At 44.7% G+C, this 120297-nt stretch overlaps 4 protein-coding genes across 9 annotated transcripts in view; 1 reads left to right on the top strand and 3 right to left on the bottom strand.

Moving 5' to 3' along the window:
- Positions 1-9573: 9573 nt before the first annotated feature.
- Positions 9574-41388, bottom strand: LOC8053877 (protein brambleberry). The gene is made up of 12 exons (XM_029982258.2): positions 40948-41388; positions 39325-39453; positions 36662-36823; positions 35609-35822; positions 32599-32715; positions 31795-31974; positions 28348-28554; positions 26783-26894; positions 24897-24991; positions 18728-18951; positions 14290-14375; positions 9574-11410 (listed from the first exon to the last, which is right to left on the bottom strand). The coding sequence occupies exons 1-12, from the start codon at positions 41221-41223 to the stop codon at positions 11293-11295; spliced, it is 1920 nt and encodes a 639-aa protein (XP_029838118.2). The 5' UTR covers positions 41224-41388; the 3' UTR covers positions 9574-11292.
- A 2123-nt stretch (positions 41389-43511) lies between these two features.
- LOC8053876 (lysine-specific demethylase 2B) lies at positions 43512-101535 on the bottom strand. 4 transcript variants are annotated; one of them, XM_029968090.4, is made up of 17 exons: positions 101290-101535; positions 89282-89420; positions 88642-88720; positions 88362-88408; positions 86390-86562; positions 79350-79456; positions 72867-72960; positions 60731-60884; positions 58847-58962; positions 57211-57606; positions 55309-55401; positions 55152-55232; positions 53471-53704; positions 50492-50749; positions 48346-48561; positions 47130-47240; positions 43512-45874 (listed from the first exon to the last, which is right to left on the bottom strand). In XM_029968090.4, the coding sequence occupies exons 1-17, from the start codon at positions 101320-101322 to the stop codon at positions 44600-44602; spliced, it is 3606 nt and encodes a 1201-aa protein (XP_029823950.2). In that variant the 5' UTR covers positions 101323-101535; the 3' UTR covers positions 43512-44599. The 4 variants fall into 4 exon arrangements, with proteins under 4 accessions (XP_029823950.2, XP_040355156.1, XP_029823948.2 ...); XM_040499222.1 differs by having other exon boundaries at positions 50498-50749; positions 101290-101524; XM_029968088.4 differs by lacking the exon at positions 101290-101535 and adding an exon at positions 90065-90173.
- LOC8053875 (calcium release-activated calcium channel protein 1) lies at positions 89716-106103 on the top strand. Of its 3 annotated transcripts, none has more exons than XM_029968093.4 (3): positions 89716-89828; positions 102180-102323; positions 104200-106103. In XM_029968093.4, the coding sequence occupies exons 2-3, from the start codon at positions 102210-102212 to the stop codon at positions 104695-104697; spliced, it is 612 nt and encodes a 203-aa protein (XP_029823953.1). In that variant the 5' UTR covers positions 89716-89828; positions 102180-102209; the 3' UTR covers positions 104698-106103. The 3 variants fall into 3 exon arrangements, with proteins under 3 accessions (XP_029823953.1, XP_002434765.1, XP_029823954.1); XM_029968094.4 differs by lacking the exon at positions 89716-89828 and adding an exon at positions 101600-101789; XM_002434720.5 differs by lacking the exon at positions 89716-89828 and having other exon boundaries at positions 101525-102323.
- Positions 106104-107839: 1736 nt separating this feature from the next.
- The window catches only part of LOC8053888 (sodium/hydrogen exchanger 2), a 657649-nt gene continuing 645191 nt past the window's right edge, over positions 107840-120297 (bottom strand). Inside the window, exons 25-28 of the mRNA XM_040205731.3 lie at positions 119062-119225; positions 115663-115845; positions 111985-112220; positions 107840-109266 (exon numbers count right to left, since the gene is read on the bottom strand). Of these exons, the coding sequence (XP_040061665.1) occupies positions 109083-109266; positions 111985-112220; positions 115663-115845; positions 119062-119225 (767 nt within the window). The 3' untranslated portion in view covers positions 107840-109082. The remainder of the gene's footprint in view (positions 109267-111984; positions 112221-115662; positions 115846-119061; positions 119226-120297) is intronic.

Genomic DNA, 120297 nt, shown 5'->3' with positions numbered 1-120297 from the left:
GTACGAGGACGGTCCGACACGCCTCTCCCGCGTGAGTTATGGCCCAGGGAAGTATCGTTGTTGACATGGTGCGAGCAGAGTTTTGCAGAACTGCATTGTCCTAAATAGGACGCCTGGCCCCGATTTTGACCCCCCTCGTCTCCTTTCCCTTGACCGCAACATGCTACTACGGGCAAAGGAGAGGAAAAACCCAAAGGCCCATATACAAAACAGAGCACTGGCATGAGCAGTGGAGTAAACGGGGTGGTTTGGGGGGTCGGAACCCCCCCAAAATGCCAAAGCTACCTCCTTCCCCCCCGGGGCCCGCTCGCTTTACTCCTCACGTTGGTTTTACGAGGTGCACGAAGCGAAGGGGGAGCGCGGACTATCTCCAACTCGTAGCTACGCCGATTTGTTCTGTTGGGGTTTTTGGAAGAATCCCGCTTTGTGTAGAGGACGCTCTGTTCTTGGGGCAGTTGACTGATTTTCACCCGAATGCCTGTGATTCATTACAACACAGGACTGCGGTGTTCTTGGAAGTGCGTGCCCTTCCTATGTTTTTTGTTCTTTTTCCAGCTGGGTGCGGCTGATCGCAACTGACCGAAGGGAGACCTTATTCTTTTTTGTGTCTATTGCTGAAGGATCCAAGGAAACAATAGTGTGTGGATTTTATATTTTTAGGATTGCTTTCGGTTTCTTCGCTTGCTAGAAAAGCTATGGTGCAACGTCATTCGATACCCGTACCCGAGAAAGCCGGGGGGGGGGCAGGGGGCAGGCAGGGGCAGGGGCAGGGCAGGCAAGTGTTTGTTTTGCACCCCCCTGCCGACGCCCATGCGTATAGGGCCAAGAAAACCATTCAAACTGTTTATTTTAGCCAGCTATACTTTTGCAGACGGTATTTAACAACCCAGATAGCTTTAAAAGCAAGGAACTGTCGGCATCTTGGATATTTTATGTCTCGGCAGCAATTACATTAGTCTTCAATTTATGTTTATGATCACATTTAAGATGTGCACTGATGCGATTGCTGTGCCAAACTGCGCCAAAGGGCTTCCTCTGCTAGGTACATTTTGCCAAAATAGGAAGAATTTGTGCCAACATTGTTCCGAAACTTAATTTCAATTTACTGATACTTAAAGTATAACAACTCTGGCCCCACTACATGGCCGGATTGTGACGGTGGGCTTGTGTGCTTGTACAAAGTTTCTATCATCACTTCAAATAGCTTACTACTCGATTTGATCTCTGTATCAAACACTGACAGTACTAAAACTTTTGCAATAGGCAACCTGTAATGCTGTTTGGTTGGGCGCTATCTAGCGACTGAAGCAAGATACATAGGGTATGCCTGGCAGTGGCGGCTGCATTGTTCAAACGTGAGCTATTACTGTGGTGGTGCCACTTAGTTTACCGTAGAATACTGCGCATCCAAAATGTGCACCCAAACTACTGCACACCCAAATTGGGTGCGAATACTGTGCACCCAAATTTGCAAGATCTGAGAAAATATGCTCAGTACATTGATACATACAACTGATCACCGGACAAGCGCCCATCCCCCATTTTTTCGCGATTGTCTCTAACTTTTGAGTGGGCGCTTGTCCGGTATTTTATGATAGTCTTTGAAGCAAGAAGCACTGGGCAAGCCAGGAAGCCATGATTGCATAACATGCCAGTACGGCGGAAGCTACGGCCCTGGCGGGCCAATCAGAATGTGACTATGTATCACCGGAGTGCGCTTTTACTGCGAAGTGGTGTCAGACGTCTCGCTGCATCATGCTCCAATATGTGTGCGTTGCGCTCGTATACGTAGAGGATATCGAAGCCGTTGCCACGCAGTGTGGGGCTAATCATTCACCCTTTGCCAAGTTACAACGAAACATGGTATAACCGTGGGCTCTCACTCCACTGGCGCCGCCTGGCTGTTGCTGGCTGGCTATATTTCATATTTGCCCATGGTCTGTACTTGTGGGTTAGTTAGCTACGTGAAGTGAGCTTCCCACCGCACATTGGTGTACTGCAGTGAAGTGACAACAGTGGAGTAGGCATCGTTATTTAGTGCACCTTGCTTCGCCGCAGCACACCCGCATACTAAGGGGAAAGTACTCAACATTCTGGCAATATAGATCTTTCAAATCCTGGATTTAAGTAGGATACGTCAACTTTCGTGGTTATCTAACACGTTTATATATGTTCCATTTGTTTGATAGCACAGTGGCGAGAGTAAATTAAAACTAAATCGGCTAGAGCAGTGGATAAAGAGTCTTGGAATTATCTTGAGGTTGGCTGAATTGTTTTGAACAAGGCATATTGTTCAGATACTAATTTTTGTAATGAAATTTGACATGTAAAACATTATTTATGTTCTTGCCAAATTACAAAAGCTTTGTTTTTATTTTAATTAAGACTGTTTTATTAAAAGGTTTAGACATGAACAAAACAATTTGGGTGGTCAAAATTATTCCATTTTGATGTTATTTCAGTGAAATATAGCATTTCATGCACCTTTGGTTTCGTGCCTAAAATAACCATTCACAGCAGTTCATGCTTTTCTTCGTCAGTCAGCACTCAGCACCTTGTTGCCGTGCCTGGTGCTTTTATGTGCATCTAAACAGCTAGTTTTGTGTTCGAGAGAGTCAAACCTTCCATGCAGTTGACGCTAACAGAAGATTGCACAGAAGTGGAAAGGCAAAGGAAGCATTCTTTTTTAGTTTGGAATGGCCAACACATGAATTTTAACATCATAATTGCACTGGTATAAATGAGAATGAGGGGTGCACTTATGCTCCCCAAAGTTTTTCGCTGCTCCAAAATTACTTGGATCAATTGCACCACTGAACTTGGATTAGTTTAAGTAACTTGTAGGAAGCAATCACAATAGTCTGCTGCAGTAATGTAAAAAAAAAAGGGGAGGGGGGTAATCCCCCTCCTCCAGATGCACATTTCACACCTCTCCCTTCCATAGCACCCTCTCCACCACCTTTCAAACACTTGCAATGCCTCTGGTCTGCTGCTTACTGTTCATGGTGCAGGCTTCAAAGAGTCTGTCTGCCATTGGAACGACGATACCCCTGGTCTGCACCAGTGATAATAAAAGGTGTTTTACAGTGGAGCTGTTAATAGCCTCGTCCCACTAAAGCAACAAACACCGGTTTGTGTCCGACGACGCCACAAAGTTCCGTGTCGCCGATGCTGTCCCACTGCAACGGCCGACACCCGCGACATTCGCCAACAAACGATCGACGACGGACTAGCTCTTGTCTGTCGTTAACCTTGAAGCGCAGCAAGCAGTCCCACTGAGGAACATCTCTCAGAGACAAACTTATCCTCCTCGCCCGTTTATGCCTTCTTTTGCCTCCCTTCCCACCCTTCTACCCTTCCTCCCGGAACGAGAAGCCCTTGGCGGCCACTCCTTGTTCCCGGCCCCGCAGTTCCGGTCCCTCGATTGCACGTAGTCAAAGCCGTAACCAGACTGGGGGTTAGGGGGTTCTGACCCCTCCCGAAATTTTTTTCTGGGTACGGCCCTGGTCGGTGCACTGGCAGCCAGCCGATTTTAATCTCCACCTCTGCGCACGCGCAGTGGCGCCGGTCGGCTACCGGGTACCAAACCGGGACCGGTTCTTTGGTTTGCTGTAACTCCATTATATGCCACCGATGCACATGATTCATAGGCAAAAATAAGACAATAGACACTTTCCAAATGGCCGCCGTTGTCCCCGAAAACCCTCCCCGAAATTTTTTTCTGGGTACGGCCCTGCATGTAGTGGTCACGGGCACGGCTTGCTGGCTGGCACCGGGCGGTCGTGTTGCGAAAGGGAATTTGCTGTGGCTGGTTTTGCTTGCGAAAACTTGGTGCGCGAGGTGGAGCTTCAAGACGCTGAAGTCTACACTTTTGCATCAGGATGGATACATCCATGTGCGAGGATTGAACAAAGTAAGACTGCTCACCACGAAGTAGGACACGACGTTCTGCGGCAAGCCATTCCGGCAGACGAGAGACTTGTCATCACGTTCTGTGATAATCGGGATGCCGTATTGCACACCGAAGAGCGCCTGCCCTCGATTATTCGAATATGAAGTTATAAACATCCTCAAAATCGGCGTGAAACTCTGTGGCGCTCACCTAGAATGCCTCGAACGGCCCAAGAAAAGAACGATTCGGGTATTTCTAGTTCGGAAAAAGTTTGGTGTCAATTGTCACGACTGTTTACGGAAAGTCGCCAACGGCAAATGAAGAGAAGTGGAAGCTTTAATCAAGAAATAAAGTAATCGTCTCCACTTTCACTGTGTTTGTCGGCGCGTTTTATGCCCAAAGAGCAAAACACGAAAACAATGTCGCCAGACTCTGTTTGTCTGTGTATTTTGAAGTGTTCTGTTGACAACTCCAGTCCCACTAGGAAACAAGTTTCCTTGCCCCCGTGTTCTGCGTCGTGTCCGCCAGGTGGGACGGCGGACTCCGACAAACAGGCTGTCTGTCGGTGTCATCTGTCGCTCGTTGTTGTGTGTCGCTGTCGTTTGTTGCTGTCTGTCGCTCTAGTGGGACGCGGCTATAAGGGCTAGTTTCCCGAGGACCGTGTCCCCCGCAAAGAAATGTCGACACAAAACTCTGGACAGCTACCGCCATCTTTGATCAACGGTGGCAACCAGACAACCGGCTTGCCGGCCTCGCTCACAGATGACGGCAACCTTTCCAGCCTTTCCACTCTGGTTTTCACCAAAGTGGAAGGGCTGAATTTCTCTAGGCATCGTCCTAGATGTTGTCCTTGAGGTCTTCCTAGAAGTCCTTGAGGTCGTCCTAGAAGTCATCCTTAAAGTCCCAGAAGTCTAAGAAGTCATCCTTGAGGTCGTCGTAGATGTTGTCCTTGAGGTCGTCCTAGAAGTCGTTCTTGAGGTTGTCCTTGAGGTCGTCCTAGACCTCGTCCTTGAGGTCGTCCTTGGCGTCGTTTTCGAAGTCGTCCTTGAGGACGTCCTAGACGTTGCCCTTGAGGTCGTCCTAGAAGTCATCCTTGAAGTCATCCCAGAGGTCGTCCTTGACTTTGTCCCTGAGGTCGTTCTAGGCATCGTCCTTGAGGTTGTTTCTGAGGTCGTCCTCAAGGTTGTCCTAGAAGTCGTCCTTGAGGTCGTCTTAGACGTCGTCTCCTTGGTGGCGGCGTCCTAGACGTCGTCCAAGAAGTCGTGCTTGAGGTCGTCCCATCATAGTGCAGCTTCGCTGGTCTTTTTTCTTCACCAAAGTGGAAAGGCTGAAAGATTTTTTTTTAGTTAAGGTGTGAAAGCTACATTTATGCTGTTTGTGTAGGTGAGTTTACAGCCAGAGGGACATAGTGTAGGGGGCTAATTGTAACAATCGCTCTGCTAATTAAGTAAAATGTGTTACTTAACTTTTTAATTAGTGAAAATAGGCATGGTTCCACTTAAAAACTTGTTGAGCATCATCAGTGATGGAAGTGCTGCGCCAATTGCGCCAAGGACGCAATCCTGCTACATGTAGCGCCAAATTGTCATTTTACCGAAGAATTGCGCCATGCCTGGGCCGAGATGAGATGTAGCAATAAAAAATAAAAATTGAAGTCTTATCGGAGCGCGTGGTGGTACCGCAGTATTTTCCGCGCTGCAACTGTTACGCAAACCGAAACTGCGAAGGCGCATTCTCATCATCATTAAAGGAACAACGTTGGCAACATCTGAGACCAAAGCCGCAGAGGCTAAGCGAAGAACCATCCCACTGAATAGCCTATTTAAAAAAAAAAAAAAAAAAAGGCCGAGCTTGTGGATGCTTTTAATGTTGGCCCACCCTGTTCCCGTGCGCTAGCTATCAGCGAAGTCAAAGCTAGCGCGAGCCCAATACTTTGCGCATTCCTGACTCGCGCGTGGACTCGTGCAGTGTGGGCACCGTTACGGGCTCCATGCGCGCGCTTGTAGCTTCGGCTGCGCTCGCACCGAAGCTGAAACGAAGTATAGTTGAGTTGCACCAAGCTCTGGATGTAGTGCTGGTAAAGCCTCACCGTCCTTTTCGGAGCACAAAGCACTGCGCGACTGCGGTGTCTGCTCCGCGGGTGTCGCTTCTCTGCAGCGCGTCCGTGCATGCCAAGGAGCGCACTGAACGGGTTAGCTCGCAGTGATCCGATCGTGACTTCGCCAGCACATCGAAAATGAATCAGAATTTTTTAAACGAATATCAGATACCGCAGTATTTGAAGCTGCTGCCCGAAAGACAACGCTAATCTGTACTAAAACATTCCACAACAGTATCTGCAGCAGCAATGCTGCTGCAGATACCTTAAAAGAAGCGCAGGCTGATAAAACTAAATATCCTGTACCATCAGGACTCAGTGTGACATATTGAATTGTATTTTTTTTTATCTGACGAGCTGATAAACTTTAAAAAAATGTTTTTGGTTCTTTTTGTGTTTACTTTGTTGAATTTTATATATCCTGTCTTAAAAAGGCGACAGGCGCTGTGTTCCAATAATAGAGATGGGCTTTATATAACAATGCAGCATTATTTCATTTTCAAGTAATATGCCAACATATGCCGGACCCTGCTCCAAAAGGGCCACTACCTGCTCCAAAACAACATTCAATTGCCTGCTACAAGGCCTGCTCCAAAAGGTCAAATGGCACTTCCATCACTGCATCATCAAAACCCACTAAATCAGTCATTTTTAGAAAGGCGTGAGAAGCACAGCAGTGCGCTAAGGTTGCCACTCGTGTAGCTGGAGCGAGGCTTCGGGTGCGATGAGATGCTCGTGCAATATCTCTGTCTCTTATCATGGCCCCAACCTTGTACCTGTGGCCCAATTGGTACCTTTAGCGCACTATTACACTCCTCACGTGCTCAAACTATTTCTAAAAATTATTGCACTGTTGCATTTTTCTGAAGTTTCGAGAAATATCTGCAGTGACTGCTTAAGCCAGAGTATGGGTGCCCCGACATCCAATCATGGACAGCGTTTTGTAACACTCGGGCAGTTAAGGCCCGTTCACAATCTTGCAACCGAGTACGACAGAGAGAGACCAGACCAGTTTTTAAGCCTCTTGCGACGTCTTAGAACCAGCTCCGCAGCAGCGCATCCGGTCCTAAGACATCGTAAGAGGCTTAAAAACCGGTCTGGTCTCTCTCGGTCTTACTCGGTTGCATAAGTGTGAACTGCGCTTGAAAAGAAATCTTTTTGGGGACGTTTAGAATCCCTTAAAAGGTTGAATCTAAGGTGTGTTTTCTCTGCTTGTTCCGAAATAAAAGAGTGTTATTGGTAAGTGTACTGACACTGCAGCTCCGGCATTTTCATGCTAGGAAGTGTAGGAAATGCCATATTCCTAAAATACTCATGTTTAGAGCCCTGCATGACCGTGGATTATCCGCAGTAAACTGGCAGAGTCGGATAAAAATAAATCCGACTGGCGGATTTCGGATCCAATGCAGATACCAGCGGATGTGGATCGGATATCCGCGGGCCCGGATCCATTTTTGCCGAGGCGGCCCATAGACATGTGCGACTGTACAGTTTAAAGTGAAAGTGCATCATCGAATGTATTGCAGGTACAAACTATCCTCTTAGATAACAGGTGCCAATTGAGAAGGATATTGTTCTCTACATCAATAAAGACATTCGATTCTCACCAAAGATCGCTTTAGAACGTCATATCTCGGCAAAAATAATGTTCCCAGAAAAGGTAAAGAACGTAGAACTATCGGTCATCCCGGGAGGAATGTTCTTGTTTGGCAAAGGAAGAGCGGAAAACGTTCTTTGGGCAAAGAAAACCCAAAACATACAAGCCACAAGAAAGTAGAAGCTTGCAAGTGACTTCCTCGCTTACGAGAAGCATTGCCTTTTGTGACCCTGTATGTTTGGGTAACCCCCCCTCCGAGTACAAATAAAGTATTAGTAAAGTATTCGTAAGGATGTATTGTGGAGACTGAATTCGATCCTCTGGAGTGGTGAAACTTGCACCAGCACGAGTTTCCGGACCTCATTCTTGTAGTGCTGTTCGTGCATACCCTCCCAGCATCAAGTGCACCGACGGAAAGAGAATTCTCATTAGCGGGTATTAACTTGAGAGATGAACCAGTCTGAATCTGTCCGAGTTGACGATATTGTTTCTTCTACACAGACACCTCGACAAGTGAAACGTTGCCGTGTGTGCGAGTTTTCTTTTTCTCGACAGTTGGCACCGAGTTGTTTTCAAGTATACGATTCCAAGCATGCAGTTCAGGGTTTGTGTTTAAAACTGAAACCAATAGGTGTTGCCATTATTGAATATTGCAATATTTTCCCAGTGGTGTACTCACGCCTTACCACATACATAAGAGTATTTTGCTGCAGCAAGTGAATGCCTTTCCTCCCACTTTTTTTATTCTATGGCCTCAATAAAATGACACAATCTGATTAGTCTGTCCTTTGTCAATTTTCATGTTTATAAAATATGCATCTGCTTGCACGAAGTCGGTTTTACAAAGCAAAAAGGAAAATAAATGTAAATATCCTTCCTTTTGAGTGCATCTACTGGACAGAGTGTCAGTGTCACGGACTCCCAAGACAATCTCACAACTGCTATCATCTTTCGAGCAGTGCAAAGTGTTTCTGGAAAAATGATTGCCTATTTTATAAATACGATAAAACAGAATACAATAAAATGACTTTCACCATATTCTTACACGTAGAGTGCTTTATACAAAAATAAGCACACGGCTTATAGAATACCATTTAGATGTTTTTTGTTTTTGTTATTTATACTTGATTTTATGCTGCAAAATGAATGCGCGGGTTGAGAGTCGGATGCGGTTCCGAATTTTGCGAATGCGGAACAATTATTTAAGAACATCGCAGATGTAGTTCGATGCGGATGCGGATGCGAATGATCAAACTGCTATCCGCGCAGGGCTCTACTCGTCTTTTTCGGTTAAACCCAAATTCAGAAAAATTAATTTAGCATCCATTTATCGGTTTTTACGGCTTAAACCGAAAACACCACTATAATATATTCCATGCCCATTATTATTTTAGACATATTGGCAGTGCAAAAGTTGCCTACAGGTTATATCAATTTACAAATTAAAAATGAAACGTTTACAAATCTCCAATGCGAAACTAGAGTGCAGCTCTTGAGGAGGAGGAGTAAAGGGTATGCCCCTCCTCTTCCGTACCTTCCCCTCCTCCTGGCGCTGAAATTGGTCATGGGTGACGCGACACAAAGTCGTGATGTCATTTTCCCTGCCAAATTTAGCGGGGAAACTGAATTGGTGTTGACGTCACGTGACGTAAATCTTCCCGCTGGGATAATTTTCCGGTTAACTTTAGCAGAAAATTTTTGTGCTAAATTTAGCGGGGAAATGTTCCATATTGCATTGCGCGCGATTACGCTGACGCCGCTCAACCCAGAAATGGGCGCCTAAGAGCTGCGCTCCAAGGACGTATACCCTGTATGAACTTTAAATTTTTTAGATGAAACCGTTACCCCTATGTCACGAATCATCAGGCGACAGGCTGCAGATGAAGCCACTTGTTAACACCATCCCCCATTAATCGTGTTTACAATCGTCCTTGGGACTTTTCTCTAATGTACTGTAGCTTGAGCATGCAAAAATATGACAAAATCTAAAATACAGGTTCGTTTATTTGACAAGCCTTGTCTCAGAAGAGCAAAATTGCAGCAAACATTAAAATGTATTTTTACAAACAATGGCAACACTGGCATTGGTTCTTCAACACTTTTTTTCTTGCATAACAGCTTGTTGAGTGCATCGCCTACAGGGTTACGTTTAAGCAGAAATTGAGAACAAACCTAAGTGCTAGGCAGACAACATTTTTAACAGCACCGGTTTTGACAAAAGATTGACAAAACAAAAAGGATTTTGTAGGCATGTCTACACTTGCTTTACATGCAAAGTGTTTGTGGGACGAAATCCCACAAACACTTTATAATTACTTGTAATGAAGAGCGTGCTGGTAGGGGTAAAATATAAATAAGGGAAGAACATAAAAACGAGGACGAACAAGACTTTTCCCGTGTTGTTTGTCCTCGTCTTTTATGTTCTTCCCTTATTTATATTTTACGATTGTTTTTTGCCTCGACTAAGTAACATACATAACCAAATTTAAAAAGAAATATATATTGACAAGATAAACATCTTCAACAATGCATAAGGACTAGAACAATATGCCATTATTTTTTTTATTTGTGACTGCTGGCTGTCTTTTTCTTTTATCTTCACCACACACTAAAGCGACTTAATGACCAGTAAAAAGAAAAGGTTGCTCAATGGAATGTTTTGCAATAAAAAATGACCTGCTCATACAGCACGCAAAAAAAGAGTGAAACATTAAAACTGTGAAGCATGACTCGCAACGATAGCAACAAAATGAGCGGAAAAATCCGTGCCTGCACCCCGATAGCTGAAGTTTTCGTCAAAGGTCTATTTTAGAGGTACTACCGTAGGATAACATCAAAGTGGTGACTTTCAGGGACATCTGTGAAGTGCTTAGTTTCTGGGCAAACATTTGGAAAGATTTCCATCGTGTGAACTGACTGTAGGTAGAAGCAAGCAGTTTGCAAGTGCTGCAAAGCATCCCCTGGTTTTCTTAGTGTTGCACTCTTTACAAGGTATCTACCGTCCCACAAAACATGTCCGCAAGACCACGAGGATGTGCGATAAGAAACAAAAAATGTTAAACTAAACTTCAATAAAAAAAAAAAAGAAAAGATTTTTCCATGTATGGTAATTTATTTCCTTAGATCTCTAGCATTTCCCATGACAGTCTAACATTTGCGTGTTATCTCCATTTTTTTTTCTTGCTCTAGAAAAGGCATTTTAGTAGTTACACCTTGAAGACTGACAGTCTCTTTTAAATTAATCTTTGACTTTTGCTGGGGCATACTGATGCCCTTTGTTGGTTTGGCACATTAACTCCCAAGTTTTCCTAACATCTAGAGGTTAAAAGGGACAGAAAAAAAAAACCTACTAAACAAATCGGTGACACGCCGATATAAAAAAAAAAAAAGTAGAAGATAGGCACTTCTCAGTGAAATGATGCCACAGTTTGTGACTGAAAGATATTTTCACATAAAAGATACAGAAAAATTAAAAAAAGCACTGCAGGCATCAAGCATCGATGATTCCACTGACTAAAAATCTATCACGACAAAAATGCAAGGCACAAAAAGGTTAAAAAAAAGCACATGTAGTACATACATAATTATCAAGCATCCATAGACTACCCCAAATCCACATGCTAAAAGCGACATCCATCAAGAGAAAAACGATTCGTCCATACAGAAAGAAAAGGGAAGGAAAGAAGAGGATCAAGGGGAGGACTTCTACTGGTGGTTGTGGCAGACGTCCTTCCCCCTGACGCAGCTGCACTTGCACGGAGTGCCCGCTCTGGTCAGGGCACTGCACAGCCTGCGAGATCGGCTGCTGGTGGTCGAGCTGAAGCTGGAAGGAAAGCAGGGACATTAAAAAACACATCCAGATAACATGTTTCCGCCATTGTGGTGAAGATTGATCATTCCTGGAAGCCTTTCTATGGACAGGCTCTATTCTTTACCACCTCATTTTCCAGCCTATAAGGCACCCTATAAACGACAGTTTTCACCAAAAAGTAAATCACACTTGTTTGCACGGTTGTCGCTGTGAAAGTGAACCGATATGCCTGAATAGGCGTACCACTGTGATCACAACACATGCACAATAGCCAGTTTAAACAATCTTGCCAGCAAATCGATTGAGAAATATTGTCACAAATGGGGAGGTGACGAAACAAAGAATAACCGAGTTAACTAAAACGTTTAATGAGGCGGACTTGTGTTCAAAACAAAAAGTTGACAGAAGACACGAAGTCGGCGTAACAGCAGGATCCTACGCTGGGGCGAGACTGACTGCACCTCGCCACGCGGAGCCCCTTATGTACACGCGCTTGCTTCTGGAACAATCGGCTTAGAAAGTTTGGCGTGTAGAACATTAGGACATCGAACAAGCAACAGGGTTCTCGAATTTGCCAGAACATTCAATTGAAAGAATAAATAAAAGACTGGTAACTCCCAGGAATCGAGCCCTGGGCTTCCACACGAAAGTCAAGCGCGGTAACCACTTGGCCACGCACGTGCTCGCTCGCTCGCCGACGCGCGTGGCAATATTGCCATGCGCGTTGCCGAGCGAGCGCGTGTGTGGTCGAGTGGTTAGCGTGCTTGGCCGTCGCGCGAAGGATCCGGGTTCGATCCCAGAGAGCGGAACCTTCTTTTATGTATTCTTTCTACTTGGCGTTCTTGTCCGATCCAGTTGCGAATGTTCTACAAGCTGAATGTTCTAGGCCGAATGTTCCAGAGAAACACGCGAGTACAAAAGGTGCTCTGCATGGCGAGCCGGGGTCAGCTTGGCCCCAGCGTTCGACTCTGCTGTCACACCGACTTCGATGCCCGCGACACTCTGCTTTCCTCTGTTCCTTTCATTTTATTTTTGGGCACAAGTTCGCCCCATTAAATGCAGTTTCTTCAGTTATCATTGTCTTGTCAATTGTCATTCGTGACAATATTACTTCCCCGGCAAATTTGTCTTAGTATGCCCGCCGCCGCATCAACAGGAAGCTGCCATATTGCCAGGCGCAGATAATAAGGGAAGCTGATCAACTGTACTCGAAGGCTATACCCGTCAGATCTCGACCCACATCTTGTGCATCTTGTACAGTGAAGGTCAATACTCAGTGTACATAAAAACGCATAAAAGTTGCACCATCACGGAAGATGTACAGACGAAAATCTTGAGGAAAAAAAAACTACTTATACACCGGACAATTTTGTAATTTTTTGTTGTATCAGAGCATGACTTACATTCGCGGTGTCGTATCGCCACGTGCTTTGTTTTCCTGCATTGATCGCGTGTGCCGTGGATTTGATTGTAATCGGTGCTGCCACTAAAAAGGGCGCACCGTTGTACTGTTGTGTTGTTGCACGAGCTGGGACCGATTTGAAAACGACGAAGACAATGTGTGTATGACGATTGGAATGCATTGCTTTTGGCCTTGTATGTAAGTCTTCTGCTTGGATGTCTGAATAAGTAAATGGTTGACTCAAACGAAGTTTCTTAATTACAACATTTTTGACTAAGAACTTGCGGCTCTAAAGCAGCAGTAACTTTGAGGGGTCATGAAACAATTCGCCAACTTGCGCTAAATACTATTCAGAAGGGCTCGTAACACATGGCAAAAGTTTTTTTTTCTGTCCACACATTAACAATTGTAGAACAAATATGAGAAAAGCGACCATCATTTGTCTCCTCAATATGCAATCGGAACAAGAAGCCACACTATGTAGTGTCGGTTGTATGCTGCTTACTGTACGCTTGTCAAAGCTGTGTACTGGGGTTGGCATACCTCGGCATTCTCACTCATGAGAGTGAACACTCATGATCACTCGCGCTCACCATCAGATTTGATATGATCGCGAGTCTCGCAAAAATTGTGAGTGTGAGTGTGATCGTGAGTTCTGAGAACTTGGGAGTATGAGTGCGAGTTCTGAGAACTCTGGAGTATGAGTGCGAGTCCTGAGAACTCATGAGCGTGAGTCTGCTCGTGAGTTCTGAGAACTCATGAGTGTGAGTGTGAGTCCTGCAAACTTATGAGCGCAAGTTTAATTGTGAGTCTGATTGTGAATTTTGAAAACTCTTGAGTACGAGTAAGTCCTAAGAACTCGCGAGTTCTCAGGACTCAACCGGACCTGAGGTAGGAGTACTGCTCGGATGCTTACATGACTTCACTTGGAGGGCTCACAAGACCCGAGATCTCGTACGGGTGTTTACAGATTTTGCGTTTTCATGGTTGATAACAATAAACTATTGCTATATCGGGCCTGAAATGTTCACTACAGTACACACAGATGAGCACTGTTGAATACTATATAAAGAAGATTACGCTTCCAGCAAGCGCTGGAAGTATAATTGGGGCCACAACTATGAAGCATAAGCTTTATACTCATAGCCCAACATCCACTACAATCAAGAACAATGTCCCAGAGAAATTGTATATTTATTTTAAAACTCTTTTTTTTTAAAGTGGTTCTTAGTCTTTCCTGAAAGTAGTAAAGGCTGAGGGCATGAGGTTATGGCCTGCTAAGCTGCCTTCTTTTGTCAGACTGTTAGAAGCTTAAACTTGCAGTCATGTTCCCAGTCAAGAAAATCCTAGGATCTAGCGTGATGGTCGACATATTGGAAAAGATACGCACCTGACAAGTCATTAGAATAAAAGTGAATGCACATTCACATTTTTAAAGAAAATGCAACAAACAGCACACAAAGGGTACTGCTTGAAACATTCCATTTACCTTCTTGCTGGAGAAGATTGCCGCGTGTTTGAATGAGGCAGGTCCAGAAAGCTCAGGAGATCCCTCTTGACAGGGCTGCCAATGTCCTGATGGCAAACAATTTGTCACACTCATTGCTCATGTCATGTTAAAAGAAAATCTTAAAAACCTTCAGCATTGTTTCTCAGTCAATCTATTCTATTCCTGAGAATAATTGGGAATAACCTGAGGTCTACATGTAAAATGAATTGCACCTGGTGCTGTCACAAATGTTGGAGAGGAATGGAGAGCATAAAAATGATGGTAAGCAGAGAAAACGTTCAATCGCTTGTCACATTACAGGAATTGCAAGGTTTTCAGAAGGTAAATGGCTCTAAACCCTCACTAAAACACAACTTGAAAACAACAGACAACTCTGCTTTGCTTTTGCACCTTGCAGCCCCACTTCTCGGCTAAAGATGGCTTCTGAACAGATTTGTAAACATGCAGACTTTGCAGCTGCAAATTTAAGGGCGTGGCTAAAGATGTCGATCACTCGAGAACAAGCTGTTTGCTCGGCCTCGAGTACCACATTTTTTTAACTATAACTTGCAGATTTGACTTGTTTAATTGTTAACATTTTATGCGGTGTGGACAACCTACAGCTCCGAGCTATAGAAGTATTTGCATTGTCCAGATGGTCCATTACGACAAAATGAGGCAGATTTTGCAAATGACTGCTTCTATCAATGCTTCTGTATGAAACAAGCTTCTTTGTGCACTAATAAAGCAGGCACCTTTTAAAGGGAAGCTGAAACACTTCTTGAAAAAAACGAGTTAGAGGTGAATTCTGGCGTATTTTTATCCCGTGAATCTGAATATCACTTTTGTTTTCCCCGAAGATGCAACTAAAAGCGAGAAAAAGCGAAAAAACATTCGACCAGTCGTGACGTCATACTAGGATCTTCGGGCCTCCAAGCGCGTGTCGCTCGTGTGTTCAGCGCGTGCAACGGCAAGCTTGCCAGGTATATTTCCCAGCACTGACACCAGTCGTGACGTCTCTTTCTGACCTTTCTGAAAATAGCAAGAGTGCGCGTGCATATCTTTGACAGGCGCTGAAGATGCACGAGAGCAGATATTCCGAACGCTCCTAGTGTGACGTCACGCCCCGGGAAGGAGGGGCTTCGGCGGTACTTTAAAAATTAATTTCTGAAGCCTCCGTGCACCAAATTGAAAAATAATCTTGATATTCCTGATCTTGGAGGTCGAATGAAGGCCATTGAAATGTTTTTTCTCAAATAGAGAACCGCTTCAGTTTCTCTTTAAGGTGTGTTGTGCATGAAATTGTATTATGTGCAAATGAAACACCTGGTGCACACTATGCAAAGGGTGCAAACAATGCATTGCGTGCAGGCAATCCAAGAAAAAATCTTTCCTTAGATAACCTGCAAGCTATACCTATTCGGGAAAAGCTAAAATTCCCCTTGCAAACTATATGCTATGGGTACGGGCCAAAAAATATGGTGGTCGGTCACAAACATTTTTTAAAAATTACCGTAATATACCAAGAGATGCCCCACCCCCGAAAGATAACCCACTCCTAATTTTGGCTTGATTTGCTATTTCTTTTAAACACAGAAAGATAGCCCGCACCTGGCAATCATAGTGTTGTGACCAATGATAAGCTCGGTGCAAATGTGGCCAGTTAGCCAAAGCGAACATTGCTGACTGGGAAGTACGGTCATCATTGCTTCACTGCCCCTCGCTGTGACAACAGCTTTGGCAGGAACACATAATCTAAATAAAACAAAGAATAAGCATAGGGACGGACAGAACAGCACCTCTTTCGACCTTCAACACAAATAGCTTTATTAGGCACCGGCACCGGGCCCAAGAAACGCAGAGACGGAAAGGAGGAGGGCGAAAAGCATGAACAAGGAAAGGTGAGGGGTGGTAGGGAGGGGATGAAGGCGACACAGACAGGAAAATTACTAGCGGGAAAGAAGAAAGGCCAGAAGGAAGCCGCAAAGAAGCGAAGCCACCTGAAACGACGTCACAGGATGACCCAGGCCCGCGGGGTTCTTGTAAAGGCCGTCAACTACGGCTGAAGGTAGGCCGCGTCCTTTGTGGAAAGAGAAAGCGAAGGCGCCGAGACATTTCGGGATGCGTGCATTATCGCGTAGGCCTCAATTAGCTCACGGCCGTAGCGACCTCGCTTCAATTTTAAGATTCTTGCCGAAGAGATCCCAGGGCGACATGAGAAGCAGGCCCTAATGTGGACAGCAATCGGGTGTTGCGACTCCCTTCCCTTGACCTCTCTTTCATGTTTGCGTAACCTACCGTTAACGCAGCGCCCTGTATGGCCATTGTACTACGTGTCACGAGACAGAAGTATAGTGTAAACGTGCCCAGATGCACAAAGAACGAAGCTAGTCCCATGCTTTTTGGAATATCCTGACTGGGAGAGCAAAGGTTCATTTACAAGACGACACATAAAACCCAACTTAAACTAGCACGAAAATACAACATCGACGTCGTACCTTCTGGTGACTGCCCTGAAGCAATGTGAAGTGTTGTGGTAATACGGTGTGACCGAAAACGTTTTTGGGCGAGGTGGCTTTTGGCAGTTGAGAGAAGACTTTGAGATGAAAGCCTTTAAGGTGGTTGCAATGAGGTCACGCGGGTAACCTGCTTTTTTGATGCAATTGATTTGGTTAGTCAGGCTGGCATGGGGAAGAAGACTTTTTACAATGCTTGACTTTAAATTTTTTGAGTGGTGGCTCGCGAAGGGGAGTACCAGCTTCTGGGATCACTGCTGTAAGCTCCAGCAAAAGCCACTTGGTGTTGGTTGTAGGTGCAAATCAAGAAACTGCAGGCCATCCACGGTAGGCTCCTCCTTCGTGAAGATAAGGCCCCGGAAGTGGCATGAGAACACTTGCTTGATGTGCGTTATTTTGTTCACATGCCACTACTTGAAGCTCATTACATGGCACGTAAACGGCATCTAGGTAAGGATCATGTCCCTGAAGGGGGGCTCTGCCCCCCTCCACCCGATCTCACCAGCGGTGGCACGAGCCCCGATGCCCCCCCCCCCCGTAGCTATGGAACCAAGACATTTTTTAAAGAAGGAGATGTTTTCTGTATCCTCCGGGACACAATGAACAACATAGAAATTGATGACATGCAAATTCTTGTAATCTTAAAATTGTTGTACCCCCCTCTTAAAGGCTTTAATCCCCAAGTCTTCCCTCGACCGCCAAAAGTTTTCGGTCACGCTGTACAGTAGAATCTCATTAATTCAAACTTTCTTAATTCAAACTTGCGGATAATTCAAACTAACATGCAGGTCCCATCCTATGCATCTCTATTAGAGGAAGCTCCCGGTAATTCAAACTTCGCTTTATTCAAACAAACTTTTGGTCTCCCTCAAGTTTGAATTAACGAGATTCGACTGTATTACCGCAACACTTCACATCGCCTCACGGCAGTCGCCAGAAAGTATGACGTCGATGTCGTATTTTCGTACCAGTTTAAGCTGGGCTCTATGCCGTCTTGTAAATGAATCCCTGCTCTCCCAGTCGGGATGTTCCAAAAAGCATGGGACTAGCTTCTTTCCATTTGCATCACGGCATAGTTACACTATACCTCTGTCTCGTGGCGCGGAGTATTTCGCCCAGACCAGGGTGCTGCGCTTACAACAGGTTACACGAACATGAGAGAAAGGTCGATGGGAGGGAGTCACAACACCCAATTGCCGTTCACAATAGGGCCTGCTCCTCATGTCGCCCTGGGTTCTCTTCGGCAAGAATCTTAGGTTCAAACCAAGGTCGCTACGGCCGTGAGATAACTGAGGCCTATGCGATAATGCACGCATCCTGAAATGTCTCGGCGTCTCCGCTTTCTCTTTCCACGAAGGAGGTGGCCTACCTTCGCCCACAGTTGACAGCCTTGACAAGAACCCCGCAGGCCCAGGTCGTCCATGATGTCGTTTGAGGCGGCTTCGGTTCTTTGCAGCTTTCCTTCCAGCCTTTCTTCTTTCCCGCCAGTAATTTTCCTGTCTGTGTAGCCTTTATCCTCTCCCTACCACCCCTCACCTTCCCTTATTCCCACTTTTTGCCCTCCTCCTTTCCATCTCTTGGGCCGGGTGCCGGCGCCTAGTAAAGCGATTTGTGTTGAAAGTCGAAAAAGGTGCTGTTCTGTCTGTCCCTATGTTTATTCTTTGTTTTATTTAACTTTACCAACGCGCTCACAACAAACTAAGATATAATCTAACAATAGCATTTTTCAACTTTCCTCGACTGCACTCCGAAAGTTACCCTGCTCCTTAATTATTTTCACACGATTTGCTCTCGATTTTAGGAGGGTTATCTTTCGGGATATTGTGTTAGTCTATCCAGGTTTGTCTTTGCAGATGACGATGGCGTTGGGGAATCAGGAACAAATAAAGTCAACAACTCTAGCATTTCGAAGTGGCACTCACCAGACTGGCGCGGTGGTCGGGGGTCGATGCCTCGAGTGGCAGGTCGTTGGACTCGATGTTGTGTGTCGACGAGGACCAGCGGGGTTCATGGGGGATGCCGTCGCAGTTGCGCTCCCCACTGAGTTCTTCGGGGGCTGGCAAGATTTGGTCGCGGATTGGAGTGGAACTACGACTGGCCCGCTCCCAACGCCAACGTCGTGGCAGTCCACGGGGACTGTCTGGGACTGAAAAAATTAGTTGTTATTAATACTGTCAGATACCGAGAGATGCCCCACTCCCGAAAGGTAACCCACCCCTTATTTAGGCTTGATTTGCTATTTTGTTTTAAACACTGAAAGACAGCCCACTCCTAGTAATCGTAGTGTTCACATCAATGACGACCTTGGTGTAAATGCGTCTAGTTAGCTATGATGGGATATAATTGAGCATCGCTGACCGAGAAGTAAAGTCATCTCATTGCCCCTTACCGCAATAACATGTTTGACAAAGAAACATGATCTAGAAGTAGTATTGCTTCAACTTTTCTTGATTGCACACTGAAAGTCAGACTACTCCTTATTTTCACCAATATTCTCTCGATTTTAGGTGGCCTACCTCTCTGGGTATTATGGTAATTAGTTATTAGTTAAATTAGTTCTTATTTATTAATAGTTTAGTTAAATTATTTATTAGTAACATGTTTATGACAAGTGGCCAGCTCAAATTTGAAAGAAACAGTTTCTATACTTTTGTTTCTGAGTTGGGTCGAAAAACGGGAATATAGTATTTAGTAGTTCTGTGCGAATAGTGGATTTTGAAATTGAAGCAAATTCGAAGCAAATAGTGGTTTTGGCCGAATATTTTTGATTCAAATATCAAATAGTTTTTCCATGCCTTTGACTACCATTGCATCATGCTTAGACGAAAACCCATCTAAACTCATGAAGGTTGTTCCACTTGTTCATTTATAAACTAAGTTTAATCTGTCTATATTTATGAACTGTGACCTCAGAAGGTCTGATGTCTTGGGATGGCAAGTAAACGACGGATTTGATATAAAATGAATCCTATACAGATAGCCAACTATAACCAATGGAGTGTATATGCAAACCTTACTATATAAAATATTCATTCATCTCAAATTAAATAAAGAAAGAATCGCACATGCTGAATGCAGGTTGTAAGGGAATGTCTGCCTAACAAAGTATACTCTTGCATTACAGTCAGTTTAATTTTGAAACTTTTACTACAATGTAGTAAAGTAAAGTATTTACTACAATGTAGTAAATACACATTCACACAAAGTTTCCATTTATTTTCAAATAGAGCTGGTATGCCTGCACTATCCTGCTTTGAATGCATGCTTTTCTTTCAAGCACTCAATGGCAGTATTCACACTTTTCCCAGTGTTTATCGCGGCAAATTACCCCGTTGAGTGTGCTTCTTACCGAGCCCCCATAAAGCTCACTTCCGTGGATATTGCTTCTCCACAATGCACCGGTGCTCAATGAGAAGCGCGCTCAACGGGGCTAACCTGCCATAATCGACACTTAGAAAAACGTGAATAGAGCAGTTCTTCTTAAAGCGAATATTGAATAGTGTATTATTCGACACTACTACTATATTCGATATTTCGAATATTTGCACAACCCTAGTATTTAGCAAAAAATGATTTGGGATTTTATGATGTTTTGTTATTTTTAAATCCTCATATTTTACTTATAAAAATATTAAGTGTTGGTTATAATTGTGAAACTTGTCAAATAATTGTTTGAAGAGCTCTGGCACAACCCAGAACGGCATAAATTTGAGCCATTTGTTTTGTGCATGGTTCTTCAGATTCTGACGTCGCCCACCATCACAATTACGTTGACAAGTAGGCCTAGCCGTCTCCTCTCCATTGCAGTCTTTTGTAGCTTCAATTTCTCGTGGATGTTTATTAAAAAAATACCCCTTTTCACGTCGCAAAAGAGTATAGCTAAACATCTATGGCAACATTCAAACACATTCTTCTCTTTATGTATAATATTGATGCAGTGTTGTCCTATCCCAGTGTTGTCCTAATATCTGAGTGTTGTCCTATCACAACCAAATTTGGCAAGCACAAGCAAACCTTGGTAGTTCTACAATGTAGAACTACCAAGGTTTGGTTACAATGTATCAATTCAAGCGTGCCGGTTAAGTTACGGCGTTAGAGGAGAATTTATGCAATTCTCCACCAAAACGAGTCTCGCACACTATTTTCGTCGTTCATTGCACTTGGCGGTTTAAAAGAAGCGAATCAGTCTATATCACTAGGTTCTTTTAAATGTTTTGCCATGCCCCACGTTTGCTCAAGAAACATGGTTTTTCTCAGCACGTGCACTGCACCCAGAACATAACAAAAAAAAAAAGCCGTATCAAATATAACATGACATGTTATAGTATAAAGAGGAGAGGAAGCACTATAAACTGAAAATTTCATCGAGTTATTGTAAAGAGACTAAAAAAACACATCCTCCCTTGCGCATGTCCCCTCAAGTCCGACTGTGGCCAATATGCTACGATCTGATCGAGCAGCACCCGAAGTGCATCGTCACTGCGCTCATCGTCTTTATCGCCAGCTAAACCAATCGCCGGAGCCCTGCGTGGATAACACTTTGATCATCTGCATCCCATCTGCAGACTTCGTATCCGCATCTGATCCGCATCCGCAATGTTCTTAAATAATTGTATCCGCATGTGATCTGCATCTGCAGACTTTGTATCCATATCCGAACAGCATCCGCAAAATTCGGAACCGTATCCGACTCTTAATCCGCGCATTTATTTTAGATGATAAAATCAAACATTATTAAAACTTTAAAAAAAAGAAAAAAAAAAATTCTGGATGGTATTTTATTAGCCATTTGCTTACCCTTCTAAAAAGAACTCTTCATGTAAGAATACAGTGAACGTCATGTTATCATATTATGTTTCATCATATTTATAAAATGTGCAATCATCCTTCCAGACACACTTTGCATCGCTCGAAAGATGATCGCAGTTATTAGATATTCTTGAGGTGCCGTGTCACTGACACTCTGTCCAGTATATGTGGTCAAAAGGAAGGAAATATATATTTATTTTGTAAAACCCACTTCAAGCAGGTGCATATTTTATAAACATGACAATTGTCAAAGGACAGACTAATAACACTGTGTCATCTTTTTTGGACCAAACAGTAAAAAAGTGTGAGGAAAGGCGCTCACTCGCAGCAGCTAAGTACTCGCGTATGTGAGGTAAGGCGCGAGCACACCACTGGGGAAAATATCACAATATTAAAAAATGGCAACACTTCCAATCAGTCATAGTTTCAAACACGAACCCGCAACTGCATGCTTGGAACCATATAGTACTCAAAAACAACTGAGTGCCAACTGTCGAGAAAAAAAAAAAATCTCACACACACGCAACATTCTACTTGTCAAGGTTGTGTAGAAGGAACAGAATACCAACTCGGACGAAATCAGACTTGTTCGCCTTTTTTAAATTAATGCGTGCTAATGAAAAGCCTCTCTTCATTGGTGCTCTTGATGCTGGGGTGGCATGCACAAACTGCTCTACTCTACAAGAATGAGGTACGGAAACTCGTGCTGGCGCAAGTTCCACCACTCCAGAGGATCGAATTTAGTCTCCTCAATATATATTTGTGGGGGAAAAAGCCACTTGCAGGTTTCTTCTAGATTATACTAACTTGTACAATTTAGTTTTCTTTTTTTTCTTTTTTGCCGGAACTTTTTTTGTTTGTTTTTTTTTCTTTCAAAGAAGAACACGCTTCCCAGGTCGACTGATGCTCCTGCATTCTTTGCTTTTTCTAGGGCAGTATGTTTGGCAAGATGCAACGTTCTAAAGCAATCTTTAGTGAGACTGAAATCTTTGTTGACGTAAATAACGATTTCCTTCCTGATTGACACCTTTAATCTAAGAGTGTAGTTTGCCCGTGCAATACATTCAATGATACACTTCATATTATCACTCACTCATTGCAGATGCAGATATCCAGACTTGCAGATATCCGCATCCGATCCGCATCCACAGCCCCTGGCGTCCGCATCCGATTCACAATCCGCCAAATCGGATTCATTTTTATCCAAATCCGCCAGTTTACTGCGGATATCCGCGGATATGCAGGGCTCTACCAATCGTGCACGGCGAATGCAGCGTGATCCTGCACTTTTTCAGCGCGTGATTGGCTAAGCCAATGGCGTGCTACTTTCGGCACCGCTTAATTGGCTCCATCGAATCGGAGCGTTGGCGGCAGTCAGACTTCATGTGAAGCGGAGTATAGTTCTATGCACCTGGATACGTCATGCCGTACGAGCCAACTTCAACATGCTGTACGAGCCAACTTCAGCCAAGCGAGACAAATTAATATTCCACAAAGCTTCACTTAAGTCGAAAGAATGAGGGAAAATTGGAGGTCGCTCAAAAAATGTTGGACTCTTAATTTTGTTTTATGCAAGAACATTTCAAAAAACAAAATTCCCTGCTGCCAAAGAAAAAGATGAAATTTTTTTTTTCTTCGAACTAATGTGCATATACTGGCAAGAGAAGAAAGCTTCAATAACAAATTACACTAGAAATCCACTATCTAAACTTGTATAAAATGTCAGCCCCCCCCCCCCAAGAAAAAAAAAAAAAATTACAAAATTTGTTTTACTGTAAAAAAGAAAACCATGCGTCGCCGGGCACTCATTCTCCACCCAAAGGTAGCGCTAGAGGTCCAACCCAGAGGCCAAAGTTTCAGCACAAACCGACATCTTCTTCAAAAGTTATAAGCGATTTTCTGAAATTTCTATGGGAAAATGGCATCCGACGCAGCTCTTGAATACATGGAGCTCTATGGCCCCAAAAACCGAAAAGAGGGCAAAAATGAGCCCTATTTTCCCATCAAAATTTTTAGAAAATTGCTATAACTTCTTAATAAGATATTGGTTTGTACTAAAACTTTGGCATCCAATTCGGACCTCACCCTGTAAATGTTTTTTGGGGGGACATCCTGTAGAAAGTAAGACAAAGGTGAATTTTTGATGCCGAATAGAATGTGCATGAATGAGAAAATAGATGAATCAGCAGTTATGTTTATCTTGAGCAGCAATCAATGAGTATCAATGAGAAGAACACACACTGAGCATAGCATCTTTTCTACTATATGAGGTTACAGTGATGTGTTTTTTTGCATGATATTTGAAGTGCCATATGGATACATGTTACAACTCAAAGTAAGGATATTGCCTTTATTGTTCTTTGCTCTCCACTCATCATATTCCAAGCACTGGATAGAACTTCCTAACATGGCCAGGAAATAACGAGCGTGAGCTTAAAAACAGATACGTTGCACTTCCAAACTAAACATTTTTTTAAACCTTGGTAAAACTAATTTTGCTCCATTTAGAACTGCCCCTCTACATTCACAGTGAGCACCCAGTTACCAAGTTTTGCAAACCTGTGTTTTCCTCCAACGAGTTAATCATATCCCTCGGTAGTTTCATATCAGATTAAACTGATCTCCCAGACCAAAACTCCAGCAAGTCCATTGAATCTGCTCATTTTCGGTACAAAGTGCCACAATAGCATAGTCTAAGATTGCTTGAGCTCTCCTTAAAGTTGGCTTCCCCGGCATAAAAAAATCACCTTTCCCAGGATATCAGTTTCTCTGCAATGTTTCTAAGGGCACCAATGTACAATCTGCAGATTGGTACTTTTAGGTGCACTATCACACACATAAGGTCCTATCCCCAAAGTTGGCTTCACCTTAGTCATGTACCTGCATTCCCTTTTCTCAAAATGAAGCTTCTCCAGTATTCCCAAGAGCATCAATGAGCAAGTGCTAAGTTGTGTACATTGGTGCTACTAAGTGCTACACTTCACTGTCACTTAACCTGACCATGCTGTCAGTGTGAATGGTCTTCTCATTTTCAGATTGGGTAATTACAAGACCAAACATAGACTACAGCGTAAAACATCACTCCCATCTTTAAAATTGCGAAGACAATAATTTCCTCAATGATTAGTCCCAAAGTGCAAGTGCTACTTGATACCTAAGCAAAATGCTTCCCAGGAATAAATAATATGAAAAAGCCTACTGCTACAGCAAGAGCCATGTGCATTGCAAACTCAAGACTAATGAAGTGACAAAAAGAAACTTCCGAAATACTAATCAGCTTACCAGGTTCCACCACGTCAGGTAGAGGCTCAACAATCGGGGAGGCTGCCTCGCCATCAACCAGTGGCGTCGAGTAATCTTGTTCGTGTGGCTGTGTCCTTGTGCGAGAAAAGAAAAGAAGTCAGACCTCAAGACAGATAAATTGGCACCTTAGAAGATTGAAAAGTGCTAGAAGGGGACTCTCATCTCTACCACTTCACGACCAGTTAGGCTGCAACTTTGTCTCAGCCTTTGGCAACAACTGCCTCTTGACATTTAAGATTATGGTGGTACCATTCAATAACAGGGGAGACTTTCTGGAAAAAATCTTCACTACATCGGTGGCTTCACAATGTTCACACTTTGCTTTACTACCGTAGAATACCGCACATCCGCCCATTCCACATTAAGCGCCCATTCCCATATTTATAAGATCTGAGAAAATATGCACAGTACATTGATATGTAAAATTGATGACCAGACAAGTGCCCATCCTCCATTTTTTCGCGATTATCTCTAAATGTTGAATGGGCGCTTGCCCGGTATTTTACGGTATATCTACAGTTTTCTACTTTATAGGGTCCACTGTTCTCCTGTATTAGCAATCACTATTTTTGCCCATAATCAAGAAGACCTTAACCCACCTCTTGGTTTTATACTTCCAGTCAAAAGCTTCTGACTGTGCGTATAAAAAATACTAATCTCGTCATAAGAAAAAATTCTATCCTAGCCTTTCAGCTGCACACAATGTATGTGCTCAACTGAAGTCAAGTGACAAATAATTTTATGCCAATCAAAAAAGTATTTATCACTTCTGAATCTCTTTTTAGATTAATTCTAAGGTCTCATAATTTAATTGAACACTTTCCAAGTGCAAGTAGTTTCAATCTATGTATCACTTTTTCTTCGCAAAACTGACAAAACAGATCGTTGTTCACCAATTACCAAACTTGTTTTAATACAAATATTTTTCGTAGAAGTTTGCAAATATTAAAACTTTTTATTACAAATCAAACATAAATATTTAAAAAAAAGCTTTTAATGCCAGATATGTGTGTACCATTAAGAAATAAAAAGAAATATGCAAATACTTTATTACCTTCAAAACCGAAAATGATGTTAACAAATTCAAGTAAGCGAAACTACCTGACTAGGCAGCATATAAACAATGCAACTGGTAATACAGCTATTATACGTTGACCTGTCAACTGTACAGTACATGAAAGCAGGCAAAAGGTGCAACAAGTAAGTTATACGAATTGACAAAATGAAGACTGTGTAAAACTGCTCACATCTAGATAGCAGGTAAAATGGCAACCTCTGGTGTTACAAACAATTGGTAGTGACCTTATTTTAAGAAAAGAAATTAAATTGGCCTTGACTAGCCAGCAAGTTAGATATCAGCTGCTAATGCAATTACAGCAAATTATCATGCAAGAAAATTAATTGTTCCACATGTTGAGTATGTAAGTGCTCCCCTTTTGCAGTGATAACTGCTCCTGGAGCAGAAACTATAAGGTTGCTAGAAAAGTGACTCACAGTGCAGACTTGGCAAAACAGAAACCAAAACTGCTCCTTTGTCGTCAGCTAATACACAGTTCTAAGCATAACGTAAACGGTGGGGGTTTCTAAAAACATGGCTAGAATAACCGCAATTTTAGACAACTAAATACAGTTTTTAAAGAAGCTCCGAATGTTCAGGACATGTCCTGCGTACATATTATTCGCAATTTGCCTGAATATTCATAGATTACTCGAAAATTCGACCATAATCAAATATTCTGGAATTTCCGAATATGCAATTCTCGAATCGAATATGAATCGAATAAGAAAAATACTCGATTCGTATTCAAAATCTCCAAGATTTGCACACCCCCAAATTTTTGTCAGTTCCAAAGAACAAAACTCACGTGCAGGAGGAGAACCTGCTAGCCACAGGAACTTTTTGCACCCCGTTTGCTTCTAGTGCAGGAACACAGCAGCGCCTGCGGCGACTTCTAAAGGCACAATGTGCATAGTCAACTAGAAAAAAAGATGGAGAAACAGCGGGAACATTAAATTTAATGTCTAACGTAATGCAAAAATTACGAGAGAAAAAAAACAGGAAAACATAAAACAAATATACTTGGATGTTTACAAGCTTCAAATATTTCTCAGATGAAGAAAGAGGAAATGCCTTAATCATCAAGAAAAAAATTAGGAGTCGGATATCCTTTCAACCCATTTTAATTTTTTTAATCCCAGGAAAAGCTGCATATATGTATGGTTTATTCACAAAGAAATGGCAGCAACAAACCACACACCTTTCCTTTGTTTGTTTGTTAAACACTGCTTTACACAGTTACACTGCCGTGTTAAAATTTACCGGACAGTGTTGACGCGACATTGCGACGTCGTATGCCACAATGAGAAATTGTAACATCACATGACATGGTACAGTATGTCGTGCAACATTAAATTTCCTCTAAATATAGAAAAGAAATTTTTTTCCTAAATTTAAAATGCGATGTCAGGCGACTCTCACATCAGTGTCACATGAAAATGTGATTACTCTCCAATTTAGGAGAGAAATTTTTTCCACTAAATTTAGCTGTCCAAGACCCCCACACGAACAACCTGGGATCTGCCGAGAAGCCTTGCCAATAATGGCCACCGCTGTAACAAGAAAAAGTATAAAACAACAAAGAACAAAAAACGTGGGTGCAAGCAACCTGGTGGAAGTTAAACATGGCAACTTTATCCAAGACTGGTTTTACTACAGAAAAGCACAAATACATAGAAGTTTGTGTTTGTGTCGTCCTGTAAGTAAAACCCCATCCTTAGGTAAAGTTAATATGTTACGAGACAATATACAGTGCAATCCAATTGTAATGATACCAGATATAACGATGTACCACTTATAACGATCACTTTCTAGAGTTTCTAGACTTGAAGCGATCAGTTTCTAGTTGAGATACGATAATCGGTTATAAGGATTAAACTTTCTCAATATTGTTGTATGTGCACTGCACTGTAGAAGGGTCGTTCAAGGTTGACCGGAACTTTTGTCCATAAGAAATCAATGAACAAGTGTAGCATGATGAAACTCGCTAAGGACGTTAACGTAATCCTTCACGACTATGCCACTCCTAGAATGACACATTTGATGCATGTGCTGCAGTTTCAGTTATCGTGGTGGTGAGCAGTATGTTTGTAGCTGTAAAGCAACAATGCTATAGCAAAATATTATCAAAATAATAGCATGAACTGCACAGACACATTCATCCGGCTGCAGTCACACAGCACAGTTCTTGCTATGCCGTAGGAATCGGGGAGCTACCAAAACGATGGCGGCAGTGCCTGGACGTGTACGGGGAGTTAGAAAAACTGCGTACGTAGTTTCATGCTTGCCACATGTTTCGCTCCCTCCATAGGAATAAGCATTCCGGTCGACCTTGGACCGTCCTAAAAACAAACGAAGACATCTGGTTCGTACCCAGCACAAAGATAGCCAGGAGCACGGTCAGGGCCCCGAAGTGAAGGCTGGAGCCTTCCTGGAGCTCCGAGAGCGCGTTCATGGGCACCAGGAGCAGGAGGAAGAAGCGCGAGGTCATGGGAACGTGCAGGAAGGCTGCCAGGAACATGGCCACCAGGAGGTAGCAGGCGTGCAGCACGCAGCACAACAGCACGGTCAGGCGCTCGCCTGGGAACAAATGGTCGAGCACAACCTGTCAGGCGCTGCCTGCCTCCAACGTTGTGCCCAGAATGAGTCTCTGACCGGAGCGTTTAGTGTTTCCAAAAAAGTTGTCTCTCGATTTCCGCCCGACGCAGTCGTAGAAGTGTAGTGTCGTCGCCGGTTGCGATCTTGGCAGTGTCGCGGCAGAGGTGGTGTTTGTGGTATATGCCCATTTTGCTGTGGGTTGCCCTCCAGCTTGACAGTTCATGGAAGCTACAGCAGCTGGGAGTTGCAGACGCCGCGACAACGACGGCACCCGCGTTCCCTCGCGCTTTTACGGAGGCAGCTGTTGGTGCTCCTTCCCGGCAAAAAAATGGTTTTGTACGAACGCAAATTCCCACTCAACAACAGAGGCACTGTTCTTCTCCCCGTCGTTCCACACGTGGCAAGGTTCTCTTTTGCTCCCCCTTTCTTCCCCCCCTGTAGGCTGCCAACCGAATGGAACACTAAACACACCCGTCGAAGACTCGTTCCAGACACCGTACCATTGCCAACGGTAGGAAACAAAGGCTTCCTGCACTTTCTGGTGCCCGTCAAGGTCTCTCGACGACATCTGATGCAGGCTGTCGTGCATCATGAGCAATCAATAAAAGAACAATGTCTGCAATGCAAGCTTCCATTCAAGATTTTCGTAATAAATAGACAAAGCAGCTGGCTAGAAACTTGCATTTGAATATGGCAATGTCGTTTTGTAGAAGTTACCTTTAATGATTGCATTAAAAAAATGTTCTATGGATACTTTAGAAAAACGAGAAGCTGTAGAACTATGTACTATACTATTTCTATAGTTACATGTAAATATGATTTTATAGGAAATTCCCAAGATGCTATCCAATCTAGTTTTCTGGTACAGTAAATTATTTTTGCAGGCTCAATATTTCGTGACTGGGAGGGGTATGAATCATCCCCATGGTGCGAAATATTCGTGAATGTTTTTTTGCAACATTTTTCAGGTTGCAATATCCTAGCATATATTTAAAGGGACACTAACAGGTAGTATTCATGCTCGCCAAGGTTTTTATTTGTACATAACATATGAGAGCCCAACTACCTAGAATGCAATTTGCAGCTCGAAATTTGTTTTCTTTCCGTCCGAAAACCGCCGATCGAGAACTGGCCGGTTTGAGTCAAGCTTACTCTCTTCTCTGTGGTCATGTGCCGCTTTCTGTGGTTTAGACACAACAATCGTAGTCATGGGTCACCGAAGCCTCTACTGCACCTGCACGCCGATGGCCTTGACTGTAGAGTTCCGGGTATCGTAGCGGGTTGAGGAGAGCATTGTGGGATGGCAAAAACAATCTATAAAAACTTCCTAATGAGTCGAAGTTGGGACACCCATGTGAATACTTCTTCGCCTACGCTGCGTCCCAACATACACTCCCCGTAAGCTTCCGGAGCGCGCTGGCAAAGCCTCTCGGCCCCAACTCGACTACGCTCAAAACCCGGGCAGGTCTCCTGTGCTCTCGCGAGGAGACACATTTGTACTTTCTCTTCTTGAAAAGTGTACCGCCGGCATCGTGCATCGTATGCTAGGATCCGCCGAGCATGGCCTCGGAGATTCCGGAGCGAGCACGCTTTGGAATCATGCGTGGGGCGCCCGCAAGGCCTCTTCCACCACTTGGTGGCAGGTATGTCGACGGGTCATTGCACGTTGTTTCTTGTTTCCATGCTTTCTAAACTACATTTGTTACTTTTCTGATCTAAAATTCTGGACAAAAACTACTTTCATAAGTAATTGAAATGGTTTGCACCACTTGTATTTTGTATTTAGACTAAAAAACACTTCAAGCGGCTCCGACCAGTTGTAAGGCAGGAGCTGACAAGGAGAAACAATGTCACGATTTCATCACATGCCATGCGTGTTTGACACCACAGGACGCCCCCGTAGGAGGAGGGCTTTTTGCGTGGTCTGGTTAAAATATGACGCACTGATATTTAGTTACTCCCTCCGTGCCCACTGGGTCACCCGAACCACAAGAAATGTGGAAACTGCAAAAAAGGTAGACGCCTAAATAGGATTGCAGGACCTGCTGAAGAAGGACCTACGAGACCTGTTGAAGAAGGACAATGCTTGGGTCTAGACCGACTCCCAGCAAGAAACTTTTAAGCGTCTTCGGACAGCCCTATCACAGGCATCGGTTCTGGCATACTACGACAAGATGCAGCTCCTCGTGTTGCAGGTAGATGCTAGCCAACAAGGCGTAGGAGATGTCATCCAGATGGGAAGAAGCACAAGGACACGGCTGCCTACGCACCGCAAGCTTTTAGAGCCTGAGGCAGTGCCACCCCAGCAAGCGACTGCAAGACTTAAGGAGGTACTCCAGCACCAACAGACATACTAGAGCCAAGGTACAAGACGTCTGGAGTGCCTGCACCCTAGGTCGATGGTCTCGGTGCTCGACAGTCGGACCTCTCAGTGGTCACAGACAACCCTGCACCCAGATCCTACATAGTGGCGAACGAAGATGGACAACAGCTTTGGCACAACGGAGGGCAAATCCACTGCCACAGCCCCACAACAACGGCAGCAACGATGCCACAGTCTTCAGGACCCCAACCCGTGGCATTACAGAAAGGCTCAAGGCAGCCCCGCAAGCCACGTCGCTACAAAAAAATGTTACTGAGGTTTTAGTTCGACTTATTTCCTTTTATTAGGAAAAAGGAGATGTGACCAGCGGCATTGTCATGTGAATTACCGGCACAAGCAGCGGCGCCAGCCCTCTCTAGTCGCATTCGAAAGCGCGCAAATAAACAACTTTTTTTCTCAGTGATCACTGTATGCGGTTGTATCCCTACGTGCAGTCCAGATCTCAAGGCAGCTTGCTTTGAGGTCTACCCCTTATCCTTCAAGAATATGTTTTGGGTTGCACATTTTTTTACTGCACCCAAATTAATTTTTTTTTTTTTTTTAATTTCAGTTTTGAATTTAGCTATTTTGGGAATTCTAGCTCCAAATCTAGCTACTTTACAGAATTTTAAAAGTAGCTTAGGCTGCCAAAATGCAAAGTCCGCCTCTGGTTAAAACACTTTATATTTATAAGGTGTTAACATATGTATGTTTATGTTTTTCAGGGAAAGTCCATTTAGCTTAGGAAAAATATTTAAGCAGTTAAAAGCGCCGTCAAAATAAGCAGGCCCTCCAGATTGGAATGGCCCTTCAGAGTTTTATATATTCAATTAGTGACAAGATAAAAAAACTGTACTCACCGGAGCCATGCAGGTAGCGTACCACCCAGCCCAGCTTGTCGCCAAGCTCAACCCTGGTCTCCTCAACCATCTTCTGCAGGTACTCAATGCTCGCATTTATTTTAGACAGGTTGCTCAGCGTGTCCTCAAACTGCACCGAGGTCTCCTTGTGGTGACTGTGAAGGTCTTTAGCACCGATGTCTGCAAAGCAGAAGAGGTAAGTGCAAAAGATGAGGGATGCCAAGACAGTTTCACAGATCTTTTAAAAATCAATGCCATCTAGTGGCCCAGCTTGTAGTTTAATAACCCTTACCATACCAATGACGACAGGGTATTGTAATCGTTTTCGGGCACCATCTGCTTTGTAGGTCAAGGGCAGGCAGTAATCCTTCTTTAATTCAGTGCTTGCTAATCCAAGTAGACTGAGTGACTGGAACTCGGGTTCAGCCAGTAGACTGAGACCGAGACAAACGACGACAAAGTGCTTGTATCCAGCATACGTGTTGCACTGCACCAACAACTTGACACTGGAAGTCCTTATGCACACTGCTTGGGCACACTTTTCAAGTTCTTCCTTCACCAGAAACGCTAAAACAACACTAAGAGAGCTCGTAGAGGGATGGAGCCTCGAGAGATTATGCCCAACTTCAGCAAAAATTCTCCATTCTACAATGTAGCAATATTCTCTTAATATTAAAAGAGTATGCATAGGTTCGAAAACAGCGATGGCATGGGCACTGCACGTTCACAATAATATACTAGTAATTTTGGGAAAGGGCCCATTGTGGTTAGTGGCACCGAGCAAATGAAGATTGAGCCGCTTACCCAATTTCTCCTGGAGAAACTTGGCATACTCTTGAACCGTGGACAGATCTTTCACGAGCTGCCTGTGGCTAATCTGGCGCTGCTGCTCATTGGTGAGCATTATGTTGCTGGCAGCATCTAGGCCAAGGAATATCGACATGGTTAAACAGTGTGAAGTAAACATGTTTTGAATCACGCAAACAACAGCACTAGCCACATCGTCGTGAGTTTATAGCTTACTTCGATAGAAAGCATGCAACATTCTGCTTGGACACCAGCTAGACTATCAGAATGTGAATGGATCCTTTCTATCTCGAAGTCTAATTTCTCGTGTTGTGGGAACATTCAATACTAGTTTCAATGCAAAAACATTAACTGTCTCATGGAGCGAGCCGACGTCATCAGCTTTGAAACCATGCAAAACAGCACCTTAATGAAACCACGCGCAAAGCTAGCCAACGGCACCTTTTACACTTCGATCCCATTGGCTGGCACGCGCCGACAAGGCTCCCATTGGACGCTGCACGTCGGTTTGTTTAGTGTCATCCTGGCTGTCTTATCACACTGTTGCGTTATCAGTGATCACCGCGTTTGCTCGCCTCTTATCGGTTGTATGGCACGTGGCAATATATATGGCGCATGGAATAAACCAAGGGGCTCGTTCTGCTGGGAACTACGTTGCTGTCTGTTCCTTGAGCCGTAAGGCACAAGACAGTTTGAACAATCGCTCACCCGATGGCGCTGCGTGTCCGCGAGGCAGCGGCTCTACTGTTCCACGCCCAAAATCAGCACGTTGCATGCCACAGATTAAAGAAGGGAGCGAAGAGCGGGTTGCTTGCTGTCGCATTCACAACTCATAAGAAGTGCTTAGGTGTACGCCGAGCCTTTTTAATAATATGCTATTAAATATTTGCTTTGAGATTCACTGCAAATTCATACTTTTCAAGGTGTTGATTGCGGCGGGTTAGCTCCGTTGAGCGTGAAAAAGCAACGCCCGCGAGAGCGACCTCCGCAATTGTTGCTTCCCCGCAGTTCACGGGTGCTTGGCAAGTAAAATATAAAAAAGAAAGCTTGAGTTACTTTTAAGCAATTCTTACGAGTTTGAATACGAAAGCATGCAAGCCGCTCGTCCGCTCCCTTTTTCGTCTGCTGCATACTTTTCGTCGCTGGTCAGCGCGCGTGCTCCCTTGGGCACGCTAACCTTGGACTCCTTGGACACTCTGCGTTAACGACGCGCTGATGGACACGCAGCGCCATGGGGTGAGCAGTCGTGGAAACTGACGAGCGTAGCCATGGCCTCCGAGATCCCGAAGCGCGTGCGCACTTTGACGCGCTTCAAAATTTCAGAGGTTATGGCGCAGCGGCCAATGGGAGCCCCGTCGACGCGCGCCAGCCAATGGAACCGAAGGCAAATCGCTCCTATTGGGATCGCGGAAACTAGAAGTCGTTTTCACACTTCAGACTGATGACGTCAGCTCGCTTCATGAGACAGTTAATGCTTTCGCATTAAAATTAAACTGTGGCTGTTATGCGAGAGCATATGTCAGGCAGAGATGCCCCGACAACCTGCATTCATCATTTGTGATACTTTTTTTATTTGTTTCAAATTCGAGATTAAAGAAAGAATATTTTCATATAGAGAGATATGTAAATCCACTCAATTAGATATAGCTTGCATCTCCATAGGTTTAACTTTATGTAAAATCCGTCTATATTTGCAAAACCAGGGCATCACACTTTCTGATGATGCAGTTCATAAATATAATTACATTAAAGTTATAAATGGGCAAGTGGAAGCTTGGGAACAACCTTCCCAAGTTTAGATGGGTTTCTGTTTAAGCATAGTACAACAGTAGCCAAAAGGCTTGGAAAAAAACTATTTAACCCTTGATTAAGAAACTATTAGGTCAAAACCACCCTTTTCTTCGAACTCAAAATCCACCATTTGCACATGTATGTTGCTTTGCGGTGATGTTGCACAGACGGACTTGGTACGCCATTTGCGCCTCGATGACACAAATATCATCCGTAGCATCTCCCAGCTACACCTAGCGCTTCAGCAGGAGTGGAGATCGAAGTTTGTGTAGCTTGCGGTTGCACATCCCAGCTTTCAAGAGTTACACTACTTTACACCTCCCAGTTTCCTCCAAGGCATGTGCTTTTTCTCTTCCACTTCGCCTCTCATACACTCTTTCCCACCACATATGGGAGCACATTACTAAGCCGTAGTGTTAGGTTTTCTACATCGCCTACATATGCTTGGTATTCTACATCACCGAAAGAGGCTAGCGCAGAACACAGATTCACAACGCATGCTACATCGGCATTTGGCTGCGACTCTCGTTCGATCAGTGAGGACACGTGTCCCAGACAAACACTGACGCAGCCCTAATGTGACACTCTTCCGTTACAAAAGTGCGTTATTGAAGTGTGAATATTGCTTTAGTCAACTAAGATAATAAAAATAAAAGCTGCCCAAAAAAGAGACGTGCATGCTCAGAACTATGCCTGGTAGGTCCAGATTTTGCGAAACTAAATTACACTATAAGTTGTCTCCGACAAAAAAAAATGTACAATGTTGCCTTCACCTCAAAAGTAAACTATGCATTGCCGAAAGCTCAGTCACCGTCGAAATGTGGTGCCAGCGGTCCGGACCAAATGCTAAAGTTTCTGTGTGTCGTTGCCCAATGCAAAAGTGATATAAGCGATTTTCGTAAATTTGCAATGGGAAAGTGGCAGCCAACAACGCCTATGAATACATGGAAAGATGAATGGCATCAGCAAACGAGAACGGGCCCCATTTTTCTATTGAAATTTTCAGAAAACTACTTACAACTTATGAATAAGATAACAGTTAGTTCTGAAACTTTTGCATCTGTTCGGACCACAAAGGCTACATTTGGGTAAAAAATAGCGTTTTGCAATACACAGTTTGTTCTTGCGGTGAAACAAACACTGTATATCTTTTTTTCGGGGACACGCTGTATATCATAACAAACAACAACGTTCTGGGACCGATGGGAAGACATACCCAGCTTCTTGCGGATGCTGTCGGTCATGCGGGCAAGCTCCCGCTGGCCCGCAGCAATCAGGGCCTTCTCGACGGTCAGCTCCTTGAGGTTCTCAGCCACAAAGACCTGAACGTTCTGCTGGGAGCTCTTGAGCTTCTCCTGCTGAGCCATCAGCTCCTCTTGGTTCTCACTCACCCTGAGCTGGCTACGCTCAAACTCAGACATTGCTCTTGCCTGGAATCAAAGAGAAACAAATTACACTGGCTCGATCGTGCTGACAAAGACCGAGGGGCACAGAATTTGTCGTGAATGAGCTGGGCACATGCTATGTGTGTGTGAGCTCACATGATGTCACGACGTCACATGACTACTGACATCACAGTGCCACGTGATACTGCACACACACCTCCCTCGAGCAAAAGTGGGAGCCGGCAGCTGATGCCCCATTTAAAAAAAAAGGTGAAACATGCGAGAAAAACCAGGAACATTTTGCACCACCAATGGCCTCATAATACCGCTTATGAAGAGCCTTCTCCAGGATGAGGGAATGAAATTTCACACTATAGTCACTGATAAGGTGAGAACAGCAGGAAGGACCTTCAATTGTCCCACCTCCAGCCTGAGCTTCCCACCTTCAACAGTGCTTCGGCGTCTTGTGCATCTCGAGCGCATGTGCGCAGCCAAAGCGTGTCGGAAGGCATGGAGTGTGTGCTGGAGGTCGGACATTCAAAAGACACACCCTGCCGTACTTACCACCCCAAGTAAATGGAGTGATAAAAAAAAATATGAGAAAATAAGAGCCTTGGTTAGCATGTTTTTCAAAGACTAGGAAGACATGAAAACACACTATAAAAAAAAAAGAATGAAGCTTATAGAAAGAAAGTGAAGTGGCATCAAGCACAGATGCATGCTTTAAAAAGCATAAAGACACAGCACGTCAGAGAAGCACATTTACAAGCAAAAAGTAATAATTATGCTACTACTTGACAAGAGTTTGGACAAACAACTCCCCAGGAAACGAGCAGTCAGAGTGCAACAGTAAAAGTCCCAGAACCGAGAGAAGATGAGCGTACCTGCTGGTCAGAAGACCAGACCAGCTTGTTAATGGTCATTTCCGTTTTGACATGGAACTGCTGCTGCCTGGTGCTGTAGCAGACTGCCCTTGCACGGTTGCTCACCAGGTGGTACGCATTCCAAGTGTGCTGGTCCATGCCCTTGGTGCATTCTCGCAGGGACTGGAAAGTGTCCCATTATCGATACCAACTTTAAATGTATGAGCTAAAATGCTGGTGACAGAGGAACGACCATGTATGTGTTGTTTAAACATAGTAGATTGCAAAATATGAATGACATTACTTGATTCCAAGCAATGGCATAAATGGACAGAGCAAAAGAAGAAACTGCTTTGTTTATCCCATCTTGTAAAGATGAGAAAAAAACTCTCAGACGGCGCACTGATTGATAACTGAAGTGCACTCCTGAAACAGTAACAAAATTCTCACTCATATGTTTGTGGTGCTAGTGAATTAGAAAATGAACACCAATTGTATGTTACCGCTGTTTGTGCTGCTCCTAGTGCTTCGTGTTACGGTGATAGCAGTTACTGGCGAGGCTTTGCGGTAAATTCTCGTATGTGCTTCGTGTGGGGTCGGGACGTCATGGGCTCACCAGACACCGCGACGTGATCATACGACATTAGGAAGTCGTGTGACGCGGTCACATTATGCAACACTGTGACACCACGGGATATGCCATTTCTCACTGCAGGTCGATTTTAATGTGAACATGCATTATGGCCAGAATGCATGCCTTAGAGACTTTATGGAAGACCACCGTAAGGATACACAGTGCACTAGGCTTAGTTTGGTGAACATCTAGACTTCATCGAGGGTCTTCAATTGCTGTCACACTTGAGTACTCCCTATTCATTTTCCGGCCGTAACCAACCGAAGCTTGTGTCCGACTGTCACCTCTTTCTAGCACATCAAACCTAGCCCTCTCGTAAAATGTGTGCGTGCCACTGTCTCAAATGTGCACGTTATACCATTACTTTGGTCCGTATGCCAATGCCACTTCTCAAAATATTAGTGGAGCCAGATATGCCTCGGGGGCATGCTCACGAGCAGAGCTTGCACTAGAGTAGATCAATGTGTTGTGGAACCTTGTCACGAGTCCACATTCCTTCTGCCTTGGGCTATTCTCTCTAGTAACTAAGGTTTCATGTTTTGGGGGTTGTATTTTTTTTTCCCCCAGAAATTCAGAGTCTTGCGGTGTAAAACAAAAATTTGGCGTTTATCAAGGCTTCTGCTGAAGAAAACAAGACAAGGGCAGATCATTCCACAACCTCTAGGGGATGTGCACGTGATCCGTATAATTGTCCGCAAGAAAGCTTCACAGGCAGTTCAGTGCATAGTCTACAAAATTTAAAATAACATGTGAATCAAAGTGGGACCATTTGTAAATCAACTGAAGCCACTTAGAGGTAAAGCGGAGACCAGCTAGAAATAAAGGGGGCTACATAGAATAAAGTGGTCCCACCTATAAAACCACTTTAAATATTCACCTGCGTCTGGATAAAAAGTTACTGCCCGTGAAGGTTGGAATTTTCTCATTTAAAGAATTTGGGGTTTTTTGGTTCCTCCCCTTCCCCCTCCCTTGAATTCAATAAAACTGACTTGCGGGGTTCATTTTTGGGGTTCGGAGGTAAATACTGAAAAAGGAAACCCTCTACTCATGACTCTAGGGTTCCATGTTTTCGGTCTTGTAAAAAAAAAAAAAAAAAAAAAAATGGGGAAAAAATGGAGAATACCGGCAAACTCTGAAACGGAGCTATCCTTGAAAAAGATACACCCAAGCTTCGCAACAAGAAAATCTTTGTCCACAGCTCTATTTTGTACCGACGGCCAGAATGCAGCCCCCCAATTGACTGCACGTCCACCGGGCTTCTTCTCAATTGCTTCAGAACAACACATCATATCTTGTTTATTTTTTTCATTGGGACAGGAATCTTTTCTGAATATTCGCGTCACGCTTATTCGTTCCCTTGTGGTTGGGGAATTTCATGCCTGTGTCTGATCTCCTTCAACACGACCCTTGGTAAACTCAGATTTTTCGTCCGACACCAAATGTTAACAAGGAAAAACTCCAAATCCAAGGGAAGGAATGAACCCCAACAAAACACCCCCGAATTAGAAAAATAAACTAGTTTCTTCGGGGTTTATTTTTCTTCGAATTAGGAAGTGTTTTTTCGGGGTTTACTTTTTTTCCCCCGCAGATTAAATGCTTTTTGTTCTCCATTTTCGCTGTTGAATGAAAATTGGGGGTTCGTCGGAGTTTGTGCCAAGAAAATGGGATACGGGCGCAAGACTCCCCCAACGTTTGGGGAACACAAGCTTGACCCGAATACTCAGAAAGTGCCCCACTACCAATAAGAGAAGGAAACAAGATAAGCTGTGCGGGTCCAAAAAATACAGGCAACCACACTTCACTGGAGGCCGTGTTTTGGGTCACCAAATAAAGATGTAAATATTGTTGGTATTTTTTTGGCATGAAGCTCGTGTTTTATCGATCTGATGACAGCTGAAATTTGGGGTTTTTTGGTTCCCACCAACCTTGAGAAAACCGGCTCTGGGGTTAATTTTCGGGGTTTATCGGCATCTACCATAGGGAGCCCTACTCGTAACCCATCATTATAATAATAGGCCATATGAAAATTGAAGAAACACGAGCAACTTACCATGTCGTCGGTGCAAGGAAAGGTTGCACGCCCCTCGACTGCAGATTGGCAGTTCAGCAAGCGCACGCTCAATTTTCCCATGTCTTCCTCACTCAATGAAGAACAGGAAGCCTTCAGGTTTAAGAAGACCTGTGGCAAGTGGAAGAGATAACATTTTGAATTTAATTAATAAGAGAATATAGCGTAGTAAAGTATCTTTTAAGATTCGTTTTTCATCACTCTATTCCAAATATTCAGCCCCACTATTTGAAACTGAAATCTAGTAGAGTTGAGGACACGACTGGCACTGTCAAGCTTGAAACCTTCATCCACGCTATCAGCTGCTCTACCATTCCTTGGCCAGTGGCAATCCGTTCTTTGAGCGGCGTCTCATCGACAAGCAACATTCCATCAACAGTTTGCTCCATTAAAAGGTTTCCCGCACTCGTCTCATTGACACAACTTGCAATGCGTCGTCGCAAACTTTTTGCATCTCACCTGATGTACAGAGGCAGAGAGCCCTGAGGCTTAGGCAAGTATGCCTCAGTGAATTATGCACTAGTATTTGGCGGCTTCCAGACTTTGAGAATGAAACATTGCAGGAGGCAGTGTCCACAAAACGCCACATAGGTGAAAAATGTGCCCATGAAACATGCTTCCACAATGAGGAAAAGTTGTTCACGAAACGTGTTTCCACGAAATCTGTTTCCACACGTGTTGCAACTAAACAATATGGATATTTGTTAATTTATTATGTCTACAACAATCGGCACACAATATCTGAAAGAGTTTCATTATAGCTATCTGTGCTACAGATTACCCAAATGTAATGACACTAGGCTAGAATTTTGTTTCTGAGAGCACTTGCACAAAGGAAGTGCTGTCTAAAAGCACAAGCTTGAGCTAGTCTCCTGAAACACTACCAGGTTGGACACTCATGGAGTATACACTGCAGATTTCAGCTGTGACATGGGAGCACAGAACGCAACAGGGGAGGATCAGAACCGTGCAGGTAATAATTCGATCCCACTAAGTGACTGATTCATTTTATGATAAATTTCGAATTTTGCTACGAACTTTACAACCGCATTGAGGAAGTGCAGGGAAACTGCCTCATTTGGCAATGTATCTTTTCACCAGCATGTAGTGATTGGCTTTCACGGCAATGTATCTTTTCCCCAGACTCGGGGGTTTGTCTAAAATTATAACCTTTTTTGTTCTTTTATTAAATTGGCATAAAAAAAAAAAGAAAAAAAAAAGAGAAAAGATGTCCCTATTTTAGTGATTAAAGAACAAAACATACTCTAAATGAACCCCTATCATATTCTTAAAAGAGTTGGTGAAATAAAAGGCAGCTCCTACACCCCAAAAAGCTTTCTCCTTCGGCCCTTCATGTCGAGGCTTGCGCAGATTTTGTTGCGTTTTGATTTGCTAGATTAGATTAGGTGAACTTAACTGTGGCGAGTTCACATTTGGCGGGTTCGTACTGCAAATATTAAACCCGCACGAGGACCTTGGCCTGACCAGTTCTTCGATTTAATAAATACTTCGGGGAACATGAGGTCGGTACGCTTGCAAAAGAGACCGTTGCTCGACGGGACATCGGGACATGGCCAAAGGTTCACGACAAAAGACATTCCTTACCTTGTGATGACACACATCGAGCTTGGATAGCTGCAAGCCGTATTTCTTCCCCTCCTTGAGGAAGTCTTCGTCCGAAGTGCTCATCTCGAAAGGCACAGACACCGCAGTGCCGTCCTTGTTGAAGTCCTTCGGGTCGTCGACAACGGCCACCGTCGCCGGCTGACCACCGTAGAACCCAAACCAGTCGAAGCAATGGCAGGGGGAGAACGCAACAAGATGGACGAACAATGCTAGGAAATTATCGGCGAGATGCATCGTACGAAAAGAGTGTCGCATAAAATGTTGGAAATGAGTCTAGGGACGACAACAACTACAGTGAAGTGTAAAGGCAATAAAGGTTTCAAAGTTCGCTTTAAAGAGCAGCGGAACTGGCGGAACAGTGAACCAAGCGTGCCAAGCGTTCTGATTGGCTGATTTATGGTGATATCGATGGTGCTGCAGCTCTCCTTTTGTACACCGCTGGCTGAAAATTGAAGCGGACGAGCCTGGTCGGAGTCGTGCGTTTTGTATAGTCTGTTTCATACTTAGCGTGCAACGCTGTCAAAGCTACTGGCGCGAGCGCGTGGCTTCTTCTATGGTTTTGTTTGCGCGAGAACGCGTGCAAATGATCAACGAGATCAAGCCCCGCGCTCGCGCCAGTGGCTTTGACAGCGTTGTACGCTAAGTATGAAACAGAGTATAGGTATAGTGTCCTGTTTGGACCCCCCTTCAGTCTTCGCCCAAATGTACCGCTAGCGGTCCGGACAAGCTGTTAAAAGTTTCACAGCTTGCCGTTATTTAATTTTTTTTTTTTTTCACCGCAAAAATAAACTGCGCATCGCCGAACGCTCCTTATCAACCCCCTCTTCGCGCCAGCAGCTTCGGTAGTTTTAACCCGCAAATGAGGCGAAAAACTTCGAACCAGCGATTTCCGAGAAAGGTGGATTAACCACCATCGAAAATCACTTTATCAAAATGTGCACAACAGAATCCACCTGCTATTCCCTTAGGTCTAAAGTGTACGAGTATGACACTTGACAGATGAGCTTAGGGGCACTAAACTTGTCAAGCACAAAGTTGGGGCCGAAGTTGACAGAGCGCGTCGGGTGAAATATCACGACGCAAAGGCGGATCCAAAGCTCCGTTTTTCTTTTTTTTTTTTTGGGGGGGGGGGGGGGGGGGGATTTGTTGCTTTTTGAGAAAGGGGGAGGGGTCGACGGTCACGACGATGACTTCGCGTTTTTGTCGCCGACGTCCAATTGGCGCGCCCCGCTAACTTTCGGCTCCAACTTTGTGTTTGACGAGTTTAAGGCCCTAGGACGGGGGTACTACGCAGTGCGCACGTTCGTCCGCTTCTTTTGTTGGGGTTGTGGTGACGTCAGAACACCGAGTTCTGCTTGGCTTTGATTGAAGGATAGTGGGTAGAGCTCGAGGCAGCTTGCTTTGAGGTCTACCCGCTATCCTTAAATCAGCTCAGCGTTCTGACGTCACCACAACCCCAACAAAAGCAGACGAATTTGGGCTCCGCATAGCGAGCGAGTATTCACTAACGGCCATGGGAGACACTCACTTGATCAAACGTTTTAGCGAATGCCCGCCTTTCACCGAACGACATTTTAGCGAATAGTCGGACGCCGCAAAGCGGTGTTTTCGGGTGGGCCAAGTGGGTTCATATTTTTTAAATGAGCCGTCGCCACGAAGCGGCGTAAGCACAGCGCTGGGGGTGGGTTAACGCATGCCCCCGTTATTCGCTAAAACGTTCATTTGCTCAAATGTCGCTGTTTGCTTAAACGTCATTTGCTCATACGATATGGACCTGGCGGCCATAGCTGTGCAAGAGACTGCCGAGCGCATGCTGACGGCGAGCTTCCAGTTCTTTTGCAACCTGCATTATGCACCATCAAGGTTTCCAGTCTTAGTAGTCCATAAAGCAAGCTCGTTCTTAGCATGCACTCTAAACATTGCCCTCAAATATGGCGCCCAGTGAATACCCCTATATCTGACTGCACACCAAAGAGAGATTGTTGCTCAGATTCCACATCACACTGCACACATGCAGCCAGAGATTCATCATGGTCAACAGGCTTCAACTGGAGGTACGGCGTCTCGGTATTTCTAAACAGACCATGGAGAGAGATGGAGCCCTTCTTGATTGCAACTGGCATTTCCAAATCTGCCTATACTCTGTTTCACCTTATGAAGTACCGCAGGAAAGGCTACAAGCGCGAGCTCCTTGCTCTAGGGCACAACTCGGTGGCACAAGCTCTCGTACGTCAAGAGCAGCTCCCAACGCTATGAGCTCGCGCTTCTAGCCTTCGCTGCGGTACAACATAAGGTGAAACGGAGTATAGCTATACTCCATTTTACTTTGCGATGGACTGCAGCAGATGCGACGAACCATCCAGGCCAGTTCAGCACTGTGAAGGTATTACACACCCCTCCAGAAAATCGCATGACAGTCACACAGCACTCATTTAGATTGACTTCGATAGCTCGTAAAGATCTTTGTGGTCCATCGTAAGGTATGGGGCACAGTAAAATTCACCTGTACATTAGAATGTTTGTGTCGAAGAAATTAGAACCAATTTAATCTTCAAATTTATTAAAACAAAAACCAGTGCAATTTTATACATTTTAACACATGAGTCGCTATGGCAGTGAAACTGAAATGCAGTGTGAAATGTGCAGCAAAATAAGATGACACTGACAATGGGTTTAAGCAAAGAAAAGCTTCAATTTTTTTTACTTAGAACATTTTTCTTTTTTTTTTTCTGAAGAAACTTGCTTAAACAAGGACACAAGGGACTATGAGCACTTTTCATATATACAAGACTGATGTGTCATTAATGAAAACAATGAGACGGGAACAGAACTTGGTCTCCGTTGCCCGCTAGAACGAGTTTATATGATGGTTGCTGAAACTATTTACATGTTTTCCAGTCTGTGTACAAAATAATTCTCCTCACTCACGGACAAGGAGAGAAGCGCTACAGTGCAAATGTTTTGTTGCACACATTGTGAAACACTAAGGGTCAATAAATTACATGATTAGAAAAAAGCAAAACTATAAAACTCTCGGTTATATGACAGCACAATCCAGGGCACAAATGCCTTTGACTGCACCCCAGCTGCTGAGGTAGGAAAATAACGAAACTGTCGTATTAGGTGGCTCAAAGCAGTTATGAGCAAATGTAGTCTCGCTACAGTTTTCTTTTTCTGTGGGAATGTCAAACTAAAAATTGCACAAAAGAAAGCAACTTATAAGTATGCTTGCAAGAAACGAAAAGACTTCCCCACAAAAGTTAGTGAAGGAGGAAAAAAAACAAAAAAACACAGACATTAACAGCTGTTCATGTTCTGGAGAGAAACAAAACAGACACACAAAAGACAGCTCATAAAAAGAAGGGATTTTAAGCCGCAAGACAAAGCTGCGAGAGACTCGGAATGCCGAAGCGGTAGTAGGAGTGAACTTGGGGTGAGCACACATAACCGGGCAAAAACTACCAGTCTCCACAGAAAACCAACCGGCGTACCAGGTTTCGAGAATACCGGGTTATGCCTGCCCCTTGAAGGCTATCGAAGAGAAGACAAATGATGAAGCAGAAACGGGAAGAAAACAACCTTTAGGCCAGGAGGGAAAAAGAAGGATGCAGAGAGAAAAGAGACGGCCCGCTCAGGCTTGCACCAGCTCTATCAACTTGCTCTCCTTGAGCTCGACGGGCAGGCGACTCTGCGCGACAAAGCGGCGGCATGCCGAGTCTGTCACTTGCGGGCAGTCGCGGAGGTCCAGGTGGCGCAGCCCGGAACAGCGCCGGAGTGCTTCCAATCCGGTGTCCGACACGTTGGCGCAGCGCGACACATCCAACGCCGTGAGGCGCGAGGCCTTGGCCGCCCCGAGCACCGCGATGCCCATGTCCGTGACTCCACGGCAGTCCGACAGGTCGAGGCGACTCAGCTGGGGCAGCTGGTGGCCGAGCAGACGCACGGCCACGTCGGAGATGTCGCAGCCAGCCAGGCGCACCTCCACGAGCAGGCGGGGCTTGGAACGGGCGTCGGGGGCCACGAGGTCCCTCACGGCCTGGTCCCCCAGGCCCTCGACCCAGCTGAGGTCCAGGCAGCGAAGCCCCGGGCAGACGCCCGACCGCAGGGCGGCCACCACCGCCGCCGCCGAGCAGCCGCTCAGCCCGAGCTCCCTGAGGTGGGGCAGCCGGGGCAGCAGCCAGCTGAGCTGTTTGGCCGACACGTTGGTCCAGGCCAGGTCCAGGCAAGTGGGCTGGCGCCGTACGATGCCCGCCAGCGCGTGAGCAGTCACCCGGCGCCGCGACAGGTCCACCCGCCGCCACATGCCGGGCTCCACGCACCAGCGGTTCCAGGCCTTGCACACCAGCTGGCACTGCGAGAGCTCGCGGGGCGTCAGGTAGCGCAGGACAGGCAGCATGGCCTCTCGCAGCAGCGCGTAGCAGGGGCCCTTGGCGTCCGCCGGTAATTGGACGGCCGGCGGCATCTTGGCCTTCTCCAGGTCCTCGGGCAGAGGCGCAGGGCGGACTACGTAGCGGGGCTTCCTCAGGTTGCCCCTGTCTCGTAGAGTCATCTTGAGCTTGAAGTCGCCAGGGTGCGAGGCGCCGCTCAGGATGTACTCCGGGGGTGCACCGCCATTGGCAGTGGGGTTCCGGTCCTCCTTGTTCGAGTCCGGGCTGTCTGTCCGGGACACAAACTCTCCCCCTGGCGGGACGGAGAGGGGAAGGGCGGCGGCCTCGGCCGCCTCCGGCTCCGAGCCTTTGTGCAGGCCGCGCATGGACTGGACGATCTGGTCGTGCGAGCTCTTGACAATAACGGGCTTCTTGTCCGGTACAGCCACCGTGAGCCGGGAGCACGAGCGCACGTAGTCGTCCTTCCGGGGTCGGTTCAATGCGGATGCGTCAAGGCCAACGTTGTCCTTGCACATGTCCTGAAGGGGAAAGAAAGAGAAATACAGGAGGTGAGGATAGCTCAAAAGCATGACGTAAATTAACCCGAGAATCAACCGAGCAACGTATTCTGCTACACGGAGGGCACCAATTAATTAATGTCAAGTGTTATCTGTACTTAGCCCTTATCAAGCCGGAATGGAGGCATGCTGGGCAATATTCGGTCGCTCGCCTTGGTCGATTTCTGTGGACTGCCTTTCTTTACGAGAGACACATCTGGCTTTGGGCATACGCTTCCTCCGAGAATTTCGAGAATGGGCAAGTCTGCAAGCCCATGATCTAAAAGTCGGTGCCCCCTTTGTGGCGATCATTAGGCACAATGTTCAGTTCTAAAATGTTTAGTCGATGTAAAGGAGTATTAAGAATGAGAACGTCTCACAAATCCCATTTCCATTCCCTCCTAAATATTCCAACGATAGAACATACACTTGCATACCCTTTGGCTTATCTAAAAGTCAAGTGAAGGGTGGAGTTGGTCATATTGGGTGTCATAAACCAAGGAGCTCGCCCAAAAGAAAGTTCGGAAAATCATTGCCTGCACCTAACAAGCTCAATTTTTTATCAAACGTGTATTTTGGTGGTGCAATTTACCGCATGAAATTTCGAGGCGTGCCCGGTCCTGCGAAAAATGGGAGCGTCCTTGAAAAGCCTTGAACTTTCTAAAGGTACAACCCATCACTAAAATACGCTTTTGACAAAAATTTGAAAGTGCACTGAAGACGTTTCTGAGATTGTTTGTTCTTTGTGATAACTTATCATACGGGCTACAAGCATCCTAGAAATTCAAAAATTATGCTCGTGCCGTGTCTATTTCCCTACTCAAAATCTGACTGAAGATTGTGCCACGTCCCTTTTTGAGCAGAAAAATCTGGAGCACAAAATCCAGCGGAGGCGCCGGGGTCGTGACGACGGGCCTCAGTCAGTCCACACGCCTGTCTTCACTCCGCCGGCACTTCAGCAAGATTTTGTGCTCCAGATTTTTCCGGTCAGAAAGGGGAGTGAAACAAACTTCGATCAGATTTTTAGTAGGGAACTAGACGTTGCACGAGCATATTGTTTGGATTTCTAGGATGCGTGGAGCCCAAATGATAAGTTATTACCAAGAACAGACAATATTAGAAACGTCTTCAGTGCACCTTTAACCTCGGTACGAGAGGGCAGCAATTATTTTGGTACATTTAATAGTGAGCTCCTTGATCCATAACACCCTGCATCAGCCGATGCAGAGACACTCACCTCGTCACTGATGTCTCCATTGCTGGCGGCAGGCTGTACTTGCTGAACCGGGTCGTCTGACAAAGGCATGCCGTCGTACTCGAGGGGTTCCTGAGGTCCTTCTGTCTTGATCTGAGCCAGGAGACAAAGCACCAGGTTGCAGGCAATGGCACAGCAATATCTTGCGGACTCCAAATCAGATGTCTATAGATGTTGAATTTCTTCACTCTTCATCTTGAATTGATTATTATTTCTTCTGCAGACCTCAAAATCTGCCCCTGCCTTGCCTCCCTCTCTTTCCCCCCCCCCCCCCCCCCCCCCCCCTCTACTCCAAAAGAAAAGAATGAAGAGGCCAGGTTTTGCTTTGAGATGAACATAACCTCAAATTATGTTCTCGGAAAAATAGAATACACAAAACTTAAAACAATGTTGCTAGTACCGAACATTTGGCCACAACTCTTCAACAATACCCTTGAAAAAGAAAAAAGCGGCAAGATGTTTGAACTGTGAGGGCAGGCAGCTTACAAAGAAATTCGAAAAGATAGCTTTCATAAACAGGGCACTTTTTCAGCGGAGGCATTTGTTCTAATGGTCTTTATTTCAGTAATCCACTACGGCCCTGTCGCAACACCACTGCTTGTGAAACCCATTTAGCCACGCTCTCTCGGTACATTCGACGTCATCATGGGGTCACGTGACACTAACGTAACGTTGCGGGACATCATGAGGTCACGCGAGCACGTGCCAAGGTCATATAAGCAATGTTTCCCCTTGTGTGGCTACAATGCAGCGTGCATGAGCGAGAAGGAACACCTATCTGTACTTCTAGAAGAGCTGAGTTCGCTCTTACTCCGAGTGTAAAAGATAAGGAGGCCAACGTGACCTTGACGAGTCAGTCTCGCCCTAGCTTACTTCCTAACATTCTAGGTAGAATATTGGAGACAGAGTGTAGTAGATTAGAAGCCGAGCGTGGCCTTGCCGACTTCCTCTCCCTTTCTTGCAGTCTCGCTCCAGCCAGCTGCAACGCCGACACCGCGACGCTCATTCCTTTTTGTTTCTGGCACAAGTCCGCCGATTCAACCTTTATTTTCAGCTTTACGCCGGTTGATCATTTCCATCCACGACAATATTGCTTATATGACTTCCCCCGTGAGTCGGTCGAGCACACCGTGTCGCTTTTCTCGTGGAACCCCACGACACATTCTACGATACAACTGGGCCCGAAAAGGGCACCCACCTTCTTCTTGGCTGGCGCGCCGCAGACGTCCAGCTCGGAGGAGCTGAGTTCTGCGGCGGCGGCAGCTGCTTCGTGGGGCCGCAGAGTGAGGTTGAGCGCCGGGTTGCCGCGCGCCACGGGGGAGCTCCCGCCGGTAGCATCACCGCATGGAGTGCACTCTGAGTCTGGCCGGCCGTCATGTGGACCTTTCGACACCCTCCCTCGAGTGTGTCGTGGCTGCGAGGAAGAGACGGGGTGGGATGAGCTTGCACGCAGGGAACAGTCTCGTTGCCAACACTGCCGACAGGCATGTGGAGGCTTATGAGAAGCAAACGGGCTTGCACACTTTCAATGTGGGTGCGAGGAGCGTAGTTGAGTCAAATGCTCCTAGATAGCGGGGCTGCATTGCTGAACTTTTTGCTTCGCCTAAACGAGCCAAAGCACAGATTGGACGCAAGTACAGTTGGGTCTCACTCGTGTGGATGCCTCCACTACTCCCAAAAATCGCCCACAATGAGAGTTGTCCATAATGGGAAGTTTTAGAATAATGCAAGCAATATTAGCGCACGTTAGCGCTAAATTTAGCGCCTGCATTAGCGCATGCTACGCAAGAGTATTAGAAAAGTGTTCTTCCGCCGCGATGCAAAACCTAAGCATCTCACACTTGTAACACCACCAAGATACAGTAACAATTTTTATTTCACACATAAAATGCTGTAACTTGATAGAGAAAAAAAAAAAGAAATGTTTGGTTTAAAGTAGCATTTCAGATTTGTTTTAAGGGGAAACACTACCCAAAGAACTGCTTGATTAATCTCAATAAAAATTTCATGGCGAGATTATATCATTGCTGAGACCATCTGTACCAGATTACATCATTCTAGTTTAATTGTGAAAGAAGTTGCACATGTTGGTTGAGGAAAACTATCGTTTTGTACTATCGGTTTAGGAAAACTATCGCCACAGCAGATAACTGTAAAGTAATTTAGCAGATAACTGTAAAGTAATTTGTCAATGTCTTATCTTTCTTCATAGCAGACACTGTGTGTAATGTCCCGCTACATAGAAGTGTTTTCTCCTACGCACGCGGGTGCACTGCAGTGAAGCAAGACACGCAAAATTGCAACGTTTTACTACGCGGTTCTCGCTTCACTCCAGCACACCACTGCACAGTGACAAGCATACTCATTGATGCTAGCTATCCAGACAGAACAGACAATCAGCGTGAGAAATATTGCGAACCTTCCCGAATACTGTCAATATTTGATACGGAGATCAAATCGAATAACACATTATTTAAAAAAATAATCACTATTTTTGGAAATTCGCACGAGCCTACCGTAACAATCCGGCCACGTCACGGGGCCCGATTTATTGCATCTTGGCACTAATAAAGTGAAAACAAGATTTGCTGCAACGTTGGTGCAAATTCCTCACATTTTGACAAAATGTAGCAGGGTAAGCCGTTTGGTGCAAACGGTGCAGCATTCACATCACTGCTATCAGTTGACAAGCTCCCCGGAAGAACGTAGTTTGAAAGCGGTCCCTTTTTTGCCAATGTGACAGCTGATACGGGTGGATAGCGATCCTAGTGCCACCGCATGCACGAGCAACTAAGAAGGAGTGTACTGAATTTTGAAACACAAGCAATGTGCATTCAACGTTCCACCGGTTCCGTCGCTTCTGTCCGTACCAGCTGGGCCGGTAACGTGGCAAGTGTCACCGAGCGGACAATGCAACAAAAAGGTTCCAGGTGTTCTATACTTGTTTCCACCCCAAGAAAGAAAAAAAACAAGTATTGCGCATTGTTCATACGCCGTACAAAGTAGCTTTTGCAAGATTTGGTTGTTCGAGGAAGAAGCGATGCATTTGGCATTTAAAATGTGTACATCTTGAAAAGAAAAACATATCTAATCTAAAATGCACCTACATATATCTTAATTTTCCACATAAAGGGGGAAATATATAATGCTCTGCGAGGAGCCGGACTTTTTTTTTTTTTTACAATGGTTCTCGAGGTGAAAATGAGTATAGGAAGCTTGACAACTGAATGCACTCTATTAACGTTGGGTTTAACGACGCATAACTCTAAATGACTCTGCGACCCTCTCGCCGCACCACAGGCTCCATCCACGAGGGGAATGGGGCAAGAGAAACGGGGTCAGACCTTGACCTGGTCGGGCTTGCCGTCGCGGCAGCATTTGGGGCACTCCCAGCTGTTGGGCAGGTCGTCGCTGACGCAACCCTGGGCGCCCCGGAGGGCGGGGTGGCGCTCGTGCAGGCAGGCCGGATGCACAATCTCCCAGCACTGGGAGCACTCCATGAGTGAGGAGCAGGCCTCCTGGTCGCAGGGCTGCGGGGGCGCACCCTTCTCCCAGCCGTCCCGGCCGCATAGCATGCAGCACGCCGTGTGGGGCAGCACCGGCTGCACAAGAGGGGAGGGCCCGGGTGAGCGATGCACGGGCAAGAAGACGGCGGGGAGAGCGAGACACGGCAGGGCCGCACTCCACAAAGCAACGTAAACCTTAACGTTCGCCTCTCCACCGTGCGAGACAAAGGGGAGGAGTCCAAACTTTTCCCCATTGCCGGACAGCACAAAGCGCAGGAATTCCGATGCGTACGACTCCAAAAACGTTCGGAAGTACTTCTTTCGAGGTTTCGAATACGCTGTCGCGATGCGAAGCCGCCGAGACCGGGGCATAGACGTTCAACGAGCATGGATGCAGGATTACGTCGGACGCAGCAACTTGTCACGAAGGAAGTTTCAACAAAATCCGCGGTACCACGACTACACAACTAGAGTACTAGAAAAGGCGAGGGGATTGAATTTGGAGATGAATCCGTAGTCATTGGATAGACAGATAGTTGACACTACTACGTCTCCGCGGACAGAAACATTTATACTCCGAGAGTTTGGGCGACGGGCAGAGCCTGTCGCTTGCTAGAACAGATGGCAAACTTTACAATAACACACAATGGAGCACTTTGCTTTTGGCCATTCGGCATGCACTGGACCGAATGCACAGTTAGTAGTTGTTCTATAAAAAATTCCTTGTACTCTGACATTTTTTTATGACTGCAATTGGTCACTATATTCAAGCACCGGCCATCCTTCATTGATCTCCAAAAACAAAACCTACAAATAAGCTTTATTTGTCACACTGTCACCAGACAGGGTGACAAGAAGGAGAGTGATGAAGGACAGCACAAACTGCTTTGGATGGTTATTTTAGGTACTGAATGCAACTGAAATAGTACAATAACATGGAGCACATAAATTTATGTTTCCTTCAAGTTCTAAAGGTCGTAATAAAACTGCAATTTATAATTCAGATCATTTGTTAATGACATTTGATTATCAATGTCAATTGCATTTTATCTGTAGCACTTTATAACAAAAATGGCATGTGAATGAAACTTAAGCACAATCCCGCTGAACTCATTCAGGTTCTTTCCGAGATTCCATCCACTGCTCCTGTTAATTTAGTTCCAATTTACTTGCATCTATAGAAAAGTGATAGCTAAACAAATGAGTTGGCATAAATAAATAAACATACAAAAGAGTGCATATAAATGTTCTTGCAATACCAATGTACCCTTGCTAAATCTGGAATCGGAAAAAGGCACCGCCAGGATATCACTGTCAACCATATGTACGAGGCAAAGTTGTATTCAGGAATTGTTGCATCTCACTCTGGAGGAGTGCTTTCCCCCGTAAGGGAAAACATAAACCTAAATTTCAAATTATTTTTAAAAAAATAAATTTTCAATTTTGGGGTTTTTGGTTTTAGAAATTAATTATACACCCTTACACTAAATTTAATAACCATACCCCAGAGTTGATATAAAATATGTTCAACACATTGTGAGGCAGTAACGAAGTAAAGGAGTACAATGTTTGAATGCATCTTTCTCAGTTCCACTTTTAGCTGCAAATTTCATACGAAGGAATTTTTGTTCGAAGGTAAAAGTATTTTGATACGACAATCAAGATGTTTCTGAACTGAAATTTACTGGGGAATCGGGCTATATACTTTATGTTGTTTTAAGTTAAAGTCTTCATTAAAAAAAAAAAAAAGACTATTTTTAGAAACTGATGTAGGACAGATATGCAATTTATATTTGGAGTTAATCATTCTTCTTGAAATATTTACATTTGAGATATAAAAACTAGATAGCCCAAAGTACCAGATCCCCCACTTTATATTCCAGCAGTCAAAATGGTGCTCAATAGCTTCATTTGCATATCATAGATTTCTTAACAAAGAGGGACACATCTAATGGATGTATGTAAATTTGTCCTAGAGAGCGTAAAGTTTGCACGGTACACCTACATCTAACGTTAAATCGTTCCTGAAAATTTCATTACGATCATGCGAGTCGTTTTCAGAAGATAAATCTCTAACCAGTGTCCTCACCTTAGTTAACACGGGCGTGCGCTGCGGCGAAGCAAGACACGCAAAATTGCGATGTCTACTCCGCGGTGTTTCCTTCTCTGCAGTACAACAGTATGTGGTGAGAAGCGCACTCAACAACACTAGCTAACCCTCGAGAATGAACAGACGACTAACATGAGAATTATTGCAAAACTTCCGGATATTGTCAATCATTCATACGAAATGCAGTCGAAGAGTATATTTGAGACGATAATTAAAAGTTCTGAAAACCTGAAAGCTCGCATAAGCATCTCGTAACGGTACGGACGGGCAGCGAGGCCTGAGCTGTTATATTTTCAGTATTATTAAAAGGAAATTAAGCTTTGACGCAACATTGGTGCAAATTCCTTACATTTTGGTAAAATGTAGCAGGACGTAGCACTTTGGCGCAGTTTGGCACAAATGGCGCAGCAATCCCATCACTGGAAAGCATGACTCTCGTTCTTCCACTCCCTTAGTTTGTCTGCAGTGAACCGGTGTGGACAGCTATGTCGGCGGTCACTATATTGCGACTGCCGACGATATAGATGCCTCAGGTGCCGCCATGTTTCTCGGCGCCAAGAGGAGCGGCCGCTTCTGCTCCTCTTGGCTCCTTTTGGCTGTACACGTGTGCAGAGGCTTAGGGGGGAAGAGGTCCATCCTGACCTAATGCACGCGACTCGACTCGGGGCCGCGGTGCTTGAACACGAGGAGGAGGCGACGCCACTCACGGCCATGCACTGTCGGCTGATGCAGGACTGCTTCATGCGCCCGGGGCCGCCAAACTTCTTCATGTCCTTGCAGAAGTGGCAGTCCCCGCAGTCGGCACGCAGGCAGGCCTCGCACTTCTTGCAGCGCGTGCGCCGACGCCTCGCCCCGTTCTTGTCCTTGTCCGAGCCCCGGCCGCCCCCCTTGGACGAGTGCTTGCCCGACGGGGGTCCGCCCACCCGGGGCTTGCTCTTTTTCTGCACAGAAGACGGCCCCTTAAACACTCCTCGACCAATGGGGCAGGGACAAACCCTCTCGACAGACGTCGTGCGAAAACATGTCTGTTTGTGTGTTCAAAAATACGAGGTGTGCTGCTCTGGAAAGAGGGAGCCATGTATCAGAAACACAAAACTGGGGTAAATAAAAAAAGAAGTACAATAAACATTTTTAAAACCAGACTTGGGAGTTCACATGCTCACCTGCATCTTCTCTCTTCTTTCTCCGAGTAATATAACATTTTTAGAGTTCTTAACTTGAAACATTCTTTGGCTAGCTGCTCCGGACTTTGTGGAAGCTGCGTCCTGTGATTTAACATGACTTCACTTTGCCTGCCAGATTTAGCGAGGAAATTGACGTCACGTGACCTCAACGCATATTCAGTTTCTCCGTTAAATTTAGCGGGAAAAATGGTGTCACATGACTGTGTCACGTGACCAATACACAAATTCAGTTTCCGCGTGGCCTCGGCTTGCGTTATAATAATAATAATGTTTTTTTTTCCCTTTTTTTTGAAGGCATTAAAACTTGCTTTTGCGTTATATCCGTGCCAATAAGGTAAAAAGAATGGAAAATCTTGAACCAAGAACACACAAAGTGTAGTTCCTGTAAAAAAGACATTCTGTGCTCCCTGGTCTTTGTCAGCATCTAGCTTGTAGACTTTTAGTTTTTCCTCACACACCTAAATGGAGATACAGATGCCAAAACTACCAGCCTAACAGACTGTTCATGTTTGAAGCATCGGTGCAGGCAATGAAAGTCGCAGTTTCCATGCCATCGTGCATAAGCAAATTGTAACGAAGCATCAATATCATGTTTGGGCTAACTGCATCATGCAGCGAAGGTTCAAGAAAACTATGGTCTCCCAGTTTCTTGGGAAGAAACAGCGGCAAAGATACTTGGACAAGAGTAAAGGGACAAACACGACAGGACGGCACGTTAGATGTTCACCTCAAACCAACTAGCCCAACACGTTTCATTTTCTTTTCAGACTAAAATGCTCACAAACCTTGTTTGGAACCGAAACAGTCCAACATATAAAGCTTAATTGTATGAATTTACTTGCAGTCTTGATATGAAATAATGTGTATATATGCACAATATTGTAATTGCTTCTATTTCCTCAACTGAACAAAAATAACTTGCCAGAGAACTCTACATTCGCAAAATTTAGCTGCATTGGGATCCTCATATTGACATGGTCACTTTAACAATGCATTTTGCAAACGTGAATGATAGAATACTGACGCAATATTCCGCCGAAATAATTTGGAAATAACATATTTAGGATGTTCAAGGGAAGGAAGATAAATTTTCTTTGCACCAATGTTCAATCGATGCTTTCAAATTAACTGAAAACCAATTTTCTTCACACGACCCACTTCAAGACAAAGGTCTGCTCGTTCTGAGCGAACAGAGAAAACCTACCTTGCTCTCTGGCCAGAAAAGGACCGGCTTGTCGGTGACTGCAAGCAGTGGGTCGTCGTGCTTGTGCTCCTTCACCAGGCGCTACAGAAAGAGACAGGCGACGTAGAATGGGGGGTTGCACGCAGCAACGACAGGAAATGAGAGGACATGCACTCACTTTGGCGTCAGCCAACAGGGCGTCCGGGTCTCGGACAAGGTCTGGAACAAACTTTTTGTTGGCGGGAAGCTTTTGCAGCCACCGGATAATCATCTGGAGAAGACAAGAGTAAGGGAAGGTAGTAACTAAAGGTGGGTGGCTGCGACAGGAAATTTGGCAAACGAGCGAGGCTTCCCAAGAAAGGGCAGTGATGTTATTTCCCAGTCGTGCCTGGAATTTCAGTCAAAATAAATTTAAACTGCACAATAGATTATCTGACCTGATTTCAGGAGCAGCTGCTTACACAGTTCATATTTTCGGCTAATCTAGGGAAACTCTTAAAATCCGGCGGGCTGGCTAGCATCTAAATTGTGTTCGTAGACTGCCGAATTCGTACACAAAATGGAGTAAAATTGCGAGGGTTTATGTGCCAAACCAACGGGAGGCATTTGGCACTCCAAAACGGAGCTTTAGAGCATCACGAAAAGCATTTACGGAAACATTGTAACGCGGGTTAAGGGGAGACACTACCCAGAAAGAACAATTTCTGCAAAGAAAGCAGATTTTGAAAAAATGCCACTATTTACATCCACCAACTTTTTTGAGAGCGTTCCCAGAAAATTTCATTAGTTTACACTGCATAGTTAATTTTTTATAAATTATTTTCGGTCCTCCGATGCTAAAGACAAGGTAGGGGTTGGAGCACTTTGAATGCATTTTTCTCCATTCCACTTTTCGGCATAAATTTCGCTTTATGAAAACTATTGTTTTCCTATTACACAGTAGAAAATTATTCTTAGGTAATTTTCTGGGATAGAATTTTGTGAGGAACATGCCTGGCTGGTTAGTTTTTTCTACTTTAACAATCTTTTTACTAAGAAAGCTACATTAGTAAAAAAGTGCAGACAAGAAAACAAATGTTTAATCTTCTTATGGAGTTATACTTATGAAAAACAATGCAATATAGCAAAATAACTAGCTGGTATGTGCTATGGGTATTCCTATAACTATATTACACAGAAATATCACAATTTTTCTTTTTTTTAAACAAGTTTTTTATGTGAACACACTGACTTCTATATTGTAACATACGTTACAAGTTTTCGAACTGACACAGGACAATGAAATTTGCCAGGTATGGTCGTGCCACTCATATGACCTTCCACTGCAAATTTGAATGAAATCAAGCAAGCGGTACAGAAGTTCACTTTTCGGGGTAGTGTTTCCCCCTAACAGGGTCATGCGACCGCGTAACATGACATCGGGTCACGTGGCGTCACTTTGTTATGTTGCGGTGTCGCGTGACCCAACAATCTGTAGTTGGTGCCGCGCAACGCGCGACCACCGTCGCGTGATGTACAACGATCGCATGGTCGGTGCAACTATGGTCCACGTGATTATGTGGTCATGTGACGCGAGGTTAGGCAACTTGGGCAACAGTCCCTCAACCTGCATTGTGCATGATCTTGACTTTATACGTAGGAGACATTTCTTCACAAAATCTTTCAACCTTTCCGCCCTGGTGAAGAAGGAAGACCAGCGAAGCTGTTATATTTACGACGTCTAGGATGATGCCCAGAAGACTACATCTAGGACGACCTCAAGGGCGACTACTGGGACGACTTCTGGGACAACCTCAAGGACGATGCCTAGGACGACCTCAGGGACGATGTCTAGGACGACCTCGAGGACGGCTTCTGGGACGACCCGCAAGGACAACACTTAGAGAAATTCAACCTTTCCACTCTGGTGAAAACCAGAGTGGAAAGGCTGGAAAGGCTGCCGCCATCTATGAGCGACGGCGGCAACCAGACAGCCGGCAAGCCGGTTGTCTGGTTGGTACTGCTGCCTAGGGCGATACTGGGGAAACTAGCCCTTAACAGCTCCGCTGTAAAAACTTGTTCAAGCTAACATGGTGCCTACCCGGATCCCATCTATCTCCCTGCGTGTCAGGTGCACGTGGCCTGGCGCGTAGGTGCGCCTGCCCGGCTCATCGGCCGAGTCCATGGAGTCTTCGGCCTGCATGGTGGGACTCGAGCCGGGGTTGCCGTTGGTCAGGGGCTTGGGCGACAGCGTGCTCAAGTCCAGGAACGAGCTGCCGTCACCCGGTGCGCCCTGGCTGCCCAATGGAGCACCGGCCGAGAACGGCCCCCCTGCAGGAGACGGCCGGGACCCGGCGGCACCGCGTCGAGGCGCCTCCACGGGGTCCCCATCCTCATTGCATGTCAGGTGGTTGATGCCCAGCAGGCACTGGACATAGCGCTGCAGCACGTACCACAGCATCTCCCGGTAGAATGGGTAGCGGAACTTCAAGGGCACCTGCGCGCAGTGGCAACTTGGAATGAGTGGCATTCATAGGGCCGACACTGGGCACTTACAATACGACTGCAACTAAATTATTAACAAGCAACAGCCATAAGATGAGATGGTACAACCAGAAACCAAGAATGCAAAAAAAGAGATAACACACAAAAAAGACAGAGTGGAAGATAATGTTGAACATGAGAAAGAGAAACAGCGGCACAGAGAACGCCAAGTCAAGATCTGGGGAAAAACCAAAAGTAAGACAACAAACCTCAAGGTCATTGCTGTGCGCCATACTGTTTTTTTTTTTTGTTTTTTTTTTTTAAGATTTCAATGTTTTTGATGTTCCTCCTGAAAACCTTTCGAGATAAGCAATGAGTAAATGCACTGTGCCCATGGGAGTTCATTCCACCACAAGGAAATCTTTCAACTCAACCAATATTTCATGAGAGCCAAGTTCAAGCAAGGAATTACTATATCCGCCGCTGGCAATATGGCGGCTTCGTGTAGAAGCAAAGGCTGGCACATTAAAACAAATATGTCGCAGGGGTTACTGCAAGTTACTTAATTTTTGTGAATTTTGCGAGATGAAATTTGTTTGTGAAATAATCGGTCTTGCAAATATATCACCCCATAATAAGGAAAACACAACTTATCACTCCAAATCGCGTAATGTTTTGCCCACAAAATATTCTTTAAATTAACACTTTCTGAAAATTGCAAAATATTGAGCTCGTGACAGTAGAGTCGTTTAAATTATGTTTCTCGTTCAATTTGCTGATGAGAACATTGAAATAGGCTCCCGCTTGCGTATACATCGCAATCACAGTACCAATGTGCAGGCATACCAGTGCAGTTTCACTGTGCTAACCCCACTAACTGTGAATACCGACATTTTCACAAAAACGGCGATTTATAGAGATGCAATTTATCGGCCGGAAAATGCGGTATTTTGACTCCGGCATTAAATCTCTGCATATTACTCAATAAATTAAAGAAAAGGAGATATGCCAGAAGACAAGACTAGCAACTGTAAAATAGACTAACAATAATCTCCCAAAGCAAATACCCCCTCAAGAAGAAACTACCACCTTCTGCAGAACAAGCAATGCGTTTACCGACCTACACGTCACAAACAATGGCCTCAAAGAGCTGTCGACTCGGCGCGAACAGTCGCCTTTTGCAAGAAAACGCTCCCACGTCAAATCTTCCGCGCATGCTCGCAACACAGGCGTATCACAAACAAACCACTCACGTGTGTGGCATCTTCTATCTGGGCAATCTGGAGCTGTTTCTCGATGCCGTAGCTGTGCAGAAAGTTACCCCCAAACACAAGCGCGTCTACAGGTGTATAGACGGCATGGATCCAGCCTGAAGCAAAGAAAGAAAGAGACCAATTGTGTCTTATTTCAGAAAGACTCAATCGTGATGGCCATTATTAAATTTTCTTTTCAAGCTGATGTGGGAACGGACGACAGAAGGTATACCATTACAACTGTCCCCATATTTGCAGTTGGTTTCGGATAAAGCAAAGGCCGGTCACACATCTGCGTTAAACCGTGCCGAGTGTGCTTTGATCTCTTGCAGCCGCTGGCACACTGGCGCCCTCTATCGGCTAGACCAGGAACATCTCAAACCCATGCTGCTTACATATTCAGAGATATTTGAGGCCCACTATAAAAGAACCAAGCGTAAAAAGATTATAGAAAATATACACGGAGGTCAGAGTGGCTACCCGACGTTCCAGCAGTTGCAACAAACTCAGCACAGTCAAAAGCAAATGCATGAACTAGCTTTAAGCTAGCATGGCTCCCAATGTTATTGCTGACGTTTGTAAACTACACTACCCTACTGGGCTTTCTTCTAAATTTTACAACCGTTTTCCTTTTTCACTGCTTTATGCAGTTACCTTTCTCTGCAATTAAGGTTTAAAGTTATATTCGAAAAATATGCGGTACATTTTCTTTGAACGATTATCTTTAAAACTACTCTATTAAAGGGTAACTCTGGTATGTGCTCGAGATTCTAGGTTTACGACTGTTCTTAGTGATGAAGGGCCCTTAATTATAGCATTTTTTTTTCATTTTTTTCAAAATGGCTTCTGTAGTTTTGTTGACATCTTATCTTAAAGTTTTGTTTAGGTGGTCTACGGCAAAGCCCTTGTGATCAGTTGCACGGCAATCGTGCAATACAAAGTTTGTATTGCAGTACCGCAAAATGTACGACTGGCCCAGTCGTGAGAACAGTTTCGATCAATCAGGTAACGTGCTATGGCTGTTTTACTGCTTTACTTTTCAGATCTTTGACATCATTAGCAAATGTTAACACATTCATAAAGCTGCCGGCCAAAAAGCGAGTTTTCCACGATGAAAGACGGCGCAGAACGAGCCCCCACTTCTGAAAATAGCCACAATCTTGGTGGTGAGCAATGCACGTTGCTGAAGCACTGTGGAAGCTAATTGTAAGCTCACGCTGTGCAGGAATGAACTAAACTATGGCTGCCAGTGAATGCCTTCATCTGCACCTTGATGCACTTGAGCTAGCATGGTGTCAATAACCTCAGTGCGCGATCGCTGAGGACACAGGAATGGCCATCCCAACTAACTCTTGCACGGCGTTCACGCTTCCGGGACTGACGTTCGTTCTTCAGATGGAAAAACCTGCAGCTTTACGCCGTAGCGTGCAAAGAAACGATGGTGACAAGTCGGTGAGCACAGGCGTTCACGCTCCACTTTGAAATGGCGTACCCGTATTCCACCCCATTTGGAAGGTGTCCCAACTTTGCGTGGCCTCCCCACGTGCTCACGCCGAAATCCAGAGGAGAACCGACATGACGCGACATGGCTCCTCCTTTACAAACGTCGTGAGGCAGGAGGCGGCAGGCCCGCGACACCGCCAGTGATAGACAATCGTTCGTGGCTCTCCCCCCTCGAACCGGGCATGTGGGGTAATACGTCGGCCGACAGATTAAACCAGAGTTTTCTGCCTAGCGCAAGGCCAATGCCGCGAATGCAGCTGGGAAGTCCATACGACGGCTATTGGCATAAAATAACCTGGAAACTTTTCTTTTCTAAAACGGATTCCTCTGCCTTCTTTTGAGGAAATGGCACGGGCAGATGAAGGGGCATGGTGGCCTCACCCGTGGGTATGAAGAAGGTGTCGCCCTCGTTGAGTGTGACGCGGTCGCACTTCTCCACGGTCTCCCCGAAGAAGACGTCCCCCTGCTTGCCAGAGAGCACCCACTGTTCGTACAGCTGGAAGTTGCGCTTGGTGGGAGGGATCAGCCAGAACACCTGTGGGAGACAGCACGAGAGGGCTTTCAAAACGTGCGCTAACAGATGCAAGACAAGAAACCTCTCCAGTGCATTACCGCAATATTCCGAGAAATAGCCCAGCAAAAATCAAAAGCAAATTGGGTGAAAATATGGAGCGGTGCTAACTTTCAGTGTACAGTTGAGAAAAGTTGAAACAAGTAGCGTTTTAGGTCATGCGTCCCTTCTAAGCTTGTTATGGTGGCGAGGGGCAACGAAGCAAAGATGACTGTACTTTCCAGTCAGCAACGTTCCCTTATATCCTGCCATAGCTAACTGGCTGTATTTACGCAGAGGCCATCAATGATCCCAACACTACTATTACTAGAAGTGGGCTATCTATCAATGTTTAAAAAAATATAGCACGTCAAGCCAAAAATAAGGGTGGGCTATCTTTTGGGGGTAGAGCATCTCTCAGGATTTCACGGTAGTCCCATTCGCACGGCGAATTGGTCTATTTCTCGTACAACTGGGAGGCAGGCTGCAAGACTTGACTGTGATCCGAACTTGACACAGAACAAAACGGTCCAATAGGCAGTAGTCGAGCGATGTCACGACTCTTTGTTCGCCTGCTGTTTGCCATTGCCGAGAGCAACGCTGGCAGTGCACTTCGATGCGCTTGGAGCATGTGCGGAATAGTGCGGAGATACTCTTCTACTTGCCGGTCTCAGCATGTGTCGAGTGGTGCTCTTGCAGTTCGGTTTCTCAAGTTTGTTTTCCTCGAATGCTCGTTTATTTTTTGCTGCTCTCTAGGCTCTCTCCGAGGAGGAGGGGGCAGCCGGTGGGAAAACGTTAAGTCAGGCGCCAGTGGCAACGTGCTTCGAGTCGTCCTAAAATTGAGACTTAGGGGTTTCTGATGATGCTGGCGATGAGATCGGTCCGAGTAATTTTGGAGAACTTTTAGAGCAGCAAAAGAACTATTGCAGCACGAGTGCACATTTCGTCTTGATTCGTATCCCTGCAAACATTGTGTCAAGATTTCCTGTGTTTGCATGTTGAACTGAAAGAGAATGCTACTTTGCTTTTCCACTTTCTTAAAACCTAATACAGTAAAACCTCGTTATAACAAAATGAGATATAACAAACTAATGGATATAACAAAGCAAACATAATTCCCCTTGCTTGCTAATAGTGGGAAGAAATGGACATTGGCTATAACAAACGAATGGTTATAACGAAATAATTACGACCGCTCCTTCAACTATACTATAACGAGGTTTTACTGTATTACCGTCACCTGTACGGCATGTTTGATTCTCTCGAACACAGAAAAAACTGCTTAGTTGTACTCCAAACACGGCAACAAGATGGTGATTGATGAAGGACTGTATCAACTCTATTGCATAGTTATATTCCACTGAAATAATGTCAAAATAAAATAATTCAGAGCACTCAAATTGATGTTTCGTTCAAATTCTAAAGGTTCTAATAAAACTGCAATTACTAAAACAAATAAAAAAAAAACATTTTTGTATTTGATTATGAACATCAATAACATTTGATATGTAGAACTTATAACAACAAAAATCAACATGTGAATGATAAATATGCCTTCTTAAAGGGCAACTCCGCTCAATTCCGAAAAATGTAGGCTTATATGTGATTCCAGCAGCACAAAGCACTACTAAACAGCGTCTTCGGCTTCGCGAAATATGAAATATTATTTGTGTAATCCTAATTTAAGCTACAGCTGAAACCGAAACTTCGGTTGTGTCAGGCAATATTGGTCTCGCGTCGTCAGACATGGCCACGTCACGTCAAACCACGTGGTCTTGTGACGTTCGGGGGGGCGAGGGACAAGACACACGACGCGGGTAGGTCGCTTCGCATGGCGGGGGAGAAGATGAAAGAGAAGGGGAGCGGAGAAACAGACTGATAAGCGCGCAGGGCAGCGCAAACTAGCGCATCCGCGTTACGGTGATCACATGGACGCCGTTCAGCCAACACTGGAAGGAGAGACTCATGACGTCATCGTTCAATTTCGCTTCGAGAAGTAAAAACAAAACGTGAGAATGATGTAGTCATGCCTCTGACGTAGTGGCTCAACGTTGGCCGCTCCAACTCTGTCGCATTGACTGCGCTGACGATTGCGCCTCACGTCGCACGCTAGAGTTCGCAGATTTCGGCGACTTGGCTCACTTGAAGGTCGGAATTAGATCGTAATATTTGCCATGGGGTCCCTATATGATACTGAAGAGGGATACAGTTTTCTAAATATCAAAATTGAAGCGGAGTTGCCCTTTAAGAACAGTCCCACCAAACTCGTTAAGGTTGTTTCCAAGTTTCTGTCCACTGCTCCAGCTAATTTAGTTTTAACATACTCTATTGATTGTGTCATCAAATATATATGAAGCCATATAAAGGTAAACCTACCTATACAGTAGTCCATACAAATATTTTAGCAATACTCAAATATGCTTGCAAAATCTTGATATGAAAAAAAAAATGTAGAGCCCTTGCACTTTACATGAGGATGGAGGATCAGCGAAGCTGTTATCTTTACGATGTCTAGGATGATACCTAGAGGACGACGTCTAGGATGACCTCAAGGACAACTTCTTGGACGACCTCAATGACGACGCTGTCTAGGACGACCTCAAGGATGACTCCTAGGATGACCTCAAGAAAGCCTAGAGGACAACGCCTAGAACGCCTCAAGGACGACCTCGAGGACATCGTCTAGGTCGACCTCGAGGACATCGTCTAGGTCGACCTCGAGGACAACGTCTAGAGCGACCTCGAGGACAACGTCTAGGGCGACCTCGAGGACAACCTCGAGGACGTCTAGGGCAACCTCGAGGACAACGTCCAGGGCAACCTCGAGAACAACGTCTAGGGTGACGTCGAGGACAACTTCTAGGGTGACGTCGAGGACGACGTCCAAGACGACCTCGAGGACGACGTCCAAGACGACCTCGAGGACGACGTCCAAGACGACCTCGAGGACGACGTCCAAGACGACCTCGAGGACGACGTCCAAGACGACCTCAAGGACGACGTCTAAGACAACCTCAAGGACGACCTAAAGGACAACCTCGAGGACGTCCTCAAGGATGATGCCTAGAGAAATTCAGCCTTTCCACTCTGGTGAAAACCAGAGTGGAAAGGCTGGAAAGGTTACCGCCATCGCTCATAGATGGCGGTAGCTGTCTGGAGTTTTGTGTCGACACGTCGCTTGTCTGCGAACACTATACTGGGGAAACCAGCCCTTAACAGCTCTGCTGGAAAAATCTTGTCAGAGTATTGCAGTGTATTATGTAAAGTATATACCTACATATAATAGCCACAGCTTTATTCAGAAATCATGTATCATCCTACTCTAAAAGGATGCTTTCCCCTTAGCATGCAGGTGCGCTACGGCGAAACAAAATCTGCAAAATCACTGTCCATTTTTTTCAGTGGCCGTTTCGCTGCAGTAGATCAGTGGGTGGCAAAAAGCGAACTCAATGAAGCTAGATAACCTGACAGAACAGAGCATGCACATGAGAAATATTGCGAAACTTCACAGAATACTGTCAGTGTCTAACAGACATGAAATCAAACAGTACAACATTTGACGCCATAATAGAAAGTTCCGAAAATTTTTACAAGTTTACCGTAACAATCTGGCCCTGTAGCGGGGCCAGAGCTATTATTGTATTTTCCAATGTATCAGTCGCGGTTTTTTTCAAACATTTTTCTTGATGCGTATTATACAACAATGCGACTGGTGCGAGTTTTTTTTTTGTTTTTTTAATTCACAGCGCGACACACTATTTTTTGTGTGCCACACGCCATGTTTCATTGAGCACCGTAACTAAGTAGCCATAGGTGGTGTCGCTCCTTCCAGACGGCACTGCTGTCGCCGCACATTTCTACAAGCGAGAAATTTTAGTTTCCCCGGAGCGGCTCAATATGGATCGGCAAGAGTGAGAATAAAAAATTGTAGAGCCCTTCCACTTCACGTGAAGATGGAGGACCAGCGAAGCCGTTATCTTTACGACGTCTAGGACGATGCCTAGAGGACGATGGCTAGAAGACGACATCTAGGACGACTTCTAGGACAACCTCTAGGACGACTTCAGGAACGACCTCGAGGACGATGCCTAGAGATGATAACAAGGGATCAGGACCTTGTAATAAATAAACAAGGGATCAGGACCTTGTAATCTAATAAAGCCAAGGAAGGCTGACTCACGATGGTTGCCCCCTTTGTTTTATTTTTATTTATTCAAACTTGCCACGACCAATGGGGAGTTTCCTGTCAATATCTGCGGATGCATTTTTTGCCAGGTCCTAGCACGTAACAGCTTCGCTGTAAAATTTTACAGTATGTGATCGACATTGCCTTTCAGCCTGGTTCCGCATCCTTTTGCTTCAGTCCAGTAACACTGAAAGCTAAGTGGGCTGGTATACGTGCATCGCAAAAAAAGTTTCTCGCTTCTTTCTTAGTTTTCGTTTGATGAGCAGTTTTTATCTGCCATGCTCCAGCAGTGTTGCTACATGTAAAAGAAAGGATTGCAGCTAGCCAATCTTTTAGCGAAACTGAAAGAAGTTTGTAAAGATTTATCCACCTGCCAGCGCATCAATGCTCACGTCGTCTCGGCGACTTGGCCTAGGCTAGGCCTAGGCCAAGTCTGCCAAGACCAAGTGCAAAACCTGGTCCATGAGTGTCTGGCACGTTAAACTTTCGTTCACTCGGCATATGCACGCTCGAATAAAGCCGACTACCTTCTCAATTTGCACTTTTTACGTCCTTTTGCTACGAAACATTTGATTGCCTCTGCCAGACAGCGCCGTGCTATGGGCATTTCTAGCGTGACGAAACATCAAAGTTGTTGTGCATCAAATGGTATGTGCGAACTAGCCGATTGCGTGAAACTCAGATTTCGTGACACCAATGCGCATAAAACGAAAAAACTCATCGCGTGAATAGAAGCAACCTATACAAAGATGAGACTTATATACCAACTTTTGTGCGAAAATGGCTCAATATACGGAAGTGCGACTAATACAAAAGTGCAACTTACGATAGTCCGGAATATATGGTATATTGCGATACTGACTTCTGGCACAAAGTTGGCTCAAATCCCTCAAAGTTTGGAAAAGCAAAGCAGGATGTAGTAGGGTAAGCAATTTTGTGCAAATGAAGCAGCATCCTGCTCCATTTGCAAAAGTTTACAAAGTAAACCATATGTTTACTTTTTCTAATTAAAAGTTAATTAGTTATTTTTTGGTAATTATTGTGCTAATTTGTTGTGTTTTTGGTAATCCCTGACATCCGCCGTAGCTGCCGGTTCGTGGCTGCCAGTTCGTTCCAGAAAAAAGTTTTTTTTTTTCCTCAACCACCCTAGTTTCAGGAACTTTTTAAAGTATGCAGAAGCACCTGGTACAGCATTCCATGCTTTAAAGGGGCCCTCCAACAGTATTTGAGCATCCGACTTTTTTTTGCGGTTTCTACACGCTAGTGGTCCCGGAAGCCCAGTGGACAACGAAAGAGTTTGAAAATATTAGCGCATCATATTTTAATTTGACAACTCTGAAACACCTCGTCCGACGGTGGCGCCGCGAGGTGCCGAATGGGCGCGCATAACGGCGCTCCCTTTCACTATACGTCACATTCTCTGGGTTTCGTGATTGGCGAGAGCCGTCCCAGAAATTTTGAAGCGAAATAAAGTATATCACACGTTAACTGCCATTATTTCTCTAACAAGTCATTTTTATAGAGCTAATAAAGTTGCAAAGTAAAGTTTAAAAAGGGCGAAAACAACGCCTTGTCGCTCATGCGCGCCTCCCAGCGGCGTCTGCGACGTACCATCGTGAGCAGACGACAAGTGATCCATGCAGACAACGCGCATCGTATTTTCACTTGTGCGCCCCCCGTCCCAGTCAACTAAAAGCAGTAAGAGGAGCCAGGGAAACCCTTATTTTCTTTTAGTGCTGCGACAGACTTTTCACTGTTCGAGTGAAGTGCGGCGTCGGGACCCAGCTTATATCGTGCCCAACGGGAACGCTCATCAGCTTGTGCCTCCTACTCGCCGAGGTGGCGGAGTTGCGGGAGACGAGTCTTCCACGGCTGTCGAAACGGACTGAGGCAGAGACGCGTCGCGGCGCTTGCGTGGAGTGTCCTCGTACGGCACGACGCCCAGATCCGCACTCGAAATCCGAAAAGCCTGGTAAATTCATCGATGATGGCAACCCGATCCCAAAGCTACGATGGTTGCAGCTAGGCCTAATGGCCGACAAGCCGACTGGGCCGACGGGCTACCAACCAAACTCGCGTCCAATTGGCCAACTGCTTTGCTCCAATCGCTAAACTGTTTCATTTTAAGTCATGAAGAGCAATGTTTTGCTAATTTAAAGTTATTTTCTGCAATATTTAATTTGCTAATAGCTCGTAAAATATTGCAAATTTCTGCAATATTTTTTTCCTCGGTGTTCCTGCTTTCATGGAGCTCCATTTCAGTGCAAACTTCAAACCGGTCAAAAAATTGTTGGTGGGCCCCTTTAATAAAACATGCTGAAAACCCATGCTTTAATAAAATGTGCTGAAAAACCATGCTTTAATAAAACGTGCTGAAAAACCATGCTTTAATAAAACATGCTGAAAAACCATGCTTTAATAAAATGTGCTGAAAAACCATCCTTTAGCATGTTTATTGAGCTAGTGTCATCATTCCCTCAATAGACATTTCCCAGTTTACAGATAGACATCTATTGTGGCATTTTGTGACTTCTTGTGGAATGCATAAATAGACAGCCTAGGAAAGTGGCACTTTAACTCCTTTGTGGTGCAGGAATAGGTGTTAGCTACTGAAATTGGAATCTAACACAGACGGTGCAAGCACAGTTCCACACAAAATGCGCCAATCTTTTCTGGCCTCGGGAAAACCAATGAAATAAGGGAAACAGCGTACTAGTTCTTCGGTTAATTTCACTGCAAAGGTTTCAAAACAAAAAGTGACTGTTCTAAAGGTGTGGCTCAACCACAAATTGTTGCAAAAAAAAAAAAAAGTAAATGATACAGAAGATTGATTTAAGAAAACATCTGAAGAAGTGATGTAATAAGTAGAGCATAGCAAACGGCGGCAGCTTTCCCAGAGTCATGTCACTCAAAACTGCATGGATAGTCTTACAGATACTGCCGCTGCTGATCAACTGCGATACATCTGGAACCGTCTACGTCGATCGTCCACCAAGCACTGAATCACCGTGGCTTCATTCCCGATTCGCCAGTGACATCGACTGGAATCATCATCAGAAGACAACGATGACGTCACCAGGGAACCCTATAAAGCCCGACACAAGACCAGCAGTCTCCGGTGGGGGCGGCAGCTTTCCCAGAGTCATGTCACTCAAAACTGCATGGATAGTCTTACAGGTTGGTTACTATAAGTTCGACTTCGAATTTCGATCTAATGATGCATGCGTTCTTGTGCTGCCGCACCCCACATTTCTTTGTGAGATGTTGAACTGCTGGTAGACTGGAATTGTTCTGTTGTTATCAGGAGATGTAGAGGAAAACCCAGGTCCTGCCAGCGATACTAAGGAGCTACTGCGAGAAATATTAGACAAACAAAAGGAAATAGCTAAAGATATAGCAGAAATTAAAGCAAACGAAAGAACCGTGGATAATAGGCTCCGGGCAACGGAAAATAGGCTTGGTCAACTAGATGAAATCTCAAAAATGATTATAGAAAACAAAAATAAGCTAGCTAACGTTGAGGTCACAGTTACTTCGCTAGAAAAGACCATTGAATTGCAGCAACAAAGGCTAAGTAACCTTGAGGATAGAGAGAGGCGAAATAATATGATTGTGTTCGGCATTCCAGAAGCGAACAATGAGACAGCTGCAGATTTGGAACAGAAAGTGATAAGAGATATCTTCTTCGGACAACTTGGTGTAACTGTGACGTCTGTTGAAGGAATCCATCGTTTGGGCCCGAAACCGTTTGGGCCCGAAACGACACGATAAAAACAGACCCATCATCCTCAGGGTATATAATTACAACGAAAAGCAGCTGGTGTTCAAGAACTGCAGGAAACTGAAAAATACCCTCGTGATCGTGTCTGATGACTATTCAAAGGAAACAGTGGAAAAGCGACAGCAACTTTGGAACACGGCACGACAAGAGAAACGGAACGGAGATAAAGTGCGACTTGTGTATGGCAAACTTTTCGTAAATGAAGTAGCCTACGTCTGAGATTCTGTAACGAACACGCGGGTTCAACAGAATGTGCGCGTCATACCAATGGCCTTTCAAGAAAATTGACATAAAAGGAAAAACGATGTACGAATAATAACAATAAACGCACAAAGCATACTAAACAAAGCACCGGAATTGGAATATATTATTATTCAGCATGATCCACATGTTATTGTCGTAACCGAGACTTGGCTACATAGTAACATTGCCGACTCCGAGGTGTTTCCAAGGGACTATAGGGTGCTACGGAAGGACAGAGAAACTAGAGGAGGAGGCATTGCCATTCTTATAAAGGACTCTCTAAAGTATGAGGCGTTGCCTGGTATTAACGACCATGAGAGCGTATGGTGTAAACTACTCCTTGACGAGATGGTCATCTTAATTGGTGGGGTGTATAGGGCCCTGGGCACTGGAATTCATTTCCTCGAGAAAATAGACGATTATTTAACAACTCTTGTGAAAAACAGAACTAAAATTATCCTAACGGGCGACTTTAACCTGCCACATATTGGTTGGCACGAACTAAGCCCAGGCAGAGCGGATAGATTACATGGAGAATATTTGTTTGATATAATGCATAAATATGGACTGACGCAGGTAGTTAACGAACCAACCAGAATTCAGGGATCATGCCAATCTGTATTAGATATCTGCCTCGTATCCGATTACTTTTCGAATTACAAAGTGTGTGTAGAGCACGGAATTTCAGATCATAAAATGGTTATCTTGACTCTAGAGTCAAGATAACGCTTTCACAAAACGGACCCTAAAATTGTTTACGATATTTCATGAGCAGACGACACATCAATATTAGATTATCTCGAACTATCTCTAGACCACATAGATAAAAATAATGACTTAGATTATTTGTGGGGCTATTTCTCAAAAGCAGGTGCTACTGCTTTGCAAGATTTGTTCCAAAAAAAAAAAAAAAAACAATAAAAAGAAACAAGTCTAATCCATGGATAACACGGGACATAATTCACCTTAAACGTAAACTAAAACGAAAAAGAAAGCAGAAAAATAAGAACGCTTTAGAGAATGCTAATCTAAGCCGTGAAATATGATCAAAGGTCAAGGCTGCTAGAACAGAGTTCCTTTCGACTACCTTGAACAATTACTTAAGGGACTCGCCACGCAGATTCTGGCAGTATCTGTCATCTAAGGAACATAGAGTCAACGAAATCATGAAAGATGAAAAAGTACGCAGCAATCCAGCATTTGTGGCGACTGAATTTAATAGGTTTTTTCATTCTGTTTTTACCGAAGATAATGATTGTGAAAGTGCCATAACTAATGTTACTGGTCCGCCTGAAACAGATTGTTGTCTCATATTAGGGTGTTCCTTCTATGGTACTGAATATCGATATAAAAAAAGCACCGGGTCCAGATAACATTCCAAATGCATTTTTGAGGCGTTACTGTCCAAGAGCGGTTGAGTTTCTAGTACTTATTTTTCAAGCGTCATTGAGCCAGGGGAGGCTACCTAAGGACTCGTTACTTGCGCAAGTAGTCCCTAATCATAAATCCGGGAGTCGGCTTGATGTTGGAAATTATCGGCCGATATCCCTTACTTCTACTGCCTGAAAACTCCTCGAACATATTATTTGTAAACATCTCGCAGACTTCATCGAACAGAATGATCTGTTTTACGAAAAACAACATGGTTTTAGAAGGAAGTTATCAACCGTCACCCAGTTATTTGAAGCGACTCATTATTTCGCATGTTTTAAATGACCGTGGTCAAGTAGATGTGATGTCAATTGATCTGTCAAAAGCATTTGACCGAGTCACGCACTCGAAGCTGCTAAACAATTGTTGGATTTAGGGGTAAGTATCCCTATTGTTTCTTGGATCAAATCTTACTTGTCAAACAGATTTCAATTTGTTGAGATCGCGGGGGAAACTTCCACGCTGCTGCCAGTCACTTCCGGTGTGCCTCTGGGCTCGGTTTTTTGACCAATTTTGTTTCTTGCGTATATAAATGACATTGCAACTGAAATTCATCTATCTGTTGAAGTCCGCCTTTTTGCAGACGATTGTCTAATGTACATCAAAGTTAATTCACAACGGGACCAAATGCTATTAAATGACTCGTTAATGACTATGCATGAGTGGTGTCACAAATGAGATATGAAGATAAATTTTGAAAAGACAACTTTTGTAACAATCACAAAAAAGAGGTCGCCTAATATATTTCCGTATTCCTATAATGGTGCGCTTTTGAAACAATCCGAAACTTTTAAATACTTAGGGGTCAGAATTTCTAACGATCTAAACTGGAGGGTACATATAGAAAATGTCTAGTGCGGCTTTGCGAAAACTTGGGTTTTTAAGACGGGCGCTCAAAAATACAATGCTTGAAGTTAAATTATTTGCGTATAAGACTCTAGTTCGATCACCTCTTGAATATGCGTACGTGATCTGGGATCCATATGTCAAATATCAAATAGAACAACTTGAGCGTATCCAGCGGCGGGCTTTAAGATTTGTTTAATCAGAGTATCGCCGCACGAAATCGGTAACAGAACTATTAAAAAAAGTGGGGCTGCCAACCTTGCGTTAGCGGAGAAAAATTGGAAGGTTAAAATTTTTCTATCAACTCTACAATAGGCATTATAACATCAGTTCGAGTGACTATATACAACTTCCTCGTAGAAGGTCCCCGAGAGTTAATAATCAGTTTGGAGTCAAGCCGTATTTACCGAATCTCGATGTTTTTAAGTACTCTTTTCTTGTAAGAACAATTGAGCAGTGGAATAGTTTGGATAGCGACCTCTTTGTTGGGATTGGCAGTGCCGATAAGTTTGAAGCTGTATTATTTGATTTATATGCAAAGCCATACTAGTATTCCTTGGTGGAGGGGACTTTCGGCGGTGTTGTTCAACCAAAATTGTACTCAAATGATTGTATTGCGGTGATTGTTCTTGATCTTTGGTTCTTTATTTCTGTTGTTTTATTGCTGTACACTCCTGAAACAGCCCGAAAGGGCTTTCAGTATTGTAAATAAAAATACTAAAAAATAAACGACGCTGCAACAGTAACCAACAAAGCAAAAGCACTCATTCCTCCGGAGTGTATAGACCTCTGCAGAAATCGCCTCCTGCGCGCTGCCATCTTTGTCTGCTGGGCTGTGGAACGCCTTCCGAGCATGCGCTGTTGATCTGCTGTGCGGTATATCGGACGCTGCGCATGCGTCCACAGCTCAGTGACTCAGCATTTTTTGCCCGCTCGCTTCGTTCGAGACTGCCGCTGGAAAGGTCTATAGAACTCGTGGCGGGGTACTTGGCCTTGAACAAATGGATATGACACAAAACACGACACAGCAAGACTCTAGGTCCTTGCAAGCACGCAATATACTTGAACAAACTGCAGTGTACACGTTAATGTTCTTACAGGCCAAATACCATCTTAAAAGTGCATATAAGAATGTTTTTAACTTGTTTCCATTGTTACTGTTGTACCCTGTTCCTTCTGGGGAGCATACATTAATTTTTAACTGCAACAGCTGCACATTAACTATAAACTTACCACTCAATCCAAAAACTGCCGACAGAAAAAAAAATTTCACATTGTCATTGTGAATTGTTGGCGCAACGGCATTTTAGCTTTGAGTGCAGTCTTGTCTTAGTTGCTGCAAACAAGAAGACACCTCCACATCTATTCCGCAGTTGCAAGAGGCAGCAGGCAAGATACAAAGGAAAAATAAAAAGAAAAAAAAAAAAAAGCAAAGGGGGAAAAAAAAAAGGTTCGCTAGAAACAACGTAGAGGTACATACTTTTTGCCCACGCAGCAGATGGTACCAGACAGATGTTCCTCCAAAGTCGATGTGGAAGTCTGTGTAGCAGCCTTTTACACTCATCAGACAGTACCTAGAATGGAAATGCCACAGGCAGAGTTTAAACACACGAAATTAAATTCAGTTTCAAACCCAATACATTTTGTGACGGAAAACAACAACAAAAAAAAAAGCCTCAAAAAAGCCAGTTGTGCACAATGCTTCCCACTGGAGAATGGCTGGGCAGTCCTTCTGCTGCTACATAAAACAGCAGTAAAAGAAGCTTATATTTTTTTACTATCTATGCTTTGAATTATAATTAATTTTTCAATGCCCTATCCTTGGCATTTCAAAGGTTGCCTATCTGGGTAAGTATGAAAGAAAATGAATACTTGGTTTGCTTCCAGGTCTTTGACTAAGAAAAATGAAGGTCTGTGCATATGCAAGAAAATAGAGCAATACTGAAATACACATTCGAGTAGTTTTGGGGCTCAAGATTTCGTAATCTCATTGAGGGCTTACCAAGCAATATTTTCTCACATCCGAATTTCATGAGTTGGCTGCGACATAGTTATATTGTAAAATACCGGGGAAGGGCCCACTCCACTTTCACTGAAAACTGGATTAGTCTAGACATGGGCACTTGTCTGGTCAAATCGGGCGCTTAACGTATACTTTACAGAATTCCCAAGTTTAAAACATGTTAATAGTGGGTGCTTGAACGAAGTGGGCGCTTCCACGGAATTTTTCGGTACATACTATTTTTTCCTAGTTTTCTATTTCACGGCTATTTAACCAACACGCTTAAAGCATGGTGGTAAATATGCCCAAAAAAAACCACGGGGACAGAGAAAGAAGTACACAGGACGAGGCATACACCTCCTCCTCTCCCTATGTCTTTTTAGCGCATTTACCACCATGCATAAGTACCAACTAGCCCAACTCGCAGTGCTAATATATTTAAAGTCCTGAGCATGGTTGTAGAACTAGGTTGTAATATTTGACGTGTAGTCTTCCAAGGTGATACTGAAGAGGACTGCATTGTTTTTTTTGCTTTTTTTTCAAATACAAAAATGAAGCGGAGTTGCCCTTTAAAGGGGGCCGTTAAAAATTAAGCGGAGGATTGCAGAGAACAGTTGTATTAAGCGGACCGTGACAACACGACTGGATGACATTTATTCTGTGGAGTATAGTAGTAAAACAGCTCAAACATAAATTGCAACTAAATTACATATAATTATAGATAAAACAAATACTGAATACCGAAGCATGTTCACGCATAGATTACAGCCCACTGAGTCATAAATCGACGCTCGTTCGCAACGAGCTCAGTTTCGACACAGCTGTCTTTAGTTTTAGATGATCACCACACCTGTCCCCATCTCTGAATAAAATGTTGATAAACGATAGTGCTAATAAAATTAAAACCAGTATTTACGCATGGGCAAGCCGGAACTGTCTTCGCTTGCTGCTCGCAGTGTAATCGTACAAGTAATGAGTACTTATTCCAACTTTGAGGCCAGATTTAGGAAGAGCGTCTTAGGCTATGACAACTTAGCCAAAATTTTCGTAAGATATGCACGTCATGAGGAGTGGAAAAATTGGTATTCAGGAACACTTTCTTATGTGAAAGGAGAAAAACGAGGACTCCCAGTGTCCTGTACACTCCAAGTTCCCCTGAGAGCAGGCTGTTGCTATGGAAACAGCGTCTTCGGCAACATAAATGGCCAATCGGAGAGCTCGATATGCTTAGGAGCGTATGGATTTCTGATCACAACAAATGTTGGCGAGCGGCCTTGCCGGCAACGCTTGTTTAGTGATTGCGTCTTCGCAGTGAAATGTCGACGCTACCGCGATTTGAACGAAACGAGCCATGCAATTTGAACGTGCCCGAATGACCAGCTTTACCTAGGCCAGGATAACTGCCTTGGTTGACCGCTACGAACTCGAATCACTAAGAAGTTGACAGAACTACCATCATTGCTAAGCTAAAAGGAGATGGCTCGCATGGCTCGTTTACAAAGCGGCGCACATGGAAACGAATTGCCGCGGTGCTTGCGGTCACGGGGATGCAGGAGGGAGTCAGCGTACAAGAAGATGCATTTGAACTACAAGAGCGCCAGCAAGGGCCACGTAAATACCTGCTCTCTCTGAGAGCAGAAACGTGCATGTTCGGTTGAAGCGCTGGAACCTCGCCGCTGGAGTGCATGCGTCTCGGTAACCGCTTCGGGACCAATCTTTTAGAATTGATTGTACAAACTAGACGATCAGAACTTGATGCTGACATGACATGCGGCAGAGGAAGTTTACACCAACATCACGTAGCTTCAACGAGCTGCTCTATCGAGACAGATGTTGATGTTTCTAGTAGTCATGTAAGAATAAAAGGAACACACTAAAAAAAATATGTGCTGCATGTTGCAAAGGTGATTAATTGAGCATTAATATGAGCTCTATATCACCCAAAACAGGAGGTAGAATCGATGAAAGTGCCCCTTTTTGACGAGTGTCTGCCACTGCTGCCTTTGAGCGACGATGAAGGGCGGAGATTGGCCTTCTTACCCTAACAACGACGTCAGTGTTCAAACTACTATATACGTAGAAGAAGGGTGTACAAGAGTTGTGCAGGCATATAGCATTTAGCAAGCCAGCCAGTTGTGGGCAGACTGTCTTGGCCAGGAATCGTCGGAGTAATGTTGCATTGGTGTGCCTCGCTGGGCCTAGCGTTCCTAGCTAACCCTTGGCGGTCGCTTGGTAGGCGATAGCTTCGCCGTTGTAACCTTTTCCGGGTATTCATGGTTCCAGTGTTCATCTTTGCACCGTTCAGTTTTGAGTACTGCTTTCTTCTCTCTTGCTGCTTGAAGTCAGGAGTTGCATGGAGAGCATGCATAAAAATAAGTGCCCGTTGGTCACTGCGATGACGTAAGCGAGTGGAGGCGTCGGCCATGTTGATTTGATCATTAAAGGGGCCCACCAACAATGTTTTGACCGGTTTGAAGTTCGCGCTGACACGGAGCTCCATGAAAGCAGGAACACCGAGAAAAAAAAATATTACAGAAATTCGCAATATTTTGTGAGTTATTAGCAAATTAAATATTGCAGAAAACAACTTTAAATAAGCAAAACATAGCGCTTCATGACGTAAAATGAAACAGTTTAGCGATTGGAGCAAAGCGGTTGGCCAATGGGACGCGAGTCTGATTGATAGCCCGTCGGCCCGGTCGGCTCGTCGGCCATTAGGCCTAGCTGCAACCATCGTAGCTTTGGGATCGGGTTGCCATCATCGATGAATTTACCGGGCTTATCAGAATTTTAGTGCGGATCTGGGCGTCGCGCCGTACGAGGACACTCCACGCAAGCGCCGCGTCTCTGCCTCAATCCGCTTCGACAGCCGCAGAACACTCGTCTCCCGCAACTCCGCCACCGGAGCCACCTCGGCGAGTAGGAGGGAGAAACTGGTGAGCGGTCCCGTTGAGCACCGGTCCCGTCGCCGCACTTCACTCGAACAGTGAAAAGTCTGTCACAGTACTAAAAGAAAATAAGGATTCCCCTGGCTCCCCTTACTGCTTTTAGTTGACCGGGACCGGGGGCGCACAAGTGAAAATACGATGCACGTTGTCTGCACAGATTACTTGTCGTCTGCTCGCGATGGTTCGTCGTGGACGCCGCTGGGAGGCGCGCATGAGCGACAAGGCTCTGACAAGGCGTTGTTTTCGCCCTTTTTGAACTTTACTTTGCAACTTTATTAGCTCTATAAAAATGACTTGTTAGAGAAATAATGATGGTTAACGTGTGATATACTTTATTTCGCTTCAAAATTCCTTGGACGGCTCTCGCCAATCACGAAACCCAAAGAATGTGACGTATAGTGAAAGGGAGCACCGTTATGCGCGCGCATTCGGCACCTCGCGGCGCCACCGTCGGAGGAGGTGTTTCCGAGTTGTCAAATTAAAATATGATGCGCTAATATTTTCAAACCCTTTCGTTGTCCCCTGGGTTTCCGGGACCACTAGCGTGTAGAAACCGCAAAAAAAAGTCGACGCTCAAATACTGTTGGAGGGCCCCTTTAAAAAGTGTGTAAGATACCTCTGGAGCTGACACAGGAGTTCCATCGTAACTTATGCAAAACTTGCAATAATTTTGCTTTGTGAATACGGATTTGTTCTTAAGTTTTGTCGCATGTGCCTTTTTTTGTCCAAATGATCGTTTTGTGAATCTGGCATCAGGAGATTTGCCACATCACAGGAAGGCAAGTCACCCACACCATGAAGGCCTGAGGTGTCATTCCTCGCGACTTATTTGGCAAGTCGTTCTGCTAGTCACAATATATTTCCTTGCGGTGGAGCAGAACTACAAAAACATTCGCAATGCGCCTGCTTCTGCAACCATAAAGAGCCTCAAATGGAGCATGAAATCAATGTTACCCGATTACTGCCACTTTTGTACCCACCACAAAAGCACCAGTGGATGCTATAATCCCGAGCAAAAGGAATTTGTTGCGCCTGCTACAGTAAATATTGAGAAAAGGCATTTCAACATGCAAATCGCAGCACACGACAACAGATAACATGCACCAGTGGCACCCTAAGGTCAGCTTGAATCCAACCTAGTATGGCCGCAGAACCAGAATCTCGCCAGGCAGCGCTACAAAAACGAACATGGTGCCTGTTCACAAAAAAAATGGTCTATAGAAAATGCCATAAAACCATTTCTTTTCCCATGCATACCTGTTAGGTGGTCGGGAGGACTAACTTAAATACAGATCAAGGTTCACAACATGCTCTGCCCCAATATGGAAATAGGATGTTGTATCGACGTACAAAAACTGTACAAAAAAGATTAACACAGTCTTGTCCCATCTGTTTCTACTCTCGCATGTTGGAATTTGTGGTAATGACAAAAGAAATCATGCATACTTTGGCATAAAAAAGAGCATCTTGGTAGTTCTGGAAACATACCTAATGATAACAATACTAATACTGCTAGTAATAGGCACATAACCCTGGTATATTCATCAATTTGTCTAGTATTTTTTTGTTTTATGCACCAAGCCAGGCTCACTGATGGGTACAGTGTTAAAAATTAAAGTAATGTGAAAAAACACAGTTCGATATGTACACCATGAGACCTAAATAAAGGAATGCTAGGTGTGGTTTCACTGAAATAGTCTTGATAGAAGAAAACTGACAGTGGATGAAATAATATTGAACTTTTCCCCATTTTCTTTAACAAAATAAAACTAGATTTTTAAGCCCCAATATGAGGAAAACATGAAGGCCAGAAACATTTGCCCAGATTCAGTGGAAAGTCGGACAAACTAACCACAACACTTCCATAAAATCTAGTGTAATGAAACTGATATCTGCTGCAATTATGTCACACACAGGAGCCATGCAATGCACACCAGTAGCATTATAGTAACTATCATTGTCCCCTTTAGGCCCCACTTTTGTTAGCTACTAGTATATACCATGAAAATTGATTACAGCACCTTGGTGCAATGCTTTTACCTGATGCTCAATTCCTAACAAAATTTCTGGAGATCATATTCTTTGCACTCTCTAAGACACTGCTCGTTACAAAAAATAAATGAAAGGTGCATGCAATGAAACGGATGATAAACCTTTCTGTGAAGGTTTTCTTGTTATTTCTAAAAAAAGGAGGCTATTTTTAACATGTTTTAAGCCCCATGTTTTAAAAGAATGCAATATTATGGCTGCCATAACTTGGCACCCATATATCAACACAAGGATAGAAAAAAAAAAAAGTGAGGATGTGGAGATAAATTTATCGACAGATATTTGCTAAAGCGACTCTGGAGATATCTATATCTACCAAGTCTCTTTAGCAGACTACAGGGAAGTCAACTCCCCGGGAGGTTCCTTCCGAGTCTGCTACCATACCAAAGTAGCGAATTGGGCGAGTCGGTAAACCTTATACACTATGAAAACAGAACAACTGACGAACAGGAAGTATGGTACTTGGGGGATGTGTAGGCATTTGTTGATGTAATCTTTTTGGGTAAGTTGTTTTCTTTTTGTCCTTTTCACTGAAAACTTTAGATGCGAGTACAGCTTCATCCTGTCACGTTAGTTTCCCCACTTCGTCTTCGTCGTGCATTTGCTACTGCACTCTGCTTCACCGCAACTCGGCAAAAAGCGAACGCCACAGCTGCTTTGAGCTAATCGGAGCAACGCACGCGAGGCATGTGATGACCCCTAGCGAAGGTGCAGGGGCGAGAGCCTAACCCGAGCATTTGGAAAAGAAGCAGAGGAGGAACTCCCCTCTTGGAAGTCACTTTCGACCCCCTCGGAAATGAGCCCATTGGCCAAACTTCGTTCAGAAGCAGCGAGATAGAGTGCCGTCACATGCCTCCCTCCGCCACACCGACTAGCTCACTGGGATTGTAGCCTTCGCTGTTCGGCAGGCGATGGAGCATAGCTTGTGCTCTCTTTTGATAGCCAGAGGTAAAGGTAGACCTACTTCTGGACCTTGGGGTATCTCATGTCCTCGATGGCGTTGGTGCCCTCCGTCTGGAGCTCCTTCAGGTGCCTCGGCCACACCACGTCCACCCAGTCCACCTGGCGGACCTGCGAGAGTTTCGGTTCCCACTCCTCAAGGGTCGGGCCTAAGGAATGGCGTCCTCACGAACTACAGGCTCCGCGACGCCTTTGGCGCAGACGGGGTCGTTGCCGGCTTTCTCTAGTTTTTTGCTCGGTGTTGAAGTAAATTTTGATGCCCACCGGTATCCTCCCCGAGTAAAAAAGCAGTGTCGCGCTGTGTACAAGGTGGAACTATGGCGCAAGGTCAAGTACATCGTACATTGTACAATTAGGTCGTTGTGCTTCGCAAAAACCTGAAATTAGGCCCAAAGGGCACACACTCTTTTCCCCATACATTTTTCAATTGTGAATTTATAATTACAGTAAGACGCGACTCTTGCATTTTATTGCAACCTCCGGCAGTACCTTTGGTCCAGAACAGGTTTGATACCTGCACCTGTCTGTTTCGGCTTGGACGAGCATTGCACTGACGCGAGTTTGTACGTCACTCACTACTGCGTGGCGCACATTAAAGACCTCGAGCTAACAGTCATACTCCACTGGCTACATTCCTCATTTATGACATAAACCAGTGCAGTGATGTGATTGGCTTAAGCCGTTTTGGAGCAGCTTTTGGAGCAGCCAAAAAAGTGTTTTGGAGCAGCAAAAGTGGCTTTTGGAGCAGATATTCTTAGAAAAATAAAAAATATTTGTTTCAAGTGCTGGACAAACCAAGGACACTTTGGTTCTGCAATAAACAAATTATAGTCAAGTTAGACCACCTGGGAGTCTTTAAACACGTAACTGAAATGCCAATGACATAACAGATTTTGCAATGCTTCAGTTAAATGATACGTATATATGTACACGCTATAGGTAAATAAGAACCAAAGTGCACATACTAAAATTTATTTGAAAATGACCAGCTCAGTATAAATAGCACAGCATTAGGTTGACTAATGATAAAATAAATGAAATCGTCTCCAACTGATGAAACACTTAATTACTGCAGTGCAATGCGAAATTGTCGTGAGAGCGGAGATGGCTGTTCGGTCGAAAACATGCCACTCCACTCCGTCGCCAACTGGTTCCCAAAATTGTATGGAAAATGTAACTGTCCAGCATACGACAAAAAAACAGTCCAGCGGCACATGCTTGCCAGGCCGGCAGGCAAGGTACAAGCTAAACACACAGAAAAAAAAAAAGAGAAAAGAACCTGAGCACATCGATGCAAGACATCACGAGCCAGGGTCAAAAAGTTCTTGGAGCGCTTTGTGCAACGACTGAACTCGAGACAAACAAGCACGCTGTGCGGGTTCAGCGTGCAGACGTTACCTTCTATGCTTTAGCTCACTTCCCTTCACCAACTTTCTTTCGTGGCAGATTTTTCACGTAGCGGGATCCCTCTCGAAAGAAAACCCACCGAGAAAAACCTAGGTAATCAATACTTCGACACAGAAGTCTTCGAGCTAAAGAGGGATTTTTGTGGTAGTGTATTAAACAAGAACAGGGATGTTGATGAACATGCGGCGGTATTTAGTTACATTTTAGAAAGCACCATATCTGCAGCGACATGAGGACGGCACAACACCCGACGTCGCGCGACCATGGTGACTGGCAGGCAGGGACCAAATATAGTTTTCCCACGGCCATTGCTTTCAGCAGCGAGTGCTTCAGCTCACAAAGGAACTCCCGCCGCGCAAAAATGTGGTTTCGCTTCCCAGCATGACGGCATGGCTGCTACTCCAGCACGTTAGCGTCGCAGCGCCGCACATGCCCGCGTCTATCGTAAAAAACAATAATAATAAAATAAAAAAAAATATAAAAAAATGCAAGACGATGTTGACCGGAACGAGACATGACAGGAAAACCATGCAAGACCGGATGAGCGATTGATGCAGGGTACTTTGTGTCGGACAGCCGCTTGCGCCACCTAGCTCACAGCGTGCTCAATTACGGTACTCAGTTTAGTTTAGGATTAGAAAGGCGACCAAAGTTGGTCCTTTGGCGCAGGCTTGGTGCAGATTGCCCATATTTTGGCAAAATGTAGCAGGATGTAGCAGGGTTAGCCACCTGGCGCAGTTTGGCGCAGCAATTAAATTACTGCAGTGTTGTGATACCTCAAAGGCAGACCGACCTTATGCTGTCTTAACTAAAAGATATAATTTGCTTTTCTCGAAAGGGAAGGAGAGCCAAAGTTCACCCTTCCATAATTCATGCATTGTAATTTGAGTGATGCCTTAATTCAAATAAAAGACAGGACTCCAGCCTAACGCTACACCTTTCAAACAGAGCCACACTACTCCTACACTCAAAAGTGTTTGGGATGTGCAAACAATCTCTGATAATGGGACATTTAGTGCCGCAGAAATTTTATGTATTCGTGAAGATTTATGGCCGACTACAGCTACACTTTTTTTTAAACTTATCCAAAACGTTTTGGCCATGCATCAGATGCCGCAAGAATTTTGTGTAGTTACAAACTAACAGCTGCACCTTCACTCGGCTGCTTGTGCTTTGGCAAAACGTTGGGACAGTGCTAAGTGGGCAGAGCACGGAGCCGTCAAATTTGTGATCGTGCCAGATGTTCATAGAACCTGGCAGCCACACAATGTCGCTGCGGAAGCAGGTTAGAAAAAGTCTTCAGGACTCACCAGTATCGTAGACTATAGTCGGTTGCAAGCTAAGAAAAAACCGGAAATGCCTCTCAGAGGAAAATGTAATCCTACGCCGAGAAATTCCAGCCAATCGTTTTCATGACGCCACGATTCCGTAAACCAATCGCGATCCTTTTGAAAAAAAAAAAAAAAAAAGCTCAACATGGCTGCTGGCCTTAGCAACGCGACACTAGTTTCTCGTGACAATTATTCTGCTTTTTTGCACAGTGTTTTACGTGCCCGAGGTTACGCCACGAAATCTTAATGGTATCGGCTTGCATTTGCAGCAGTTTTTGCGCGACAACGTGAGAATCCAGCGACGCTATCGCCAACGAAAATTTCAAGGCTTAGCGCCGGTAAGGCTGCACCAGGCTGTTTCGTCCAAGAAGAATCAGGGGAATCGCTTTCCGATGTCACCTCAGTGGGATCCATGACGGAAGACAAAAAGAGCGGGGCGCGGTGGTGGTGTCGATGACTTGGGAGGGTGCCGATTTGTCAAAACCCGAAAAGTATAATTATTCTTGTTTTCTATTCATCCAACAAAATAAAGGCACACATTTCGTGCGCAAAGCCCACAAAACTAAGTAAATCACTAAATATTTATTATTTGCACTTTCCCTCAAACGAAGGCGCCGGAAGACGGTATGTTAGAGAGTATCTTGGACAGAAAATGAATTGGGAAGACTGTACATTGGACATGACTTTCTTTCTTTACTAAACAGCTATTTCGTTGACAAAAACATATTCTAACCTATTTAAATGTCCTGAATGAATTAAATAAATATTGTAGTAGTTTAAGACACGTTTCCTGGAGGAAGAAAAAGCAACGTTGCTAGCGAACTACTTTCTCGACGGCGGAGGCACTTCAGATGGGCGCAATGCGCTTGTGGGTGGAGCTAAAAGATTGTTCTCAGGTTGCATCCGACTATAATTAAGCATATTTATCCTTTCGTGAATTTGAACTTTCAGAATATATCGAAATGAAAAGAATGCATGCATAACATCTCTTAAAACCAATGATACAATGGTACCCAGAGAAGAGAGGTTTCATCGGTCCATTTTGAAACTGGAACATTGACTCAACGACAAAGAACAGGCAATGTAAAACCATCACACCTTGCACTACAAATAAAAATAAAATATGAGGTTGCACTTTGAGAGGCACCGGGCAAATCCCCCAAAATTTGGTTGCTATACTCCCAAGTTTCTACAAGGTAAACATCACAAGCTGCTATCAAAGCCCAAAAGCATGCAAACTTTGTTTTACGCAGAAATACAAACGTGGAAAGCTCCAAACAGCCATATGCCACATCTTCTGGTCTACAATTCACACCACCTTTAAACGGTCGTTTTTAGAGAAAAGTCTCACACATATATGTACAGTCGGCGAAAGAAAACTGCATTGATAAGCCTGCTTATGCATATTGTGATTGTGATATATCCGTAAGCAGGAGCCAGTAAGAATATTCTTGCTTAAACATACAAAACAGCGCAAAAAAGACAAGGACAACCACCACAGCAAACATGTGCAGTGAAAATTCATACTAGTTATAGCAAAAGAAAGAAAAAATTTGTACAAGATGCATCGCTGTACAAGACGTATTAACGAAAAAAGAAATATATATATATGCGACTTGTACGTTGGAAAATATGGCAATCCTATTACCAATCCTTTGGCGTAGAAAAGTTTTCAAGTTTTAAAACCAGTAATAGAGCAGCATTTTATTAAAAGATCTTGCAAAATATCTGGCGACTGCTGCTGCGCTTTCCTCATACTTCCTTGCCGTAGGTTATATGTAAACAAGTAACTCAAATGCCTTTCAAATGTCAACACACAGATGCGTGCATGTCCATTGTTCCGCACCAAGGAATTGCCGCACCTGCGGCTCAAGCCGCTTAAAAAAACTTGTGTTTCGCACCAACGTCACCAAAAATATATATATAAAAAAAGAAGTTATTCCTAAAACAACTACAGGATCCAGACAGCTGAGGTACAAAACAATGTAAGCCAGACAAAAATAAGTAATAATCCGTTTTGGTTAACTTATGATTGAGATGATTCAGGTACCTTTGTTAAGGCAGTCATAGTATCTGCTATTTGTTTTTATTTTTAATTGGCACCTACGCACACTCATCAGATGTTCCGCACAACTTTTTAGAAGCTACATTTAATTGTTAAAACAGAGTAAGTAGATTCTGTGTGCCTATATGCACACCTGAACGTTGTGATGTCAATCTCTGAGTAAATATAAGAAAGAACAGCTGGATCATACCATTCTGAACTAACCATTAAGGTAAACCAACCCTGTATACTTAAAAAGAACAACATATTGGCACCACAAAAAATTTGCTCAAACATTTTTTTGCTCAGATTAATTTCATCTTGTGGTGGCCGACTTAAAATTTGAGAAGAGTATTGTGGGAAATTCACACTCAACTGTAGAGAGATGCAATTTGAACAGCTGAAAATAACTGCAGTAATAATGTCAAATTAACATACAATGTATAGCTTTTCAAGTAGCTCAGTACAATCGAAGGCAGCATTTAAAAGAAATATTTTTGAAGGTAGACAAATTAGACCACATTGTGCTGAATTCACTACTGATCTGATTTCGAGCATTTTGGGCGGCTGGCTAGCAGATGCTTATGCATAAGGGACCCTGCTTAGCCTTGCAAGGCACCCAGGGTACCTTGACTTTTTGCTAATAAAGATTATTACTACTATTAACACCAATATGTCTTTCTAACTCTGGGCATTGGGGAAAAAAAACAGTTGGGAGGCATCTAGACTCTGCCAGGGATAATGAACAAGCTAAGAAATGTTTGCCTCACAAAATGCCTGGGTCTGATATGTTAAAACAATGCTCAAGCCAGAAAAATGTCCTACTCATGGGTAGGGACAATCGAGAAAACCACTTTGGTGAACCCAGTTTGACAACAGACACTGTAAAAAATTGCTTAAAAATATTTCTACCGGGCAAGGAGCTTTCAGTACATCAGAAAACAAAGTTATATGCACATGGTGATTACTTTTTATTTTAAAAATATACCAATGGCAATGTTAGAAGCAAGAAAACAAAGATGTTAGCTCTTTGCTTTGAAGAAAGCATATTCCATGTTGTATTGTATATTCCCAACTCCAAATATAGGCCTAAACCGCCCCTCCCCCCAAATTCAAACAAAAATACTTTTTCTTCTTTCATTAATATTTTTTTGGTATTCTTGTTTTAGATTTTTTAATATGAGATGGTACTTCTTTTTGAAAAGGTAATGATATGTGGCAATATACGGTAGTCATCGACCTCGACAATAAAGTAGAGTCTCATGAATACATCCTCAATTGGTGCGTTCCCCTGGCTGTTACATCCACGACTGCTTTTCCCGCTCCAAGTTTGTACAAAACATTTTATACAAAATTCAAGGACTTTTCAAAGATTTCAAGGGCAAGATTCAAGGCAACACAAAGCAAAAATGGCGATGACACGGGACGTGTTGAATTGGATTGAGGCGTCCCTTAAAGGGAAGCTACGGAGCTTCTTGGGAAAAATGAGTTTGAAGTGAATTCTAGGTATTTTTACCCCAGGAACCCGAATACTCAAACCATTTGCTGCGCAAGTATTGTTAAAGGTGAGAAAAACGCGAAAGACAGTCGCTGTACATGACGTCATCGACGGATCTTTTGGCTGCCCAAGGCTAGGGAGGCGGGGCTTCAGCCCCATTTTGAAATTGGTCGTATGGCTCTCCGGCACGTCGCATTGAAACCTAATTGTGATATCTGTTATTCTAAACGCCAAATGAATGCAATTCAAGCGTTTTTTCTCAAATATAGAAGTGCCCCATCTTCCCTTTAAAATGGGTGCATGTTGCATGACACAATCGTGATAATAATTTGCACAAGTGTTGATGGCTTCGCAACGCAACCTGCAAGATACAACCCTAACCTGATTAAAATTGTTAGATATGTTTTCTGTGCATGGGTCAGGTATATTTAGGAGAAAGAACAACATATTTTCAGTGGCCAGTTTGTTGGCAATGCATCTAGCAGCAAAATAAAACCATGGGGCAAGCGCTTTTCTCCCGCAATATTGTTACACGCTACAAGGAACCGCCACTAAATGCATCGCTGCAGCTCGGACAAGTCAAGAAAAGCAAAGTGTATACCCTTCATGTAAACGAATGTTTCCCCCCAAAAAACCCGGCTTTTTATATATATATATATATATATATATATATATATATATATATATATTATTATTATTATTATTTTATTGGTTGCACTCCGGAGTCCATGCATCCACGTACACTTCCTTCTTGGTTTACTCACCACGCTTGGCGACTCGACATAATTCTCCAGCTTGGTGTGGCTGAACTCGAGGCTGATGACGTTGAGGAGCTTGTCACGGTTGGGGTTTTCAAAGTAACGACACCAGTCTTTCATCGTCATCTCAATGTCCTTCTGGGTGGTCACGTCCATCACGTCCAGGATCCTGCGGCTCCCTGAACGCACCAAGACGAGGATTAGTTGTGCGATACAGAACTGCTTCGTCACTTTGTTCCGTTTTGCTGCAAGGTCTGCTAAAACCATCCGACGGGATGGACTTTCGAAGAACCATATTTTACGTAAGCAATGTTTTCTACACTCAAGAGATATCATGTCAGCAGAGCTCAAACGGACAATATGTAGATGAGATTCTGACCTGCGATGATTCAATATCGTAGACAATCACCTTTTTATGTATAAGATGAGGAAGTTGAGAACACCTTTGTTTGTACCTCACCGCTTCGCTCATCACCACACCAGGCAATTGCGCTGAACATACTTAAAATTGTCTTCCACTGTTAATACAGCATATTTCTGTGATTGAGTCCCTAGTTTCTTTTTAATTATTTGCATTTTAAAACATAATCTATGTTTAGGATAATTCTAAATACATCTAGAAAATAATTGACCCCTGTGCCATGTGTGTTTGAAATGTAGAAATAATTACTTATAAAAGCATAAATTATAAAAGGAACAATCCAAGTTTTGGAGAAGCTTTTTATATAAAATGCCTGGCACTCTGGATAGATGTGGCAATAGTAGACATGCAAGTATTAGTTTTTCAACGCCTATAAAGCAGCAATAAAGCGGCAAACCATGAAAATGTACTAACACATTTCCCTGTGTATAAGTCGCGTTTTTTTCCGAACATTTTTAGTTTTATACGGCTTATATGCATTTCTTTTTATATTCACGGTGAGACATCTTTATGTGCAGCGCGCCATCTTTCGTAGAGCGCCCTAACTATGTAGCCATAGGTGTTGTTGCCCCTTCCAGGAGACACGCTGTTGCCACGCTTTTCTACACTTTTCATAACTGTGCTGTCGCCACACTTTTCTACACTTTTCATAACTGACTCAGAAAGCGAGAAATTTTGCGGTTTCCTCGAAGAGGCCCAATGTGGATAGACAAGACAGCGAGAACAAAGCTTTTACGGCATGTGATCAATGTTGCCTAATTCAACCATGGTTCCGTATTCCTTTGCTTCCGTCCAGTAACACTGAAAGGTAAGTGGGCCGGTATACACGCATCACAGAAAATTTTCTTATGTCTTTTTTAGTCTTTGTTTGATAAGCAGTTTTTATCTGCCATGCTCAGTGTTGCTACATATAAAAGGAAGGATTGCGGCTAGCTGATCTCTTAGCAGCACCGATAGTAGTGTCAAGATTTATCTAACTGCCTGCGCGTCGATGCTCGTGCAGTTTCCGTGACTTAGCCTATACTCCACTCACCCTTAAGCAGACAGTGCAGTGGGAGCTACGCACTTGCTGGACCAAACATCCGCCTCCCTTTCATCACCTGATCCCATTCTATGTGCGTGGGTATGCGCGAGGGAGTGTGATCACGTGGCAAAAGATAGAAGTGTGACTGGCCCAACGAGCATGTAGCTTTGACAGCACTGTTAGCTTATTAGTGAATAAAGGATAGGCTAGGCCTAGTGGTCTAAAGCATGGTTGACAAGTGCCTGGCACGTTAAACCTTCATTTGCTCAGCATGCGTACACTCAAATAAAGCCGATTACCTCCCAATTTTGGCGTTTTACGTTCTTTTGATGCGAAACACTTGATTGCCCCTGCCAGACAGTGCTATGCTTTGGGCATTTCTCGCAAGTCGAAACGAGGAAGTTGTCGCACGTCAAACGGTACGTGCGAACTAGCCGATTGTGCGAAACTCCTACGCTTCAATTTCGAGATACCGATGCGCATCTCTTAGTCAAAGCAAGACGCCTGAGAAAGCAAAACACATGGCTACTCACCGACACATTGCCGGACGTCATTACATGTAAAATTGTGGCTTGGTAACCTGTAAAGAAGATAAGATAACTGAAATTTCTGCATCACCACATTCACAAGAATTATTTCTCTTTAAAATTACCAAAATAAGGTCATATGTGAAAGAGTAAATTTTCTGAGAACAAGCTAAAAATACGAACTCGAAGGAACTTAAAAAAAATATATATATATATATTTTTTTTCAAATCTCAATGGCCAAATTAGTTTTGACACATTCATTAAAACAAAGACTCAAACACTCACCTCATTCCCATGTTTGCCTTGCTCTTGAACAGCATAGGGTACTCAAATCCATTCTCTTGGAAGTACTTCAGAGAAAAATCTGCCAACACAAACACATGCACAAAAGAAGCAATATTAGCATTCAACATGTACAGAATTTGGATGTAGTGATAAGACTGCAGGTTGTGCTAAACTGTACACATGTCACACACACAAGAAAAACAAAAACAGCACCATAATGTAGACAATGACGAAGGAAGTTTCTCTTCTTTCGTCCGTATATACGTGGATGCAGTGCATTGCTTTTTGATACCGACAAGCCAACCAGTTTATATAATGCCAACCATTAATGACATCACAATCCATAAAGGCGATCAACCACCATTGCAGCTGGCCTCACGGAGGGAAGAGCGACTTTTTCCTGTTATAAAGGCGCAGATGTTATAACAGACGGTAGTGGAGAGATCTTTACACAGATAACATATTGTTGCCAAAAGCAGCGTAGTTCCAACAGGCCGCTTTGCGACACTCGACACAAACATTTACCCCCGGAGCAGAGTATCGAATCGAAGTAACTATCGGGGTAAACTTCAAAACAAAAAGAGGCAGGCGAGCGAGCGAGCGAGCGAACACGAGAAGAGGGTCCGACTGAGTTCCATACCTTCCCCCTTCATCTCTTTAACGAAGGTGCAGGTGAAAGCGGGGCTGGTGACTTTATCCTCCACGGTAAACATCCTTCGCCCTTCGATTTCGTCGTCCTGAAGACAGTCTTCCGTGTAGTGACGACGCTCCTTCACTCGCTGCGATGCGGAAAGGTGGGGACAACAGACCAATGCAATATTAGATTTGCAAGCCTCAAAACAAGAACACAACGCGACACTTTCAACCGTGAAGCGAAGCTTTTCGTCTCAGAGTGCGACGCGTGCCGAGGCAACAGCAGCGACCGCCGCCATTTAACGCCAGTGAGAAAGCAAACGATACGCCAGAGACCACCGACTGCCACAGCTGGGGAAACAAGAGAAAACGTTCCAAAAACTCCAAACGTGTCTCTAAGCATTGTGTGGCAGCGCCAAGCCTACGAGGAGGCGCTCGGCTCGAAAAAAACAGCTGGTATTCGGACGGCCCCTCTCATCCGCTACGCCAATAACGGCTCGAGAAAGAAAACATCGCGGACACCGCTACCCACATCTTCGACTGACATCGATCAAGTGAGTGCCGAAAATACCTGTCGGTCGCGAATAAATACAATGCAAATAACAAAAAGAAAAAAAAAACGCATAAATATTAGATTTCCGAGGACTCCTGCTACGTACTAAAATCGCAGCATCGCGGTTTTAGAGCCAGCCGAGTGAACTGCGCCGTTGACACAGCGACATGAGCTGCCGTATCGAGAAACTTTCAAGCTCCGCGACGAACCGTCGAGGAACAATATCGGGTGAAATACCTTCGACGAATGCGAAATCGACGCCGAAGGGTCTGTCTCGCTATTCACGTCGGAATCCGCCATGATCGTCTGTCACGGATCCGATGTTTTGATTGGATAACGGAACAAGGAAGGTAGAAGATGGCGGCACACGCCAGGTGCTGCCATCTGCCACTGTTGGCGGAAAACGCACGTAAGCTCGGTTGCCAACTGCACTCGTTTAATTATCCAATGGCGGCGGAATATCGTGATAAGGCGGTAAAGGATGCCGTGAAGCCCACGGAGAACGTGAACTGTTGTTCGCACTTTCGGCGTAGTGACATGGTCTTTTTCAACATTTAGTAGGAAAATATATCTTCTCGCGTCTGATTTATTAACAACATAATTTGAAATATTGAAAAACAAGTTTCAATATACGAAAGTTAGACAAAGGGGACGGACAAGAACTCTTTCGTACTTAACCATTTAACTCTTTCGTATTTTTGAATCTATTACCAACGCGCTCAATCCAAGTTTGAAAAACAAAGTTTAAATTTTTCTAGAACAGACAAATCTTATCACGAGAGTTAAAGGGACACTGAAAGGGTATTTATGATCTTTGAGGTTTTTATTTGTATATGACATATGAGAGAACTATCCAGAATACAATTTGCTGCTCGATATTATTTTCTTTCCACCCGAAAACTGCCAGTCAAGAACTGTCCGGGTTGAGTCGAGCTCACTCTCTTCTTTTTGGTTACGTGCCGTTTTCTATGGTTTAGACACATCCAACAAATATAATCAACGTCGTGGGTCATCAAAGGCACGCACTCAATATTAAAAACAGAAATGTAATAAAAAGCCGCAAATACTAGTGATGGACCGAATCTGCCAAACTTTAAATTCGGCAAAGTTCGGCATATGCCGAACTTTTGAAGGAAAGTTTGACAAAGATTCGGCAAAAGTCTGCGCACGCGCGAGAACGCGACGGGGCCACGGATAGCAAATGGACGCCGCGCGGACGTGTAGTTACCATCATAGTGTGAAACAACCCGCGGTTACAGCGAGGTGTGGAGTAGTCAACACGGTAACTGTGCGGGTCTTACGCAGTCCACTGCACAATGACAAATGATGCGATACAATCTGGATAACGCAATTTTCATTTGACTTCTTTAGTGATGCAATGAGGTAGTTGAAGCATTGACTGACAATTACTTTAAAGCACTCCCTGCAATTATAACAATCCTGTTTTCGGCTCACAAGAAGTTTGTGCCCAAACAAAATAATATTGCTTTTTTAGCGTTATTTCGCGGTTTTCATGTATCCGCATAAAGCTGAACAGAGAACTATCACGTTCGACGTTGCAACTCTTTTCATCTTCCTAAACGTCGATGTGTGTCCTAACACCAGAACCCGGCATTTTAAAAGTTAAAGACGAGACGTTGCGAATATGGGACGCACACTTCATGCAGAGCTGACGTCAAATGACTCGAATACAAAAAAACAAATAACATTCATATTGACAAAAATATTGTTATCTTTTCTGGCTTTCATGCCAGCAGCTTTGACAGCGTTGCACATGAGTCACCTGTCACCGACAGCAGAAGAACGGTGGGAAAACTCGCACTGGAGGCGCGAGTTTCCCGCGTCCGATGGCGCTCGAGCGCGTACACGCTCATCCAAAGCTGAACGGGAGAGGCAACGGATGCGTTTTGGCGGTCGCCTTCGTAAATCGACTGACCGCTTCATGTAACCGTTGCCAGCGTCATGCAGAAATGTTTACCGTTATATATGAGGCTGAGCGCGTCTAATTTTTTATTTTTCTGTTTTAACCCGATTCATTGCTATGTTTGAGGGATACTGAAATGAAGACTCAAGTATAACTCTGACATTCAGAAGTGAGTAAAAGATGATCAACGAAATCCGCTAATGACGATCGCACGCTTATATTCTAAACGGCCGGCTATATTTTTTCGTTCCAAACGGCGGATTCTAGCGATGCGCGTCTCGGGGAGATCAGCCGCCTCCAGGGCGTTCGTGACGTCACGCTTACCGTTAAAGGGACACTGACAGGGTATTTATGCTCGCCAAGGTTTTTACTTGTACATAACATATGAGAGCCCAGCTACCCAGAACACAATTCGCGGCTCGAAATTCGTTTTCTTTCCGCCCGAAAACCGCCGATCGAGGACCGACCAGTTTGAGTCGCCTTCACTCTTCTCCGTGGTCACGTGCAGTGTGCAGCGCAAGTTCGTCTGCTTCTTTAACAGTAAAAAAAGAAAAAGGGTGTATTCTTACACCCTTTGTCCCATGTAATACACCCCAAAACTTCAGTTCGACGTACAGCGCAGTCACGTCGATCTGACGGAACTAACTTTCACAACAGGCTTGATAGCCGTGTGGTACAACTTATTAAAATAGTTAACGTACGCATTACTGACTACAAAAAAAAAATAATAATAATAATCGGGGTCTTATCGGCTCTACTGCAAAACCCCAGTGTTTTCTTTCCGTGGTCTTTGATCTTTAGCTATTTGATAAGTTATATTGCACCTTTATCAAGCCCCTCGTGAAATTTGGGGCAGTCTGTTGGACCATAGTGCGCTCTACGTCGAACTAAAGTTTTCGTGTACATTATATGCGACAAAAATGGTGCAAGGTGACACCCTTTTTTATTTAGAGAGCACAGCGGTTGCACTGATGTCAAAACGCTAAACTCTTATTGACTGGTTGGGAAAAAAACAAAAATGTGGGTAGACCTTAAGACATCTAGCATTGAGGTCTACCCACTATCCTTTCAATCAAAGCCAATCAGAGATCGGCCTCGTTCTGACGTTATTGTTATTATTGTTATTATTATTGTTTCTCGAATGAATTTCTTGTCCGGGAAAGAAAAAAAAAACCTTCGGAAATTTGCGCAAGAGTAAAAATACAGTATTGCGAGGAAACGCTGTCGGATAGAATCATTTATAAATAGGGTAAGGCGATCAGAGAAGGGCGACAACGCATTGAGAGCGAACTTCATCCCTGGCGCTGTAGCACATCAACAACAGCAGAGGACGCTGCCCGAAATGAGGAGTTTCTTGATTTCTGATCGCTGCCTTACAGTGCGGCATATTGCCTCCAGTTTGAATATAAGTTTATTCGCAGAGTGGGCAGTGTAATTTGGGACGAGTTGCATTATCGGAAGGCGTAGTGCACTGGATTCCACCGACCAGGGCAGAAATACGATTGAAGGTCATTCACATATTGAGGACGTATTGTTAGAAAGAGGGTAAAGGAGGTCAAAAGGGGTGCTGAACCGAAATATGAATTTCGCAAAATTAGGCCGCAGAACCGTTACACGGGACGCCTACGAAGTCCAAAACATTACTCATACCTCGATATCTCAAACGGATGGCCACATCTTAAATGACGTCACGATTCTCCTAGAACAGCTGAGAATGAGTGGAAGCGGCCTCGCTTCTCTCCTCCTCGCTTCGGTTCACAGTCCCGACTCCCGAGGCTTCGAGGCAACTCGAGTGGACGAGGCGAAGAGGAGAGGGAATGAGAATCGCCACGTCACATGTCTGGTCGGCCTCGTCGGTCGTGTTCTGTATGAGTGACGTTTGAAAGGGGTTTTGCAGCATCTCGCCTATCCAGCCTTGTTTTGTGAGCTCCAAATTTCGGTTCAGCATACCTTTAAGATTCACTCTCTTCACGAATGGGTGGAAATAAAAAAAAAATATATGTTTGCGGGGATGAAGCAGTACACCGCCCATGTCTTCTCCGTGTTTAATCCCTTCGAGAAGGGAGCACTTATTTTTACACGGAATGAACGAGCAACCAGCCTAACGCGCCTAAAAAAAGAACACAAAAAATTTGTAGTTGGCGAGTTTTTTTTTTTTATCAACGTATAACGCGTTTTATTATTTTATAATTAAACTTGAACTCCTCTCGCACTTCATTCGATGCAATGTGGACCAGATGAATTACGCGCTTAAATTGACTCTAATGCTTAATTCATACCTGATATGTCATTCAATGTTTGTTTTAAAGTTCTACCATTGCAATACATTGAGATTTTGCACGTGACACCAAATTCAGAATTTTTACGATATATGTCTCGTAGTTGAAATTAGCTTAGGCATCAGAATATCAAGCTTTAGAATGTTTGAACTATTCGAGTGTTCGTAATCTAAAAGCCTACGACAGCGCATCTGCAACATGATCGACAGCGCATCTGCAACATGATCGATAACGCTCGCAGACGCAGAACAAATGGTGACACCACTACCTCGTACAGGTATGCTATGACAAAAAGAAGCTAGACTGCAAATGTGGGGTGCGCGTGTTCTTTTTTTTTTTTTTTTTTTTTTTTGTAGTGTTACACGAGTATTACTGGCAACTTCTGGAGCATGTTTGATATATCTTAAAGGGACACTGACACTCCCCCAAAATTTTTGTTTTACTTTTTTCCATGAGACTCATAATGGCGTCAGAAGACTACCCAACCAATATTTTGATAGAGCGCCATGTATATTTTTAATAATAATAATAATAATAATAATAATAATAATAATAATAATAATAATAATAATAATAATAATAATAATAATAATAAATATATATATATATATATATAAACGCCATTGCTCGAAACCGAAACTGGACTGGTGAGGAAGAAGAAATTTAGAGGACAAGAGAAATGCCAAAAGTCACGTGGCTGTGCAACTTTTTTTTTTTTTTTTTTAGTTGAATTAGCGTATTTGCTAGTGATGGGCCGAACTTTTGCCGAATCGAAAATTCGGGGCCGAATCTTGGGGTTCGGCAAAGCCGAACGTTTGCCGAACATTTCTAAAGATTCGTCAAAAATACACTGTTACCAGACTTAATGTTGATATTTTTTTTTCTGTAAAAAAAAAAAAAAAAAAAGTTTTATATCTTATTTTTTTTTAAACTTGCAACATGTAATGCATACTGACACCGTTATTACTAGATAAGGTGATATTCTACAAGGTAATTGAAACGGTGTTGTTTTTGTGTGTTTACTGGCCATTTTAGCGACTTCTTGCAGAAGTTTCGTGACAACGAGGTTGGGTAGTAACAACGTTGGGTAGTAGCGAGCGCAGTCTGCAAGATTGTGTGGTGTACATACAAATGCATTAACACTGCGTTTTTACTTTCTCAGGGAGTCACCGTTTCGTGCGCGAAAATGAATGCAACGGTTACTGAGCCTTCACTAGAAAAGATAATATTATTGTCAATATGCATGTTTCTCGATTTGAGTCACTTGACGTCAGCTTTGCAGTGGACTTTCAAACCCCGGCTCGCAGGAGAGATGCAGCCCGCGGATGGCTGCGGTCTTTCCAATGACGCCCAACCCGCAACTCGCTGCTAATAAAAAAGAAAAAAAAAAGTTTTTTTTTTTTTTTTTTGTAGTTCAAATTTTTGCATTTAAATTATAATTTAGGTTTACTTATTATTTCATTATTAATTTTCCGGCCCTCGAGACAGCGACAGATCTCCAATCCGGCCTCGGTGCGGAGCCACGTTTCCGCACTAGTCACCTAGCTTTGTTTGGAGATTTGTGTTTGCCCTTTGTTCTTTCATTCCCCTTCTCCAGGGATTATTTTCGTCATTCTTGTCCAGCTCGCTTGCACCTTTGCATTTAATCGCATTATAATCAATCCCCTTACGCCAAGTTTTAACACCGTGTTACACGAAATGGAGAGCCACACGCACTGTGCTTGTGAGAGCAGGGGAAACGTTTTGCTTGGTCACGCAATCGAACTATACCGTACTGCAAACACAGAGCGCTGTATGTGCATTTCGTCCTGTGGTGGATCTACTAATTACGTCACAATGAGCGTTCATCTCATGGTGAAAGAGCGGCAACGGCTGCTGCAGCGAACACTTTTGGTCGCGCATTTTGGAGTGGTGCGGTGGTGCCTTCGGCGCGGGTTCGCTCACCTCACGCTGGGCTGTATAAACTAATACGCGTCGTCATTTTTCTTTTAGTTATTCTGATATGAAGATACTCAGTAACAACTTCACGCCTTTCTGCCGGCGGCACCCACCTACACGTGAGCCATGCGCCAGAGCTTTCCCCAACCCCAGATCAGTCAGCACGCTGCCCCCCTCTCCTCCATTTCTCGCCACGACCAGAGTAAGATAGGATTTACTTTCTTTTTTATTGTCCCGCAGCTGTGCGAATTTGTTCGTTTACCTCAAGAAGGCACCCGGCGAATCATCAGGTACGTGACTCAAACGCACAAGGGAACGATAGTGGCCAATTGCCATATGTAGAAATTACAGCGCAAAGGACAAGCGAGCGGCTGGTATTTATCTTCGAGCACACCATGAGCACATATCCGTCGATTCCGCGGCAGCGACCTGTTGCCGGACACTTTTCTTTTGTGCTGTTGCACCAAAAGCGCACAAAGGCGCAGCTTAATTTGCAGAAATTCATAAACCTGAGAAAATATGGTGTGCAGGAGGCGGGTCAGAAAATAGACGTCTATTTTTTGTCCCTTTTAGGTTTTGATGTTTCTCTTCTACCCCGGTATGTTAATTCAACATGGTTCTTAACCCTACTCCAACTGGACTCCTATTTATTTGCGTCTCGTTCGTTTAAATTTTGTATTAAAAAAAAAAAAAAAAAGAAAGGGAAGAGAGAAAGAGCGAATTAGCGACAGTCTGGGCATATTTTTAGAGCTCTGCGGAATGAGTCGGTACAATTTCGGCGTATGTGGCCAGTGTACTGAACTTTGCATGAATTACGCCTTTTTGCGGTCGGTTCTAGCAGGTGATTACTTCGTCTCACCTTAACATAGAATAACCGCAAAGGCAAAGCACGAGCTTTCGATCCAGTCAAGCTACGCATTCGCGCTGTAGCCTTTGCGGTTAATTCAAAGTCGAGACGAACTACTGTTTGCCTTCAGCGCGGATGCGATAACTTCGACGACACTTCAGTGCATGTTTCCTTGTATACGTGATCAAAGCTGTAGAAACACGGAGCACCACCAAGAGGGCATCGCTTTCTTGCCAGGGCAACAACAAAAAAAAAAAAAAAAGAAAGACGTCCGCATCTCGCCAAAATCACCCACCAAGTTCGTATAAAAAAAAAAAAAAAAGACAGAAGGAACAATTCTTTAATAATGATGACAAAGGTGTGTCTTCGCATTCTACGGCCGAATAAGATTTATGATTGGAACTTCCATTGGTTCGTTTACGGTCAATGGTTCATGTAAATTTGCCGATAGACCGAGAAGTTGTGCATCAATAGTGACAGGTGGGCCAGCTGGTTAGGTTAGGTTAGGGAAAGCTAAGAAGCAAAATGTCGAGAGAGAGCAGTACGAGTCATTTAACTTTAGATTGCAGGGGGATGACAGATGAATAGGTGCCCCGTCAGTCCATTTAAGAGACAAGGAATTCGAATTCTTGCTTGAGAAGCCCGATTGCGTGTGTAAACAGTGTTTGTTGTTTCAATAAACATTTAGTTCAAAGTAGCGCTTCGTGTTGTCTCCCTTACTCTGTCCCTGTCTTGCGCCGCATTTTGCCAAAAGAAAGTTGTGCATAGAACATTTATCACCAAGCCCCCTAAACATTTCCCCAAAACTGCTCGACCTCTCGAGGCTGGTATCTTCCCCAAAAGCCAAAATGCCCACTGCGGTCCATCGTCAAGAAGACATGGCTCGCTGGCGCTTCGGAAGGTCGCGCGCGTTTCTTGTTGCTAAACATCTTTACAGTTCACTTTTTGCTTTCCTCGCCGTTCGGCCGAAACAGAGGAGATAATGGACAACGAACACGCTTCTCTTTCTTCCTCTTTGCGACAACGATAGACTGCATCGAGTGGCAAACGATAAGACAAGAACTTTCAAAGTCCACTCGTGGAAATATGACGACAATTGTTATTAGGCGCCGTGTTTACAAACCAAGTTATCACCACCAGAAATGAAAAGGTAAACTCTTTCAATCAACTACGTTAAAACACACACACACACACGACATGTTGATATATTAGAGCGCGGCCGACGCTGCGAGTCAGTGGGACCAACCAAACAGTGTTAAACGCACAATGTCAAGGCGTTCGTCACCTTTCTGCAACCAAACAGCCTCAAAAACGCAACGCGTGGTATTCGTCGTCTTTCTCTATGTGTTCTATGATCGAATTGATCTAATCAAGCGCAGCGAATGCCCAGTCACTTGCGATTTTTAGTATCCGTGTTCCCGTGTGCTCGAACCTTCGACGACGCTCTGACTTATGATGAGACCAGGGGCTTTAAACTCGTCAAACACAGAGTTGGAGTCGAAAGTTCGCAGCGCGCGCCGATTGGACACCGGCGACAAAAGCGCAAAGTCATCGTCGTGATAGTCCAATCAGGGCGCTCCGTGAACTTCGGCCCCAACTTTGTGTTTGACGAGTTTAGAGCCTCAGGGGCCCTAAACTCGTCAAACACAAAGTTGGAGCCGAAAGTTCGCAGAGCGCGCTGATTGGACGTCGGCGAAAAAAGCGCGAAGTCATCGTCGTGATAGACCAATCGGTGCGCTCCGTCAACTTCGGCCTCAACTTTGTGTTTGACGAGTTTAGAGGCCCTGGGGCTCTAAACTCGCCAAACACAAAGTTGGGGCCGAGGTTCACAAGGCACACCGATTGGCCCTGGCCTATCCCGACGATGACTTCGCGCTTTTGTCGCCAGCGTCCAATCAACGCGCTCCGCGAACTTTCGGCTCCGACTTCGTGTTTGACGAGTTTAGGGCCCCAAGCATAGCGCGATGTTATCAAAATGTTCCTTTTAAACGGCCATTTGGGATTCAGGCAAGATTCCACGACTAACCGGGCAATAGTACAAAGGCGGGCATCGGGTTTGAGATTTCGGAAACAAAGTTCCCGTGGCACCGAAAACCCATCAGTATATTAATTTGTAAGAAAATGTAAACACGCCTTAATTTATTCACTAATTAGAAGAAAAAAAAATATAATTAAACCTGTTACAAGAAATCAGAGCCGCTATTACTGACCTTCGCGCGTCTCTTTACAAGGATGCCGATTTCACCGAATTTTTTCGGCTTCCCGCGCCCGACAGAAAAAAAGTGCGACAATACTCCAGATTTTTCGTAAAATCATACGCCTGCCTGCGCATCCTGGATTACAGGATTGAGTTTACACGGCGTCTCCAGCACCAGACGACAGTGTGAAGTCCAAAATGGCCTTCATTTTAAACAAATCGTGAATTGTCAAGAAAGGTCAAGCACAATCAGGAAACCACTCCGCCGTTTTAACGGGAGACAGGCTTCACCCTTGTTCACAAAAGAGACACGATGAATCTCATCCAGGACAAGCGGACGCTCTACAAGAGACCGCAGAGGTCAGCTCGGAAGCAGGCAGTCGGCACCTATATCCCCATTAAGTTTAGGCGGTAGGCTACAACGTGAAAGAACCAATTAGAGCGACAAAATGGGACCGGACACCTGAAAGCAGCGCGCTTGTGTCGGCACATCTTTGAAGTAAGGGTCGAGTGATTGCCTCCGCCCGAGGGTCCAAATCTAAGTACAGCTCGCTACGCGCGCCCGCGGAACTGTTCAAAGCGAGGGTCGAAAGATGGAAAAGATTGTTACCCTGGTCTCTTTTACCACATTTTATTGAAAGGAAAAATTGGACAACAAAATAGGCACCCCTCGTAAAGTCTCGCGACGTTCTACAGAGAGTGACTGGACGCACCAAAATATCGATGCAAGCTCTCGTGCGTCGGCGGGATATTTCGAACCGTGAAAGCGCCGCACACAATAATAAAGCTTATATTACAAAGCATGTTACGAGTTTAGCTCTGTTTTGAAGATGTTTTGTTTGCTTCATAACTCGAGAAGGGAAAGCTCAATCTAAATTCACGCATAAACTGCTAAAAAAAAAAAAAAAAAAAAAAAAAAGTTATGGTACTGGCATTTGATACACTGGAAATACCCAGGCTAGTGTCGCCGCCGCAGTGCCTACCCACACATTCACGCAGAAACGGTACTCATGTGCTTGCGCCTGACGTCATTTCGTCAGCTCTCCGGCAACCACAAGAGGAAAGAAGAACTCTTCTTACCGGGACTCCCCGTTGTATGCCCCAGACATCGCTATCTCCTACAAGATTAAAGAGGATTAACCCGTCCCTCAAAATTTGTACAAAAGCAGCTTTCCCCTCTCTTCAGTTGTGGTGAGAAAGGGATAATGTGGCGGCAGTGCAGGGTATGTAACACTAATTAGACGGCAATTTCACACATTTGGCTATCTGAAAAATTGCTAATGCAAAAATGCGAAGCGCCTCAGTATGCAATTTCAAATTGGTCTGATGAAATCTAGCCCAGCCATGTCAACACATTACTAAAAACACAGTAACGTAACACGATGGTCAACCCAGTATTTAGGAGACGCGCCCGAACCGGACAGTGGACTTGAATCGACACGGTAAAAATTACACACGCTAAAAAATAAACAGAAACGCCATAGCAGTACGCTGAACCTGAATGCATCAAACTTTTCAACAACTCGGAAAACACAGGAATCCCAGAATGGAAGATAAAAGTTATATTGCAACAATACAATAAAACAATACTAAACACGCAAAGCGCAAGTTTGAACACGTTCGCTTTCACGTAAGTGTGTGAAGCCTTTCAAGTCGGCAAACAAAACAAAAAAATAAAATAAAAAGATAACGCCGAACAAAAGAACACCACTCGCCGCGTCAAACGAGGCACACCTACTTCGGTCAAGATAATGTGCCTCAATTTTAATATTAATCGCATCTGAGACAAGATAAGAGCAGCATAGCAACCTAATTGTCGAGAAGCCAAAGAGCGCTATCAAGGTCGTCGATGTTTACAAAGCGCGACGCTAGCTCACGATGCCTTTCCCCCGGCTGCTCGTGCAAATGATCCCCGCAACAAACACAACTACGAACCTTAATCAAAGGGGCAAACCCGAACGAACTTTTTAAGCACGGACTGCAACACCTCTGAATAAAAAACGTAATGAGAGAAGTGAAGAACGCTCCCACACAAAGCTCGCCTATAGCGTGCCGGCGGAGGATAAGGTTTATATTAGCGTCTACGCTCCAGTGCGTTTCGTTTGCGCTAATGAGGCCACATCAACGTAGCGTAATGCACGGAGCTCGTGGCTTTAGGGCAATCCCACAGGGAGCCCTTAAAAACTCGCCAAAATGGCCTCGTTCAAAACCTTACGGTCGGCGCACCGGAGAAGGGATCTATCGGAAGGAGAGTGACCATTTTTTCGGCGTACGCACCAGCTTTCGACGCTCATCAATGTCTTCCTCCATGATTTTCGACGACGACCCGGACGCTTCTTTCAACTTTCACTCCACTACTTTTCTCGAGGATTAACCGCAGATGCACGCGGAGCGCTCCGCGAGTCGCTAATTTTCAAAGCTTCTGCCGCTATGTTTGTTACACTTGTGCGTGCGTGACCACGAGTGTGTGTGTTGTGTGCTTCTCATGACGACATAGCTAACACGCCTTCTTGGAGATCACGTGATCTCACCCTCTCTTTCTCTTTCCCCGTCTCCTTCTCCTCCTAACGTCACTTCACGCCGTATGCTTCGACTTCCGCTTATGCACAGCTTTGGGGGCAGTGAAGCGCAAAGTGTCCCTTTAACCGGCACACTCGAAGCCTCCGTCTAGATTACTTTTACTTTCGAGACCTTCAATGCTTACCAGGACACGGGGTGCACCTTAATACCAGCGGACACGGCCGAACGTTCCAAAGCATCGCGCGTGCACTTCAAGTGTAAGGATTGGTACTGCCCACTGGCGATCGATAATTTGCTTGCTGAACGCAAGCAGCAATCAATTTCGTTCCTCCGCTTTTCGTCGCTATTTTTTTGTTATTTCTCTCCCGAATTCGGAAAGGAGGCGGTCTTTGGCAGTGAAGAAGCGTCGCGTGTGAAGCTGACAATGTTTTCTCTCGTGTGTGTCGTAGCTGTTCCTGCCGCGTCGTTGTGCTAAAAAGGCTAAAAGCCAACATGGGCTGCATAAATGTTGTTCCGGTGGTAGCGTAATCTGTGCATTGGTGGCGAAACGCCCGCCTCGCTCTGCCCAGCGGTTCCCGATGAATATACCCGCCGGCGCCGAAATACTCTGGACTGACTCGATCGGCGACCGTCCGAATGTCGTGCAGGAGCTGGTGATCCAGTCCCTGGTCAAAGAGATGAGCAAGCCGGAGAACACCATCACCGCTCTGTCGTGGCGGAGACTGCACCTCAGCAGAGCCAAGCTGAAGGCGTCCAGCCGGACTTCCGCGCTGCTCTCCGGATTTGCCATGGTTTGTGGGAGTTCTTACACGACGCGATTCTCTTCTTCGAGGCGCATTAACGGGGAGGCGATTTCTTTGTCGACTCCGCAAACCACGGGTGATTCTGAGCGAAACGGAAATTGGCGAGAAACTAATCGGTTCTCGTGTTCGGCGTGCTGCGCCTCAACTCTTCGTGTTTTCCAAGGACGCTCGCGACGTTCGCACTTTGGACTTCCCCGTTTATGTGTTTTCGAACGTGGCTAGGAATCTCGGGATCCGGTTACATATGAATTCCAAAGTCCGAAAGAGGTGCTATTATCACGTAATCGAATAATCAATCTGCGGAAAGCGCCATGAGACGTGTGCTGGGCCACCACATCCTGCTGTGCATTACTTAAATAAAATACCCGTTTCAAAATGAAAAAAAAAAAAAAAAAGTTAGTACATCAACTTTTTTACTGACTCTTGCACATGGGGATAGTATGGCATTACGAAGCACATATTTTCCAGTATGTTTCGATAATGCCTGTGCTCCACAAAACTTCACTCTCTGTTTCCCCTTTCCGCACTGGTACAAGCGTGACAAGTTATACATGCCTTGCACGTGACGTCATATGGCACCCTAACAGCTGCCATTGCACCATACCATGCCCCTGTGCCCATACCTTCTGCAGCATGTACTTCATACAAGCAAATTCGTTCTTCCTGGCAAGCCATTGCCAAGAAGAACAAATTCGATGGTACCAAATGTTGCGGCTGATGTGACGTCAATGCAAGCCACGTATACTCAAGAGCTACCCTAGAGGCCTATGTTCATTTTCAAGCTTCAAGGTGCATTTTGTTGCCCGATTCTTCTACTGAGTAGCAGAAACTTGTGATAGGATACAGTGGTAAATGCCGGGCTGCTTTGAAGAACGCCTTTCATAAATGGTGTCTTGCAATTTACACAAAGGTATGTTTTCGTGGTCAACTTGCTTTGCTAATTGCCGGCAAGCTTGAGTAAATACTGGTGAAGCTTTCGGGTTTGGCAACATGACTCTTGAATTTCTAGAATGACATGTTTAGCATTGCATAGGGAAAATGTGACTTCTTAGAAATACCGGGAAATGTACAGGCAAGCTGGTGAACTTTCAACTTCATAGAAACCCAAGACATCAAATTTCTACAATGTTGTTGTTCTTAGATTTTTTTTTTTTTCTTTGATGTGTACTTTGTTAAGTGCTAGAGCTGTTTTGTTTGATATGTCTCCACTCATTTAATTATTGGTTATCGATGCACTGGAAAGACAACTCTTTCCTTAATGTGAAAGCCAATTTGAACTTGCGCCACAAAACTTTGCTTTATCAGTTTCCCTGTTTCACTCTGATAACAAGCATGAGAAGTGATACATGCCTTGCACGTGACGTCATATGACGCCGTACCAGCCGTCATTGCTCCATACCTCGCTAAATTTCAAGCAAGATGGCTAAAATGATTCGTGACCAGTAGGAGTAACGACAGCCAATGTGCCATAATTCTTGAAATGAAAAAATGTCTTCTCTTCACATTAAGTCCCACTTTTTTTCTTAAACGAAAAGTCACTTGATGCTGCACTGTGTAAGGTATACATTTCTATCGCAATTGCGAAGGTGGAAAACCTGTCAGTATGCCCATTGTCCAAAAAACACAGTGATTTGGCCTCTATCTTGGCTCTCACTCTTTTCAATTAGAGCAAAGGCTGCATGCTTGAGCCAATAGCCTCAGAACGTGATTCTGATGGTGTGAGAGCTCCTTGGAAGTGCTTGAACATGTAGTCACCGTCATAGCCCTAATCAGGAAGAAGGGTGAACGAATCATAGCTAAGCGGTATACAGAGAAAGATGAAACCAGCTTCTATCAGCTTCTTACTCCATACCCCCCTGGCCAGGTGGCGATGGTAGAAATCCAGCTGAGCAAGAGCATCCCACCCCAGCTGCTGATTGCGTTCAGCGTGTGCACCACGCTGCTCGTGTCCGTGCACATGCTTGCCCTGATGATCTCGACGTGCATCCTGCCAAATCTTGAAGCCGTAGCGAGCGTGCACGGCATCGCTGCGGTCTCTGAGTCGCCCCACGAGAAGATGCACCTGTACATCGAGACAGCCTGGGCCTTCTCCACAGTCTTCGGCATCCTGCTGTTTATGTCGGAGATAGCCATCCTCGCCTGGGTCATCTTCTACGACTACAGCCGGGATGCTGCCCTGGCAGCCACCATCATCCTCATCCCGGTGGCCGTGGTGTTCATCATCTTTGCGGTGCACTTCTATCGGCAGCTGGTGACTCATAAGTTCGAGCAGTCGGTGATGAGCGTCAAGGAGCTCGAGAACATGGTGAACCAGCTGCAGACGGACAGCGCCGACAACAGTGCTGCCCTCTTGAACGTCTGAGCCTTCCTTGCACATAGATGGACGTTCGGGGAAGACTGCGAGTGATGGCGGCATGATGTGCATCCATCGTGCGGTTCTTTTAAGTTATTTGGGTCGGTTCAGTGCTGGGGGCCGTTCGTGTGGTCGGTCGCACAAGGTGTTGGCGTATGGTCAAGAAGATTGTGGGTTGTACGATGGACTACGTGACCTCATTGTTTGCCTTTTACCACGGCATCATGATATGTTCCTTGTTGGCGTGTAGCTGTTGTTGGCGTCGATTTGCAGTCTTGTAGGAAGGGCAAGCTGGGGGTCCTGTCTGTGTGCTAACCATTGCGCATGTGCAGATCAGCTCCCAGAAACAGATGAACGTAGCTTCAATGCTTCCTGGAACACAATGCCTTGTTACTTGATGCTGTGGCATCACGAGGTAAGAAAACTGTGAAGTGCGGTTCTCCAATTGTTGCACCCAGGCAGCACTCACGCTTAGCAGTGCCATTAAATTGCAAAGTCTGGCCAGTCTGGCTCTTTCTAATTTGGCTTCCTCCTGGTAGCCTCAGCATTCAAGACAAAGACCTTGTGTTCTAGGAGATGTTGGTAGCAACCCTTACTTTTCACTAGAACAAGGAGAGTATCAATCGCTGCTGCTGTTTCAGAGTTCCCAGATAGTTGCTTTATAAAATAACACTAGATAGTTCTTGGTTTTTGTTTTGTTTTTAACCATTCCCCTAGTTTGGCACTGGTCATATACAACTCTCACTGGCTATGCACTGGAGATATTTGCCTTTTCTTTTGGGCATGGCTGTACATTATCATATAAAATGGCTTGTTATAATGAGATTGTTGTCACCGAAGATTTAGGACAGAATGTTCTGTTTCAATCAAACTCAAGTAAATGTATTAGAGCTGTCTATACGATGCAACACCTGGCAGATTCATGTTGGACATTGATGTTTGCATAAAACGACAGGGTATGCTGTTGTAATCACGGCCAACATTTCTAGCCTAACATTTTGCTTCCGTCTTAAAACATCAGAGAATGTCCTAAAGTGTAGCAAAAGCTGTTTCTACCAACTCTAATATGCCAAACAGTTAAAAGAAACTTGCCAAATGTGTTACCATTATCTACCCTAAACCGTGCGAAAGTGCCTTTCTTTATCTCGTGTTGAGCATTGTAACGCTGTTTTGAAACTATATAGTGATGTAATTTTGCCTCCCCTTAGGCAATTGTGTTCATATATACATACCTGCAAATTGTGTACCGACGAGCACCTCACTTATGTATTTGTGCTTTGTATATCTGTATATATTGTGTGCCATCTTTGAAGGCATGTTTCCAATTGCGTTTGCTCTTCCCGACCTATTTTAGGGGCACGCATTCACATGTAAAAAACATACCTCTGTGCATATAAAAGCCGTTATTGAATTGCTTGGCTGGCCGTGGCACGTTTGTATGATGCGTCGTTCCTGGAACAAGATGTCCCGTTACGAACCTTTATAGTTGAATTCTTCCCATGGAAAATAGGTCTGGAACATTCTCGGAAAATGCTGGTTGACAAAAATTGTAGAGCGACGGCAATTCAAAGCTTTCGGTGGTGCCACTTAAAGCCAGAAAGTTTCCTCTGGATGTAAGAAAAGGTGTGCACTGTGTTTTATCGTCAATACCCTGCGCAGTTTACTAGAGGTGTGTGGGCTCGGAAGTCGTTTCTGCTGCATGAGTGCTCATGTAAACAAAGCATATTGAAGAGCTACTCTCTCCTGCATTTGCATCGCTAACATTATGCACATGCACAACATGCGAGATGGGTAGAGTCCTGAATTGATAGCCATTTTGATATCGATATTTAGTATCCGTATCCGACCATGAGAGGGGGTCCTCACCCAAACCAGATTCGCAAGTTTTGTTTGTAGTTGTATACGCAATTTTTAATTCTATCTTTTTTTCTTTTTTACGTTTTGGGTTAATTCAAGGCTTTTAATGCTCACAAACGAGCACAAACAAATCCTGTCTGAGATCGCACATTTTGTGCCTTCTTTGTTCTCAATGTTGCGTGCAATCCTTGACACTGAGCCTGGAAGTCTTTGTTGTTACCAAAAACACAGTGTAAACCATGGCCTGTCTGCACAATAGATTCGGCGAAGTCTTAAGGGTCGTTGTCCCAGAGAGGGCTACAGGACCACCAGAAAATAGTACTATGCGACGAGAGAGGTGTCCCGCATCGGATATTGTAATCTGCAGAGCTTTGTAGATTCACAACTTTTTCTAACTAACTGGCAATCAAAAACACTATATGTCTTTTGCTATGAGGCAAAGTCCTGCTATGCAACGAGATGAGAAACCATACCTGCCAACTCTTTCGAATCTTCCGTAACATGTATGAATTAGAACTCGTTTTACGATTTACGATAGAAGTTCAACAGCCGTACTTGTTGGACATCTATCCCCTGGTCTCGGTGGCTTCACAGCACAATGGCGCGCTTGAAGCCTTGAAAGTAGTACTTTCAAGTGTGTTTGAAGTCGAACATGTCAAAATTCCCGTGCTTCGTGCTGTCCAGTAAAGGGGAGAAGTTTGAATTTTGCACCACATCTATGCGATACATGAACATTCACAGGGTAAAAAGGCCGACGTTAAGGCTCACATTGCTTCGCATTGACATCGGGGCTATGTGCGAGCCGCAGATAACCAGCCGACTCGCCAATTTCCTCCCCCCTCTTCCTCCCTGCTGAAGTTTTATGAGTTTGGAAGTCCACAGGTTGGCAGGTATGGAGAAACATACAGTTGTCAACTCGGCATCAACCACTCTAGGTTTGAGCAACTTCACATTCCAGTCCAGCAAGCAAACCTCGGAAATCGCAACTAATCTGCCTCCGCAATATTCTTACCCATGTTTTCCAGTTTTCTTGTCAGTGCTCATTATCTGTGGATAGGCAACCAACAGGTATGCAGGTCTTTAAAGATGGGCAGCAAAGTATTTTACACCCACCACTGACACCTACCTGCATCTCAAAGTCAAGAACAGTGGCTGGCAGTTTTGACAAACATTCAACTGCGTACTAGGTCCATAACGTGGATCATTGCAACATTCCAAATAGACTTACACAAGCGCGCAACATTCGCAGCAACGAGGTCACATGGTGGTTTAACAGTCCAAGATACTCCTTAACTTGCATAGAAAATTTTAATGATTTTTTTATGTACATAACAAACAATACACTAAGATCAAAAGCAACGAGCACATGCACATACACATTCAACGGAAGGTGTGCCAGAGTTTTTAACGTTGATTCGGAATGTAATGCCCGTCCTGCACACACCCGAAAAAAAATTCCGCTTAGTATTTTCAACTTTTGTCCTTCCGCTTTGCTTCTTCTGGGCACAGAAAAATGACGATGGATTATACTCTTTCTCTTAAACACGGATTGCACCGCTGAAAGTTCAACTAAAAGCACATACAAAACGAAGCAATCTTTGATATTGCTGAACAATAGAGAATATAGACATACCCTTCCTCTGCGATTGGACCACGGGTTGCTCTTTAGACGGCCTAGGTCGGTAGAATACTTCTACTCTTGGAAAAAACTTCATATTCCCTATCTCCTAACGCTACGTAAAGTTGAATAGGACTACGATGTGACGCGCCTGGAACGCATTTTCAGTTCGGGTTCAAACGTGCGCTGGGCTCTCCGCGTTGACTTGACGACGTTATCCAAAGAATAGAAGGCATATTGTTTGCGCGCATGGTGAAACCCTAGCAGCCCCGAGGGACCTATAGCTTCGTTTCGTCCGCTCGGGAGGCAATTTGTAATCAACCGAAGTGGGACTCGCGGTGCTGCGAGTCAAAAACCTACAAAACGACTCTGTGCTCTGGGGCAGAGCCGTTTCTCCACTTCAAGGTGCAATCTGCCACCGAGCTTGGCCAGAGCACTCGAACACTCACTCTTTTCGAGTGTGATGCTTATTGGAACACAACATAAACACTGTGCCCGTTAAGATCGGTAGCTACTCCCCCTAAAGCGAGGCTGCCCCCTTTTAAAATCAAATTGGGGTTAAAAGGTGCTCCCTAATACTGTTCATTTAGATTGCACACTCGACGTTAAAACAAAACTTCTACGGTTATCTCATGCCCTGTTTTCTATAGATGTAAAAATTAGTTCTTTGAAACCCGGTTTCTATCCTGAAACAAATGCTTTGACCCCAATGTTACGATTCATTCGAGTGCTCCACTCAAGTTTGCGGCAGACTGCTGTCCTAGGGAGGGGGGAGGGAGGGGGGGACAGACTCTCGAGCAAACAAGCAAGAGGGACAAGTTACACTTTAAAAGCAACACCCAACCGGGGAAAGGGAAACCAACAAAACCGGAAACAGAGAGATGCGCGAGCACTTTGCAGAAGACTAGCGCTTTTTCTGCTAGAAAGAAGTCTCTTTGGTCTTCTCGTCGGGAGACTTGGGCTCCGGAGGCTCCCGTGGCTCGGTCGGTGCCTGGCTGCCCTCGCGGGATTGTCTCGAGCTGGTGTCGCTCTTGGGGTGGTCTGCGTTGTCGTCCGACGCATCTTCTGTCACTGCACTCTGACGCTCCAACTTCAGGCTCGGCCTGTAAAAGCATCCCCGTTTTCCGTCTGCACTCTGCTTACAGGCAAGGTGAAAGTGAACACTGTTGTATGGATGTTGAGGCAGCCGTGAAACGATGTGACTGTTGCCTCCGCCGTGGAGTGGCAATTTAATTGACGCAGTAAAACGTGCCAAGTTTAGGTCTTTAAGACGCACCACGCACTGGTGGTTATAGGAATGCTTGCTGATAGAACATTCATTCATACAGAAGCCGACAAAAGGGAAATTTGAGTCACCACTGAGACTAGAGTGCGAGCTTCTGCTCCATGCACTGTCAAACTATGGTGCATTGATGTACACTAGTTTGATGTTTTTACATTCCCAGAATGTAAAAATGCCTTGTTCTCTAACAGTGGACATTAGAACTGAGCGGTCTATTTGTTGATGTTACTGTCTCTTTTCAGGAAACGTGGCAGGAGTGGTTGCCAAACATAATATTTTTATGTAGATGACATGCTGTGCAGTATAGAAATTCTACTTTGAAGGCTACATGCCACCTGTTTTGACAATTATAACTCTGCTACTTTAACCATGATAAGTGAAACAAAACGCCACTGCATGTGAACATCCGCTGCAGGCTGCTCACCCCAACCACAAGTGATCTTTGCAACACTTCATTTACCAAAGCTTACAGCATACAATAGCCACAGAAATCAACGGCTGACCTTGCACGACATGTCTAAACTCTCCAGAGGTAAAGCATGAAACACGCAAGCAAAAATTCTGTCGTGCCGCCGAGTGCATGACAAGACCATAGCAACCGCCACCGATGCTACGACGTAGCCGAATGCCGCATTGCCTCGTTCTAGCGTCAGCGATTGGTATGGTTATGTCACTCGGCAGTGCGAAGCGATACAACGTTTTTTTCACACGTTTCATGTTTAACTGCGCACTGACCGAGACCATCTGCATTGTGTAATTATCAACTGCTAGCCTTGCTTCATACATTCTCTGCAGGTAAATGCACGGCAACTGAAATTAAAGTGCAAGGCTGTTGCCTGGCTGACTACCGGCCACGATGTAAGATGCAGCTTGCACTGCAGCTGCCAAACAAAGTCCTCTCTTTGCCTTGGTTGCAAGCGGAGTCACGAGATGACTTTTCGATCAGCGGCCAGTGTTAGCATGTCACCGGCCACATTTCCCGTTCTTTTCTGTGGGAGACATGTTTGTTTCTCAAGTTATTTGAAGTTTTACAGATGTGCTGAAATTGAGAGATCTTGAGTCCAGCGTTCAAGCGAGCTTCTGTCTGTCTGTGTTCCGAGTCGACATGCCAAGCAGAGAGTGCCCACGCTCATGCCCCTATGCCAAAGCAACAAGGTACTTTTTACATTTTTTTCCTACAGTTACGGCATCTGATTGGTAGAAGCGCTGTTAGTAGAGGTCACTTGGATGCATGCCAATGGTACTTTATCTGGTTGGTCGTGACGCAGTGTTTGTCGTGCTGTGTCCTTGCCTAAGGAGTATCTTGCAACATGGTACCGGCTTATGCATGAACAAAGTGTGTGCTATGGCCTCCAATATTCCTGCTGCATACCAAAGCAGCACGCCAGAGACGCCAAGTATTGGCCTATACTCTGAGACTGCAGAAAATGCTCGAAGCGCGAGAGAATAAGGGCAAAGCTTTGAAATATCCTCCCGCAGGACGAGCGCTCGTGACGTCTTAAAGCCAAGGGGTGCTGGCTAGCCCGGGCCTGTAGCCTTGGCTGCAATCTCAGCTTTAGAGTGAATAGAGTATAATACGGCATTGCTCCAAGGCATTAGTTAGTGCCAAAGCACTTTTCTTTGTTTCGTCATTAGATTGTCAAAGTGCCACACTTCATCCAAAGCTGCCACTATCAACCAAACAACAAGCAGTGAAGCCCAATTTGGGCACATGTTCGGTAATTTTGACCCAAAATTGCCACATGAAAAACCGGACAATTAGAAGTAAAGCCTAACTCTGGCACCTGTTTGGTTATCTATGCAGAAAGATGCCAGCAGCCAAGCTACCAGGTAGTGAAACCTAACTTTGGCAGTTGTGTGGCAATTTAGGGCTCATATACCCAAACTCGGGCCAAAGAATATAAAGTTTGGCTCTACGTACTCGGTTTCTTCAGGCTTTTTGACGTCCTAAATTCCCAGTCAAGAACCGTATTTTGGTTTAAAGAGCTACACTGCCTGGATATGGAGTCAATGCAGAGTGCAAGTTTGTCTGCTTGGTGATTTCATTTCATTTCATTTATTTATTTACCTTGAGGACCCGTGTCCGGGTATTACAGAAGGGGGGGTAAGTTAAAATACACTTGTTTGAACACATGTCAGAATGCCGAGCTCTGATTGACTCTAATTGAAGGATAGTGGGTAGACCTCAAGGTTGAGGTTTACCCACTTTCTTTTAATCAGAGCCAGCCAGAGCTCGGTGTTCTGACGTCACCACAACCCCTGCAAAAGAAGCAGACAAACTTGCGCTCCGCATACCACCTAGAAGACAATGCGAGCACCTTTTCCCCCCAAATGTCGTCACTAGTGAAACCACGCAGTGCCGCCTGCCTCACGTTGGCATCGTCGACGGCACATCTTGCAGTGTCTTTCAACGAGCGCGACGTTGTCACGCGGCGACGCCAAGACAAGTGTGTATGCCACTTGAGGCAGGTCGGGGATCCGCCGACGGCAACATAATGCGCAAACATGTTCTCTAGGCGGTGTCGACAGAGTACCGTACCTGAGGCTTCGGTTGTCCATGGAGGAGCCGGACCTCTGCCTGCGCATGAGGGAGCGCCTGCGGTGTGCCAGGCTGAGCCAGGTGTAGGCGCTCTTCTGCACCGAGGTGGAGCCCCTGCGGTACTGCACCTGCGAGGGGCGCCCGTCCGCCAGCTGCTCGACGCCCGCCGAGAGCGCGGCCGCTGCGGCGACGGTAACCGCGGCACGGTCCGCCCCGTCCGCGGCAAAGCCTGGCACCTGCCGTCGCACGAGGGGAGACGTCCTTGAGAGCCGGTTCGCTCGTCTGCGTCTCAGCCAACCGAGCGCGTCGCAACCACTCGGGGCCGCTTACGATGAGAGGGCGCGTTGGTGCCATCTGTCGGGCAGCCCTGGAACTCTTATATTTGCGTATAACTAGACCGGTAGTTTGTGCAGTACTTGCGAGATCAAATCTTCGCACTATTTATGAGAAATGGTTGCTAATAACATTGTCGTAATTATTTGAAGCATGTGGTGCAATGAGTATGTGCAGATTGGGAGTTGTCCGGGGCTACTCGATAGACGGCGCTAGTGTGTCCTCTTGTCGTCAGCGGTCACACGAGTGGTTGCGATGCGGTCACACTCGAACAAGCTGCTCGTACCATACACACTTCAGTTTGTGATCGCAGTTTACGAGACCGAAGTCGGACATTCAGTCCTCTTTCCTTGACTGCCCTGTCAAACCTTACCATCTATCAGTCTGAGGATCTCATTTCCTGATTTGGAGAGTAGTACATACCGTAAAATGCGAAGCGAGTGGCCACGTAAAATTTGAAGCTATGCGGAGAGCAAGTCACTTGCTTCTTGTGCCGGAGTTGCGATGACATCAGAACGACGCCGAACTCTGCTGGGCTTTGATTGGAAGGATAATGGGTGGACCTCAATGCTGGGTGCCCACTATTTTTTTCATCAGCCAATTAGAGCTCAGCATTCTGACATCATCGCAACCCTGTGCAAGAAGCAGACAAACTTGCGCTCCGCATAATCTTGAAAAACTGGAAATAAGTGCTTGTTAGGTCCAAAAAAAAAAAATGCAGAAGGGGCGCACGATGGGGTGGTATTCGCTGCTTTGCACTGGGGTGCTTGTAGAAGTGGCTGACGAGAAGGGGCACCTTGTGTAGCTAGGTGGGCTTAGAAGTCTGGAGTGAGTGCTTGATCTCTGCTTCGCTTAGTAGTTTTCATACACTTTCAAATTAGTGGGCGGGTGGTTATTGTGACACGGTTGCATGCTCAGTATTTTACGACACTCCGGTTAGGTGCATAATTTATAGTCCAAGTGATTTCACAGTGACACCCCCCCATTAATTCAAATATGATTATATCTATATCAACTCAAAAGAACTTCCTTGCTTGATGGTCTGTTGTTGTCTCCTCAGCCAGTAACCTCATTTAGGCCTAAGTTGATTCAGGTGGTAGGCAAGTATTAGTCACGGTTCTTTTTTTGACCACAACATTCCCATCATGAGAGCTGTGGGAGGAGCACCTGTGCTTGGAATATTACCTCTTCTGTAAGTCTGCCCGCCATTAAAAGTTCTAAATCCTGCAGGCAGGGAACAGAAAAGATCACCAAAGTTGCAAAAGTTGCAAATCCTACAAATGCTTCATCACCTCGCTCACTCATCCCGGTTACATGTTGGTCTAAACATCCATATTACACGGTGTCAGCTCGCATTATTGTTCTTTAGACCGTTTGACAATCGGTGCATAAGTTTCAAAAGGGACAAAAAACGAAGGGAGAACTAGACAGGACGCGGCGTAACTTTCAACTGAATTGTTTATTTGGATGACAGAATTAAAAAAAAAATAAAATATAAAGGCAGGCACACTTGGCAGAATACCAAAGATATGGTCTAAAAACACACACCCCTCAAATGCCAGCCTCATCGATTCTTCAAATAGTAGAATTCTTTATCAGTCAAGGACAAAGAGGGAGCACTTGTACAAGTATTGTCGAGGTGGGACCTAATCAGGAAGGCTACGTGAATTTCTCTTGCCGTTTTTGTTTTGTAATGGCCCATGACACAGGTGTCACCAAAGATGGGGCTGCACTTTTCAGAGTTCGGCCCGCAATCGCAACGGTCACAGTGGACCGCTAAGTGGCCAGACGGGGACTGCCTGATCGCCAACGCATGCTCTCTGACCCTATCATTAATGCACCTCCCCGTCTGGCCGACGTACACCTTACCACATTTTATTTTATTTTTTTAAATTCTGTCATCCAAATAAACAATTCAGTTGAAAGTTACGCCGCGTCCTGTCTAGTTCTCCCTTCGTTTTTTGTCCCTGTTGTTTTGGCGTATTACACCATGATGCACAACCAACTAGACCAACCAGCCATTCTTTTCAAAAGGGGCCTATTTGTCGCATATCTCTCTTGGAAAAACTTTTAGCTTTTTCATTTTGGTGAAGAAGGAAGAGCAGCGGAGCTGTAGCTGCTGTTCTCGGCAGTGGCTTCCTTTCGTAAGGGAATTTGAAGCGCTTGGCGCAGTGGAACTTTAGGCGATAGCGGCCTCGCGGCGGTTGCGGAACCATTCGCGCTGCAGCGCACATCGCCGCTTGTTCTGTTTCGCTCTTCTCCCTCCGAAGAAATGTTGCCATCACCTATGAGCGACGGCAGCAACCAGTTGTCTGGTTGCCGAGGCTGGACAGCTACTGCCATCTTTGTGCGACGGCGGCAACCAGAGTTTTGTGTCGACATTTGTTTCGTACCGGACACTGTCCTGGGGAAACTAGCCCTTAACAGCTCGGCTGTAATGTGACCAATTCTGAGAAGTTATGCCTATCTTGAGAGAGAAGGTATTTTGGGTCAGGATGAAAAGCAATATTTGAAAAGAGCTTGAGCGAACATTCTAATGGGAAAATGAGATACTGTTTCTTCTGATGATGAATAACTGGTCGTGGAGATGTGGAACATATGAAGATTTATGCCTCTTCAGTGCCCTTGTTAAAACAACTGCTCAGTGGTAACAAAGGTGTAGACATATAGATATCTCACAAACTCTTCCAGCTGGGTGAAGGAAAATAGGAATGCTTAGTATAAAAATTTGCATTTTGCTGCTGCATGAACCAGATCACTGAATGAACACAGGTCAGCATAAACAAAGAACAAGACTGGATTATAATTTCGAAGGTAATTTGCATATTAAAAAGAAGGGTCCACAGCTCTTACCGACTGGTCAGGAAGCACTACTGATGGCAACAGGTTCAAAACCCAGTGGACGCTTTGTCTAGCTTCTGCCTTTCATAATTCACCTTAGCACACACAGAGCCAAAGCTGGTGAAAGGCGGAGCATCTACTGACTTCTTAACCAGTCACTGACTATAGATGCATATTTTGCCTGCTTTAACAGGAGCACATTACTCCAGTAATGCATCAACTGCAGTACTTCTAACAGAATAGCTTTACTGCTTGTGTATATACTAGTTTGAGAGCTGCCAAAAGGGGCACAGCTCGTATGAATTTGCGGAATTCTCGCCGCACAGAACCGAGACCCTTACAAGAATATCTAACGTTCCCAACATCCTCTTTTCCCCCTGAACTGCTTTTCAGCGTGTCGCGTCGTCACTTGTTTCACCACATCGTCTTCGGCCAACCAGTGGTGCTACAAGGATGCAGGCACCGGACCACTGCAGACCTCGCAGACCTCGGGCAGGGTACTACCTGCGCAGCAGGCGATGTGGCCAGGTTTCCGCGACTGCCCTCGACGCTCATCTCGGCCGAGCTCATCTCGCTGGCCATGGTGGCCAGGGTCAGTCGGTGAGCGCGCAGTCGCCTCGCCCTCAGGTGCGCCTCCAGCTCCTGGTGGTCGTCGCCCACCAAGTTCCTGTTGTAGCGCTGGTGGTACTGTGGGTGGTGCAGGTGCAACACAGTGGTCAGTGACTCACTCCATCACCCAAGCTGCAAACACTATTCCATGACTCGGGTTCTCGTAACTCTTGATCTGGAGGAATGCCTATCTGCCTTGAATGGCAGCCACAAAACCCCTCCCGGTCCTGGCACTGATGCAGTAAATCGCTGCAGAAGCTACAGACCTCGTGAACAATAATGCACATAAAGAAAACTGTGGGGCTCATAATTATGCATCAAGTAGTTGTTCAGATCTTCTCTAATTCTGCTTAAACTTGCAAAGCACTTTGCTTAGGAGCAGGGGCCGTCAAGGAAGTTTGTGAACTCGGCTAACCCTAGAGGACTCTGGGGAACCCCCGAGTTCCTGGGGACCCAGTTTGGGAACCCGTGCCTTGACCAATTCAGAGGGATGGCTTGTGTCACTCAGGAATAATCTAGAAAATTTGTTGCCCTTCTGTTACTGTGAGAATCCTATCCGGTCAGCCCAGCAGCATAACAAATGTGTGAAGATAATCGCCATAAGTCACTGACATAACGAGAGCGGCAGGGAGGTCCTTCGGTTGTCCCATCTCCAGCGCGAGCCTCCCACCTTCAATGATGCTTCGGCATCTCATGAGCTTTGAGTGTGTACACACAGCCAAGGCATGATGGAAGGCAGCAAGCGCATGCTGGAAAGCAGGCATCCAGAAAAGACGCCATGCTGTTCTCATCAGCTGTCGGAAACTTCCGCGAGAATTCTCAGGTGGAACGGATATCCAATGCATATGCACAGGACATCTATGGAACATTAGAACATCCTGAGGACTTCTGCAGACCTAGTATGTCTGTTAACCAGGAAAAATCCTTCCCCATACCTGCTTGGGCATATGCTAGGACCTCGGCAAACTAATTATTTTTTGCTTTGTACTGGTCAACCATTTCACCTTTTCAATACAGCCTGGTTTGTTCACAACTAATCTACACTACAGTAAAATTTCTTTGGATTTGCTGCAAGCACAGGCAACTTTCAAGGTTGTCAGGTTATGTGAGCACATACACAATGTGGCCACCTTTTAAGGCTGTCAGCCCATGCTCGGAACGTTTTTGGGTTTTCTAAAAAGGTGTATGTGAGCTTGTAGTACTATTTGTTAACCTCTTTCACCAGATGAGGTGCGTTCAAAGCCAGGAGCAGATTCTCACAACTTTAGCTGCTTTGCAAAGTTAAGGATGAACATGCCAAGGGTAAATGCAATGAGCTTCGAGCCTGTAGTTAACTGGCAGCTTGTTGCATATGTTTATTTATTTTGTTACAAATTCTACGACTTTACACAAGCTCATTGCAGGAGTGGAATTGAAAGACTGGCATACAAACAAAAAGACAAATACTAGTGCGTGCAGTACACCCTATGGTAGAACACTAAAACAGTCTGCACCTTTCCTCAGTTGAAAAGCATACAGAGATAAGTCTCGTTTTTCCTAGGGTGCCTTCATACACCCTCACCCTTTACACAGTGATGACAACTCAGTCATTTCACTGCCACCATTCAGATTGAAGATAGGACCGAACGTTCCAATATTCAAATTCATGATTGGAAGTTCTAAATGTTAGCACATGCACTACCATCCCTCCCCTTGAAAGTCTTTGAAAAACCTCAAATTTTTGTTATCAATATATTTATTTATGCGTGTATCAGGGTTTTAAAAGTTACTTAAAAAATACCTACCGTAAAATCCCGAGAGAGGGCCCACCTAATATTAAGAGCAAATCGGCTGCAAATATGGAGTGGGCTAACTTTCAGTGTACGCAATCAAGAAAAGTTAAAAACAAAAATTGCTATTTTTAGGTCGTACCCTTTCCAAGCTTTTTATGGAGATGGGGGGCAACGAAGCAAAGATGACTGTACTTCCCATGCAGTCAGCAATGTTCGCTTATATCCCTCCATAGCCAACTAACCACATTTACGCCGAGGCCATCATTGTTCCCAACACTACTATTACTAGAAGTGGGCCAGCTTTCAGTGTTCAAAAAAATATAGCATATCAAGCCAAAAATAGGGGTAGGCTATCTTTCGGGGGTGGGGCATTTCTCGGGATTTTACGGTAAGATGCTGCAGTTACTTTTGAAAAAAAGATATCTAAGATACATAGAGACATGCTTTCAATATGTTCCAATATACAGGTATAGACACTCCAAATATACCCTCCTCTCACTATGAATATCTTTATTTTTGTACAAAATGAAACAATTTGTTAAAAAAAATATTGCGGGACTGATATGTGATAAAAATTTTAAACAGAAAATATTACATGGAACTCAAGAGCAACAATAACCCTTAATTTCATTACAGGGCTTTCAAGCTTTGGAAACAATGTCTGGTAGTTCTACAGGTATGGCACCTTCTTAGTTGATAGCAGAATTTTGACTATTACTTTCCAACATGGTTGGGATGAAAAGTTCATTTTAGGAAGTGTCTCCAAAGCAGCACCCTGGTATACCAGGAATTCGACATTTAGACTCGATTTGTAATAGTGTAAACGAGGAGGCATGCACTCTTTCCTCTGTTCTGTGCATTTTTTGTTTATTATTTTCTGACAATAGCTGCCATTTAAAACCTCTTCTCATTTTGTTTAAAGTACCAGAAACCTGTAAAAGAAAAAGAAAGAGAAAAAAGCAACTTGTCATATTTGTTATTAGAAATTGTACCTCAGATACAACTATAGGTACCAAGAGGTGAAAGCACCTGTAAATTTTGTGCCTTAGGTGCGAAGAAAGTACCCCATTACCGATCTGCAGTTACAATCCTACCCAGAAACCCTACAACCCAGATACGAAACCTGGTCAACCAACCGACAGGTGAGGCCGACTGGGGTCAACTTCACTTGTTAGTGGGTTTCGCACCTAGGGTAAATAACTAAGGTACAGAAAAAGTACCCCGTTATCGATCTGTAATTACTACTTCTACCCAAGCATACTCTACAACCTTGATACGAAAACTGGTCAACTCACTGCAAGGTGAAGCCGACTAAGGTCGACTTTCCCTTTCAATGAGTTTTGCACCTAAGGTTAGTACTTTAGGTAAAACCACACCATTATCGATCCGCGGTTACTACACTCCTGCCCAGGTACTCTACAATTTCAATACGAAGCCCGATCTCACCAACGGGCGAAGCTGACCAGGGTCGACTTCGCCTATCGGTGCGAAGGCTGCACGCGAGCGGCCAGTCCGCGCTCACCTTGAGGTAGGGGTTTTCGTTGAGTGCCTTCACCAGGAGCTTGGTTGGGTCTTCCTCCTCGACCGAATCCTGGTGGAAGGACCTCGAAAACATGGCCCCGACCGTGTGCCGGCGTTTCTCGGCGGGCCCCTCGGCGCTCTGCGACGCGGCGCGCACCTGGTCCGCTGCACGTCACAGGTCCCGGTCAGTCGCCGTAGTGGGTCGAGCTGTCTAAGCGCTTTCAAAGTTGTCACTCTATGGTCTGCTGGATCTCTACCATGATCACTGATGGGCCGAAAACGGCAGGGTGTTTTTTTCGGACGACCGTCCCCTACCACGCGCACGTTTCCTTTCATCGTATATCGTATTTCCCAGACTGTAGTCGGCACCCGGTGTATGGTCAAGCTTCGACAAATTTCGGTTGAAAAATCAAGTTGTTTCTTTTGAGATGACTTGCACCTGGTGCATGGCATGCACAAATTTGTAAGAAATCTTCATATACAGCAAGCCTCGATAAATACCGCTTTATTGGCACACAAAGGAACTCATACATAAATCATTATTGACATTCTCCGTCATTCACAAAATCCGACGCGTCGCATAGTAATGAACAATATGAAAAAAAAAAAAATCTGTATGGTCTGCATTGCGAAAAAAGGAAAGCTTTTGAAACATGTATAGGCTGCAGACTATAGTGTGGAAAATACGGTATTTAAGCTGTGTGTGCATGCCCGAGGCTTATGAGACGCTGAAGCATTATTGAGGGTGGGAAGCTCATGCCAGGAGAAGGGCTACTTAAACTCTCCCCTGTTGTTCTCGTCCCATCAGCGATTGTAATAGACACAACCACGATTTTTTTCTTGACTAATGCAGTGATTGAAGAAAGAGTAAGACAGGCGAGCTAGTTGATGTTACACATTTTTGAAAAAAAACTGGAGACGATGGATGGACAAGTGGACAAACACTGTTTGTCCCCTTTCTCATCCGTCGTCTCAGTCTTTTTTTTTTTAAATGTGTAATGCAGTGTGTAGTCACTAAAAGAATGAGAACAGCAGTGAGGCCTCCGGTATGCACTTGTTGCCTTCCGCACCGCCTTTGCCGAACGTGCACATTTTAAACTCACGAGATGCCAAAGTATTTTCAAGGGCAGAAAGCCGGTACTGGAAGAGAGACAAATGAAATACTTTACCGCCGTTCTCATTCTGTTGGTTGTGTGCAGTTAACGCTAATGAGATAGGTACCACATATAATTGCTGG

The sequence above is a fragment of the Ixodes scapularis genome, unplaced genomic scaffold (assembly GCF_016920785.2).
Source record: "Ixodes scapularis isolate PalLabHiFi unplaced genomic scaffold, ASM1692078v2 PGA_scaffold1__304_contigs__length_218370807, whole genome shotgun sequence".
NCBI classification, from domain to species: domain Eukaryota; kingdom Metazoa; phylum Arthropoda; class Arachnida; order Ixodida; family Ixodidae; genus Ixodes; species Ixodes scapularis.
This window is presented reverse-complemented; position numbering and strand designations above follow the sequence as displayed.

Bases quoted from the DNA above. Each gene is read 5' to 3' on its own strand.
- LOC8053876 (XM_029968088.4), bottom strand. From the start codon at position 90,127: ATGGCGGATTCCGACGTGAATAGCGAGACAGACCCTTCGGCGTCGATT. The intron at 55,402-57,210 runs GTAGGCACCATG...TGTCTTCTCCAG, and splicing joins GGGAGATAGATGGGATCCGG to ATGATTATCCGGTGGCTGCA. The intron at 50,750-53,470 runs GTGAGTGGCGTC...CCTCTTGTGCAG, and splicing joins TCAGCCGACAGTGCATGGCC to CCGGTGCTGCCCCACACGGC.
- LOC8053875 (XM_002434720.5), top strand. From the start codon at position 102,111: ATGAATATACCCGCCGGCGCCGAAATACTCTGGACTGACTCGATCGGC. The intron at 102,324-104,199 runs GTTTGTGGGAGT...CCCCCTGGCCAG, and splicing joins TGCTCTCCGGATTTGCCATG to GTGGCGATGGTAGAAATCCA.
- LOC8053877 (XM_029982258.2), bottom strand. From the start codon at position 41,223: ATGCGACACTCTTTTCGTACGATGCATCTCGCCGATAATTTCCTAGCA. The intron at 28,555-31,794 runs GTGAGTACAGTT...ATTTGTTCCCAG, and splicing joins ACGCTACCTGCATGGCTCCG to GCGAGCGCCTGACCGTGCTG. The intron at 24,992-26,782 runs GTGAGTTTTGTT...TTCTCGCACAAG, and splicing joins AGCAGGTTCTCCTCCTGCAC to GACACAGCCACACGAACAAG.